The 105,295-nt window shown below is 33.8% G+C and overlaps 13 protein-coding genes, 1 long non-coding RNA gene, 2 other non-coding genes and 1 pseudogene across 29 annotated transcripts; 8 read left to right on the forward strand and 9 right to left on the reverse strand.

Annotated features, from left to right (window-relative positions):
• Positions 1 to 3,469: 3,469 nt before the first annotated feature.
• On the reverse strand, positions 3,470 to 3,987 carry LOC110656345 (uncharacterized). Its single transcript, XM_021813065.2, has one exon. The coding sequence runs from the start codon at positions 3,825 to 3,827 to the stop codon at positions 3,618 to 3,620; it is 210 nt and encodes a 69-aa protein (XP_021668757.1). The 5' UTR covers positions 3,828 to 3,987; the 3' UTR covers positions 3,470 to 3,617.
• A 2,402-nt stretch (positions 3,988 to 6,389) lies between these two features.
• Positions 6,390 to 12,488, forward strand: LOC110656336 (CBS domain-containing protein CBSCBSPB5). The gene is made up of 15 exons (XM_021813047.2): positions 6,390 to 6,773; positions 6,894 to 7,099; positions 8,710 to 8,878; positions 8,993 to 9,125; positions 9,213 to 9,383; positions 9,511 to 9,589; positions 9,691 to 9,804; positions 9,938 to 10,004; positions 10,179 to 10,284; positions 10,378 to 10,436; positions 10,787 to 10,896; positions 10,981 to 11,114; positions 11,473 to 11,558; positions 11,649 to 11,738; positions 11,963 to 12,488. The coding sequence occupies exons 2-15, from the start codon at positions 6,963 to 6,965 to the stop codon at positions 12,140 to 12,142; spliced, it is 1,635 nt and encodes a 544-aa protein (XP_021668739.1). The 5' UTR covers positions 6,390 to 6,773; positions 6,894 to 6,962; the 3' UTR covers positions 12,143 to 12,488.
• A 1,844-nt stretch (positions 12,489 to 14,332) lies between these two features.
• Positions 14,333 to 16,648, forward strand: LOC110656346 (non-specific phospholipase C6-like). Its single transcript, XM_021813066.2, has 3 exons — positions 14,333 to 15,746; positions 15,856 to 16,032; positions 16,148 to 16,648. The coding sequence occupies exons 1-3, from the start codon at positions 14,669 to 14,671 to the stop codon at positions 16,444 to 16,446; spliced, it is 1,554 nt and encodes a 517-aa protein (XP_021668758.2). The 5' UTR covers positions 14,333 to 14,668; the 3' UTR covers positions 16,447 to 16,648.
• Positions 16,649 to 18,067: 1,419 nt separating this feature from the next.
• LOC110656338 (mediator of RNA polymerase II transcription subunit 30) lies at positions 18,068 to 20,229 on the reverse strand. 2 transcript variants are annotated; one of them, XM_021813049.2, is made up of 3 exons: positions 19,542 to 20,229; positions 18,920 to 19,021; positions 18,068 to 18,841 (listed from the first exon to the last, which is right to left on the reverse strand). In XM_021813049.2, the coding sequence occupies exons 1-3, from the start codon at positions 19,950 to 19,952 to the stop codon at positions 18,830 to 18,832; spliced, it is 525 nt and encodes a 174-aa protein (XP_021668741.2). In that variant the 5' UTR covers positions 19,953 to 20,229; the 3' UTR covers positions 18,068 to 18,829. The 2 variants fall into 2 exon arrangements, with proteins under 2 accessions (XP_021668741.2, XP_057995117.1); XM_058139134.1 differs by having other exon boundaries at positions 18,068 to 18,500; positions 19,542 to 20,227.
• Positions 20,230 to 20,274: 45 nt separating this feature from the next.
• Positions 20,275 to 20,356, reverse strand: TRNAS-UGA (transfer RNA serine (anticodon UGA)). The gene has a single exon. It is a non-coding gene; the product is annotated as a tRNA-Ser (tRNA).
• A 77-nt stretch (positions 20,357 to 20,433) lies between these two features.
• LOC110656349 (thylakoid lumenal 17.9 kDa protein, chloroplastic) lies at positions 20,434 to 21,615 on the forward strand. 2 transcript variants are annotated; one of them, XM_021813068.2, is made up of 4 exons: positions 20,434 to 20,741; positions 20,824 to 20,938; positions 21,032 to 21,101; positions 21,259 to 21,615. In XM_021813068.2, exons 1-4 carry the CDS (start codon positions 20,467 to 20,469, stop codon positions 21,477 to 21,479), a joined length of 681 nt encoding a protein of 226 aa, XP_021668760.2. In that variant the 5' UTR covers positions 20,434 to 20,466; the 3' UTR covers positions 21,480 to 21,615. The 2 variants fall into 2 exon arrangements, with proteins under 2 accessions (XP_021668760.2, XP_021668761.2); XM_021813069.2 differs by having other exon boundaries at positions 20,440 to 20,741; positions 21,041 to 21,101.
• A 3,419-nt stretch (positions 21,616 to 25,034) lies between these two features.
• LOC110656350 (protein NUCLEAR FUSION DEFECTIVE 4) lies at positions 25,035 to 29,320 on the forward strand. Its single transcript, XM_021813071.2, has 3 exons — positions 25,035 to 25,681; positions 27,486 to 28,420; positions 28,529 to 29,320. Exons 1-3 carry the CDS (start codon positions 25,346 to 25,348, stop codon positions 29,022 to 29,024), a joined length of 1,767 nt encoding a protein of 588 aa, XP_021668763.2. The 5' UTR covers positions 25,035 to 25,345; the 3' UTR covers positions 29,025 to 29,320.
• A 1,431-nt stretch (positions 29,321 to 30,751) lies between these two features.
• Positions 30,752 to 36,098, forward strand: LOC110656351 (uncharacterized). The gene is made up of 2 exons (XM_021813072.2): positions 30,752 to 31,027; positions 33,228 to 36,098. Exon 2 carries the CDS (start codon positions 33,368 to 33,370, stop codon positions 35,633 to 35,635), a length of 2,268 nt encoding a protein of 755 aa, XP_021668764.2. The 5' UTR covers positions 30,752 to 31,027; positions 33,228 to 33,367; the 3' UTR covers positions 35,636 to 36,098.
• Positions 36,099 to 37,195: 1,097 nt separating this feature from the next.
• Positions 37,196 to 43,387, forward strand: LOC110656352 (nuclear transcription factor Y subunit C-1). Of its 5 annotated transcripts, none has more exons than XR_009145727.1 (3): positions 37,215 to 38,222; positions 41,177 to 41,298; positions 43,154 to 43,387. XR_009145727.1 is itself a non-coding variant. In XM_021813077.2 (2 exons), the coding sequence occupies exons 1-2, from the start codon at positions 37,537 to 37,539 to the stop codon at positions 43,155 to 43,157; spliced, it is 690 nt and encodes a 229-aa protein (XP_021668769.1). In that variant the 5' UTR covers positions 37,196 to 37,536; the 3' UTR covers positions 43,158 to 43,387. The 5 variants fall into 5 exon arrangements, 3 of the variants coding, with proteins under 3 accessions (XP_021668769.1, XP_057996078.1, XP_021668766.1); XR_009145726.1 differs by lacking the exon at positions 41,177 to 41,298 and adding an exon at positions 42,308 to 42,477; XM_021813077.2 differs by lacking the exon at positions 41,177 to 41,298 and having other exon boundaries at positions 37,196 to 38,222.
• Positions 43,388 to 44,360: 973 nt separating this feature from the next.
• Positions 44,361 to 48,952, forward strand: LOC110656355 (protein transport protein Sec61 subunit gamma-1). Of its 6 annotated transcripts, XR_009145731.1 has the most exons (5): positions 44,361 to 44,583; positions 44,671 to 44,786; positions 47,818 to 48,091; positions 48,204 to 48,650; positions 48,740 to 48,952. XR_009145731.1 is itself a non-coding variant. In XM_058140122.1 (3 exons), exons 1-2 carry the CDS (start codon positions 44,490 to 44,492, stop codon positions 44,784 to 44,786), a joined length of 210 nt encoding a protein of 69 aa, XP_057996105.1. In that variant the 5' UTR covers positions 44,361 to 44,489; the 3' UTR covers positions 47,818 to 48,952. The 6 variants fall into 6 exon arrangements, 3 of the variants coding, with proteins under 3 accessions (XP_057996105.1, XP_021668772.1, XP_021668771.1); XR_009145729.1 differs by having other exon boundaries at positions 48,204 to 48,952; XR_009145730.1 differs by having other exon boundaries at positions 47,818 to 48,066; positions 48,204 to 48,952.
• On the reverse strand, positions 47,556 to 49,084 carry LOC110656353 (uncharacterized). The gene is made up of 3 exons (XM_021813078.2): positions 48,940 to 49,084; positions 48,766 to 48,858; positions 47,556 to 48,661 (listed from the first exon to the last, which is right to left on the reverse strand). Exons 2-3 carry the CDS (start codon positions 48,853 to 48,855, stop codon positions 47,732 to 47,734), a joined length of 1,020 nt encoding a protein of 339 aa, XP_021668770.2. The 5' UTR covers positions 48,856 to 48,858; positions 48,940 to 49,084; the 3' UTR covers positions 47,556 to 47,731.
• A 2,423-nt stretch (positions 49,085 to 51,507) lies between these two features.
• Positions 51,508 to 53,113, forward strand: LOC110656357 (probable methyltransferase At1g27930). The gene is given in 1 exon segment (XM_021813083.2): positions 51,508 to 53,113. A coding segment is annotated over 1 exon segment (960 nt). The 5' UTR covers positions 51,508 to 51,809; the 3' UTR covers positions 52,770 to 53,113.
• A 92-nt stretch (positions 53,114 to 53,205) lies between these two features.
• LOC110656356 (TITAN-like protein) lies at positions 53,206 to 58,100 on the reverse strand. 3 transcript variants are annotated; one of them, XM_021813081.2, is made up of 7 exons: positions 57,524 to 58,100; positions 56,913 to 57,039; positions 56,370 to 56,679; positions 56,163 to 56,233; positions 55,119 to 55,173; positions 54,475 to 54,896; positions 53,206 to 53,787 (listed from the first exon to the last, which is right to left on the reverse strand). In XM_021813081.2, exons 1-7 carry the CDS (start codon positions 57,808 to 57,810, stop codon positions 53,761 to 53,763), a joined length of 1,299 nt encoding a protein of 432 aa, XP_021668773.1. In that variant the 5' UTR covers positions 57,811 to 58,100; the 3' UTR covers positions 53,206 to 53,760. The 3 variants fall into 3 exon arrangements, with proteins under 3 accessions (XP_021668773.1, XP_057996103.1, XP_057996101.1); XM_058140120.1 differs by having other exon boundaries at positions 56,913 to 57,012; positions 57,524 to 58,055; XM_058140118.1 differs by having other exon boundaries at positions 56,913 to 57,042; positions 57,524 to 58,055.
• Positions 58,101 to 63,691: 5,591 nt separating this feature from the next.
• On the reverse strand, positions 63,692 to 64,571 carry LOC110656358 (protein indeterminate-domain 16). The gene has a single exon (XM_021813084.2). The coding sequence runs from the start codon at positions 64,523 to 64,525 to the stop codon at positions 63,977 to 63,979; it is 549 nt and encodes a 182-aa protein (XP_021668776.2). The 5' UTR covers positions 64,526 to 64,571; the 3' UTR covers positions 63,692 to 63,976.
• Positions 64,572 to 65,892: 1,321 nt separating this feature from the next.
• Positions 65,893 to 65,973, reverse strand: TRNAL-AAG (transfer RNA leucine (anticodon AAG)). Its single transcript has one exon. It is a non-coding gene; the product is annotated as a tRNA-Leu (tRNA).
• A 16,840-nt stretch (positions 65,974 to 82,813) lies between these two features.
• On the reverse strand, positions 82,814 to 83,593 carry LOC131175452 (uncharacterized). The gene is made up of 2 exons (XR_009145661.1): positions 83,534 to 83,593; positions 82,814 to 82,955 (listed from the first exon to the last, which is right to left on the reverse strand). It is a non-coding gene; the product is annotated as an uncharacterized LOC131175452 (long non-coding RNA).
• A 10,442-nt stretch (positions 83,594 to 94,035) lies between these two features.
• On the reverse strand, positions 94,036 to 98,824 carry LOC110656359 (ubiquitin-like modifier-activating enzyme 5; annotated as a pseudogene).
• Positions 98,825 to 105,295: the final 6,471 nt, after the last annotated feature.

The raw sequence follows: 105,295 nt of genomic DNA on the forward strand, positions 1-105,295 counted from the left end.
TTTAGTAATTTGTAAATACTTTTTCTGAATATAAATTATTTTGAATATGATTTGAAACCACAATTGACATAACAATATGCTTTGTGTTCTCATTAGCTTGTCTAGTGAGATATCTCCTCCACTAGATGGGGTGAGTTCCTTCCTCTCTGGTTTACCAGTTGGGGAGAGTTTGGATGAGTACTCATATATACTAGCTAGTCTTTGTTCCTCCCTTTAACCTCGATTATTGGGAGAGTTTGCTTTGTCGTGGTGTATAACACGGCATCGTGCGTGAAATTTTGTGTCATAGGTCTAACTGTGTGAATTGTTGACAACACCCTTAAATTATGTATACTTTGATAAATTGTGATTGGAATAAATATTTGTTAGTAATTAAAAAATATTATATTATTTTCATGGTTCAAGAGTAATGTGGATAAATTATTATTATTATTTGATCAAAATGTCATTCAAACGAATGATTTGCATAATTGAAAATATTGATTTTTGGATATTATGAATTTTGAAGAATTTAGAGATTTCAAATTTTTATTTGTTGTGATTTATCAAGCATGACTTGTATTAAGTTTTAAAATTATTAATTGTGCACCACTGAGTTCACCGCTCAGCGATAGCTTTGTATGCTGTCGCAGGTGAAAGAAAATATAGAGCAGATAAGTAAGATCGTTTGGAGTTGTGACTTGAAGATGTGTTGGGACTATCTACGAGTATATAATATGTATACCCCTGTATATTAAGTTTTGGTGTAATTTTGTAATTATATATATGTAACCACATTTGAGCAGTTGTACAGAAACACTTGTAATATTATTTTGGGATTGTAATCAAATGGAAAAAATTTGTACTATTATTTAGGGACTTAAGTATGTAAATTTCTTTTGTAATGTAAATTTTGTTGCCTCAAAAAATGCAAGTATTTAAGTTTTTTTTTTAGTATTGTACATAATGAATTATTTTCTTTATGATGAGATTGGATAGTGTTGCTTTAAATGAAGTTTTGGGGCTGAAATAAATTATAGGAAGTATTTTTCTGCAGGTTTTAAAGAACTGTTTTCTAAATTTCTAGCTAGCACTCTGCCGAAATTTTCGTAAAACTTTTAAATGTTACATAAATTTCAAATAAAGTTTATGGCATCACCGCAAAACTTTAAAAATGCTTAATTATTCCTAAAAAGATTTATGACAGATATTGGATTTGAAAGCACTCAGTTTAAATTTTTATCACTATGCTAGGCGAAATACGATAATTTATTAGGTATACTACATGATCATGTTACATCTTACGGAGGGGTAGGGTGTGACACCTTAGACTAGGTGAGACTATAGATCTACATTGAGTCTAGAGTCACCTCCATTACAGTACATCTTTGGTAGGACCCTTAGGCTTCTTTTATATTTTGTATTTTACATTTTGTAATAGACATTAATTTTTGGTCTTGTAAACTATAAACTCATGTACTTAGAGATTAATGTAATTATTTATAAATTTTGTTAATAAATAAAAATTTTAGTATTTCTTATTGAATTTGAGCATGAGTATGATATGAACAGAATGGAATGATATGAACAGAATGAAATTTTGGGAATATGATGATTATATTGGAAGTGTTTTTAATAGGTTTCGAAGAATTGTTTTTTCTAATTTATAGCTGGTACTCTGTTGGATTTTCTGTAAAATATGCGAAAATCCCGAATTAATTAAAATTTCAATGAATGACATAAATGTTAGAAAATTCACTTAAAAGCTTTTTAATCAATAATATAAAAACTAGAAATTGTAGGAAAATAAGATAAGGTACTCCAGCACATTGTGTGACATGCCTTGTTCGGCTACATGTCCAAATGGGAGGTAGGAATGAAACAAGTCCCACATTAAAAGGACGAGGAAAGTGATGAGCTATATAAGTGGCAAGCCTTCTAATTTGGATAGTGCACTTTTAGGCCTCAAAGAAAGGGTTCAAGAAACAAAATCATGAGGTCTAATGGGCCAAAGCGAACAAGACTATCCAGTAGGCCAGAAGGAGCGTTGCATATGGTATCAAAGCCGACCCCCCTTAGTACGATGTGGTTCGGCGACGAATCAGGCGGAAGCTAGTGGGCCTATAACATTCCGTGTGGAAAAGAAGATCTTGACTACAGTGGTCCTTTAGAAGGGTAATGTCCAAATGGGGGACAGTAATGAATCGAGTCCTACATCGGAAAGGGAGAGGAAATTAATCAGTTCTATAAATAACAAGCCTTCTAACCTGAATAACGCGCTTTTGGGCCTTAAAGAAGATGCTTAAGGGATAATACCATGAGGTCCAGCGAGTTAAAGTGGACAATACTATCTAATGGACCAAAAGAGGCTTTACAAATGAAGCAAAACTCAAAACGGCAATAACAGCCTTAAGGATCGACCATGAAGGCGAAATTAACTAAGGACCCTTGAGATGCTATCATCCCTAACAACGTATTCCACTCTCATAGCCAAAACATAACACGTATAGAGCAATCACCTGTAGACAAGAAATTCGATCAAAGATACATAACCTAACATGGTAGACCAATAATTCATTCTTATCCATTACCACTAGTATACCGCTAAAAACTCCACTTAAAACCAACCTTATAAATAAAACTCTATCCGAAGGAGGAGAGGACACAACCTATGTCTTGGATAGGAGAGGAGGTTCCCTTACCCATATGGGTCAAAGGGAACCATTGAACAACAACCACGCAGAAATCAGTCTTCTCAAATAAAAAACAAAGAAACAGAAAAAAAAAAAAAAAATATATATATATATATATATATATATATATATATATATATATTTCATTTTATTGCATCTGTTGGGAATTAAGATCACCATTTGGCATCTATCATGCCTTATATTGGGTTTAAAATTAGAAGCCCGACTCAAACCTTATTCTAGCTAGATTGTCTCCTTGGCAAAATTATTTTTCAGGAAAACATCATTTGATGATGTTGAAAAATGCTATTTGAAAAAATTATTTTTGTTATTTTAATATTTTTATACTAAAACTTATTATATGTAATTTTAAAATATTTTTTAATGCTATCTCATAATTATATTAAAAAATAATAATTTTCTCAAAAATACTATCTAAAAATTATACTCAAACATCAATGTACATTTGCTTATCTCTTCCCTCAAATTTGAGTTTGGGTCGAATCCAAAACCAAATCCACTAAAACAATGTACTTAGTACTTGCTAAGAACAGAGATCGAAATATTTTTATTTATTTATTTATTATTGAGAAAGGTAAAGTAGATCGACATAATCTAAAAGACAATGAAGTTATTGTTAATAAAAAATATATCATTTCCAGTGTGAATGCTTGCTGAAAATAAAGAGCCTTCCTTTAATAAAGTTAAAAAGAAGAAAAGAAAGCGCAACTTGGATACATAACAAAACAAATAATATGAATAGGATCGATCCCAAACCACCCCTTCCACAGAAATCATTCAACCCCTTTACAAGCAGAGTTAGATCTCATTACTGAAACGAAATTAACCATAAAATCACAGCAGCAACAACAGATTTATCGCTATTGGTTCCAAAGCAAAACAGAAAATGATGCTACAGTATTACACATATAAGATAGAGAAAGACTAGCCAGTGTAGACGTGGACTCCAATTGCAATTAGGAAGATAGTGATGAGACCAAAATAGATAATAGCATGAACAACAATAGAAGCGCCGCTTGTCTGCATGTTCCCAAACTCAACCACCCTATTCTTTCCAGGTATCTGAAACAACAGCCCTGGCGTTAACAGCACGAACAGCACCACTGCTATTAGCACTGGCCCCCAATCTGCCATCCCCTTTTCCTTTCGAAACAGAGCCTACCGATGAATACTAAACAAAGATCTAGCCAATGGAACGAAACAGCTAACTGACTCTTCGACAACTGCATTCACATGGATGCTTCTCGTGAGTCGTGAACTGAAATGGATTGGATGCATCCCAACAAATGCGTTTCAACGGTTGTGATCTTATTGGAAAAACTTTTTTTTTTTTGTTGATTAGGGCCCATCTGTGCATGGGCTTCTTTTTTTTACTACTGCAATGGGTTTATAACTAGGATATGCCCTGCCCATGAAATTTATAGAATACTCCAGTCCACAGCATCAACAAATGGGGAAGAAACAGATACAGAAATAGTAAACAAAGATAAATGCAAACCATGAGAAAGGGGGGAACACTAAGCCCATTACAAAAAATAAGACAGATCCAGCAAGTTGCTTGTACTATTGAATCCACATTCGCCTGTAACACAATCTTAACAAATTAATAAAAGAATGTAAAGATTACAACTCATCTACAAGTTGGAACGATGCGGATTTTTACTGGCCAGTGTAGATGCGAATGCCAACTGCTAGAATGAGGATGGTAAAGACTACAAAGAAGATGAGAGTGTGAGCAAGCACAGCCTTCCCATTGGTCTTGAAGCTGCCAAATTCCACATGCCTGGTGCTCCCTGGTAGCTGGAATATGAGGCCAGGAGAAAGAAGTATGAATAATAGAAATCCCACTAATATAGGTGCCCAATCCGCCATTGCTTAATCAGCTCTCTACTCCGTTTGAAAAAGTACGAATAAGAATGCTTGATGCAATTGAAAGAGAAGCATAAGCGAAGGGCAGTCTATTTCAGTAATATATGCGAATCCATTTACGCTGTGTGTGCATTACAAAAGTGGGGACGGACACGAACATGTTTTCTGAAACTCTAGCATTCTTTTCATGGAAGAAATGTATCAAATCATGGAATGAAAGACTTCAAATTATGGTTGGAATCTGTTTTTATGTTCTTACATAACCACTCACAATTCAAGTCTCCATTTTTCCTCCAGCACTTGAACTAAATGCTCACGCAACGGACCTTTTAATAGCGTTTTTTTTTAAATCAAAGAAACTAGGGAGCCCTTTAAGCATCTTCTCCTTCGAAAAATTCTTTTCATCCATATGGCTTAATGCCCGCTTGAGAAAGAGGAGAGGGGCCAAATTAAATGGGAGAGAAAAGAGATGATGAGACAGAGAATATGATAACATAGATGGATAATTTTAAATTTTTAAATAATAGGATAAATTAATTATAATAAGTTAAATAAACTTTTGTGTTAATTATATTATTATTAAGAGAATTTTATCTTATAAATTAAAGTTAAAAGATAATGCTATTTTAATAGTAATTTAGTTATTGAGTTTTGATAAAATTTATAATTTAATTTCTATATTTTTAAAATAAAATTTTTAAATTTTTATAATTTAATAAAACTTATGATTTAATTTTTCTATCTAATTAACCATTAATAATAGTAAAAGTAATCAAAATTTTTAACCGAATAATTTAGCCCCAACGTTTTATATTATAAATAAAATAGTCTATTAATTTAAATTATTTTTGTTCATAATATAAAATTTTGAATAATAAATTATTTAAATTAGAAAAATATATAGAATTAAAGACATTTTAATTATTTTTTATTATAATTAATGTAAATTAAATTAAAAAACTAAATTATATATTTTATTAAATTTTATGGATTAAATTATTTCATTTTAAAAATATAAAAATTAAATTATAAATTTTACAAAACTTTAAAGATTAAGTTGTTAGTTAGCCTTCTCTTTATTAATAAAGAATTTACCTAAAAAAAATAAAATCTTTTTTTTTTTCAAAGATCTAAAATCTATTTATTTACATAATAATAACCCTCTTTATCATCCATAAGTACATTACTATTTTCATGATTAAAAAAAAAATACATTACTATTTAAATTGACTTTAGATATGGCATTCTTTTTGTTGGTGATTCATGAGCCGTGAGGTGTGGGTGTCATTGGCTCTCAATTTCAATCGACCACATTAAATTCTGACCATAAAACGCAGCTGACCCGATTACGCCTCTGCGGACATCATACATTCACACGGTCCAAATGTGTCTTGTTGATAATGGTGGGGCCATAATCAGCCCTCAGTGCTGCATCAACACGCTACTTAATTTTAAAATAATTAATAATTTAATTTAATTTTAGTCTACTCTAAATGGGCAATACTTAAAGCAAAACCCAATTTGACTACCACAATTAGCATGCTCAAAACAAATTTTTAATTGTAATTAATTTTTTTTTTATAACATTTAAACTAAAAAATTGAAAATAAATACCTTAAAACATAAAAGAAAAGTTTTTTTAAAAATAATTTTTTAATATTTTCAAATTTTATTGACATAAAATATAGTTTTTAAAAAGAAAAAGAAAAAAAGACAACAAAAAGTTTCCTTACCTATTTAGCTTATGTTAACAGATGGAAGGTCAAATTCGAGGATTTACTTTAATTAAAAATCAACGTTTATTATAATCCCCAGTGAAATTGGAGAGATTTCAGTTAGAATCGTTAACGTGCGCGAATATCATTGGGCCCCTTCCCATCGTATGGCAAATTTCACATCCTTCCATTTCTCTTCTAGGGTTTCAATATCTCTCCACCTCCGCTAGTTCCAGCTCTCTGCCTTGCCGGTCGGTGAATATTACGGAAAATCTTATTTTCCGATAACAATCCCGACCTGCTTTCCCTCGAAAATTTCTAACCCTCTCAATTAGCCACCTTTGTTCCGTCCAGATTACTGATTCCAACTCCCGACGGTTCAACTTTGTGAAAATTAATTTTCGTTTATGATTGACGCTTCGTTCATCAAAATTTCATTTGTTGATTGAAATCTACGTCATCTTTTGCTATTGAAACAACTCTAGCCTAATCTCTCGTGAGTTTTTCTTCTTCTTTTTTATATTATGGAAGAATTTTTCATGAGCCAATATTTTAGCGTGAAAAAGCAGAATTAGTGCTCCAAATAGGAAGCATCATCTGATAATTGAAATTTCAGGTTCTGGTGATTGGTTGCAGTAATTTGGAGGGATATAGATTGAGAATTGTGTGTGGAATATAGGTGAAGATGGCCAGTCAAGGTGGATCTTCGAGGAAAAGTTTTTCGTTGTCAAATTCATCTTCTACGCTTGCGAGGAAGAAATCATCTGAGAATGGTGGAGCCCCGGATTCTGCACGAAAATCTTTCACCACTTCTCGGCCCGGGTTCGTTGCTTTCCATTTTCTTTAGTTACTTTTTTTTTTGTCCAATTCTTTAGTTACTTTTTTTTTGTCCAATTCTTTAGTTAGTTTCGCAATTATCTTTTGCCTAATTCTTTATTACACTTTGTGTTCGCTTCTAAATTTAACGCGTTATATCGTGAAGAGCTGCTGCGTTCTGTTTTTAGTGTATAAATGGCTGCAGAATTTAGTAACCAATTGGCTGGATAATGCGTTTGGTGCTGCCGTCCATTAATGTTTTGTTGGTATCTCGTCTTGGTACCTTTTTTTTTGGCTCTAGATGCCTTGTTTCCCCTCCTATCTAATTTAGATAATTCATATAAATCATTTTGACCGTTCAAACTTTTGGGGAAGGGAAATGAGAATTGGGAACTGTATAACGGTTGTTGCAATTGCAAGAATGTTAAGTTGCCAATTGCACTTATTTTTATTGAAAAGAAGAGTTCCATTTTTTTCTATGTTTCTTTACTTAATTGAACTGGTAATTAGTTTAAGCAAGGAAGAAAATGTTCTGAGTTTGAGTGAGTACAGATACGTCATATTATGACAAATGAGTGTTGTAGGCTAGTTCTCAATGCCATGCATGTTAATGGATTTTAATTATTTTTTAAAGTGAAGGACAAAATAGAGGATCAGTGGAAGTAAATTTATTGATGAAGTTGTGGCATTTAGGCTTGGTTTGGTTACTGGAAATGAGGGATTGAGGATGAATTCCCATTTATTATAATTTCTAGTACCTGGCTTCTGTGTGGTAAAGAAAGTCATGTAATAATTTTCATTTCTGATTCACCATTCCCATTTTGTTCATCTCGGTTTGCCAAACACAAGGGGAATTGGATGAAGGATTTTTTCCAATTTCTTCTTATGTTCCTGATAACCAAGAAAGACTCAGTGGTTGTCTCATGTAACCTTTCTCCTATTAGATGCAAAGTGGAGAAGTGAGGAAAGGATAAAATAACAAGTGAATTGAAATGTATGTTCTTATTATTTCTTGATGAATAGTTCTGAAATATAGAAGGTATAATGGAAGTACAATCATTTATGTTAAACTTTTACTTGTTTTGCAATAATTGCCCCTCGTATAGGATAACTTGAATATGAAGGTTTGATCAAACTAAGGAATCATATCCTTTCTCTCTCTTTCTCAATAATAATAATAATAATAATAATAATAATAATAATAATAATCATCATCATCAATAGAGTAATAGAGCAATGCCCAATTTCTCTCCCAAACACTGGTTAGATGCTTGAGTTAATTAGATCAGATCAGATCCAAAGACATAGGAAATTGGCCTTTCTACATGTTAAATAGTCAATTTCTCAGCTACTTTATTTTAGATCAATGTGCTTTAGAGACGTAACAGTGATTGGTGTCTGTTATGATTAGAGAATTTTATAGTGATATCTTTTGCTTTCAATATTTTGCAAAGGTTTGATTGGTCAAAATACTGTAAGGTACTCATCTATCCTTAAACAAGATACGTGACGGAGTTACACACTATAGTTGATGCACTCGGATATGAGCACAGCTAATTTAATGCTTCCTCCTACACCACTAGTGTATCCTCCATTTACGCTTGCATTTGGAACAGGGGACTAACTGGTGAGCGTACAGTGAAACGATTGCGCCTGTCAAAGGCCCTGACAGTACCTGAAGCCACAAGTATTTATGAGGCTTGCCGTCGTATGGCTGCTCGTAGAGTTGATGCTTTATTGCTAACGGACTCAAATGCGTTACTTTGTGGAATCCTCACAGATAAGGTATGACTATGGCCTTTTACAAGGTTTATTGCCAAAAAATTAAAGTCCCACTTTTTTTTTTCTGCCATTACATGCATGTGCTATATTTCATGTGCGATTCTCTTTTTGTTGTAGGATGTAGTAACAAGAGTAATTGCTCGTGACATTAATCTTGAGGAAACACCAGTTTCCAAAGTTATGACAAGGAACCCAGTTTTTGTTCTTTCTGACACCCTTGCTGTGGAAGCTCTACAGAAGATGGTTCAAGGTCAGCAATAAACTGAGAACCACATCAATTTTATTGTATTATTTTATACCTTAGCCCTTCAAAATGCTCTGGATATTGTATCCACAGGAAAATTCAGACATTTGCCTGTTGTGGAAAATGGAGAGGTCATTGCTATACTTGATATAGCAAAGTGTTTATATGATGCTATTGCTCGTATGGAAAGGGCAGCTGAGAAGGGAAAGGCTATTGCTGCAGCTGTTGAAGGTGTAGAAAAAAATTGGGGGACAACCTTATCTGGTTGGTAGAAAATGTTTCAATGAACTTTGGACCATTTGTGGTTCTCTAATAATACCTTCTTGCTATATACTGTCGTACAAAATATATTCTATTAATTTCCTGCATTTTCTTTTTTGTTGATGTGCAGGACCTAATACGTTCATTGAAACACTTCGAGAGCGGATGTTTAGACCGTCTTTATCTACAATAATTCAGGAGAATTCAAAGTAGGTAATGTTTTGTTTTGGTGTATTTTTTTAGTGTATTACATTGTGTATTATGTTTTATGTTATAGTTTCTTATCTTAATACATTGCTGCATCTTTCAGGGTTGTAACAGTTTCTCCAACTGAAAGTGTTTTGGCAGTGACAAAGAAGATGCTTGAATTTCGGTCAAGCTCTGCAGTGGTGATGGTTGATCACAAACCACGAGGAATTTTAACGTAGGTCTTTTTTAAGTATCTGATCCAATAAATAGTTTACATCCCCAATCTGATTTTTATTTATATCTCAAAGCAGAAAATGTTTCTTTTATTGTTATTATTACATGCTATAATCTGTGGATTTTTCTGTCAGCTCTAAGGATATCTTGATGCGAGTAATAGCACAAAATCTTCCTCCAGATACCACTGTTGTGGAGAAGGTATTTTTATCTTTCTGATGGCCCTACTTGTTGTTCTTTGAATTGTTCTGTCAAATAAATTTCATATATGTTCTCCACTCTATTACTTGTGAGAATACGTAATAATGTAATATGTGTCTCTAATTGCTAAAAGAAGATGTTTATTTAGGAACTTTGCTTTTCTTTTATTTACAGGTTATGACTCCTAACCCTGAATGTGCAACCATTGATACACCAATTGTTGATGCTCTTCATATCATGCATGATGGGAAGTTTTTGCACCTTCCTGTGGTAGATAGAGGTAATATGCTTTTTAAGTATTATCATAAATGAAGAGTAAATTGTTTCATGTTTGTTATCTTAGGTTCTGATGGCCCTGGATTTTTTAATACAGATGGGAATATAGTTGCTGTGGTTGATGTGATTCATATTACTCATGCAGCAGTTGCCACGGTAAGTCAAGTCGTACCTTCTGAAATATTTTGTGCTTTATAATTTGTCTCTCTGCAAGTTGCATTCATCAGAAATTCAGAATAAGTTCTTAGTGAGAGGATAAGAGGTGTCGTATGGGCACAAATTCTAATAACAGTTGAGTGCCTGCTTTGTTGGCTGGCAATGTCTCTTGGTATTCAAATCCACTCATGCCTGAGATAAGAGGTTTACCAATTTTCTAACCCAGTCAATAATAGATTGCATTTTCTCTCCACACTGGAGGCAGGAACTCACTTGTGATGAGAAACACATGTTATGTTATGATTGCTTGAGCAGAATGAAAACTTTCTTTTTATTACTTCATTAATCAGGTTGGAAGTACTGCTGGAGTAAATAATGAGGCAGCAAGCACAATGATGCAAAAGTTTTGGGATTCTGCAATGGCTTTAAGTCCCAACGAGGATGATGAGGATACACGGAGGTTATATACTTTGGTCTTGTTATTATGATAGATTCTAATTTCTTCCATCATTGTTTACTTACACATAATTTGGTGACATTTCAGTGAAGGTTCCTTGAAATTGCCTTCTGAAGGAGGAGAGACAGGAAGATCCCTTGCCTATCCTTCATCAGGGTTGCCAAATACATTTGGGTTCAAAATTGAAGACAAGAAGGGGCGAATGCACAGATTTACTTGTGGTGAGATTCATATATATATATATATATATATATATATATATATATATATATATATATGTATGTATTAGTTTGCTTTTATGCAAGGCTATTGATGTGTTTTCCACATTGCATATGACATACATGTAGCTCCTGGATGTCTCTTTTGTTGCCAGTTAATGTTTCTAGGTGACTTGCCCTAAAAGTTGCACACTACAACACTGTTGTTGATTGAAATATATTTCATTTGAGTTTCAGAATGCGTCAGGCATTTGGTATAGGAGGTTTAAATGCCAGCAAATTATAGGTTCACTTTCCGAATCAAATTATGATTGTCGTAAACTAGATTGTTAAGCTGATTTTGGGTTTTCTTTTGTACCAGATACTAGGAGTTTGACAGATCTAGTAACGGCTATACTTCAGAGGTTAGGGGATGACATTGACCGAAACAATTTGCCTCAAATTCTGGTATGCCTTAAGAACTTCAAATTTAATAACTTTTGCCTTGGATTCTTGATTTCCCACTATTCCATATTAATTTGTGTTCACATTCTTAAGTATGAAGATGAAGATCATGATAAAGTTGTTCTGGAGTCAGATAGTGATCTTGCTGCAGCCGTTGAGCATGCAAAATTAGTTGGTTTCAAGGTATGTTCTGCTTTTGGTTGGTATTCGAATGCTTCTCTTTAGAAGAGGAAACACAAGGGAACAATTTTACCCTTCATTCACCTTGTCAGACTCAGAGATCTATTGACCTTTACGCAATAAATTCAAAGTAGAAACATATATCCGTATAGGCAAAAAAGGAAATCCTTTTTCTCCAACTGAATTTTTTAAACTATAAAATCTTAACTTGGTGATAAATTTTGCAGGGTCTGAGATTGCATTTAGACTATTCTGGAATACGTGGTCGACGGAGGAGTTCTACTTCAGGAGATATGGATTACGCTCACACAGATGCATGGGCTGCTGCATACAGTGCTGTTGCAGCAGGTGCGGCTCTGGTTGCTGGGTTAGGTGTACTAGCATACTTACGAAGATCTGGTTACTGATGCTTGAATTTTTCTTTTTGGAAAAAAAAAAATAGAATTACCAGTTCATACAAATTAATTTCTCCTGAACTAAATGACCAAAATGGAATTGGCTTGGAGGGTATTTCTTGTGCTTGATATGTGTTTTTGTAGAACTAAATTTGTACAAGAAAAAATGAAAAAAAAAAAAAAGAGAAGTAAATTTCTTGGTGCTGGGTACTCCACGACACTGCATATGTCAAGTATTGAGTGGTGGAATGTGCATTCTTTCTGGTACGCGAAGTTGGAGATTTTTTGATGTGTAAAAAATAAAATATGCCACTTTCTGAGCTGTCTGCCTGACAATTTGCTGATCATTTTTGACCTATTTATGGTAGAATTTTTCTTGGCTTTGTATCTGCCCTGATTGTGTTTGGGGTTTGGACCATAGAGTTGCGTTCACATTTTCACATATGAAGGAAAAATTAAATAAAGAACGCATTTTTTTTTCTTTAATAAAAATATAATGGTAGCTGAAACTTGCTGATTAGTGGGTTCCAACAGATTTAAGTAATCGATTTGCCAATGCTTGGAGGTAGAGTACTGTATACATTTAAGATACGTCATTTCTCATCACATAGCCTGGGAAAATTTTAAATTCGTGATAATTAATTATACGGGTTTTTTTTTTTTTTTATTAAACCCGTTTGAAAATGAAAAGTCCGTAAACATTAGGCCGGCATTTCAATCGATAATATGTTTTATTCAGGCAGTCAACTATTCAATTATAGTATGCTAATTTAATAACAATAAAGACAGTATTGTCTAAATACAAACTAAATTTGGTAGGAAAAAAAAATTAAATTAAATTAAAAAATTTAAAATTTTGACATATGGGCAATATTAAGTTTTACTTGATTGAACTAAATTAAAAAATATATTTTTTTTTTCTTAAAAAAAAAAGATTATTCAGTGTATTAATGTACATACACACTCTCTAAATACATGAATCTCACTTCTTTAAAATTAAGAAAAAAATAATTTTCATTATTTTTTAATGCTTTGAGTCTATATAATAATTCTTCTTAAAATAAATTACGCCAAAAATAACTAATGACTTGATATATTAAAAGATTTAGGGTAATATAATTTCTGTATTTTCATATTATTAATTATTTTATTTTTTATTTAAAAAAATTATAAGTTTTGCCGCCCAAAATTAATCCATCCGTTTATTTTTTTTACTCATTATATCATTAAATAAGACTTTTAAAACATGTTGCTCTAAAAAAAAAGACTTTTAAAAAATGTTAAATCTTCCTCTCAACTCTTGTAATATTAAAGATAAATTATGATTTAGTCTATATATATATATATATATATATATATATATATAGCTATTATTGCTTAATGCTGAATGAATGAATTATGTAGAAGGATAGATAAAATCAAGAAGAGAGATTCGTAAAGGAATGGCATAAAGACGGAAAAAAATAGAGGGTAACTGAAGGTATTTTAGACTTTTTTTTTTTAATTTTAATTAATAATCAATAAATAAATAAATAAATAGATGAGTTGATTAATTTATTGACGAAAACAAAATCAAGAGGATTTTTAATATATTTTTGTAAAATAATTAATAATATTAAAATTCATAGATTAATTGGTAATTTATCAAAAGATTCAACTAGTAAATGAAGAGACGGGTACATTTCAAAATTTATATATCAGAAATTGGTATTAGTAAAAAATATATCAGAAATTGGCACATTACCAATACAAAGCAAGCGTAGTGCACAAAGCACTAAGAAATAATGGACCTCAAAATAAATAAATAAATAAATAAAAGCAGAAGGGAGTGATAATGACGCCAACAGGGCCCCACAAAAGAGTAAAGACAGAAGTAGAGGTAATTAAGTAGTAAGTCTATCTATGTGCTTAATCATTACAATATTTATTAATATGTATATAATAAAGAAATATGATGAAAAATAATTTGAAGATCACTGAGCCTGCATTTCAGGTATGTGACGAAGCTCCCCATTAGTATCTGAGCATTCCTCATATTTTCTGATTAAGCTCAATCCATCACTTGGTCAAAGTAACTGTAGCCCTAAAAACTTGGAAATTATGGGGTATTAATTCAAAGTAATGGCCATGTATGATAAAGCTTACCCACATGATTTTACTAAAAAATTTGAAGCTAGGAAATCTTTTAAAGGGACAAATGTCATTTTCCTGCCTTTACTTTAGCTCACTGCTGCTTTAGAAACACTATGAAAAGCAAAAGCAAAATTGCGTAATTAAAACCAGAATCTTCTTTAATTCTTTTGTGGTGTCTGTTCTCTACCACAACTGACACAGTTAATCCCCTCTCAAGCTCAAAAATATCCAGGGAAAGATAGAAATCGCAGCAATTATTAATACAAGATACCCTGTAAATTTTTCTTGGCATGCCAATAGCTCCTCTTTGAGTTCTTCATTCCAATATAAAGTAGAACCCACTATTTTAAAGCCAAAGCTAAATAAACCCATTTGCCTCAAGGCGTATCCTCTCAACAAGCCACAATGAGAGGATTCAAAACTAGACCACCTTTATTTTCCTTCATTTTCTTGCTGTTTCTCACTCTACTATGTGTTTCCACTGCCCAACAGAAAAATCCCATCAAGACCATTGTGGTTTTGGTGATGGAAAACAGATCTTTCGATCACATGCTTGGGTGGATGAAGAAAGCGGTAAGTCCAGCAATCAATGGGGTGACGGGGAGAGAATGTAACTCTGTTTCGACCAAGAACCCAAAGCAACAGTCTATTTGCTTCACAGATGATGCGGAGTTTGTGGATCCAGATCCTGGCCATTCTTTTGAAGCTGTGGCGCAACAGGTATTTGGCAATGGTTCAATTCCCTCCATGACTGGCTTTGTTGAACAAGCGCTCACCATGTCTCAAAACCTCTCTGAAACAGTCATGAAGGGTTTTAGGCCTGAATCTGTGCCTGTTTATGCCACACTGGTGAAAGAATTTGCAGTATTCGATAGGTGGTTCTCTTCAATCCCTGGTCCAACGCAACCCAATAGGCTATTTGTATACTCTGCTACTTCTCACGGCTCAACCAGCCATGTTAAGAAGCAATTGGCTAAAGGATACCCTCAAAAGACGATATTTGATTCACTTCATGAGAATGGTAAGAAGTTTGGGATATACTTCCAGAACATACCCACAACTCTGTTTTATAGGAATATGAGGAAATTGAAGTATATCTTTAAGTTTCACCAATTCGATTTTAAGTTTAAGAAAGATGCTAGAAATGGAAAGTTACCAAGCTTAACGGTAATTGAACCAAGGTATTTTGATCTCAAAGGAATGCCTGCAAATGATGACCACCCATCTCATGATGTTGCCAATGGACAAAAGCTTGTCAAGGAGGTTTATGAGGCACTAAGGTCTAGTCCTCAATGGAATGAGACCCTTTTCGTTATTACTTACGATGAGCATGGTGGGTTCTATGATCATGTCGAGACTCCTTATGTTAATGTCCCTAACCCCGATGGCAACACTGGCCCTGCACCTTATTTCTTCAAGTTCGATCGCCTTGGCGTTCGTGTGCCCACAATTATGGTCTCCCCTTGGATCAAAAAAGGCACTGGTAATATTTATTTGGACTTCTGAATCTATATAGATTTGTTCTTTAGTTCATTCTTTCACTTTTCTTTCTATTGTGTTTATATTTGTTTGTTTATTTTTCCCTTTTTCAGTGATAAGTGGCCCAAAGGGACCTTACCCAAACTCAGAGTTCGAGCACTCATCAGTCCCTGCCACCATAAAGAAAATGTTCAACCTCTCCTCCAACTTCTTGACCCACAGGGATGCTTGGGCTGGCACATTTGAAAGGGTTGTTGGGGAGTTAACATCTCCCAGGACTGACTGCCCAGGTATTAATCCCATTTCTAAAGCTTAGTAGTTAGTACATATTCCTTCAGGAAACTATGTAGGTGTATTGCTGGTGTAAATTCATGGGTGTTTCTTACCTTGAAAATTTGTTTGCAGTGACCTTGCCGGACGTGGCACCTCTGAGAAGCACAGAAGCAAAGGAAGATAGTAACCTATCTGAGTTTCAGAGCGAGTTAGTTCAACTAGCAGCAGTTCTCAATGGCGACCACTTCTTGAGCAGCTTCCCTGATAGGATGAGCAAGAAGATGAGCGTACGAGAAGCTCATGAGTACGTGAGGGGTGCTGTTACAAGGTTCATAAGAGCTAGCAAAGAGGCCATTAATTTAGGAGCAGATGCATCTGCAATTGTAGATATGAGGTCATCGCTCACTACCAGATCTTCAGTCCATAATTAGTAGTACATCATCATCTGTCTATTGGCGTCCATGTCACTATCACAGATTAGAAATATTAAATTGGCGAGAGTAGGAAACAATATAAGCGAGTGAAATATTAATTCATTGTTCCTTAGTTTTTTTTAGAAGATATTTTGCTTAGTTTTGAGTCTCTATGACAAACCGAATGCAAATGATCTAAGCAAGCAAACTTCTCTACAAATGAACATCTTTGATATACGTACATTGAGAGAAAGATAAAGCTTATTGCAGCTTAAGCCGACTCTTAAATGAGCTTCATATCGTTAACTTTTCACCTCAGCGTCAGTGCCAAAATGCAAATGTAAAAAGATCAGACCTTATTCTCTTTAGTTACTCGTGTGCTTGTACGGTGAGTGAGAAAAAGGCCCCAGAATAATGAACCAAAATTGCTCATATAAGATGTGCCCGCCTCTGATATGCTTCCCAATCCCAAAGCCAAAACGTGTGGCCTGATTTCTTTAATATCTAAGAGTCAAAATGATCTAGAACTGTCAGGATCCATGATTTTTGCCATCAACACCCACAGTGGAACTGCTTTTCACTTGTTAGGTGCCCATTCAGATAGGATACAGTAAGATGGAATTTCGTCCAGATCGAAATTTCCTGTTCACTGTTTGGCCAACATATCTTTTAAGCACACAACGGCAACTGCATATTTCGGTAAGAAACATGAAATTATTGATGGGTTCGCATAACTAAAGGTAGGGAGAAAAGCACAAGTGCAAAATTAACAAATTTGTCAAAGGTTTTTATCAACTGGAGTTTACAGCAGAAACATTTGCATGCTCTGTAACATTCTAAGCACATAGATGTATTCCCCACGACTCTACAGCATAATGGAAAAACTACCATCACAGTAACACGCAAAATTTTTAATTGCTAGAATATTTTAATGTCACACACGTAATCCCATCCACAAGATGCGTCTAGAAAGCCAGTTTAATATTGCAAGTTTGCCACCATAGACATTACTCATGAGTAGAGATAGGACTATTTCAAAGACGACTTACAAAAAATTGAAAAGAAAAAGAGCAGGAAAAAAATAATAAAAATGACATCATTGAAGCCTTTGGCATCAGAGCCAGTGGAATATGATACTGTAAGCCCCTGGGTCATCTTGACCATCAAATCTCATCATCATTGACTATATTTCCATATCAATGCAAGTATTTCAGCAAACCAACTCAACAAAGAGTCTGCCATGGCTACTTAATAATTTCATTAGAACAGCCAATTCAAACTTTCCGCCATTCAGCTTAATGATTAATGAGGAATTCTTTCTTAATAGTCAATTGTAAGTATTATCACAGTGAAAAGCAGAGGGGTGAGGAAAACAATGTTTCTTGCTCCTAAGGTTAGGTTCACAAATTTGGCTAAAAGCAGAAGTCTTATGTGCTACCACAATTAGTACATAGTAACACACCTATACAGCAACTGAGTGGACTTCTAAAGGAAGCAATTCCAAACTGATCACTTGCTAGTTCAACTAAACATGTCAACACTTGTCTTGAACAACTTATCAGGATACTTGCGGGAGGAACCACTTAATTCTCAAGACGCAGCTTTAAGGGCTCAAACTCCAAAAAACAGGATTCACAAATTGGACAATAGGACTAGTCTGATATCATTTTATACATTTGCTCAAATGAAAGAAGTTGGCATAACTATAATCTAATTGTTTACATCTAAAATTCATTTCAATAGAGGCATTACAACACTGAACATATATGATACATAAGATTCTTCACATGTTCTCTTGTAAAACTTCTATTTCAGAATTGCTATTTTTCCCTCTAAAATCAGAATCATCTTCCTACCACTTGAATAAAAAAGTTTAACAAAGAAAGCCATTTTGAGACAACATCACCTCATGTAGACATCTTAATTCAAGCACCAGTTCTCAGGCATCTCTATTTCATGACAAACTATGAACATCAGACAGAACAAGGACTTTGCCATGTAGATATGTCAGTGACAAGATCTCGTAGTTGATCAATGAGAAGCTTGAGATATGCATTCTTGTTTACAAGTTCCTACATTGAAAAGAACAAATTCAGAGAAAAAAATTCAAAAGGAAAAAAAAAAGACAAACAACGCTCTTCAATAGACACTCATATCTAAAAGCCAACTTCATTAAGATCAGATGATTTCTAATGAGATTAACGCTTTCTATGTTAGCATGTAATCATTTAAAATGAGATGGCATAAATTGCTACAGATGATCTCTAATGAGGTTGAAACTTTCTATATTAGCATGGAATCATTCAAATCAGATGATATAAATTGCTCTTTCTCGTGATCCACTGATGTCCTCTGGGCCATACGTCTACCCCACCCTACTGCCCCTGGTACACTAGATGCTTTAGATACCACTCTAAGAAAGAAAAGCCATAAATTAATAAACTGAAGAATATAATTGATCAAGATGAAATTATGGGTCACAGTAAATTACCTTTCTCAGATTGGAGGCTTGTTCTTCTAATTTCTCAATCTCAGCTTGATTTGCTGGAGATGATGTACTGTTTGTGGTTGAACCCGTTTCAAATGCTTTTGCCTGTTTGAAGGCAAAGAATCCATTAGTAATTCTGCAAATAGTGCAGCAATATTGCAATATACTTCACAAATTTGCAAGACTAGGCTAATTAAATAGATGAGTGGTAATGAAGCATAAGATGTCCGCAACTGGTAGTAATGAGTGGCTCAAAATAACGAGTCTTTGATCATTTTGGTGGATTCATTAAGGTGAAGGGACTTACATACAGGATTAGGAGGACATGTCAGGGAAAGCTATGTCTTGCCTAATAGGTTTAAGGTTTCCTATTCCATGTCCAATCTGAACCCTATAAACTTGGATTCCCCTTCTGTTTTGCATTGTGACTAGGTTTACAGGACGACCAAACAAATTTCACTATCAATAAAACATAGACAATTCAATCTAAAAAACACAGCCAAAGTAGACACAAGCAGCAAAAAGGAAAAAAAAAAATCAGTGATATTGATGCATGGTTTTGTTTTAGAAGACCATATCCATGAATTATCGGAAAAAAAAAAAAAACTAAAATTCCGAGTTTTACCTTCTGAGAATTGGGGATCGCCGCGAGGACCTCACGAAGAGCAGCTACTGAATTCTTGTAGCGAAACCGAGCCTCATCGAGGGCTCCATTACTCGTACCAACACCGCCAACAGCTGCAGCGCCACCATCCAGGTGATGGACACCATCAGATGCAGTATCGCCATTGGCTACCAAACCATTTTGAGAGAGAGAAGGTATATTATTAGCAGCAGTAATAGGTGAAGCTGTGGTGGTGGTACCAATAGCAGTGGAACCAGTGGACCACAAAGTAGGGTTACAGAGTTCGTCGTTCATGGAGGAGAGGATCTGGTAAGCAGCTTGGATGGTTTCTTCCAGATGCTTCTGACCTTCAATTGCAAGCTCCTGAGTTGTTTTGGGTAGCGTTATTGAAGTCATGACGCTGTCCTCCATTTCTATTTTCTTTTTCCTTCAATAGTTGGAAAAGGTTTTTCTGCTCTCTTAGCTATCGTTTCCTTTCCAAAAGTTTCTTAGCTCCCAAACAAAGGAATTTGACGGAGCAAAGAAAAAGGAAAAGAAAATGTTTTTAAAAATATTTACAAAGAAATTTCACGGAGCAAGCCCTAGCATAGAATTGATTACTTGAAGAAAGGAAAAGAAAATGTTTTTAAAACTATTTACAAAGAAATTTCCCGGAGCAAACCCTAGCATAGAATTGATTAATAGAAAAAGGAAAAGAAAGTGCTTTTTAAAAATATTAAAAAAAAAATTTTAACGTCGACAGCAGGGTTCGAACCTGCGCGGGCGAAGCCCAACAGATTTCAAGTCTGTCTCCTTAACCACTCGGACATATCGACAACGTTGCGCCTTTCTTCACGCGTTGATACATATAGTTAAAATAACTGAATTAACCGCCTCGGCAAAAGAGAGGGAACCTGTTGCTGGAAGAAGATAGCATCGTTTTAACATGAGTTTGATTGGTCATGTTCTTCCTTCACTTCCTTCCAGGAACCCAACTCAGAAAATTTCTCCTCATCACTTCAATTTTGCGAAATCTAGTATACAAAATCCAACCCCAAAACCCATTCTCTTCACTAATCTGCTTTCCTTGGCCCTCACTTTTACCTTAAACTCTCCCTTACCTTCCTTGGCTATCCCTTCTCCCAACTCTTTGTCTCCCCTACTTCCACCCACAACACCGTTTTCTGAATCCAAGAACTTGCCGATTGGACTAGAAGATGGGTATGTACTGACTTCATTTTTTTATTTAAAAAAAAATCTTATTTTGTTATGATTTTTTTTTTGCAATGTTCTATTGTTGCAGGAAAATTCGGCCTTGCCCATCCATTAATCCAAGTTGTGTATCGACAAATCCTAAATCTTCATTATTTGCATTCCCATGGATAATTCCTGAGAACTCCGCAGATAATGCGATTCAGGTTTTAAAGAAACACACATCTGCCTTGTTATCTTATGGCTAAAACATTCATTCTAGCGTATGTTGAACTCGTTCAACTCTTAAATTTATGCAGAAATTGCAGGAAGCAATCTTGAAAACGCAGAGAAATGCCAAGATTCAAGTTATTGAAGATACCCCAAATGGTAATCAAATGAAACTGAACTAGTAACTTTGTAAATCTGCAAAAGGTAAGCCAGTTGGGGCTTACTAATGTACAAGTAGGAGCATTACTAGATCTTTCATTTCATTTTTAAACAGACATTCTTGAATCTTGATTATGGTTATGGCAACAAATTTCAGGCCAATATTTACAAGCAGAGGTTGACGGAGGATTTGGGCAGGATGTGCTTGAATTTCTGATAAAAGGAGATGTGGTTGTTTATCGGTGTATGGCCACAAAAGTCACCTATGTGTATCCCTTCACTACAGCCTTTGGGGATTCTAAAGGACAGGAAGAAAGAATGAAGAAAATCATGGATCAATTAGGATGGTACCCTCCAAGTCTTGATTCTATGGATTAGATTTAATCTTAAATTGCCTCTACAAAGACATGGTAGCTTTTAATCCTGTTTTACCTGCACCAAATTCACTGAGTGTACTGCTGTTTCTAATGTCATTCATTTTATTTCACTGCATAATACACAATACTTGGATTTATGTGTTGTGTTTCAGAGAGCATGAAGCTTTTGGGCCAACGATCATTTTTCCTTTTATAAGTTTTGCCATCCATGTTCATTTATCATTGTACCTTGATGTGATTCCAAAGCATTAATTAATCACCCAGTTAATGAAAAGGATGCATTATCAGATTCAGTCCAATGAAAAGGAGATGCAGTTTTGTACAAATATGCAGCAATTTGCATGGAAATAATGAATTATAGAGAGAGTGGTTGCTGCTTTCCTTGCTTTCTAAGCGCTGTCCATTGAAAGGTGAGGTGGAAAGTCCAGTAGTAAGTAAATTTCAGGTCTACCACCGAGCGATGGTAGCTTAGCTGTTAACCTGCTAAGGTGATCTTGTCTCACCCATTCGAGTTCATACCAGTAAGATGGTTAAATATTATTTTTTAAGTCAAGATGTTAATCGAAGATCTTGGGTCTCAAATTTAAAGAAATTACGTCGTTCGGAGAGTTTTTTATTTTAAGTAAAAAAATAAATTTCAGGACTGATATTTCAATTCTCAAGCTCCAAATAAAAATAAATAAAAGAAAGTGAGGTGGGCTACGTCTAGGCCCAATCACCCACTCCCCCTTTTCCACTTTCAAATCAAATTATCATTCGACCATTTTAATTTTCTTTCTTTCAAAAAAAAAAAAAAATCTTGCTCATAATAAAAATTTAGAGTTTGGCCCGCTTGGGGGTCGGATTCATTGATTATATTTTTAATATATATTTGAAAAAATGAATAGCATAGTTTGTCAATAGGATGGTTGAGTAGTTTGGTGATTATGGGATTAATTAATTTTCAAACTGATTAGATTTAGAGGTTAATCTAGTGATAGAGATAGGAAGGGGGTAGTAATTTGTCTAATAATTAGAAAGACGTGAAGCTAATCAAATGCAAAAGTACCACCTAGCATTTTAAAATAATTAGCAATGAGAGTCGGAGATCATTAGAAGGTTTGAAGTCAAAATTAATATCAAACCGATTGGATTAATTTTTGAGTGAAGATGCTGATTGGATTACGTTTGTGGAAAGCCTATCTCCATCTAATTTGGAAATCATGATTCATGAATCTTCAAAAAGGAAAATAAGGCGAGTAGAGGCTGACTTGCAGGATTAGACATAGAGTGGTCAAATTTAAAGACTCATATAATTATTAAAATTAATAAAAAATTATGAGAAACGAGATCTAATAATTGGAAGCAAATAAAAAAAAAAAAGACTTCTATATGTACATTAACCAACAAGCAATTCAATTATTTAACTATGCTAAAATCATAGGTGGGAATAAGATAACATAGAGACCACGAATTTTAAAATATTTGTTAATTACATAGTAATATTACTTTGAGGACCATGATATAAAGACATTAAAAAAAAAAAAGGAGGGCGGGGTGGGCGGGTTGGTAAATATTCGGTGGTGATTAGGTGAGATTTTTAATCTCAAACGGAAGCGTGTTCTTCATTCAAAGAGTAATAATTATTTATTATTTATTTATATATACATAATAAAATAATATATATTTATTTGTAATTAATATTTATAATTATTATTTAATAATTTATTAATTAAATTATTGATCCAGTGCTTGTGAATCTGATCTCCTCTCCAAATTGAATTCAATGTCTCTGATTTGACCAAACTTTTCAGAAATAGAAATAAAAGGACTGGCTGTGATTGTACATCACTAGGCAACACGTGCACGTCACATTTTGTGACCGAAGCAATTTATTTTATTTTATTTTTCAAACAATTTTTTGGTTGTAGGGTCATGAATTAACTAATTTCATTTTATATTATATGTGCCTCATTCTTTTTAATTCATAATTTAAGAATTTTTTAATAAATACAGATGTATTTTATATTTTAATTTATTTCAATTATTGAATTATTTATTTTAATTCAAATTTATTTCTAATAAATTTAGTTTTTAAATTTAGACATTTCAGATAAATTAACTGTTTTTTTTTCTCGTTTGAATACTGAAAATAATCAAATTGAGTTTATTACACTTAACAGATTTTATTTATATTTTTAATACAAAATTGAAGCTTAATTTAAAATATTCATTAATCTTTAATTAAATTAGATAAACCAAATAAATTAGATTATTTTATTGTCAACTTTTTTAATTTATATAATGATTCAATTTAATTATTTAAAAATAATAATAAAAAAGCTAATCCATAAAGATTAACTCTACTTATAGAATAATTAATTTGAAGTATAAGTCGATCAAATAATAAAAAATTATATATAAATTAATATTTAATTTAATTTATAAATTAAAAATTTTATTAAAAATAATTAAATTATTTTTTTAATATTTTTTAATTAAATATTTAAATTGATTTAAAGTTATTTTTTAAATAATTTTATCAAATAATTAACTATTTATTTCTAATGTGATCCATTATTTAAAAAATATATTTTAAGATAAAAATAAAAAATATGTAGTTAAATTAAATAATTTTTTTAATATATATATAAATTAATAATTTTTTAAAAAATTATCAATAAATTCTATCAGGGTTCCGGAAAATGATAAGGGGAATAGGCGGCAATTTTGATACTCTTATATTTTATTATGTATATTTGTCACATGAAAAACATAAATAATATAATAATATGATGCTTTATTATTCTATGACGTAAATATAATATATTAATTTTTTATTTCATTAAACTATTTGCATATAATAATAATAATAATAATAATAATAATAATAAGAAATGAGTGAAACAAACAAATAGTAAGATGCCACCTTAATGAAAAATAGAAAAATTAATTTATTTTAATGGATTTTTTTAATCAACCAAAAGTCCAAAATCAAGACAAAAACATAAAAGTCTTGATTTTGGATTTCTGGTTGATTAAAAAAATTTATTAGAATTTATCTTAAAATATACTTTTAAATTATATCATTTTAAAATTAAATTTTTTATGAAAAAATTTAATATTTTAACATAATTATAGAGGTCTCATATAATTCATAAATTAATTGAAAAAAAAAAGAATAAGGGAATATTTGATTTAGTTTATAAATAGATTAAATAAAATATCATAAATAAATTAATATTTAATTTAATTTATAAATTAAAAAAAATTACTTAAAATAATTTAAAAATTATAAATAAAAATATTTTATTTACAATTTATCTATTTATTTTAAAATTATATTTAATTATATATTTTTTAATAATTTAAAGAAATTAAATTATTTTTAAAAATATTTTAATTTAATAATTAAATTATTTAAAAATCATTTTAAATAATTTTATTAAATAATTAATTAATTATTTTTAATTTAATTTATAAATTAAAAAATATATTTTAAGTAAAAATTAAAAGTAAGCAAGGGAAAGCAAATCCCTCTAAATAAATAGGTGCGCGCAGAGGGGTGATAAGTTTCGTCAAAAGAACAGAGGTGATAAGTCATGCGACGTACCACAAAGGAAGAAAGGTCAAGACAGTTGGCCATAGTTGGATAAGAAGCTGTGTTGTAGGTGGAAGAACAAGACTCTGCCTGAACATAGTATCCCACTCTACCTGTCGTTATTCGTTAACAAATCATTCACTTTGGCTATTAAACCAGCAAATATAATATTACTGATCCTTCTATTTTACTACTTACAATTGGTATCTTCAAGATCCCACGTCTCCTTCCAGTCCTAATTCATAATCCTCTCTCATCACTCATTGTTTCTGCCAGAGCCAGAGCGGATGAAGCTTTTGCATGGGAGATTCAAGGCCTTTGTGAGCAACAGATGGCTGGTGTTTGTCTGTGCAATGTGGGTGCAGTCATGTGCAGGGATTGGCTACCTTTTTGGGAGTATATCACCTGTGATCAAAAGCGCCATGGGTTACAATCAGAGGCAGGTGGCTATGCTCGGTGTGGCAAAGGATTTGGGTGATAGTATTGGTTTTGTAGCTGGGGCTTTGTGTGAGGTCTTACCCATTTGGGCCCTTCTGCTGATTGGGGTGTTTCAGAACTTTGTTGGGTATGGTTTGGTTTGGCTAATAGTCATCGGAAAATTGCCTTCTTTGCCGCTCTGGGTGGTGAGTTCATTCGTTCCTACCAGTTAACCTGGCACTTCTTTGTTGGTGCGTGTGTGATTTCTAAATTTTCCATAGAAAATTTGATAATTGCCATTGAGTTTAGAAGAGAACTTTTGTGAGTTGTGACCAAATTTTGATTTTTCTTTATGGACCCCTTTTGGCTTGTGACAAGGAGTGTGTTTATTTTCGGGATTTTTAAGAATCTTGGTTTTTGTTATGGTTGGCTGTGATGATACTGATCTAGTTGCCAGGATAAGTTGATTCTGTGGTTTGAATTGATATTATATCATCTATCTCTGTGAAATTTCACTGTGAACTTGCCGTACTAGTGGTACTGCTTTCTTGGTTCAAGTCTATAAAATCATGCAAATCCTTAGTGAATCTCATGGTTGATGCGCTGGTCAATTTTGTTTCTGGGAAATAGCTAGGGAATAAGTAAAATAGAGAGCTTCATCAGGTGAGAACTATGGAACAGAACCCTATTCTCAACTGTGTGTCATCCAAATCCAGTGAGAAAATGTAAGAGAGTAAGAGATTTATATTAACACAATGTTGTTAGATGGAGGTAAATTCTATATATTTCCAATAAAATTTGGGCACTTCAACTTATGCAGCTATGCTGGATATTGTGGATTGGTATTACATAATGAGTAACTTTTGTTTTTTTCACTTTCATACTCCAATTTTGGTTATTTTTCATATCCTATCCAAATTGTAGCCATTTTACTGTGATATAAGGTCATGAAAGGAACTATGTGCATGCTTAGGACTTGGAGATATGTGGACAGGGATTTAACTGTGAATCCTGATTGGAAAAGTCAATACAGTTCTTAAGAGAGAAAAAAGAGAGAGAGAAAAGAATTTTAAAAAGCAGAGAAAAGAAGCCAATTTTGAGAGGCCTTTATCTCCCTTTTTGCATTCTTATTCTGCAACCTTCTTTGTTCATGAAATCACACTGAAACATCGATATGGGATGCGTTCAGTGACCACCATCAATTGTTCCATTTGGTTGCTGTGTTATTTTACTTCTAGCTAATGATTCTAGGCGTTTCAAAATGAATAACTTAATTCATATTAATAGAGTAAATCTCCCTGTCAATTTTGCTTTTGCTTGATAAGAAGGCTGGAAATTTTTGAAGTAATGAAACTAGTTGGTTACTTTGAATGAAATAAAGACTAGTCTGTTTCTCAATTGTATTTCTCCTGATACTAAACAAAGGTTTATAGTTTATATCTCGCACTTGGAAGTTTGGTTCAAATATATTGCCTATTGCCAAATATAAACTTTTGATATATACTTCTTATGTTATTGTCTCAAGAAAGAAGCCAATTGTTAGACTGGAATAATGCCTAGTGAAATTATTTTCTGATTCTATGAAATGTTTTGCTGTCTTTTGTCGACCATACTTAAATTTGTTTATTGTGTAATGCTTAAAATGTGTAGATCTGTGATTTATTTCTTCTGTTATAGCACACATGGTAAAGATTCTGCATTCTGCATTGGCAAGGAATGGATGGACTTAATGATCAGAGCCACTGGTTTGTGTTTTTATGCTCATCTGCTTTTCTTCTCAATTTTTGGCATCTCTAGGGAAAAGTTAGATATATGTTGAAGATCATTAATTATGGATTTATGTCCTTTATGCTGCCAAGAAGTAACCATTTTATTATTAATCACGCAATCCTAGGTCCAAAATCCGAATAGTTAATTAATTGTGGATTTTCTTTTCACACCTGATTTTAGAGGAGGTTCCCAGTTTTCTCAGCTGACATATTCATAAAATTTTACAAATTTTGGTTGCAGCTCTGTGTTGCTGTATTTGTGGGGACAAATGGTGAAACCTACTTCAACACCGCAGCTTTGGTTTCTTGTGTGCAAAACTTCCCCAAAAGTCGGGGTCCTGTTGTTGGGATACTGAAGGGATTTGCTGGGTTGAGTGGTGCAATTCTGACCCAGATTTATACTATGATCAATTTCCCTAATGAAGCATCATTGATTTTCATGGTAGCAGTTGGGCCATCGATGGTGGTTATTGCTCTAATGTTCATTATTAGACCTGTAGGAGGTCACAAACAAGTTAGGCCCTCTGATGACTCAAGCTTCTTATTTATCTACGGCATCTGCCTCACTCTGGCTGCTTATTTACTGGGAGTCTTGATACTTGAGGATTTAGTGGATGTGAACCAAACTTTGGTCACATTATTTGCTGTAGTTTTGATAATTCTTGTGTTACTTCCTATTATAATTCCCATTCTATTGGTTTTCTTCTTTCAACAAAGATCTCAAGTAGAAGAGAGTCTTCTTTCTGAACCAGATAAACAAGGACGTAAATCTGGGCAGGAGCTGGATGGAAATGAGGTCCTTCTAAGTGAGGTTGAAGATGAGAAGCCTGCAGAAGTGGAGTCACTTCCAGCATTAGAAAGACATAAACGAATAGCTCATCTGCAAGCTAAACTGTTCCAAGCAGCTGCAGAAGGAGCAGTGAGAGTCAAGCGGAAAAGAGGTCCACGTAGAGGGGAGGATTTCACTTTGATGCAGGCATTAATCAAGGCAGATTTTCTGCTTATGTTTTTCTCTCTCATACTGGCTTCTGGATCTGGTTTGACAGTTATTGACAATTTGGGTCAGATTTGTCAATCTTTGGGGTATAGCAATACAAACATTTTTGTATCCATGATTAGCATTTGGAACTTTCTTGGCCGTGTTGGTGGTGGCTACTTCTCTGAAGTTATCATTAGGTGAAACCTACTTTCCCTTGACTCTCCTCATTCAAAATGACAACATAGCCTGTCCAACATAAATGTTCCTAATCCTAATTTAAAATTTTGTTCTTGGTTTTTCTCCAGAAATTTTGCCTACCCAAGACCAGTGGCCATGGCTGTTGTTCAGATTATCATGGCTATTGGACTCTTCTATTATGCAATGGGATGGCCTGGAGAAATTTATGTTGTGAGCATTTTGATAGGGCTCGGCTATGGTGCCCATTGGGCAATTGTGCCTGCTGCAGCATCAGAACTATTTGGACTAAAGAGTTTTGGGGCCTTGTACAATTTTCTTACACTGTCTAGTACTGCCGGTTCTCTAATATTCTCTGGTGTTATTGGTAGCGGTATATATGACTATTATGCGGAGAAACAAGCAGGCATCCAAAAGCTAAATTCAGAATCTATGCGTACAATGCAACTTCGTGAGGAATCACTTACTTGTGTGGGTTCCATATGTTATTCCCTCACTTGTGGGATAATGTCAGGTGTTTGTGTTATTGCAATGATCTTGAGTTTGATTGTGGTTCATCGGACTCGGAGCGTATACGCTCAGCTCTATGGAAGGACTAATGTTTGAGTTGCAAGGAGAAGCAACTATAAATTGCTTTCCATTCACTAATGGCTGAGGATCTTGCGTACCAAGGAAGGAGAAACTTTTATTACGACATAAAGTAAATACCAAACAAATCAAGGACGGTCTTTTCATTAAATTATCCTCAAAAACAAATTGTATTTCTTGCATGATTCGGAAGCTTCTGCTTCTCAGACCTGCAAGTTATTTTGTTAGGCCAGGATTGTACTTCTGTATTTCATTATGTTATAGTGAATTCATTATATCCTTGATGAAAAATAAATTGAGATGTTTTATTGTCACTTTTGTTGTATGCTTACTTTTCTGATATTTCTTGCAAAACACACATACATTTGGAACTATACAGGTGATTCTGATGAATGTTGCTGGTTGTGTAATGTAGTTTGCTTAACCATGCTACAAGCTAGTAATCTGTTTTAAATTCAATAGGAGTGGACAAGTGGTATATTCATATCACTAATGTTGTACACTTGTACAGATAATTTGGTTCTTCTGGAATGTGAACATGCATTTTGTGACTCAAGCAAACAACAATGGAGTTTGTCTGTTATGACCATTCTTCTGCATGTTTACAAGGAAATGCAACTGAATGCTGAAGTGGAATTTCACTACTGAGATGAAGAAAAATGGCAAGGGAGTTAAAGTATGGCAAGTATATCATCTGGTGTATGAATTCTGTTTACCCTCCTCAGATTCCTCAACTCTGTTTACCCTCCTCAGATTCCTCAGTCCATATTAGTCAAGTTCAACCAAGAATTGACTTGGCATTTCTAATTCTAAGCGATCAACGTTGTACCTTTCGTCTTTGGCAAACAATCATAAAAGTCTTTCTTGTGCAAAAAACTCAAGAATTGGATTCTCGCTGATTGAACAAAATCCCAAGGATGCTGACTGATATGACAAGAAAATTAATGAATGGTTACAGGTTCAGTCCCACCACCATTAAAGGCAACCCAAAACAGAAATCTGCCCTGAAGACAACTGGAATACAGATGTGCCAAGGCTAATTCAAACGCAATCCCTGTAATCTCCAGTTCAGTCAAAATATAGCTACCATATTTGGATGATTCATTCATGCATTTCCAAGTTCAAAATTTTAATTAAAGGTCAAGTATATCCAATCCATGCATGCTGCATTTACTTCATTATTGCTTATAGATATGATGGCATCAGCCCCAAGTCATCAAGTGTTGAAAGTTTTGGATTTGGTGCAATAAACTAAAAGTAAGGTTCATTTTCATATAAAAATTAACCACATTGTTATTTTTACTAAAGAAAGTTTAGAATATTCAATAAATATCCAATAAAATTTGCATGTGCAAATTGAAATCTGTAGGAAATTTAAAACCAGGAAAGTAGTAATTAATCAATCTTCTTAAAAATAAATTTGAAAATTTTAATAAAAATCAATAAAAATTTAATTTTAAAAAAATACATCTAATATAAACTTAATTTTATATAAGAACTAGTTTAACATCCTAAATTAAATACTCTTTTGAAAATTTATACAAAATCAATATATACAAAATCAATTAATGAACGTATAACATGTATATAAATTTAGTTCTAAATATTTTATCTAATGGTCGTTAACTTCATTTTAACATATACAATTATATATATATATAGCCAACCTATTAAAATTTTTTTCCGTATTTAGGCAAATGGCAAAGGTTCATGTTAACCAGAGTTAAAAACTTACCATGGTTTGGGTTTTAACCATACAAAAAAAGGTTTGAGTTTTTGCATATAAGAAGGTATCAGAATGCAGAGAAAAGCATATTACTTTTTTGTTTTTTTAGATTGCATACTAGTACTGTTTTCTTTGTCAATTCTAATTAGGCTTTAAAAAATTTCAAAAGAAACTTTTTTTAAAAAAAATACTGCAATTTTTCCCCCTTTGGATCTGTCTTATAAAGTGGGGCAAAATCAAAATTGAAGAGCTAATTCGTCAGTGGCTTCCCTGTGGTTATACTCTATGCAAATGGGTAATTTTCCTTTCTCTGTATTTGTTACATTTTATGCAGATATCACTTTTTTACACTTATGTCTGCTCTGTTTTGGAAAATTTTTTTGATTATTGCTTTGTGCATTATATCAAGCTTTAATGATAAAGAGTATATAGGGTTCTAGTATCAATTACTGGAATTGGGCACCCTGGTCGCGAAATACACTTTTCTTAAAATTTGATACTCTCATTGTCTATTAATCATCGGTTTATTTTGTTTTGGCAAATTCAAGGCTATCTGTGTACCGTGTGTTTGCCCTTTTTTATTTTCAATTTTAATTTTTAAGTTTTGGTGCCATTGTTCAATTATGATAAAGGCTTGTTTGCTTTTGCATCCGTGATGCTGAGATTACATTGTTAGATGCTGAAGATAAAGAGAATTAGGATTTTCTTAGCAGCTTATGAATCAAGGGAAATGCGGAGGAAATCATAGATTTTTTATGGAACATTGCTTTGGGATTGACTCTTTTTTCTTTTTTCTTTTCCTTTGTCTTATTTCTTATTGTTTCTTAGTTACCAAAACGATCTGCTGGTGGAATTTTTGTTTTGTTACCTGATGTAGGTTTTGTTGAATGATTTTGTAGTGGGATGTGAATGAGAAACATGCATGGCTTTGTAATCATGTTTTCTGTAATCTGTAATGTGCAGAAGTTCATTATGGAATACTTGGAATTTCATAACTGATTTCTCGTTATACCGTTGATCATGAATTGGTCTTTAGATCTATAGGTGTTGACAGACTAGGTAACTGAAGGCAACATAATCATCTCTATAATTTTTTATTTTTTAATCTGTTATGCTTATCTGGGAAGTTCGTTACTGAATTTTTGAAATTTTAATGCCGGTTATTCTTATGTAATTCATGAAATTGTAATCATACTTTTCATAATATTGTAATTTCATATCTGTAATGCACAGAAGTTTGTTACGGAATACTTGGAATTTCATAACTGATTTCTGGTTATACCGTTTGATTGTGAATAGGTCTTTAGATCAACATGTGTTGACAGACTAGGTAATTAAAGGCAACATAACCATCTTCATAATTTTTTATTTTTTAATCTGTTATGCTTATCTTGGCAGTACGTTACCGAATTTTTTGAATTTTACTACCGGTTATTCCATTTGATCACTTAATAGGTTTATAAATAGACAGGTGTTAACAAGTATGTAATTCATGAAATTGTAATCATAATTTTCATAATATTGTAATTCCAAATCTGTTGTGATTATCTGGGAAGTTTGTTATCAGATACTTGGAATTTCATCAATATTTTCTGGTTATTTCGTTTGATCATTTAATAGGTTTTCAGATCAACTAGTGTCTAAACTTTGTAATTGATGGATCATGAGAAGCATTCATTAGTATTTTGGTGTTTCAAGTGCTGGCAAGAACTTTGAACTTTGTTTACCTTCTTTGTTGAAGTTCATTACCGAATCTTTGAACTTTATTTTTTTTTTCTGGTTATTCTGCTTGATCACTTATTAGGTTTGGTTGACAGGTGTTAACATTTATGTAATTCATGGATCTGTAATATTATTTTTCATATTATTCTGTTTCCATATATGTTATTCGTGCCTGGAAGTTATTACCGAATACTTGGAATTTTATAAATATTTTCCTGTTGTTTCATTTGATCATTTACTAGGTTTTCATATCAACAAGTGTTGAAAACTTTGTAATAACCGGTATCAAAAACTTCATAATTGATGGATCATGAGAAGCATTCAAGTGTCGTGTTTGGGGAATCATGCCTATTTGCCTTTTTTGCTGAAGTTCATTACCAAAATGTTTGGAATTTAATCTTTTTCTGGTTGTTCTGTTTTTTTTCTCTTAATAGGTTTTAAACCAACTTGTGTTAAAACTCTGATTCATCAGGTGTTAAATGATATTTTCATTTCCAAATCTGTTATGCTTATCTGGGAAATTCATTACCGAATTCTTGGAATTTCATAAATATTTTCAAGTTATTTCATTTGATCATTTAATAAGTTTTTCAAATCAACAGGTGTCAAAAACTTTGTAATTGATGGATATGGAGAATCATTCATTATTATTTTGGTGTTTTTAAGTGTCGTCTTTGACGAATCCTGCTTGCATTTATCGGCAAGAACTTTGTACTTTATTGACTTTCTGGACATAGTTTCCTTATTATGGATTCATTATTTTGGTGCATTAGGGCTTATGAAATCAAAGGCATATTCATGAAGATGCATGTGGAAGCTTTGGGTTTTAAATTTAGATATTGGTGATTGAGTTCTTGTTGCTGGAATTGGCTTATACATACAAAGAGGACGAGCCATTGGTGACACAGTGAAAATGGAATGCAATAAAGAAGACGCCTTCAGAGCTAAGGAGATGGCAGAGAAGAAGTTCATTGAGAGGGACATTGCAGGGGCCAAAAGATTCGCAATGAAGGCTCAAAACTTGTTTCCTGGACTTGATGGTCTCTCCCAATTTCTAGCAACTCTTGATGTGTACATTTCTGCTGAGGTAAGAACTAATGGGGAAATAGATTGGTATGGAGTTCTTGGTGTAGATCCATCGGCTGATGAAGACACAATCCGGAAACATTATAGGAAACTGGCTCTAATTCTTCATCCTGATAAAAATAAATCGGTTGGTTCTGAAGGGGCTTTTAAGATTATATCTGAAGCCTGGAGTTTCTTGTCTGATAAAGCCAAGCGAAGTGCCTATGACCAGAAGCAGAAATTGTGCGGTATGTATCAGAATGTTCCAAATTTTAAATCCTCAATGCCAGCTGGTCAGAATGGTTTCCATAATTTCTTCAGCAATAACAAGTCAAATGCAACAACTCAGAACAGTGCCTTGCATCCAAAGTCTGCTCCACCTCCTCGTTTTCCCAAGTCTAGGACCTTTTGGACAATCTGCAATTTCTGTAGAGTACAATTCGAGTACACTAGAACTTTTGTCCACCACACCCTTCTTTGCCATAACTGCAAACGTTCCTTCTTTGCTGTTGAGATGCCTCCCCCACCTATAATTGGCAATAGTCCATTCACTGCATGGACTTCTTACATGCAAGGACTGAATTCTACTCAGCAAACAAGGACTGAAAACTCATCTTCTTCAGGAATGAAGCCAGTTTCTAGAACAAATTTAGGACCAGTTATTCAGTCAAGCACATTTGCTAAAGTGGGCAGTCTTGCAGGTGTGCCATCAGCTGCTCCAGCAACTGGTGTAAGAGGGGAATATATATCAAAAGGAGATAGGCTGAAGAAGAAAAGACGCATTGATGAACATAGGATGAACCATACAGCCAATCAAATGGCAAACAGAAACAGAGGAGTTCAGACTCAAAAAGAGAGTTTTGAAACAGGAAGGGAAAACATTGCCAAAAGCCATACATTTAATAGGAAGAGGGAGTTGTCTCAGCTAGAACTTCGAAACATGTTGATTGAGAAGGCTAAGAAGGATATTCGCCTCAAGCTAATGGACTGCAGCATTCCATCTGCTGTGTCAAAGATTTCAGAGAAGGAGATGGAGAAGAAAGAGAAAGGAAAGCAGAAGGCTCCTCTAAATAGCATGAACAGTGATGGAAACAAATGCCCAGAGTTTGTAGATACAAACACCAGAGCTCACACAGATTCTTCCCTGGCCAACTCTAATGACGATCCTGACACAAAGGGTACTGATCCATCATTATCAATGACTGTTCCAGATCCAGATTTTCATGATTTTGACAAGGATCGCACAGAAAAATCATTTGGTGATAACCAGGTTTGGGCTGCTTATGATGATGATGATGGGATGCCTCGATATTATGCTATGATTCACAGTGTGATATCGAATAAACCATTCAGAATGCAGATCAGTTGGCTTAATTCCAAAAACAATCGTGAATTGGGCCCATTAAATTGGATTGGTTCTGGTTTTTACAAGACCAGTGGAGTCTTCTGGATAGGCAAGCATGAAGTTAGCGAGTCTCTTAATTCTTTTTCACACAAGGTTAAGTGGGCAAAGGGCACTAGAGGGACAGTTCAAATATATCCTAGGAGGGGAGATGTCTGGGCTCTTTATAGGAATTGGTCTCCCGATTGGAATGAGCTTACCCCAGATGAAGTGATACATAAATATGACATGGTGGAAGTGCTTGAAGATTACGATGAGGAGAGAGGCGTGACTGTTGCTCCTCTTGTTAAAGTTGCTGGTTTCAAGACAGTGTTTTGCCAGAATTCTGACTCCAGTAAAACCAAGGCAATTCCAAGAGAGGAGCTGTTTCGGCTTTCTCACCAGGTTCCTTCTTACTTGCTGACAGGTCAAGAAGGTCTTAATGCTCCCAAGGGCTGTTTGGAACTTGATCCTGCATCTATGCCTTTGGAACTACTTAAAGTATTTGCTCAAGTTCAGGATGAAGAAATGGGGGAGAATGCTGAAAAGACTAAGGATCCACTTGGGGATGTTAAGAAATCTGCTGAAGAACAGTTGGTGGAAGATGGTGAAATAAAGGGAAAAAATGTGGTGAAAGATGCAGCTAAAGATGTAGCAGAAATGAGGAGGGACAAGGGGAAGGAAACCAAGGTAGAAAAGTTAATAGTGTACAAAAGGAGGCGAGAGAGGAACTAGGTCACATAACAGTTATAGCCGCAAAGGAAAAGAGTTAGAAAAGTCGACACACAAATTATTTAGCAGTTGTTCTCTTTCAATACATTGGTGGGTTACAGTTGCTCTTTTTTAAGTTATGGCATACCCCAGAGAATCTCAGTTGCATCCATAGCACGAAAACAGATTTTGGAAGGCTGGAATTTACAAAACAGGTTACTGGATAGTTAATAGCTTAACAACCAATAGGCTAATTCGCTCTCCACCATGCTTTCGTTATGTTTTTGAATACCCCCTAAAAGGAAGTTTTCGCAGCTGGTCAATTTTGTGTCTCAGAGGCTGCACATCTTTTCAATATAGCTTAAATAAATGCTTTACAATCTGTAGTTCCTGATATATAGAAACTTGAAAACAAATTTTTTTTTTTTCTTCATCTGCATTACGTGCTGAAACTTTTTTCTTTATTCTCCAGTATTTGTGGTGTCAAGTAGAGTACTCCCTCATAAAATTTCTTGCCCATGTAATCATACCCAAACTAGGAGATTGCCTTCATTCATTTACCTTATATATGCCATACTGAAATTTTTTGCATTATTATATTACTTGCATGATTGCAGAAGTTAAAAACTAGTGTGTCAACTTGGTGTCTTGTGGCAGCCATTCGAAATCCCTTGTGGGAAAAGATCAGTAGCCTGACGTTGATCGAAAATTACATATGGATCATAATTGATTGAAACATTCACCTTTTTCCTAGGATATTTTCATCTGAACCCAAAATTAGCATTGGTGCTTGTCAAATAAATTTTGTTGGTCAGAGAATGATGCATGGTGCAAACCTCTAAAGCACCTTATTCTTGAAGAAGAATAAAAAATTATGTGCGTGGATAAGCATCATAAATTGGCAAGCCCCTGTCCTTTGCCTTCTCTAATAACCATCATATAACATCAAGCATAGGCAAATGGCAAAGTGGGCTTTGAAGACTAGGAAGCTATGATATTGGAATGTGATGTACGAATATAGATCCAAAAAAGATTGGTGGTAATGAAAAGGCTTCTTTTGAGATTGGAGGCATAAATTGGACTGGAGAGTCCAATCAGTGAAAATTCTGGATCTTGATTCATAGAAGAAGGGCATTGGATGAAAAATCAAAAAGAGAGAGACAGAGAGCTTTCAAAGATTCCTTTTCAATGGAAGAAGTGCAGAACTTTATGTTGATGGGCTGATGGCACCATATTCCACTATTGGCTAATAACTAAAATATCTCCTCATTGCATTCCAGAAAAGAAAAGAGAATAATTGTACAGTTCATAAGCCTATGGTGAAGTTGGCTGCCAACCCTTTTGATAAAAAGAAGCATATGGATTGTAATTTACTAATTTATCTACACAAATAAACAATGAAAAAGCTTTGCAATTTACCTAACTTGAAACCATTTGTATAGTAATTAAATAACCATTTTACAGATTTAGAAATGTTATTATCTTACACAAATGAATTTCAGTTGGAAATGGTCAAAATAGTAGTTTTTGGTGAAGGATAAGAGACATACAAAGCAAAGTAAGAGAATGTTAAATAACAAGAAAAATAAACAAAAATAAATGAAAAAACAGAATAGAGAAGTGCACAGGATAAGCAAATATGGGGAATCTCTGTCTTCTATAAAATGGACAGGAATAAGAGTCCTTAATCACCAAAATCACCAAATCCCACGGATCCTATCACTGCACCCTCTCTTCTCCTTCAACCTTATCCCTCCATCTTATCTCCTCAAACCTTCAGAAAACCAAAACCAAATCCAACACATCACAGCAAAAACCTCTCCCCCACCCCCAAAACACTAACATTTGTCAACCCAAAAAAAATCGATCTTTTAAAAAAACAAAAAAAGAAAAAATAAAGAATAAAGAAAATCGTAGCCAATCAGATGGATGCCAACAGCCAGCAGGCCCAATCCGCCTCTTACCCGCCACAGCCTCCCGCCAGTGGCGCCCCTGCTCCGCCTGCTCCAACCCCTTTCCACCACCTCCTCCAGCAGCAACAGCAGCAACTCCAAATGTTCTGGTCCTACCAGCGCCAGGAGATCGAGCAGGTGAATGATTTCAAGAACCACCAACTTCCTCTCGCTCGTATCAAGAAGATCATGAAGGCCGATGAAGATGTTCGCATGATCTCCGCTGAGGCTCCCATTCTATTTGCTAAGGCGTGTGAACTCTTCATTTTGGAGCTTACTATACGGTCTTGGCTTCACGCCGAGGAGAACAAGCGCCGGACTCTTCAGAAAAACGATATCGCTGCAGCCATTACCAGGACCGATATTTTTGATTTCTTGGTGGATATTGTGCCCAGAGATGAGATCAAAGATGAGGCTGGGCTGGGAGGGATGGTTGGGGCCACGGCTAGCGGAGTGCCTTATTATTATCCGCCAATGGGGCAGCCGGCAGGTCCGGGCCCTGGAGGAATGATGATTGGGAGGCCCGCCGTGGATCCTACTGGAGTTTATGTCCAGCCACCTTCACAGGCTTGGCAGTCTGTGTGGCAGACGGCTGCGGCTGAGGATGGCTCGTATGGAAGCGGAGGGAGCAGCGGGCAGGGGAACCTCGATGGACAAGGGTAAGTATGCATTTTGTTTAGCCATTTTCTTCCCCACCCCTCCCACCCCTTTTCTTGGGAATGCTTTTGGATTTAGATTATGTGCTTGATTGTATTGTGTTGGTTAAGTGAGGAAAGCTTCTGGGTTCTACTCAAAAGGGTTTCCTTTTAACTTTTTGTCACAATGCTCTATTTGGTGAAGTGGAACGATTTAGGTGGACTGAATGTTTTAAGTTGTGTGTTTGAACTGTATGTCTTGTTTAGCTGTTCTGGGTTTTCATTCATGGTTGTTCCTTCATTTTTTTTTCTTTTGGCAGCATAGTACTATAGATGATTTGGTGCAATAAGATAAAGTAGAGATTTTATGGTTCTGTGATTTTTTAAAGGGTTTTGATAAAGGAGGAATCTTTTGACTTAATGAAGTGGATTTTGTGAAAGATTTTGTGTGAATAATTTGGGATGTGTTTGTTTCTCATGCCCTTGCTTAAACTGGTTGTTTCTTTCTCTTTTTTCTGTGGGCTTTCTTCATTTATGTTGTTTGCATTACCTGAATGGATTCTTTTGTCGGATTCTTGTTACTGAAAGCATAAATGGTTTGTGTTGGTATCCTCTCCTTGTAGGCTTTGGCATATGGATAGCATCAGTAGCCTATCTTCATTATCCCTCTAGAAAGCATAGCTAGACATAGATTATGAAGAGCATGTTTAGTTTAGTTCTTCTGTCTTTGAATTAAGTCGATCAATGGAAATGGTTTCCACCGGGGATTTACTAAAAGTTGAGAAAGAACAAGGTAAAAGTGACATAAAAGAGAAGTTAGCTGGATGTTAACAAAACCTTGGATTGTTTAACGCTGAATATCTGAGTGATATCACTGTTTGATCAGAATGGCCATCTTAGGGTAAGGATTGAAAAATGAGGGGAGGAACAAGGGTTCTGTTGTTTATGGAATAGCTTAACAGGAACTTTAAACCATGAGATAAATTTGTCAGATTGCGTCCATTTTCATGATATTGCTTCACAAGGCTGTCATTAGTGGAGTTTTCTTGAAAAGAGTGCCCAATCTTTAGATAACATGTTCATAATAAAACTGCCACATATTTATTCTCTTAATCAATTCAAAAAAAGAAGTATCTATTCTCTATTTTTTCTCTGGAATTTGAGGAGTGGGTAGGTGTTAAAAATCCAATAGGACTTGTATTTGAATATTGTTTCAGTCTGAACCAGTAAAATAAGCATTTTGGCTAGGGTGAAAATTGGAAATGAGATGTGGTTGATTTTTCCCTCTTTGAGCTTGGTTTGTTCAGAAATAGATAAGCATGAGCTCTAGATGAGACTGTAAAACTTGTGTTTGTGTAAGGTTCTCTTTCATGAGAGGAGACAGCTTTTCCAGACATGTAATGATTTGAAATTGGTCTTTTGCATCTGAAATTCAAAAAAGTTGTGAAGGAAAAGCTGGTAGATAAGCAATGATAATAAATGAGGTGAAACAACATCAGCATACTGGTGTCATTCTGAAACCATTTACTTTTTAACAAAACTATGGGTGTTTTACCTCTTAAAATTGCTGTGCACTTGTGGGGAAGGTCCACATCTGAGTGTAGGGTGGAACAGTAGAACCACATTCATGTATTAGAGGATGGCAAGTGGCTTTACGAAGTTTTATTTTTATTTTAGGTTAAAGGCCCCAATTTTCCCTTTAAATTATAACTCAGATAGTTAAATAGATCTCTTATTTTTATTTACCTGTAATTGAGCCGTTTAATTTTTAATTTCAGCCTAATAAATTTAAAATTAATAGTATTAATAAGTAGTGTTAAAAAAATAATAAAGTTGGTTATTAACAAATAAATATTAGTATTTTTATATTTTGAATAATTAAAAAATATTTTTAAAAATTAAAATTTTTTAATCATTTAAAAAATAGATAAAAGGAAGAACCGAAACCGAAAACCCGTGTCTACTTTTTTTTTTCTCACCTTCCCCTTCCCTTGCTGAAATCAGCATTCTCTTTTACATGCATATATTATATGCACCCATGGAAAATTTTATTTTGTTTTAGTTGTTGGCCCCTCAAAATAATTTTTACTTTTTTATTACAATATAAGTAATGTGAAATATTATAATCCTTTATTTCTTGTCATATGTTCAATAAATTTTTATAACATTGACACCCTCAAAAAAATAATTCTAGTTTAATTATACTCTATTTGTCACTTTTTTAAATATATAATATTAGTCCCTTCAAAATATATAAACAATGAATATAATTAATTATTTTTTAAAATTAATTTTATATATAATATTAGCTTCCTCAAAAAAAAAAAAAATTTCTGGCTCGGCCTCTAACACCTCCCCTTCTCTATCACAAATGCCAAATCTAAATCTCCCCCTCTTAATCACTACCCAGTAACCCCTCACCTCCACTTTCATGCTCTTGTGACCTACCACCACTCTGCTGTTATCATGAGCATAACCCTCTATCTTCTGCCATATTTCATCCATTAATAAGGCTTAAATTGGCCCTTCAAAGACAGTAAGAAGATGAAGAACATCTTGCTAGATGAAGTGACTGAGATTGCTGAGGTAGTGCAACGGAAATCAATGGGCTTGTATCTCAATGATTGAATTTTAATTTGTGTCAGTGGCTTCATGAGTTAGTTTGTAATACATCATGTTTTTTTTTATTCGTGATTCTTGTCGTCACCAATTAAGTGCCTACATTGCTAGCTTTAAAGAAGAATGCCAAAACAACAGGTGTTGGCTCACTCAATAAGCAGCAAATGCATGATGGAAATTTTCTTTGTTATTTTTCTTTCTTTCTTTCTATGTGATTCTTGTTGCTATGGAAAATTGCTAAGGTAAGATGGGATTGAGTGGAATTTCTTTGCTTTGTTTGTGCAATTTTTTGTTGGATTTTGTTGGTTTGTGTAAAATTGATTGATATTGGTTTATATGTTTGAAATGTTTGATTTTAGGAGATAGAAGGATGAGGGTTCGTGAGAGGGAATAGTAGAATGTGCAGAGAGAGAGAGAGAGTGAGCTGGGGGAGGATAAGTAAAATGTGTATGTGCAAGTGAGAGGGGAAGAGAACGAATAGGTATTTCATCTTGTTCTGGATTATATTTTTTATTTTCATTAATTTTGGTTGAGATTTTCTTATTTTTAAATCATTGAAAATAATATTTCATTAGTTTTGTGGGTCCCACATGATTGAAATTAAGTTTAATTAGACTAAATTAGAATGTACAGGATTTAATTGACTCTAATTAAAAATTAAGGACTCAATTGACTGTAAATAAAAGTTAGAAGTTTATTTTACTATCAGATTATAATTTAAGTGCCAATTTAGGCCCTTCACCCTTAGTTTATGTCTTTAATTCTTTTCATTATCAGCATCATCTGGTTTCTCCTTTTCAATCTTCAAGGTCCTTTGAGGGGAAAAATAAAAATCTTCAAGGTCCATCTCCAAGTTCTGAGTCCGTACGTGGAGCCTGTTGTTACTTGAGAACATGCCCTTTAATAAACAAGCCTATGTTTGGGCTTGAGTCTAGCTTTATTTTGGCATGATGAACAGACCAATCTGAACAGCTAGGCAACCTACCTGGATTAGTTTCTAGTTTTGACATCTATTTTTTTGGTTTAATTTTTAATAAATTTAAATATATCACTTGTAAGAAGGTGCAATTTTGAACTCAGATGTTTCAAGGATAGAAATGATTTTGAGTTATGCAAAAGAGCTTTTTCACATATCAATCTCCATATGTTTTATTCTTTTGGTATCAAATGGAAGAAGCAATAATGCGGGTTAAAAAACATATTTTTTTATTTTAATTTCTTACTTTCAAATATCTCTGACAAAGCTTAATATTCTTGAAATTTTCTCTTTAAAACACAATAGAGGAAGTACCTTTATCTAGAGCTGCTAAACTGCCAATTACCACGGGAACTGAACCAAGGAGTATGATTAGCCATAATGAATCTCAACCACTTCTGGCTAAAAGGAGAATCGGACCTCCTTGAAGAGGGCATTTTCTTAGCAACATCTTTTATTTTTTCAATGTTTCTATTTACTGTTTTTACTCTCTGTAGCTAAATATTATTTACAGAAAAATTGTCCCAAACAGAGGAGATGTTTTATGTGTGTATGATAAAAGTTGACGGGTGGTGGTGGGGTCTCTTTAAGCTGTCAGATAATTTAAGTAGTCTGGAGGAGACCTGCCCTACAATGTATATTGTCAAGCCGCGGAAAGTCCCACATCAGTATACAAGCCAACAAGTAATTGTCCTATGCCATTTTTTTATGCAATTTGACATGTCAGCTTTGTATAAGAGTGAGAAGACGTCTGCAATAGAATTTATGAATATGAATGCATAGTTGCCAATATCAGTTCAAGTTTTCTCCCATTGTAGCATCCATGCCTCTCCCCATCACTTGTTTATACTGGGAAGCAAGAATTGTCTTTTTTTTTTTTTTTGGATTAATGATGGGAAAGCCGGAAAGGGAAGACTAGTGTTGTCCTTCCCTGTTGTTATTCACATCCAAGTAACTTTGATACTGTTAGTTAATGGGATCTCGAATTTGAAATGAAATGATGGAATTATAAGAGCATTATTTGTTTTCATATTTCAGAGTGGCCATCTGTAACTCTAAAGTGCTCGGCAGCTTTGTTGCTATGATGAATAGTCTTTATGTTTACCTTGAAAAAACGCATGTGTACTGGTGAGAAAATTTGTATTTTTGGTCAAGATGCACTGTAGGCACTTCTGGATTCTCTATATATTTATAAATTTCTGCTTAGGTAATTTACTTATTCAATTTCTAAGTTATTTGTGTCAAATTAACAAGTTGTAGTTTGAACCTGATTATTCTTCCTTGTATTTATGCTGCTCTATCATGGTCTTTTCCACACAAGCACAATTGTCCAACCTTTCTTCCATGTTGTTTTCTGCAGTTAAGCAAGTCAGATGCTGTGGTGCACCCAGAAGGCAATGAACCTCAGCTAATACTACTTGGATTTTTGCTTGCCTAAGATTGTTAATGTGCGTGTCTGCTATTATTAATGGAAGCTGTCTTTGATTGTAACGGCATAACTAGAAACTTAAAACGTTGACTTAATTTTGTAACAGCCATACAATCGTTGTCATGACTTGCCTGATTATAAACTAATGTGCAGTTTCTTGATTTACGATCCTTTTCTTGGTGATTCTGTTTTTCCTGTACTCAAGTTGAATCTCGTTTGTGAAAGATCATACTTGAAATGTTAATTTTCATTCTTTGCTTTGTCTTTTATGTGAGTTTGAAACGGAACTGAACTTGTACCATCCCGTTGCACTTTGAACTGGATGAACTAGCCTGAAATTTTCTTGCTGCCAGAATGCAATTTCTCGGTTTGGAAGCCAAGCTGACAGGGCTTTGGCGGGAGCCACTAATCAGCACCCGGGACTAATATGTAGCTCTCCTACTCCTAAAGACGTGCACATATATCCAGCTTTCTTAATAGGTGTCCAGTGAAATTTGGATCTCTCTATCCCATCAGGCGATAAGAGAAAAGCAAAGAAGCCAACAAAACAAGAATTCATAGTGTCCATCATGGGAAAACAATAGGATCCTAAGTAGTATGTCCTGTGATTATATGAAATGAGGCTATGTATTTGGTAGTTTTGGAAATTCCATTTTGTAGTATCATTATTATTTACTTTGTAGGGAAATTATTAATATTTATTATTATCAATCAAATTATATATTAAAAGTAAAATTTGTTTATATCATTAAATTCAATTCACAAAGCTAATCTGATTGGTATTGAGTTCAAGCTTTTCTGTTTATCTTTTTTTAATATGGTGGGTGAGTAAAAGAGAGGATTACTAGTGCACCAATTTTAATCACTCTCTAAATTAAAAAAAAATTATTAAATCACTAATAATTGATAATTTAATTTTATATTTTAATTGACAATTTATAAAATTTTAATATAAAATTAAATTTATATGTCATCGATTTTTCTTAAACCATTTGAAATTCATATTGTGTTTAGACTTTTTAGATCAAATTAAAAAGAGGAGGAAAAATCCATTAAATGTTCCAACCACAATATTAAGGGTATTTTCGTCCGATCAGTAAAAAAAATCTCGCGTCTTCCATTTTTGACCCGAAAAGATGCACCTCGCGTTGTTGTTGTGGGCGCTTCGCTCTTCAGTCTTCACTGCTTAATAAAACCTCTTTTTGACTCTCTTAGAAGATATCTCCCAATTAAACAGATCCAGAATTTTTCGTTGCAGTTGAGCGATATGGATGCCTTGGACTCCGTTTTTGATCCTCTCAGAGATTTCGCCAAGGACAGCGTCCGCCTCGTCAAGAGGTGTCACAAGCCCGATCGCAAAGGTATCATCAATCTCATAGCTGTTTTACTTAGATCTGTATACACTGGGTTATGAAATTTAGGGGTCTAATTTCTGGCTTGTGGTTTAGAATTTACGAAGGTCGCGTTCCGTACTGCAATCGGTTTCGTGGTGATGGGATTCGTCGGATTCTTCGTGAAATTGATCTTCATTCCTATCAACAACATCATTGTCGGTTCTAGTTAGGTAATGATACGAATTCCATATATATGTTTATGATTGTAATGGTCATTTCCCAAATGGATTTCACTTGCTCTTTGTGGCTGAAATTCCGATTCATAACAGTAATACATATTGTGTCCGGTTTGGGAACGATGGGAAATTTGGGTTCTGCATTTAAGATGGTGATTTGGCAAACTGATATGAACATCATGGATTTGAATGTATGAATTTTCACGGAATGGATCAACCTTTAAACTGCTATTGGACGATTCAATTTGTGGGCTTATAATGTTTGCAGTTGTGCTATGAGAAACTTGTATGTGGTAAAAAATTTTAAGCTATTTGGGTAGTAAAGAATTATCATCTATTGTTCTGTGTTCATTGGAATCTAATTCCTATTTCAATTGATAAATAAAGGTGTAAGGTCATTTCTAAAAGTTATGATCTGTTTCACAAATGAAATGAATATATGAAAATAACATCAAATAGATGAAACTGATTTTACATGGTTGGATCAAGTGAAAGCTGCAACTTTTAGTTACCCCTGTTTTTGCATTTGAATCTGCTATGAGGCATGGCATGGGCTTTATGTGTGTGCATGTTTTTTTTAAATATTTATTTTGCAGTGAAGCTTATACAATAAGTATTTATATTTGTAGGTTTTTGGTTTAACCGTGGGATGCAACTAATAACCGATTTGCATCCAAATATTTATGTAGTTGAGAGTGTCCGTGCTATTTTTTTTTTTTTTCAAAGTTATACACACGCACCCAGTGGCACACTTCTTGGTAAAATCATGATAATTTTATGGCATGCTAACTTATATAAGCCACCTACACACACTATTCACAACTGATGTGGGATCCTGAATGACCAGTCCTCCACGCGGCGGACTACATGTACACGACTCATGTGTAGGAGGTTAAGCCCACTCGCACACCGGCTCACCCTCTCGAGCACTTTGGTTTTTTTTTTTTTTTTTTCCAAAGGTGTACACACGCGTCCAGGTGATTCAGTGACAGGATACACCCTTTGATAAAACTATATTAATTTTATCAAGACATGCTAACTAATATAAGGATAATAGACTAAAACTCCCATTGAGATTTGTCATAATGCGCGAGTTGGCCTATGTTATTTTATAACCTTTCTATTTGGTCCCTTGATTGAATTCTGATTTGTTAACAGTTGTGTCCGAAATCACTAATTTCGGGCAGTAGTTATACATGAAATGAGAATATTTCCACACACTCGTAAATGTTTGAAATATCCAGACTCTATTTTTCTCTCTCATCTTCTCCTCCTCTAAAAAAAAAATAATAAAAAAAAACCTTTGCTTTCTCATCGAGTCGATCATGGGTAGTCACAATGAAAATGAGATTTATGAAAGGTTTAAAAAATGCTTTATGGATCCCAAGGAAATCACTCAAAAGCTTCTTCGGTTATTAATCTCTAATTATTGCTATTATTATTAGCTTATGTTTTCTGATTTTGGTTTCCTTAAGCTCATGAGTACATGTTTTGCATTTTGATGATTTCCTTGTGACCTATATTTTCACATGCTTATCTGATTTAATTTGGGTTTTGAATTTGCTGGATGGGAAGGGTATGCCACTTCAGCATTATATAACTGGTTCACTTAAAATGTATTGAATTTGCAAACGTGTAAAGCAGAGTGCCTCTTTGTCACAACAAAAATCATCTGATCAAAATTTGCTGAACCTCCTAACAAGTATTCTTATTTCTGCATTTTTATAGATGTCTAATTAGCATATAAACTGATTGTATTTTCATCCATAATTACAGGCCTTGCGGATTATTGACAATGCAACAGTATGTAACCGGTTCAGTTGAAACTTGTGTTTAAAAGGAATGCTTATCATTTTGTTAATCGAGTGTAGGGTTGGGGATTGGTTGAAACTTATATTCAGGGATATACTTTAGGAACATTGCACCTTTTTTGTGCGACGAATGTCAATTTAGTAATATCTCTATGTTAGTGCGACGAATATCAATTTAGTAATATCTCTACGTTAATCTCAAAGTCTCATCTCATCACTACACAAATATAAGATTGTTGGGCAGTAGTAAAACAAAACTACAAAGCGCTGCCACAACTCGTAATTAGTGGTTGTTTGGTATTATTGAATCTTGGTTTGGGGATGATTTTTTTTTTTTAAATTGATTTAAAGTTAAATTTAAAATAGTTAAATAGTTTTTTAATTTTATCTAAAATAATATTTTCTTAAAAAATAATTTTTAAATTTCTCAGTCATATAAATATTTAATAATTATTAAAATTAAATAATTCATAAATAGTATTGACAATAAATATATGGACTTTTGCTTGAAGCACGATGGCTTTTATTAATTCAATTTGAAGAGTGATTTCCATCTATAAAAGTATACGGAAACTTATACGTAATAATATAAATTTTGTTCTTCATAATTCATAAAGAAAGTACCTTTTTTTTTTTTTGGTGGTAATAATACCTTGTGTGAGGCACAGCCCATAGACGAAGCTTCTACCTCATATTGATCTGTATATTTGATTTGGACTTAGTTGGGCATGTACCCAACCCAAGTATATTTGTGAGGTGTACCCAATACTCAACTTGCTAAGCCTAATATTATTTTGCTTATGATCCTTGGAAAAGAGCGCTCGCTGGCTGGCTGGGAACTAATCATCAATGTTTCCTGATACCTGATATTTGAGAACAAGATCCGAACTTGAAAGAAAAAAAAAAGAGGAATTGTAGTGATCTAAACAGAGAAAGTACAAGAAGAAAGTAATTTTCATCATAATCCAATCAAATTTCATTCCATGGAATGATTATTCTGTGTGAGGTTACAATTAACCAAATTCAATTACTGGTTTTATAATACGAGGGTGCAGGGATGTATACATGTTAAACCAATTTACACATTTTCAATATTCACATGCCGATCAACTCTTCTTACTCATTGGACTAAGATGAAGTTGTTGAATTATCAAAAGATTTCTTCCTTACAAGAAGGCAAGTGATGTTTGAAGGATTAGCCTGTGCATTGTCAGGACTGCCCAGCACAAAGTCAGGCCTGTGGAGCGCAAGGTTCATACTATCCTTCCCCATGACCAGTGCAGTTGCATCTAGCAGAACATGCCATGAGTTCCGATGAGCTTCTGAAACCCAATGCATTGAGTAGCGGGTCCCATTCACATCAGCTGGATAAGAGAATAACCCTTTTGGGCTGTGCTTGTTCTTCCTCCTGAAATATTGGCTAAGCTGTGATCCTTTGATCCTCAAATCCAACCAAGTCTCAGGTGCCAAGATCATTTTTGATTCCTTGTATGTGGCAAATTCCCTTATGTAATCCATTTCTTCTGCAATAGTGGACATGTAGAAGTTTCCTCTGAAGAAAGGGTAGCTCTCACCTACTAACATCATTGCATCCTTGTAGTTTGGAGTGAAGAGAACAAGATACTCATCATCAGGTAACCCACAGTGCTTCAAAACTTTGTTTTGAGCTTGGATTTCTGGTATTGAGATAAAGCTCCCTGGAAATGAGGATTTCTTGGTGAGGATATCAAGAAGCCTTGACGGCTCCAATTGTGCTCTACCCAAATCAGGGAGATTGCCTCCAAGGGATGGTGAGGAAACCTCTCTGAAACTACTCCTTGGCGATTTTTTCTTGTCATCAGGTGCAGCCTCTGAAGCCTCTTCATTGATACAAAGAGTAGAGAGATCTATTTTTTCTCCAACAAGAAGACCAGCATATTGGGGGTACTTTGCCAAGACATATTGCTCAACATATTGCATTTCTGATGGAGTTATCGGACCTGACCATCTGAGGTCAAGACCTTGAATTGTTGATATGGCTTCTGCTACAACGTATGCAGGAATTAAGGTATGTGCTTTCTGTTTAATCCAAATTTAATCAAACAATCACAAGTTTAGTAGATTCTTATGTATCAACATCCTATTAAGAAATCGCAGAGATGGTTTTCAGTCTGAAATTTTACCTTCACAACCATACTGCTTGGCCTGCCACTGTCTGTTGGGGATTTGGCTACAGATGCAAAAAGGGATTTTTGGTGTTGACCTTCCACCATGGCCTAATTTTTTTAACATTTCAATTAGATTCTCTATAAACATTGTGCAACCAAACAACATTTTATTGAGTTGAAATTGCTTACCTTTGATCCTGCATGCGAGGTATTCTCTTCTTCTGTGTTGGTTCCTGTGGTAGCTATTCTTACTCCAATCTTGTGAACATATAAAGGATTCTTTTATCCAAGGAAAAAAAGAGACTAATCTGGTAGAATAAAAAGTAGAGGTGTGCCTTTACAGAACTGTTGCAGACTGTCTTTCTGTTGTATATCCAGAAATTTTAGAAAACCAAATGAATAGATAGCAGAAATGACGGAACGGTGGCCACAAGCCAAGCTTGTGGAAACCTCTGTTAACAAAATAAACATGTCCAGGAGAATTCAAGATATTAAAAGTTGACCTCTAGAAAGAGCAAGAAATGGGAAATTTGGAGGAAGAAATGGAGGCGTGTGTGAAGGGTGTTGGACTTGGAATTCTCGGTCCCAGGGCCAGGGGTAACAGAAATTGGCTCAAGTGTAATTGGGCCGTACCTGTTGAGACTCAGTTATTGGGCATTGCTCGGAAGGGTCCTTTTTGTTGACTTTCCTCCCAAATAAAATGCTAAAAGACATTTTGTGAATGAAAAATTGCTGGAGTCATATATAAAATATTTTTGCACAATATTTCTTGTTGAACTTGGGAATAGAAAGACTGGGACAAACTGAACAAAACATTTCTTGTTGTAAAGTTGAATCTGAATGTGGGTTATTAATTAAAAAGAAAAGGTCGCCGAAAATGACAATCGCAATGCTCTAAAACTCGGAACCATGAAACAATTGTTTTGATTTGTTATTCTGACCATGGTTTAGATGATTTTATAGAGGATTAATACATGCAATCTGATATTAGGTTGAGGTTCTGGAATAAAACTTGATTGTACCATTCGTTTGGCTTACGTCCTGACCTCTATCAATCAGAGTCATCATCAAACTCTACTGCAAAAACATATATTAAATTGGGACGAAATATCAGCCTATGGCATGAAAGCAACGTTCTAATGACCTTTTTAACAAGGTAGGCTCATTTAATTGGTGATGGTGATGTTTGATTTTTATATGCTTTGGTGGGAATGCCAAACCTTCATATTCTAAGGACTTGGCTAGTTGGCTCCTGTTGGAACCCTTGCTAGACGCAGAAGAATGGCTTTATTTGCAATTCCAACGAAGATGCATTTCTAGTAGAGGCTAGCTATACATATGGAAATTATATTTCATGGAACTCAATTGTATTGGTTGCAAGACCCTGCACTGTGGACATATTAGCCCCGGTAAAATTTCAGGGGCAAGACGGCTGCTGTTAGTCTTCAAGGCCATTTAGACTCTAATACAGAAGAAAAGTGGAGAAATTAAATTACTCCTTTAGAAGACAACGCCTCAAGCGCAAGACAGCAAAATTTATCAGAAAAAAAAAAATTATAATTTCAACATGACATTAATTTAATGTATGTCTCTCTTCTCATTACATGACTGAATGAAAGAAATGGAATGTGTTGCTCTTCCAGGCCAGCAAAAACTAGTTGCTGCATACACTGTCCTCTTTTTCAGTTTAATGTAACAGAAGGCTCTTATTGGACTTGCAAATTAAAATACACAAATATAGGTAAAATAGACAGTCCTTCATCTAGCCTTCGGAGGACTACAAAGCTTAAACAACACACCCTCTCTTCTTTTAATAGTTAATTGAAGAACAGAAAAGCAATTTATTAAGATTTTCTTTTTAAATTTCAAGAGGGTATGATAGATCATACTATAAGAAAAGGAATTTTGTTCTCACAACATGCAAATAGTTGTTTTCTGAGGTAACAGGGCAACTACAATTTCAATCGGTGGAAATTAATTGGATCTCATTAACAAAAGATATAAATAAATTTATATTAGGACAGAAGTGCAACTTCTAGAATTATAGGGCAACCCAAATCTTGACATGCACCTTCCCTGCGTATATCAACTTCTAGAATGTTGATACATTAGGCGAGCATGTCCATCAATCTGCAGCAGCTCCTACATTCACCAGTTACCACCCTAGAGGAAGGAGCAAGGATATCACTTCCGAGTCTCTTTCTAAGCCTAAGCGTCCACTGAGATACAATTGAGGAAGGTTTTCCTTTTTTTTTTTTTTTTCTGTCGAAGGTAAAGAACACACGCACACGATTTAAAGACAGGATTAAACCACTGTTAAAATCATAACAATTTTAACAGAATCTTTAATCTTATATATAACCCACTCACGCACACTCTTGCTGCACCATAATTTAGTTTTCTAACAAAATGGTATCATTTCTTCATCCACGTTCAGGATATAATGACAATGACACAGGACACCTGTTCATGTTATGGAGTTTTTGAGGATTTTTATGTATCCTGAGGTTCCCACGGCAAGGTTCACCGGTTAGCCTTTAGGCCATTAAATTTTTAAATTCAATTAGACATCAATGCCGACCAGACATCAGAAATGAAACGACTTGTGGGTTTGATGAAAAGTCGAAACTGATTGCAAGCAACCCCACAACCACACACTAGCCTTCTTCAGCCTCACTCAAATGCATCAAGCGAGCCCAAAAAAAGGAGCAAAATGACAACTACGAGCCAACGACTCAGTTTCCTAGAAGTTTCAAGACACTCACCAATCCTAAGAAAAAATTATTGAAAAACCAGCTCTTCCATTATTCTTTTCGTAACTGATACACATGAGCATCATTGACTAGTACAATGGTAACCGCAGCAATTAGGTAACTGGCTAACAGCTCCATGGAAGAAGGTAACACTTGGAACAAAAGCAAAGGCTCATTCCTTCTCAAGAAAATATTAAAGCTTCATAATTACACACGTATTGTCATAGAAAACCCAACCAATACCTTGCAAGGAACAGATGCAATCTTCACAGTGCGCCACTAAAAGGAAGAGGCAAGGGACAAAAAATGCCCTCAGAAGTACCTCATTACCGTTCCCTAACAACTCCTCTTGTTAAGTTTTCACCTCCAAGCTCACCTGAAGCATATACCTATCTGCCTGTTGGCCACAAATCTCTCGGAGGAAATAAAACTACAAAAATAACTGGAAAATAAGTCATACCTTTCCTTGTTTTCATTTTATCACCCATCTCCATCCTTAGACTTCTTAGACTTGCAACCACATCTTCTACTCCATTGCCTGCCTTTCCTCTAACTCTGCATGAGACATGTTATTCTGCGTCTCCAGAATGCACCAACGTTTCATCAAATATGGCTAGCAGCCCAGCCACTCAACATAAAATCTCTGCCAATGCAACCATTCTCACGAAAAAGGAATTTAAGCGTCTATCTAATCTCATTAGGCATAAGGCCCCCCGCAACCTACTTATTTTTGGGCTGGAGCCCCAGTACCTAAAACTCTCCTCAATCAACTCAGGCGGCATCACTGTCCTTCTAGAGGACAATCCTGACAGGATAAGTGCGATCAGAGCAAAATCCAACAGTACTCGAATCTACAAAGTTGAATACCATATACCTGCAAAGAAAGCTTGCAAACTGCTCAAGCATGCAAGGAAAAGTCCAGTTTGTGCACCCCGCTCAGGAAGGTTTCCAAATTCAGCATGCAGACTTGCTTTAACAAATTTACCACCAGAAGCATATGAGCAGAAATGGGATGTGGTGGTGGTGAATGGACCAAGCGGACACTTACCAGCGGCCCCAGGCAGGATGGCTACAATCTACACAGCTAGTATAATAACAAAAGCTCGAAATACAACAGATGCACTAGTACATGATGTAGATCAAACAATTGAGAAGTCGTTTTCCTGGGATTCCCTGTGTGATGAGAACTTAGTTTCATCAAAGGGTAAGCTTTGGAATTTTGAGATCACAGGTAAATCAGATTCTACAAGGTTTTGCAGAAACTGAAGGCGATCTGAGGTGAATGCATAAAGAATCAAGTTCCATCATGTCATGACCATTCTCTGCTGTGCCCAAGTGCATCACCAAAAACATGTATTCAGATGCCACAAATTTTTTCACACACCAGCCATGGTCACGTCAATCAAGGGACACAACCGCACAATATCAAATCACTGCCATGCATTAGAGAACAATTCCAAGAACAAAGTGGAAAGTATATAACTATGTATACATAATCGTGTAAATATATAAAGAAAAATACTTTCAGCCTTGAACCATATGCTGCTTCATTATTTTTACTGAGTTGATTTATGCAGAGAGTAGAAGCACTGAGAATTGCACATTGTTAACTGGTTTGTCAAATGAAAGAACCTTCTATACAAACTTGCAGTTTCTTGCATTTTCTAACTCATTGAACCAACTACTCTAGCGCTCTTAAATCTAAAAATGAATCATCTGTTCCACTAAATTATATAGCAAATGTCTAGGCTTTAGTACTAGCATAAATCATATATACTCAGATAGCTAGTGCAAGTAGCTTGTGTCATGTGTCATGACACACTGCTCTAACATCTGAACAGAGAAAGTATATTGCCATGGATTTCACACAGTGAATAGAATGTGGTAATTACATTGTGTATCATATTTTGATAAATTGCAACATTTCACAATACCAAAAGTAGAAACCAATAATCTCTTTTCTGGAATATGAGATGCGGGATAGTTTCATTTCAGCACAATGAAAGAGTACCGAGCGTCAACAGCTGCCATACCTTGCATTGTCATGATTACAACACAAACCCCAACAGCTGATTTACCAATTCTGGACTGAAGTTCACTAATATCCCTTTTCACTTTTGATGGCAATATCCAATTCAATTGATCTCAAATTCAAAGGTAAGGGGAATCACAGTAGAATATACATGTTAACCTCTCACCATGTCTAGCACCTGCGCTATCTTTCTTCTGCATGATAATCACTATACATCCTTGGCCATCATTCACTTTCACTTGCATCCCGTCGCTGTGTTGAAGAGAAAATATGAAAATGCATAAGCCTAAGGAAATTCATTTATATATCATGAAATAGAGTTTCACAAATTAAAACAATTGATAGCAAACACAAATATAAACTTGTCATCTAAGAAGCAAAAGACTTATTGGCATACCAACTTAAACTAGTGAGACTTTTATCACTGCAAAGGTGTGTTACTTTTCCCTCCAAGATAGAGCTGCATGAACAGTACATAACTTAGCAACTATATTGCTGTGAACTTGAGAGTTCCCACTCCAATCCGGGGGAAATGGAAACCAAATTTGTAGCAGCCACGAGCCACGCATTCAGAAGCATTTTGAATGAAAGTTTAATCTATGGCATTCCAATCCAATTAATAACTAGCTAATTTTTCTCTAACTCAAATTTTGCTGGTTCAGACACAATTTCCCCCTATGTCAGAACTCAATCCATTCCATTTCAAAACTCCAAAAAAGGGGTATAATTTTGTAATTGTAAGTTGCTTTTAGTAGGTTATGCACAATTAGGTCCCACTATCTGCAGATGTGGACAGTCATGTAATTGGAAAATAGTGGAAATGAATTATAGTTGGCAAGATGAAACAAGTATGGATTTCAATAATCTTAAACATCTCTAGCATGAAAACAGAAAATATCAAATGATATGTAACACAGTACACAATAACTTGGTGCTTACCATTCTTTTACTGATGTAAGGCTTTATTTTAAGAGGCATCTCAGAATGACTTTCAACCTTGGGTAATTTTTGTTTCTCCTTCTCAAACTCTTTTCTAGATTCCTTCCTACTTCCTGATTGCCAAACTCTACCAAAATTGGGAAGCCAGTTATCATCGCAGTCACTCTTGACAATTTCTCCTCTCTTTTCCATCTCCAGCTCAATTTTTCTCCTTTCTGCCCAAGCAGCTCCCACCCTTTTTGGATTTAATTTTTTCCCTGGCTTGTTCGAGAGGGAGATGAAGCTAGATGAAATTGGTTTCAATTCAGCACTTAGATGATTTTCTTCAGTTGCTTCAAACCAAGGAGGAGGTCCTCCAGTGTGCACATTCCCTCCAGCCTTCTTGGGAGGAGTGGCAGAAGTTTGAGTGATATTATGCGAACCTGACAAGATAATTACAAGATTAGGATTGCCTTCAAAAGAAACACCATGCTAATAACACTCCAAACTTCTTGCATAGCATAACTTCATTCCACAATACATGCGAATCAAATGACATATGGTATCTAGATGAGTAGGTTAAGAAAGTAGATAGGAGGAGGAGAGGGAAGGGGGTGCGGGGGATGAGGAAAAAGAACAAACCAAACATAGTCAAAGATGATTACCTTGTGAACTGGTCACTCCATTTACCATCCCTCCACCCTGATAACCTTGGCTCACCTATACCAAAGAGAAAAAAATCATAAATTTCATTTCTTAGAGCTTCAAGCATACAGCAGAAAAGAAATATTGTTTGGATAAGCATCAATCATAATAGAACATGCAATGGCATGCAGATGTCAAGGGGCATCTAGAAGAAGCATATTGTCAAAGAAATAAAAGGCACATATTATACTGTTCAAATATGAAATGGGATATGAATGTATTGCAATACCTGACCATACAGCAGAACTACAATATGAAAACTGGACCAGGAAATACAAGTCATTGTTTGCACTTTGCACAAGTTAATAAGTAACAGTAGACAGTTAATAAATACACTTATTAACAATAGTACAATACTAAATAGTATAATATGCAAAGAACATGACATCACCACATACATATGTATGCACTTACCCCTCAAGTAAATGATCAGAAAATTAGTACCAGGATGGTATGAAAGTAGTTAACAGACTAATGACAACATCCATGAAAAAATGCTAAACAAGGATTTACATTGTATAGTTTTCTGTGCACCTAAACCACCTCCGAAGACAGAAAAGTGAAAAAACAAAATGTGGTCTTAGCTGCCCTCAATCTCTGTACAGTGCCCAAAACAATCATCTAAAGGAAAAGAATGTGTACCAAAAACCTGGGGGTCTCTATATCACCTCGTCAGATACTCAACAGATCTCCCAAAAGTGTGGCATTTATTGACAGAATAAAAAAGCAAAACCTAGATTCAAAGACATCACCAGCCATCTACTATATAAGCTGCAAATTACATTCTGAGAAGTGAGAACCCAACTGTTAATCTTAAATGGTTTTACCTAATGATGGCAACAAAAAATGACAAAATGATAATTAAAAATCTATGTCAAGAATATATAAACTACAACGTCCAATTTTAGCCACCCAGCCAAAAAAGATTCAAAGTAACAAATAAATTTCCAATTTCTGGAAAGAAACAAAATCCGTACAGGAAGCATGTGAAGGACATAACTCACCCCTCTATAACTAAGATCAGAGGAAGATATTAAATTCTTATAAGGGAGAGGCTGTTGGCTATTCCAGTCAACTGCATAATCCAAACACAAAAAACATACCAAAAGAACAGAGTAGTGATTACAACCTCCATGCGGGAAAGCTCAACATAAAGCAAGCAAAATAGTTCATTGAAAAAAAAACATATCAAATAAACAAATTATTCATACCTGCTAAATCATTTGAAATCCATGCATCCGCAGGAATAGAAAAGATGGCATCATGTACAAATGGCCCAACATTCGTATCTGCTGACAGTCCTGAATGGGATATCTGATACTCATTCGTGAAATAATGTAAAGGCATAACACCATTAGAAAGATTTGATTTTATAGGATCAAAAGTACAGTTTTCAAAGTCATTTATATTTTTGTTCTTGAGTTCATTTCGGATATCATTTGAAGGTCCAACTTGCAGCATATTAGATCTGTCATTGGATGGTGCAGCCTCATTCACCAGTGATTTGCAATTCTTTTCCCACTACAATTACCAAAAAAATGACCACTAGTCAGTAAACCATTTGTATCTTTTATGTTATTACATCCTTTTCTACATTTTTTTTTCATGGAACCAAGAAAAAAAAATGCTACAAAATATCAAGTAATATCTTCTTTCCTCTCCTGAATCCTTTCCACAACTAGTTCATCATATTTGAACCACAGAAATCCCATGCAACGAAAATTCAACAGCCATAATATGAAAAATGATGATACCTTAGCCACATCAGCTTCCAAGATTCGATAAGCATCCATGTGATTCATCTCACCACCATATTTCCACAGGAAATGCTTCAAGTTCTTCACATGATCCTCACTTGCCAGATGATTTATTGCATTAGCACTGCTTTTTTAGGAAGGAAAAGATATATATAATATAAATCTAAGAAGATTCATTGTATTACCACTTAGAAAACAACATCAAAAAGACTAAAAGAGTATGCATGGTTGAAGAAATAAAAGAAAGCACAAATTAGAAAATTTTCATTTCATTAATTTGGCTTCAAAAATTTCACTAAGCTAAGGCAACCCACTCTGGACCAAATCCATATAAAAACTCCCCTTTCTTCTAAACATAAATTCATTCAATTTCACATTCTCTTGGTAACTAATATCAAATTCTTCATTGTGAGAATTAAACTGAACTGTCCACAGTTTCGTAGAAATCAAGAAAACTGTGCAAAAAAATAGTACAATTAATCCACAAGAAAAGCAATTGCAGAAGGACATTAAACGAAGTGACCAACAACACGGAATTTTAAATAAACAGTTAAAAAAAAAAGAAAATTAAAAATCTTCATTTGATGCAAAGCAATTCAAACCCTCACCACGCAAAGGAGCTGCTTATCTCATCGATATCAGCATCGCAAAAGACGCACCAGAAGCGATTACGAGAGGCGTGCTCGGGGCGCAGGACACTAGGGTTTTTAAGGAAGAACCGAATGTCGGCGAGCTTGCTCTGGAATCGAGAGAGAAAAGCAGAGAGAGACTTCTTGTGGTTAGGAAAGTACTTATGGCGATGTCCTTTGTCGTGATTCAGATTGCAAACCTTGCAAAACTCGAATTCACACTTCTTCTTATTATTGTTAATTTTCTTCTCGTTCATGGCGTTCATTTTGGAATTAGGGTCAGGGTTAGCTTTCTGAATCTTTGTGTGATCATCAGTTTATCTATTTCTTACCAAGAATCAAAGACTGCAGATTTCAGCCCCTCAAATCGGAACTGGCCTGGTCTCTATGAACGATACTTCATACTGAAAGGCTAGAACGCACCGTTTCGCCATTCACCGACTTATCGCAGACGTTGGGTGCATAAAAGCCCCTCGTTTTATTAGTCCCCGTTACCCGCCAATTTCCAAATCTCCCGATGGAAAATTTTGCGCTATTAGTATTTAGTAGAAAAAATTATAGAATCAAACAACATTTATGTAACGATCGGTCAAGTAAGTCATGACACTTCTATCTTTCTCAATTAATTTATTTTCATGTCCGATCAATCAATTATGGAAGCGATCTTTCTCATTAGAAATTTGATAAAAAATTATAGAGATATAAAGAAAGATCTACACATGATTTTTATCCATTTGTATAATGCTTGTGATAGTATTCCAATAAATATCTTATAGAGAGTTTTAAAACAAAAAAAGGTATCTAGTATGTACATACAAGTGTTAAAAGATATGTATGAAGTAGTAATTACTATTGTGTGCACAGTAGAAGGGGACACAAGAGATTTTTCTATTTCAGTTGGATTACACCAAGGTTCAGCTGTACGCCCTTACCTTTTTACGCCCTTACCTTTTTACATTAGTTTTAGATGAATTGACGAAACATATATAAGAGAGTATCTCTTAGTACATGATGTTTGCGGATGATATAGTTCTGATAAATGAAACGCAAGAAGTAGTCAATAGAAAATTAGAGTTTTGGAGAAGTGCTCTAGAGTAAAAAAGCTTTAAGTTAAGTAGAACGAATATAAAATACATGTATTGCAAGTTCAATGAAGAGCGAACTGGTGATAGGGAAAGAGTTAGTTTGGATAGAGTGGTACTGACCAAAAGTAGTCACTTTAAATATCTTAGCTCAATCCTTCAAGTAGATGAGGGATGTGAGGAGTATGTTAGTCATAGGATTAAAGCTGGATGGTTGAAGTGGAGACGTGTCACGGGAGTTTTATGTGATTGCAAGATTCCTAATAAGTTGAAAGGAAAATTTTACCATACAACCATACGACTGGTAATGTTTTATGGTAATGAGTGTTGGGCACCGAAGGAGTCGTATGTGTCTAAGATAAGAGTTGCGGAGATGAGAATATTAAAGTGAATGAGTGGCCATACTAGACTATATAAAGTCCGTAATGAGAGTATTAGAGAAAAGGTATGAGTGGTGTCAATTAAAGATAAATTGAGAGAAGAAAGATTGAGGTGGTTTGATCATGTGAAACGTAGACATATGAAGGCTCCAGTTAGACAAACAAAACACATTAGGTTAAAGGATAGAAAGAAAAGAAGGGGTAAACCTAAACTGACTTGAAGGAGAATAGTACAACATAACCCAGAAACATTACAAATTTTCGATGATTTAACCCAAAATCGTTTAGAGTGGAGAAAGAGAATCCATAGAGCCAACTCTAAATTTTTTTGATAAAGTCTGAGTTGAGTTGAGTTGATTTAAGTTGAGTTTTATAAAGTTTTTAAATTAAGAGAATATTTGACTTAACTTATAAATTAAAAAATCACTTAAAATAATTTTAAAATTACTCTTTTTATAAAGTAAAAAATTAATAATTTTTAAAAATATTAACACTATAGCCATTTTAACAACTACAAAATTCAATTATATATTCTTTTTTGTTTAATTTTAAATAATTTTATAAAATAATTAATTATTTTTTAAATTAATATATAAGTTAAAAAATATATTTTAAGCTAAAAATTAAAAGTAAGTAATCAAACTAAACATTCCCTTAAATCAATCTATTTTAATTATAAAACTAAATAAAGAATATTGTTTTGTTCGTATTTTAAAAATATTTTCTACTAAATAAACTCATTTATTTTAAAATGAGAAAATTGAAATTAAATTTAAACCCTTTTTTTAAGATTTTCAAATAAGACTAAATTAGTTTGATGGTTAATTTGCACCCCTAGCTAGTAGGTAGAAAAATTGTGCTAAAAACAATATCAATATTATTTTTTATATTGATTCTATCATGATATTAGTTGATATGAAATTATTCTTTCTTTTTTTTTATATAATTGACTGATTAGATTAGAATTCGATTTGAAATCTTAAGGTATTGAAGAAGACCCTAACGTCATTAAATTAAAGCTAGTTGGTTGTCCTTTTTAATTGTCTTTTACCCCACAAGAATGAAGCAGAGGAGGGAGAGAGAGAGAATTTGGCTTTGCAATACTATTTTCTTCTAAGCTATAACATCCACTAGTAATACAATTAAAAATATTTATTAGTTACTTTTATATATGTTAGAGCGAGGGTGGAATATAAATAGATGAACATAGTATAGCTTCAGCAGATCTTTTTCTGATGTAGACTGCAGATAAGAAAAAGATCTGCATGATGACCTGACCTCTATTCTGCAAATATTTCTTTTTAAATTTCCATTGTTGAAAATGATACAGCTCCCTCATCCCTTTTGCTAGCCAGTCTCAATATATTGCAATAGTGTGACTCACATACATTTTCACATGGTTTGAGATCAAGAGCTTGAGTCCCACCATGAACTAATATTTCCTGACATATCTAAAGTGAGTTGCCCTGTTCTTTTTGATTGGTCTAGACATGACTTGAATGAACAATATATACCTTCAACATTTCATATTTTTCCCTTTTTTTTTCTTTTTGGGAAGGGGGAGGTTATGTTTTACAATGAAAAGGTAGGAGAAGAATCTTGTTTGAGGGAAATTAACTTACCTTACTTAGGTAACAGAAAGTGAAAATTGAAAAATGAATTCTCACATGAAATGATATGAACACCACCATATTTTGTCCCCTCTTAAATCTAATACTTCCTTTATGCTTCCTTCCAAAATTTAACTAAATGATTGGCACTGTCTTACGAACCCAGACCAGATTCTCTTCTGCTATTAGCAGTAATAATGCATCAGCAATAAAAAGATGATATCTTACTGAGTTTTATCGTCAGATAGTGCATTTAAAATGTAAAGGAGAAGCTTAATTTGTAATTAATGTTCATAATGCAAAAATTACTACAAGTATATGGATTTGATGGGCTACTTATCTCTTGTGAAGTTGATAAAAGACCTGTCAGTTTCAGGAACAGGTAACTTCAGAGAAAACCTGGTATGGGGGACATTTATAGACACCAAAGTATGGCAATGGGATAAGGGGAGGGTCCTGAGTCCTCTCTACAATTCATTTTAAGTGCTGGATCGATGATTCTGACATATCTACATCAAAATTTTCCAGTAGAAATACAGTATCGGTTCATGATAACATGTGGACAATCTGAAAAGACAAATGTTAAGGTTTTGTCATAATGACTAGTTTGATGGCTCAGCAACTATGTCCTACAACTTTATCTTTGGTCATCAACTTTATGGATGAGTTGATAGCTCTTGCATTTCCCTGATTGTATCCAAATAAAAGATACAAGACAAGGCCCCATAATGCAAGTGGCCATATGTCGGAGTACGGTTCGTGATTAGTATGATTATCATTTAATTATGCAACTCAATTAGGATACCGTCAATAAATAGTGTTTTTTTTTTTTTTTTGGTTAGTTTCCAGCACCAAAGATTTGCATTCCCATCATTGGCATCCCACATCACATGCAAAGAAGATAATTGCATTTTTCTTCCTCCTTAATTACTGAGATACTGATATTTATCCAACTTAGCAGTAGATTTAGAACACACGATGAAGGGATTTCAACCGCGTCTGCGCTTATAGCAAAGATCATCATTACAGAACAGCACGGAGCAATATTGTTAAAACTTTAAGCATTTAAAAGCTTGAAAGCGATCCTAATGTCTGGTTCAAGTTGTGTGATTAACAGTTGTTTATTGCATACATAAGCATGACAAGAATTGGTTACAAGTGAAAAAAGGTAATTTTTTTTTTTTTTAATATTCTTCAATTAGGTTGAGCACTCAAAAAGGTTCTGCAGCCAAATTAAGAACGTGGTATTGATACTAATAGATTAGGATTAGCTTTATTTCTTCTCATGTTCTCTTTGGTGTTGGCAAATGTAATTTTCAGAAGGACCTAATTTTTGAAACTTGAAGAACACTCTGCCCCCACAGGATTATGTCTTGACCTCAGGAAAAGAATCAAGGGCAGTGAATTATTGGAGGCACCCATGACAGATTAACTGTATTAGAGCTACATATTTGGAGGTTGCTGACAAATCAAGCTAATATGTTTCTGGAGAAATCTTGAAAGGGGGGTTACTGTTCCCCTACTCGGGCTGATTTCAGTTAGGTCATCATCCTATGCAGAAAATGCCGGGTTTGTGTTAGATCCCAGACAAGGATAGTGGGTGTTTGGTTTCTGATGAGCAAAAGTTAACAACTTAAATACAAGTAGATGCAGCTATCCTTTTGTGTCCTGTTCTTGATGAATTTTCTTGCTTTTTGTTCTGATTCATTTGCCTTTCTATCAAAATCAAGGTTCTGAACTTGACTCTGATAGGCATCAGGTTTGACTCGTTTAGGCTGCACTATCTGTTCCAAGTTCGAAAATATCTACGAAAATTAAAATTGCAATGAACTTGGTCACAAGCACCATACATTGATGTTTGATGGCAGCAGAGAGCACAAGTTCAAGGACATAAACAAATCCATTGTTTTTCCCCTTTTGGTTAATTTGCCAGTCCTGCTTGCAGAGAGAGGTTTGTTCTGAGCTGAATTCCTTTTCAATCCTTGATAGTTGAATATATTAGGCAGTGAAGTCCCAAGCCGAAAGTCATTTCTATTTAAAACTATAAAGAGCTAAAGTCGTTTCTATTTAAAACTATAAAGAGCTATAAGCACTTGATTATTTTTGACTACGCAAGTGTCATATCAAATTATATACAACGCAATCTGCATTGGCCGACTTTCTAATTTTTTAACAAATTTTAATCCATTTGTAATTCTTTTTTCAGCTTTTGATGGTGCAATTAGGATAAGAATTTGAGTTATCAGTTGGTTCGGCAGTCTTGCTTTCAGGTTGATTGTTGACAGATATGGCAGCCTATCTACTTGGGCATATATTTTTCTTGATCTCTTAACATTCCCATTTCCCACCGACTAATGTGTGTGTCGGCCTATCAACTTCCATACAATTTTCTGTGTCCATCTACAGTCTGCTCCAACGAATTTGTTTCATGCTCAAACCCACTAGCTAGGATGCAAATGCCACTTGAAATACAAGATTTGAATATTCAAAGTGTCGGGAAGAAGATTCAACTCCCATCTAAAATCTTCTTAGGCGTGCGATTGAAACTCAATATATTTGATAGAATGAAGTGTATATTTGGTAGAATTTAATTGAACATTATAAAATGTAATCAAATAAACATTTAATAAAAAAATTATTAAAAAATAATTTACGTCAATACATTAATTACATTCAATTAATTAGGCTGTGCCAAATATCCACTAAGTTCATTCCCTAAAAAAGATACTAAGTGCATGTACATGGTAGACAGTGGGAATTATAGGCCGATAATGACTTGTTAACATCTAATTGAAGTTTCCTTATGCTAGCCGTGTCACCATCATATGAAGTTATCAATATTCTGGAAATTAATGTATTATGATTGAAGAACATAGGAATGATCAAGAAAGTGGTAAGAACACCAATCTTGGACTTAAATCACCGAATTAAACGCGGCAAATGCATGATCATCCAAATATTTATCTAGGTTTTGCTGAAAGTACGCTACTAAGTCAGTGATGATCAAAAGCCCAAGACAAATACAGATTTCTTTTTTTTTTTTTTTTTTCAGATTATCCATTTTGAACTTGAAACATGTTATCTGGGTTTCAAATAAATTCTTGAGTCATATAATTATTAATCAAACGCATCACAATTAATGATGAAAATTGGGGAAAACAAATTATGGGCACTGCAAACTTTTTTCATGCCACTTATGTTGTGTCCTTGATCTTTATCCTTTAATTCTTCTGTTCTGGTGAAGGAAGGAGGAATCCAATACCCAAATATTCAAACTCAACAATTTGGCCCCTATAGAATAATATCTTTCTTATCTTGTCTTCAAGGGTTTCAAATCTCATCACAAAAGCATATATTAATTTAAGGCTTGAACCTTTGCCTGCAAGATTGGCAAGTGATCTCCATGCACGTAGAATCCATCTGCCTTGTTGCTTTCTCCTTCATTCTTTCCGCTTTTTCCACCTCCTCTCTAGCCCTTTGCCACATACTTCTTGCCCTTGCAAACTCCGATTGCGCCAACTCCATCTCCCTTCTTGTCAGCTCCCTCACTCTCTCTGCATAAGCTTTTTCAATGGCAGCCAATCTAATTTGCTCCGCCGCCTGCCATTTCAAAGCCTCCACGCAGCTCGTATCCGCTTTATTCCCATCACTGAAATCACAAATGGGACCTGTTAAAACACAGTTAGATGGTGCCTGGATTGGACTAAGACTGATTGATAATTTCAAGTCTAGCGATGGCGCCCCTCCAATTTGATGATGATGATCTGACACCATCGCCGATGATGATCGATACCTCAACGAAGAAGATTCCGGACGCCTAGACGACATGTGTGAATAAGAACAAGAAGAAGCTGCTAGAGAGTGTTGAGAAGGAAGCAGCTGCAACTCTTTCTGATCATCCTCTTCCATTGAAACCCCAAGAAAAAAAAAGAAAGAGGCTTAAGCTCTCAAAGGAACTGTTAAGGTGGCAAAGACCGGTGCCTATATATAAAAATCATACCAAACCAAATTACCATTAAACCCATGGTCCCCATGCAAAATGACTTAACCACCTTCAACACAAATGAAATGACAATAACAACCCTCGCTCCTCATACTTGACGCTCACATCTTCTACCACAATGGCTAAATGTGGGTAAAAGTAAAGGGTGTTTTGGGTACAGTGTGAATTCCGTTATAGAAAGAGCCAAAAAAGAAGATAAATAACGGATCACGTTATTGAGCTATGAGTAGCCATCTTTTTTTGTCGCAGTACTGTAGCGAAGTGTTGGTCTCTGCTTTTGCTCGTCTTTTCAATTTAATTAATTTATTATTGACTTGATCATCTCTTTTAAGATCTTTTAAATTGCGATGAGAGGAGATGAGGATGGAGGGGTGTGGCCTATGGGTGTGTAATAATTAGAGTCGCACGTGCGCGAAGTGTTGTTAGAAGGTAAGAGATTTTATTTATTAAAAAAAATTAAAAAAGGAAAGAAAAAAAATATTGGGTGCTTTGGACATGGATTTAAGCTTTTATGGTAGGCCTAAGGTTGTCGGGCCCTCATAGGAAAAAAGTGCTCCACTTTCTAACTCAGCAGCCCACGGTGTGGGCAGGGCTGGCACGTGGGATGGCCACTCTGCTGTGGCTGTCCATGATTGTGGGTACTTACTCAGCCTCTAGGACCGTTCAACTGTGAGATACAAAATTTTTATGCTTAGGATTAGGAATCCCCATGCGGGGTTGATAAATTAAATTAGGAATTTTAATTTTTAAAAAATTAGGTAAATCTGTTGATCATGGGATGGTATTGAAGGAAGATATAAAAATAGGAAGGAGATGGTGGTGCAAATTAATGAAGATTCTGTAAAGACTTTATGCATGTGGGAGCTTGATTTTCAGGAATGCATGTGTTCTTATGGACAATATTGCATTCATAAAAGCTAAATAGTCACCTTTTAGGTCATCCTAAAAGTAATTTGTTTTTTTAAGGAAAATGGATATCTAATTAATAAGTCAAACTTTTTGAGAATTTTTGGATTTAATTTATAGATGTATTTTACTTTCTGATATTTCATTTCAAAATTTTCTCTATATATATAATTCTTATTTTATATATGGAAAAATTAATAATTATCTATAATAATAATTAATATTTTTATTACCTTTTTTTAAATATTTATATTGTGCATCTATTCATATAATACTTTCTTTACTTTTAAAATAATTAAAAAAAATTGGTGTTTTAATAAAATTTATGAGCCTTTCCTTTTATGTTTTGACAAAAAATAATTTGGACTGTGGAGAGTGGGATTTGAACCCACGCCCTTTCGGACCAGAACCTTAATCTGGCGCCTTAGACCAACTCGGCCATCTCCACATTAATGTTTACTCATTTCAGAAACAAGACTATTTCGTAAATACTCCAGCGTGGGCCACAACGGGACCAGAGGTGCCATTGTCTGCATTAAAAATCCAACAAAATTTTAATGATTGCATGCGAGGAAAAGTTTTGATTAATTAGCCTTTAAAATTAGAGTCTTATTCAATATTAATATCCAACATTTTAATTTTAAAATATTCTCATCATTTTAGATTTCGTAAATAAAATAATATTTTCATTAATTATGGGCGTAAATTCATTTTAAAACAACTCATTTTACTCCCAAAATAAAGGTTAAATAATAAAAGTAGTTCTATAATAATAATAATAATAATATTTTCTTAAAAATTTATTAATTAATAAAGAGAGGAAAATTGTGAGAATTTAAATTTATGATTTCATACATTGTGAAATAAATATTTGGTATTTATTCAATAGTAAAAAACAACAATAATAATTATGTTTTGTTCATATATATGAATCTGCCCTTGGGCAGGAACAATGACTAAATGTTAAGGGTATGTGTTGGTTTTGTTGTGGGGTTGAAAAAAAACATCCTTTTAAATATATTATTTAAAAAATATTAAATTTTAATTTAAAATTAAATTTAATATATTTTAGTTATAATTTTTTAAAATAATTAAATAATTTTTTTCAAAACTATTTTATTAATTACATTTAAAATAATATTTTTTTTAACTTTTTATTTTTATCTATCAATATCAATATCAAATGAGGGTGGAGCATGTGAAAAAGTTTTGGCTTATATATATATATAGACACACACACTACACTCTATCTCTCTAGGTTCAATGCGCAGTGTTAATGGAGGTCACTTCAGGACAATGATTTAATATAATGGACTCCAACGAAGCCCTCGGCAAATTTCGTGTGTCTGGGGTCGCCTGCACGAGCTAAAAGCCCTCCCTTTCTAAAGGCTAAAGTGCCCTATAACAAATTTTCGTAAAAAGATCACCTATCCATGCAGGCCTTATATGGTCCATGCAAAACCTTACATTTTCCCCAATCATCACGCTCCCGGACTGCTAGATATGGCAACAGTCGAGTTTTTATTGATATTTAATTTAATTAAATTTTAATAAAATAAATTTAAATAATATGTAATTATATTTAAAATAAATTTAAATTTAAAAAATAATATTTAGACTGAACTTAAATTTTTTATATTATTTAAATATAAAATATATATATTTTTATAATAATCTTTATATAATTTGTTTTAAATAAAATAAAGTTAAATATTTTATGTAATTATTAAAATTTTAAAATATAAATTATTAATAAAATAAATTTTTATATAGATTATTTTTAAAAATATAAAAAATTAAATAAATTCAGATAGTTTCCAACCATAATAATCAGATTTGGATTAGCTTCGCGGGTACCATAGTCATCCTGCCAATCAGTACACTACAGGGGCCTGTTATGGTCCCACGCACGCTGGGCAGGAATCTCTTTATTTTTCTAACTTTCCCACTGTATATATATATATATATATATATATATTTTTTTTCAATACACTTATTTTTCGTGGCTTTAGATGAGATAATGGTGTGAAATTTTCTCGTGAACGCATGGTTAGTCATATCAAATATATCTAAAACTAGTATAATGGTCATGTTTTGTACGGATTAATATGTAATTTTAATTTTTAATTATTATTTTAATAACAATAATAATTATTATTATTAAATTATTTTTTATTTTATTTAATTTAATAAATTTTTAACTATTGTGATAGTAATTTTTAATTAATTTATAGTATAATTAATTAAAATATCTTATTTAATTCTTTTTATGTATAAATTGATTCTAATTTCTATGATTACTTTGTTTAAAATATAATAATTACTTTATTCACAAAAATAATTTAAACATTATAAAATTTTTATCTTTTATTATATAAATTTATGTAAAGTGATATTTATTTTCTTTAGTACTTTACAGAAAATATATTAAATTAATAAAAAAATAATATTTTTCTAATAATATATAAATATAATATGTTTGATAATTAATATAATAATTTTTTTAAATTAATAATAATGAATTGAATTATTTAAATTTAATAATAATGAAAGTGTATAACATTTTTATTAATTAAAAATAATATTTTATTGTATTATTTTCAAAAATGCTATATCTTTACATTTTTGCAAGGTGTTAAAACTATTTCTCTATTAATATGATATATTTTTTGTGAAAAAATTTTTCAAAAAATTGTTATTGCTCTACATAAATTTATGATACAAAATATAAAAATTTCATAAAAATTAAATTATTTTATATATATATATATATATATATATATATATATATATATATATATATATATATCATTTCTATTAATCTAATAAATTTTACAAAGATATACTCATAATTTTCATACTATAACTTATTTTTTCAATCAATTTTACTCCTATTTATAATCATATTTATTATTTATTTTTAAAATTCTATGACCATATAAAAAATATAGTTGAGAAATGATTTCTGCATAAAAATATAATTATTAACTAAAATAGAAAAATAATTTTGTTGGAAAAAATAATAAAATAATAGATAATCAAAATATTAGTTTGTGGTATAGTCACTAGTGAACACCCCTAATATTTAGATTAGAGACATAACATTTAAAGATGAAATTAGATTTTTTAACAATAAACAAGGCAAAATTGATAATCAATCAAGAAATCATAAAGCTCTTATAATTGACGGCAATGACCGAAAATTAATACTCTCTCAATGTTTAATCTTAGCTCCCTATTTGATGTAGAAGATAAGTATTTATATGAGTTACAAATAACTAATCTGCCACATGGTATAAAGAAACAAAAATAGAATATTCTAGAGGCTAGGCTCCAAGGTCCAATTGTGTGAAACTGATCCATTTGTCCTCCAAAGGCCCAAGCCAAGCCCAATTTGATCCTCTTGGCGCCTCCAAAGTCTACTAACCAATCTTTGCAACTCCCTTGCCTTTGCTCTTATAATTGGACCCTTGAACAATGGAAGTGGCTCCGGTGGTAGCGTCTCCTCATCATTCCCCCCTTATTGAAAATAATTCATCCTCGAATTTGACCCTACATCAATAAAAGGAGAAATATCAGAAATATTGAATGTAGCACTAACGCTATACTCACCTAGTAGTTTAATTTTGTAGGCGTTATTGTTGATACGCTCTAACATCTTGAATGGATCATCACACCTTGGATGCAGTTTCAATTTTCATTGGTTTGGAAACCGTTCCTTCCTGAAATGTACCCACACTAAGTCACCTAGCCCAAAAATAAGTACCTTGCGGCCTTTGTTAGCATGAGAAGCGTATTGTGCATTTTTCTTTTCAATGTGTACTCTAGCTTGCTCATGTAATTTCTTAACCAATTCAGCCTTTTTCTTACCATCTAGACTATCAATATGATCAATAGGCAATGGTAGCAAGTCTAGTGGTGTGAGTGGATTATATCCATATACAAGCTAAAAAGGTAAAAATCCTGTGGAAGAATGCACAACACGGTTATAAGCAAACTCAACAAATGGTAAACAATCTTCCCAAGATTTCAAGTTCTTTTGGATCTAGCACGTAATAGAGTAGTTAATGTTCTATTCACTACCTCAATTTGTCCATCAGTCTGTGGATCACAAGTAGTGGAAAACAAAAGTTTAGTGCCTAACTTACCCCAGAAGACTTTCCAAAAGTGACTTAGGAACTTAACATCTCTATCACTAACTATCGTCCTAGGTATGCCATGCAATTTGACAACCTCCCGAAAGAACAAATCAGCAATATGAGTAGCATCATCAGTTTTATGGCATGAAATGAAATGTGCCATCTTAGAAAATCTATCAACAACCACAAATATGCTATCATATTCTCTTTGTGTCTTAGGTAACCCTAATATGAAATCTATGGAAATGTCAGTCCAAGGTTCTTTAGACACAGGCAATGGTGTATACAATCCATGTGGCATAACTCTAGACTTGGCCTTTTTACATTGCACACAACTAGAACACAATTTTTCAACACTTTTTCTCATCTTAGGCCAAAAGAAATATTCATGCAAGATGTCCCAAGTTTTTGCCACGCCAAAATGGCCCATTAAACCCTCACTATGCGATTCTAACACAAGCAAGTCACGTATAGAACACATCATGTCTTTAAACAAGTACCCATCATGTCTATAATATTTTTGAAATACACCCTTCTCACAAGCATCATACAAACCAGCAAAGTCATCATCATTAGCATACAAATCTTTTATGAATTCAAACCCAAGTAACTTTACATCAAGTGTAGACAAAAGTGAGTACCTCCTAGAAAGTGCATCAGCAACAACATTTTCCTTTCCTTGCTTATATTTAATCACATATGGAAATGAATCAACAAAAGCAATCCATTTAGCATGCCTTTTACTCAACTTATTTTGATTCTTAAGATGCTTCAATGATTCATGATCAGAATGTATGACAAACTCTCTTAGGCCATAAATAATGTTGCCAAGTTTTCAAGGCCCTAACAAGTGCATATAATTCTTTGTCATAAGTAGAGTAATTCAAGGTAGCACCATTCAATTTCTCACTAAAATATGCAATAGGGCATTTCTCTTGCATCAGAACTGCACCTATACCTACACCACTAGCATCACATTCAATTTCAAATATTTTATCAAAATCAGATAAGCTCAACAATGGTGCAGTGCATAATTTTTCTTTCAATTCAGCAAATGTATTTTCATGCTTCTTTTTCCATTCAAACACAATATCCTTTTTCACAAGTTAATTCAAAAGAGCAGCAATAATACTAAAATTAGGCACAAATCTCCTATAGAAACTAGCCAATTTATGAAAACTCCTAACCTCATATGCATTTTTAGGAGTTGGCCAATCCCTAATGGCTATGACCTTTTGCTCATCTACTTCCACCCTTTGCTACTCACAACATAACCAAGAAAGACAACTCTATCTAAGCAAAAAGAACACTTCTTCATATTAACATACAGTTTTTCAGATCTCAACACATCAAACACATATCTCAAATGATGCAAATGCTCATTCATGTTTTTGCTATAGATCAAAATGTCATCAAAATAAACTACCACAAATCTGCCAATGAATTATCTAAGCATATGGTTCATTAACCTCATGAAAGTACTATGTGCATTAGTTAACCCAAATGGCATAACCATCCACTCATACAACCCATATTTTGTCTTGACCGCGGTTTTCCATTCATCCCCTTCTTTCATTCTAATCTGATGGTAACCGTTTTTCAAGTCAATCTTTGTAAACACACATGCACCAAATAACTCATCAAGCATATCATCCAATCGTTGAATGGGATATCGATACTTTATCGTGATTTTATTGATAGCAAGGCAATCTATACACATTTTGAATGTCCCATCCTTCTTTGGTACATACAAGGAGCATTGGAACCGCACATGGACTCATACTTTCACGCACATAGCCCTTTGCCAAAAGTTCCTCCACTTGCCTTTATAGTTCTTTTGTCTCCTCAAGATTACTCCCATATGCTGGTTTGTTTGGAATTGAAGCACCCGGAATGAGGTCAATTTGGTGTTCTATCCCTCGAATTGGTAGCAAACGCGAAGGAAGATCATCTGGAAACACATCCTCAAATTCCTGCAACAAACACTATGCAAGTTTTGGTTAATGTCAGATAAACATAAATTTACCTCCCGGTACATAAGCACACAAAGAGGTCTCCCCCCTTGTAAGGCTTCTCTCACTTCTTTTTCTCTCACATACAAACTCATTTTCTTCTCTTTACTCTCATTTTGCCCCGAGCCCTCACTATTTTCTTTTTCTTTTACTTCTTTGGCTCTCACTCTCCTCTCATTTTTCCTCTCATCAAGCTCGGTCTCTCAAATTTTCTCTCCAATCTTTCTTTTCCTCAACTGATTTGAAGATCCTCACTTAGTCTTCATGCACTTGAGATGGTGACATAGGAAGCAAGGTGTAGGTTCGACCATCTTTCAAAACTGTATACTTGTTCTTTTTCCCATCATGAACCACATTTCTATCAAATTTCTATGGACGGCCTAACAACAAATGGGTAGCTACCATAGGCACCACATCACAAACTACCTCATCATGGTACTTCCCAATGCTAAAAGGCATTACAACCTATTTGGTAACTCTCAATTTCCCACAATCATTAAGCCATTAGAGACCATATGGCTTTGGATGCAAAATGGTACGCAACCCCAATTTCTCAACCAATAAGCTACTAGCAACATTGCAGCAACTACCACTATCCACAATAATACTACATAGTTTTTCATTCACCAAACATCTAGTATGGAAAATATTTTCCCTTTGCACCTTATCTCCATCACCCAAATTGACTTGTGCACTCAAGGTGCATATAGTGACCAGAACATTACCATCCATGGGAGCTTGCTCTCCCTCATCAAGATACTCATCATCACTAGCAGTCTCTTCGACCTTTTCTTCACCACTCTCCCTTTCTCCATCTTCTCTAATAAACATCACTCTCCTGTTTGGACACTCATTGGAATAATGCCCCTTTCCCAAACACTTGAAGCACTTCACATCCCTTGCTCTATTTCCTGCCTTCTTATTTTTCTCTTCTACTTTTCCTTCCATCTTCCCTTTTCCTTTCCACTCCTCCTTCTTCACTTTTGGCACATCTTTTTCCACTTTAGGTGTTCCACTCCAATTCGGTTTTCATGGTGCATTGGAATCTGAATTGTATGATGATTGAGTATTCCATTTACTTTTGGCAGCCCGCTTCCTCTTCATCTCCTTTTCTGTTTTGATGGCTACTTGCATCATTTGCTCTATCATTCTACAATTTTGCAAGTCAATCATGTAAGCAATGTCAGGATTCAACCCATTCAAGAGCTGAACCATGGTGGCCTCTTCATCCTTCTCTACTTCAACCCTAATCATGGCAATTTGCATGGCTTTGTAATACTCCTCCACACTCCTACTTCCTTGGGTAAGTTGCTGCAATCTCAACTTCACCTCTCTTCCATAGTGTGGTGGCACAAACCTTTCCCTCAAGATCTCCTTCATTTCGGCCCAAGTAGTAACACCCCTCAAGCCATGTTTTCTCCTCCGTGCAAGTAATTGATCTCACCAAACCAATGCATAATCCTTGAACTCAACTGTTGCCAGCTTAAGTTTCTTCTACTCACTATAATTGTGGCACTAAAAAATCATCTCAATCTGCCTCTCCCATTCAATACAAGTTTCGGCATCCTTCTTGCCATGAAAAGGAGGAATGCTTCCCACATTGGCATCAACCCTCTTATAGTGCATCTCTCTCTCACCATAGTTATCAAATCTAAATTGTCTTCCTCCTCTCTTACCTCTAACACCTCTCCCCCTTGGTGGCCAAAACCTCCTACCATCAAAGTGATGGTTCTCATACTCAAACATTTCCTTAAACTCATCATCATACCAATTCAACTCTTTTTGCTCCTCCATCCTAGGTTCTACCCGAATTTCCCTTCCAACTCTACCTCCATCTCCCACATGCACAACTACTTCCTCCCTCCTATTTTTATTCTTCCTCTCATTACCCATTATATATTCCATCATCCTATTCACATCAGCTCTCAAACCTTTCAACTCATTCAAGTCTCTTCTCATAGTTTGCAATTCTTCATTATGAGTAGTTGTTTGGAGAGAAAGTCTCTCAAATTGTTGAGCCATAGCCTCCTTATAAACCCTTTTATCTTCAAAATTCCTCCCCTCAACTCCACTACTACTACTTGTGTTTTGTTCCATTTTGCTGCAAAGAAAACAAGGTTAGAAAATAAATGGCTCATCCTCTCAAGTGTTTAGCATACAATTAGGCTTTTATCTTCTTATGCACTCATCACTCTTGCCTTTTACTACTCAAATTCCTACATTTGTATCTTTTAAGAACCCCAAATACAAAACAAACAAAACACTCACAACTTTTATTAAAATATTCAAGAACGAGATGAAACAAGACGTAAATAAAAATATGCAATGAGACACAGAATCAAAGAAAAGAAGACTCCAAAATTAAAGTAATTAATATAAGTGAAAAGATTTTGTAGAATAAAAAAATTAAAGTAATTAATATAAGTGAAAAGATTTTGTAGACTAAAAAAAAATAACAATTTAAGGATCAAATATCATGCTAAAATGCCAGAAATCATAGCCAAGTCGCAAAACTTCCAACAATAGCACAATTTCATCACAAGATGCAATAATTTAGTTCACCAGTCAAATGAATGAGTTTTGTCCTGAAATTTTGTGGACAAACCTATCTCAAAATTGACTAATTGTTGGTAAAATTTCAAAATTTTTTGGGTGGGTTTGCTATGTAAACCAGAAAATGCCCGATTTGTGTCAAAAAATTTTGTTTTCAACCCAAATGATGGAATTTTGGGCTGAAATTTTATCTAGAGGCTACTGAGATAGTATCTAAATAGTGGGAAAATTTTTAGATTTTTCTGGTCCGGTTTACTATGCAAACCAGAAAATGACTTGTTTGTGTCAAAAATTTTGTTTTCAACCCAAATGATGGAATTTTGAGCTGAAATTTTATTTGGAGGCCACTGAGATAGTATCTAAATAGTGAGAAAATTTTCAGATTTTTCTGAATAGGTTTACTATGTGAACAAAAAATTGGCTGGTTTGTGAGTAAAATTTGATTCAACAACCAAACAATATCATTTACCCCCAAAATTGATATGTGACGTCCCAAATACCTCAAAATATCACAGATTAAATTTCAAGATCAGTAGCTAAGTGTAACCCCAAGAATCAATGCAAGTAACTTATCACAATTTTCAAATTCCCACCAAACAGCAACAATTACAAATCAAATACAACCAAACAACACCTATTTTTGTTCAAACTCAGATTTTATGTCACGACCCAACCTATGGGCCGGACCGGCACTAGGACCTGGGCCAGCCTAAAGCCTCCGAGGCTCGTAGTAAGCCTAACTGTTCATTAACCCAACTCTAAGGCCCATTTGGGCCCAATATCAAGAAAACAAACGGACAGAGTCCGGCCATAAAATGGACTTTCAAACGGAGAGTTTTCGACTCACCCGACCTGTAAACATAATAAATACTCAATTGGGGAGCTCAGCTCACCCTCCATATACTCATATCCTCATAAAAATAAATGGGAGCTCAGCTCCCTCATCTAATCTATCAAACATGCATATCATTATACGTTTACAGGTCCAACATGATAATAATATTACAGACCATAATCAAATAAATACTTCTAACACATGCGGAAATTCTAGGAGTAAATAAAATTACACAAATATTGAAAAACAACCTGCGAAGGAGAAAAGCAGGTTAACCAAAATAAAATCCTCCTGTAGCCTGAAAAAAATATTGAACAGGAGTGAGCGTTCGACTTAGAGAGTAAAATATCAATTTTAACCATAATCTCTATAACTATCTAAAACTAATGTACCCTGTAAAGTGAAATGCAACATCAACATCATTTTCACATCATAACATCAAAAAGGTAATTTGGAGCACTCACGCACCCTGTAGCATCAATCATAATATATGGGAGCTGATCCCCTATACAGCTCTCTTAAATCCAACCTGGTGCCAGCGAAGAACTCAAGCCGGACTTTCGCTTAATAAACCAAATCGAGGGTCCCAGCGAAGAACTCAAGCCGTGACTACCCCTCGAAGGATCGGGTCCCAGCGAAGAACTCAAGCCGTGACTACTCGTCCTATCCATAGTCCACACCACATCACACGCACGCCAACGCACGCACACTGCTCCAAATTACCACAACAACATCCATGGCACTTTAACAGTTATCAATGCAACATAAATCATGCCTAGAGTTTAACTACATAAATATATGCATATAAGTGATGCATGGGCATACTTGAACATATAATAATAGTGAAATTACAATTAAAATTAATATTTTACTCACAGACTTGACGACAATCACTATGGCGGCTGGGCGGAGGAAGAAGGCTATCCCGGCTCACCTGACAATTTTATTACAATGATTTAATAAATCTGACTCAATACAAACAAAGAAAAAGACCAATACGTCCTAAGTCGTGCCGAAAATCCGGCAGAGTCTCCCCTATACCTAGGACCTACCCAACCTGCAAAATGGCTCAAAACACACTTCTATATTTACAATCCATATATCCACAGCTCAATCATATCACACACCCCCTCCTGGGCCCATCAAATCAATCATCCATCACAGTATGTAATGTTTCAATTTAGTCCTTATAATTGACCATTTTTACAAAAACTGCCCAAATAAGCTCTAAAAATTCTAAAACTTTGCCCCACGGTCCTTAGCAATATTACTAAGCTATTGCAAAAAGAATCATAATTTTCTAAGCTACCACGAATATTTTATGGATTTTTAATCCTATTTCAGCACTAGAAAATTACGAAAAAGCAAGGTTCGGGTTTACCTTTGCCAATTCCGACTTCGGGAACGCGCTCGGGACGTCTGACAATGGGGGGCTAGCCAAAACCTCGGTCCAATTCGGAAACTTTTCCGGTAACGGGTCTGACCCGGTCAACTGTCGAATTTTCGCTAATCGATGATACCTACACGAAGCCCATAACACGGGGGTTAGTACATAAATTTTTTAGAATTTTCTAAGCTCATTAAATGCTCGGAAAAACACTGCGAAGTTTCGTGGGACCCACCGAAAAATGGTGTCGAAAAATTTTGAAATTTATGTCGCCGCGAAGCTCTCGACGAGTGGAGCGTGCTGGTACCCTCGGTTTTCTCGTGGGATTCACGGTTTTCTAGAAATCTAGCCCAAAAGTCGAAATGGGCTAAAATCTTCCCGAGCAAAAATCGGACAAACCGCTCGATGGATTTCGGCGTTCTTGGTGTCTATGGAAAGCTCTCGCCGAGTAGATGATTTTAGACACAAGACCCGGTCCAATTGGTGGCCGGATCGGCCGGATTTTGGCCGGAGAAGCCGAAACACCGTGCGAGCGAGGGAGGGAATTCGCGCTCGGTTTCCGGCCGTTGCAGGCGGCTGGCCGGGAGGTCGGGTGGCGCCTGGTGGGTGGCAGGGAGGTGGTCGTGGGTGGCAAGGGAGGGAGGAGAGAGAAAAGAGAGAGAGAAGGGGAGAGGGAACGACGCGCGCGAGGAAGAAAAAAAAGAGAAGAAGACCGGTCCGATTCGATCGGTCCGATCCGGTCCGGTTTGATTCGGCCGGTTCGATTCAGAATACAAAATTTTGAATTTTTACTCTGCCTCGGGATCGAAAACGAGGTCCAAAAATTCTGAAAAAATTCCAAAAAACTCAGAAAAATACGTAGACTCCAAATATATTTTTAGTTTTGCCACGTGGTCTTTAAATTAATTTTTTAAAAATCATCAAAGTTTATATTTTCGGAAAATCGAACCCGATTTTTAAAATCCGAAAAATCTCAAAAAAATTTCTAAAATTTAAATAAAATTAAAATACCAAAAATGCTCATAAAATTTAAAATTTTGGGGTGTTACATTCTTCCCCCCTTACAGAAAAAAGGCAGAATAAAGCACATGATTATACATTGAACAAATAAGGGTACTTGCTACGCATGTCCCGTTCTGACTCCCAAGTCCACTCTTCCACTGACTGACTCCTCCACAAAACCTTAACCATAGGGATCTGTTTGGATCTCAGTTGTCTCACTTGGTAGTCCACTATGGCTACAGGCTGCTCCTCAAATGTCAAGTTCTCTTTTAGCTCTATCACATCAGGCTGTAGTACATGAGAAGGATCTGGGATGTATTTCCTGAGCATGAAGATGTGAAACACGGGATGAACGTGAGAAAGGTTGGGTGGTAGCTCCAACCGGTAGGCAACTGCTCCAACTCTATCAGTAACCTCAAAAGGTCCAATATACCGAGGTGCCAACTTGCCCTTCTTTCCAAATCTCATGACTCCCTTCATTGGAGAAACCTTCAGGTATACATAATCGCCCACTGCAACTCCACATCCCTCCGTCTGGGGTCTGCATAACTCTTACGCCTCTTGAAAAGTCCTCGATCGTTCCTCGATCAAAGGAACTACCTAAGTGTACTTGCACTAGGTCTACATCATGCACCTTCGCTTCCCCATTTCATCCAACACGAGGAGACCTACACTTTCTTCCATATAATGCCTCATAGGGTGCCATCCCTATCTGGAGTGTGCTTGTTGTTGTAGGCAAACTCCACCAAAGCTAGCCGCTCATCCCATTGACCTCCAAAATCCAAGACACTCATGCAAAGCATGTCTTCGATGTTTGGATTGTCCTTTCATTTGTCCGATGCATGTCGAGGGTGGAAAGCCGTCTTGAAGTTCAATCAGTGTGCCAAGTGCCTCCTGCAACTTTCTCCAAAACCGAGAAGTGAATCGGGGCCCTCATCGAGATATTATGGAAGCCGGAACTCCATGCAATCTGACTATTTCTCGAATGTAGAGCCGGGCATACTGTGCCACAGAGTATGTAGTCTTTACAGGTAAGAAGTGAGCTGATTTGGTCAAGTGGTCTACAATTACCCATATCGAATCATATCCTTGCGTGGTACGAGGCAACCCAGTCACAAAATCCATGGTAATCATTTCCCACTTCCATTCTGGGATAGGGAGCTCTTGCAGCTTCCCTGACGGTCTCTGGTGTTCAAACTTCACCTTCTGACAAGTCAAGCACTTGGACACAAAGTCTGCTATGTCTCTCTTCATGCCAATCCACCAATAGCTATCTTTCACATCATGGTACATCTTGGTGGAACCTGGGTGGACACTGTACAGTGTGTAGTGTGCCTCTCGCATGATTTCGTTTCTGAGATTGTCTACATCGGGCACACATATCCTCGAACCATGCACTAGGGCGCCATCATTGGCAAATCCAAACTCACCACCTTCACCTTGCTGTACTCTTTCTATAATCTTCATCAATTGTTGGTCTCTGTGATGGGAAACTCTAACTCTGTCCCTCAAGTCTGGCCTCACTGAAAAATGAGCCAACAATACCCCCTCATCTGAAAGATCTAGGATTAAACCTTTATCCATCAACTCATGTACCTCCTGAATCAATGGTCTCTTCTCTACTGAAATGTGCACCAAACTGCCAGAAGATTTTCTGCTCAAGGCATCTGCTACAACATTGGCCTTCCCAGGGTGGTACTGGATGGTGCAATCATAGTCTTTCAGAAGCTCCATCCATCTCCTCTGTCTCAAGTTTAAATCCCTCTGCTGGAAGATGTACTTCAAACTCTTGTGGTCGGTGTATATCTCGCACACTTCACCATACAGGTAGTGTCTCCAGATCTTTAGTGCAAAGATTACAGCCGCCATTTCCAAATCATGGGTGGGGTAGTTCTGCTCATGCCTCTTCAGCTGCCTTGAAGCATAAGCCACTACCTTTCCATTCTGCATCAAAACACACCCTAGGCCAACTCTGGAGGAGTCACAATACACGGTGTATCCTTCACCACTCACAGGTAGTGTCAACACAGGGGCAGTGGTTAGACACTCCTTAAGCTTCTGGAAACTCACCTCACAGTCATCTGTCCAAATGAATGGAACATTCTTCCTGGTCAACTTAGTTAGGGGAGCCGCTATCCTGGAGAAATCTTGTACAAAACGCCTATAGTAGCCAGCTAAACCCAGAAAACTTCGCACCTCAGTGACTGTTGTAGGCCTAAGCCAATCAGTTACAGCTTCAATTTTCTTGGGATCCACTTGAATGCCGTCACTAGAAACCACGTGTCCCAAGAATGAGATGCTTTCTAGCCAAAATTCACATTTTGAAAATTTGGCATATAGCTGGTGCTCCCTCAAAGTCTGCAACACCATTCTCAAGTGCCACACATGTTCTTCCTCGGTCCGAGAGTACACCAAAATGTCATCTATGAATACGATGACAAAACGGTCCAAAAATGGCTTGAACACCCTGTTCATCAAGTCCATGAAGGCTGCTGGTGCATTAGTGAGTCCAAAAGACATCACCAAGAACTCATAATGACCATATCTTGTCCTGAAAGCCGTTTTGGACACGTCCTCATTCCTGATTCTCAATTGATGGTAGCCTGATCGCAAGTCTATCTTGGAAAAGAATCTAGCTCCTTGGAGCTGATCAAACAAATCATCGATCCGAGGAAGTGGATACTTGTTCTTCACAGTCACCTTGTTCAGCTGTCTGTAGTCGATACACAACCTCAATGACCCATCCTTCTTTCTCACAAATAGAACAGGAGCGCCCCAAGGTGAAGTGCTCGGACGTATAAAACCTTTGTCCAGCAGCTCCTGTAGTTGCTCCTTTAACTCTTTCAATTCTGCTGGGGCCATCCTGTAAGGTGGCATTGATATGGGGTTTGTACCCGGAACAACATCAATGCAGAACTCTATTCCCCTTTCTGGTGGCAACCCTGGAAGCTCCTCTGGGAAGACATCCATAAATTCTCTGACAATAGGAACATTTTCCATGCTGACACCTTCTACAGATGTATCTCTCACCAATGCCAAATACCCTTGGCATCCACACCTCAATATTTTTCTAGCACTAATTGCTGACACCAAATTATATGGAGCCACGCTCCTGTCACCATCAAAGTTAAACTCTTCCACACCAGGTATGAGGAAATACACCTTTTTGTTCCTGCAGTCTAAAGTGGCATAGTGAGTTGACAAATAAATCCATCCCCAGGATTACATCAAAATCTATTACTGGTAGAGGAACCAAGTCTGCTGGGAGGAACTTTCCATCCACTACCACTGGGCTACCCGGAAAAACCATATCTACATCTATGTTGTCACTAAGTGGGGTAGCTACCGACAAAGGGCATTCTAAAGTTGTAGGGTTTCTACCCAACCTCATGGCAAACACAGGGGAGACAAATGAGTGCGTAGCACCCGGATCTATCAAAACACGAGCCTCATAGGAGCAGGACTGGAAGAATACCTGCCACAACTGCATTTGAAGCTTGAGCATCCTGGTGGGTCAGGGTGAAAACCCGAGCTTGACCCCTACCCGAGTGGCGTAACTCACATCGACTTCTACCTCGACCGCCTCCAAATCCACGTCCCCCTTGTTCTCGGCCTGTTGTATCGATCGCTGCCGCCATGTTGGAAGTACCGGATACAATGGCGAGGAACATTTGCAATGAGAACCTCGTGACCCCATCGTGGCTCATCAAAGCGGGGCATTCTCTAGCAAAGTGACCTGGTTGGCCACACCTGAAGCATACTCGATCCCATCAAACAAGGTCTGAATGTCCTCTTCCACCTTTGTGCACAAGGTGCCAAGGAGGATCTGAACCAGACCAGGCTGTACCTGACTGTGACCACTTCTTTGGATCCGTACCACTGTCCAGATCCTCGAGGTTTGTGTCTAAAACCACTCTTCTTGTTCCTACTTCTTCCTCTGTAATTACTCTGGCCACCACTGTCCGGAGAACCCATGGAAGGGACACCTGAGGAACCCTCTGCTCTGTTTTTCTTGGCTCTCCCGCTGTCATCCGCAGCATAGCTAATCTCTATCTGTCTAGCTCGATCAACTACCACGTCAAAAGACTGATCAGACATCATGGCTAGGTTCGCATACCTCCTGTCAAGCCCCCTTAGGAATCTCTTCACCTTCATAGTTTCTGTAGCTACTGCTGCAGGGGCATATCTGCTCAATTCCAAAAATTCTGTAGCATATTCATCTACAAACCTACCATTCTGTCTTAAGGCCTCAAAGGCCCACTGCTTCTGATCTCTGAAGCTTTCTGGCACAAACCGATTGATAAAAAGTTCCACAAACTGAGCCCATGTCAAATCCTCCATCCGGGGTAACACGTAGTCATTCATCCATTGTCTAGGCATAGGCCCCATGACATGCTGCATACACTCTATTAGTCTTCTATCACCAATCAGTAATTGCTCTGCTGTCTGCAGAATCCAAAACCGATATGCATCGTCTGACACATCATAAGTACCAGGCACCAACTTCTTGAAATTTATGATCTGTTTGTAAGATTCCTCTCTTGGTGCGGTGGACTGCTGCTGCTGTGGAGGGTGGACCATATACTGCGCCATCATATCAATGGTCCTCTGCAACCCAGCTAGAGTAGCTGCCATGGGGTCCATGGGACCCTGTGCCATAAAGGATCTGTCTCAGGGGTGGTTGCTCCTCTACTTGAGCGACTCTAGGCCTCCTACCTCGCCTCCTGGGCGCCTCATCTGTGCCGACACCTCGTCGGGCACATCTGGTTACAGTGCGATGGCGGCTCTCACCTTCTACGCATTTTCACGAAATTCAGCAGCATTAGCCCACAAAAATTCAAAACTGCTCATTACACAGCTCTATAGACTCATATTTATACATAACATATGGAGCAGAAACTAGAAGCAAAGATGACAATGCAAGACGAATGTGGACCCTATATTTCCGCATGTGACTCCTAGTAGACTCTTCCCAACACTTTAGACAACATTCCCTAAGAATCTGGAGCCTAAGCTCTGATACCACATTTGTCACGACCCAACCTATGGGCCGGACCGGCACTAGGACCTGGGCCAGCCTAAAGCCCCCGAGGCCCGTAGTAAGCCTAACTGTTCATTAACCCAACTCTAAGGCCCATTTGGGCCCAATATCAAGAAAACAAATGGACAGAGTCCGGCCATAAAATGGACTTTCCAACGGGGAGTTTTCGACTCACCCGACCTGTAAACATAATAAATACTCAATTGGGGAGCTCAGCTCACCCTCCACATACTCATATCCTCATAAAAATAAATGGGAGCTCAGCTCCCTCATCCAATCCATCAAACATGCATATCATTATACGTTTACAGGTCCAACATGATAATAATATTACAGACCATAATCAAATAAATACTTCTAACACATGCGGAAATTCTAGGAGTAAATAAAATTACACAAATATTGATAAACAACCTGCGAAGGAGAAAAGCAGGTTAACCAAAATAAAATCCTCCTGTAGCCTGAAAAAAATATTGAACAGGAGTGAGCGTTCGACTCAGAGAGTAAAATATCAATTTTAACCATAATCTCTATAACTATCTAAAACTAATGCATCCTGTAAAGTGAAATGCAACATCAACATCATTTTTACATCATAACATCAAAAAGGTAATTTGGAGCACTCACGCACCCTGTAGCATCAATCATAACATATGGGAGCTGATCCCCTATACAGCTCTCTTAAATCCAACCTGGTGCCAGCGAAGAACTCAAGCCGGACTTTCACTTAATAAACCAAATCGAGGGTCCCAGCGAAGAACTCAAGCCGTGACTACCCCTCGAAGGATCGGGTCTCAGCGAAGAACTCAAGCCGTGATTACCCGTCCTATCCATAGTCCACACCACATCACACGCACGCCAACGCACGCATACTGCTCCAAATTACCACAACAACATCCATGACACTTTAACAGTTATCAATGCAACATAAATCGTGCCTAGAGTTTAACTACATAAATATATGCATATAAGTGATGCATGGGCATACTTGAACATATAATAATAGTGAAATTACAATTAAAATTAATATTTTACTCACAGACTTGACGACAATCACTGTGGCGGCTGGGCGGAGGAAAAAGGCTATCCCGACTCACCTGACAATTTTATTACAATCATTTAATAAATCTGACTCAATACAAACAAAGAAAAAGACCAATACGTCCTAAGTCGTGCCGAAAATCCGGCAGAGTCTCCCTTATACCTAGGACCTACCCAACCTGCAAAATGGCTCAAAACACACTTCTATATTTACAATCCATATATCCACAGCTCAATCATATCACACACCCCCTCCTGGGCCCATCAAATCAATCATCCATCACAGTATGTAATATTTCAATTTAGTCCTTATAATTGACCATTTTTGCAAAAACTACCCAAATAAGCTCTAAAAATTCTAAAACTTTGCCCCGCGGTCCTTAGCAATATTACTAAGCTATTGCAAAAAGAATCATAATTTTCTAAGCTACCACGAATATTTTATGGATTTTTAATCCTATTTAAGCACTAGAAAATTACGAAAAAGCAAGGTTCGGGTTTACCTTTGCCAATTCCGACTTCGGGAACGCGCTCGGGACGTTTGACAATGGGGGGCTAGCCAAAACCTCGGTCCAATTCGGAAACTTTTCCAGTAACGGGTCTGTCTGGTCGGAATTTCGCAGACCCGGTCAACTGTTGAATTTCACCGAATCGAGGATACCTACACGAAGCCCATAACACGGGGGTTAGTACATAAATTTTTCAGAATTTTCTAAGCTCATTAAATGCTCGGAAAAATACTGCAAAGTTCCGTGGGACCCACTGAAAAACGGTGTCGAAAAATTTTTAAATTTATGTCGCCGCGAAGCTCTCGACGAGTGGAGCGTGCTGGTACCCTCGGTTTTCTCGTGGGATTCACGGTTTTCGAGAAATCTAGCCCAAAAGTCGAAATGGGCTAAAATCTTCCGAGCAAAAATCGGACAAACCGCTCGATGGATTTCGGCGTTCTTGGTGTCTATGGAAAGCTCTCGCCGAGTAGATGATTTTAGACACAAGACCCGGTCCAATTGGTGGTCGGATCGGCCGAATTTTGGCCGGAGAAGCCGAAACGCCTCGCGCGCAAGGGAGGGAATTTGCGCGCGGTTTCCGGCCGTTCTGGGAGGCGGCCGGCTGGCTGGGGAAGTTGGGTGGCGGCGCCGGTCGGCTGGGGTGGCAGGGGGAGGTGGCTGGCCGGCGGCAAGGGAGGGAGGAGAGAGAAAAGAGAGAGAGAAGGGGAGAGGGAACGACGCGCGCGGGGAAGAAAAAAAAGAGAAGAAGACCGGTCCGATTCGATCGGTCCGATCCGGTCCGGTTCGATTCGGCCGGTTCGATTCAGAATACAAAATTTTGAATTTTTACTCTGCCTCGGGACCGAAAACGAGGTCCAAAAATTCTGAAAAAATTCCAGAAAACTCAGAAAAATACGTAGACTCCAAATATATTTTTAGTTTTGCCATGTGGTCTTTAAATTAATTTTTTAAAAATCATCAAAGTTTATATTTTCAGAAAATCGAACCCGATTTTTAAAATCCGAAAAATCTCAAAAAAATTCCTAAAATTTAAATAAAATTAAAATACCAAAAATGCTCATAAAATTTAAAATTTTGGGGTGTTACATTTTAATTCAATCCAATAACCAACATCAATTCTCAATCATCAGATGCATCATTAATAATTTTCTCAAGCTTGATATTCAAATTAAAGAGGCAAAATATAGCAAGAACAAATAGACTAGCTTGAATGATTACAACCCTAAGATAAACACAAAAAAAAACTCAATTTCAAGCAAAAATCAAATCTAAAACCTAATGTAGAGTGTTCGGCTATGATGTATTAATGTCAGATTTTAATGAAAAATTACTAAGAAAATAAGAAATATTCAGCCAAACATATGAAAAATTCGGACAGTTTTGAAGCTATTACAATAAACCCTAGAAAAATCACTTTAGACGAATGCTATTGTAATGAAAAACAAACAGAACGTGAATGAAGGATTCTAGGCAGAAATTAAAAGAGTAGATCTAAGGATAAATACCTTGTTTGATGCCTAATTGCTCTGATACCAAATGATGAACACCCCCCAATATTCAGATTAGAGACATAACATCTAAAGATGAAATTAGATCTTTTAATAACAAACAAGGCAGAATTGATAATCAATCAAGACACAATATTAGCTAGGCTAGAGCACATTGATTATAAAGATAAAATAAACAAGTGATCAATTTGCTTAAGTTTAAGTTCTATTAAAGAAACAAGTAAGAAATCATAAAGTTCTTATAATTGACGACGATGGCCAAAAATCAATACTCTCTCAATGTTTGATCTTAGCTCCCTATTTGATATAGAAGACAAGTATTTATATAAGTTACAAATAACTAATCTGCTACATAGCATAAAGAAATAAAAATAGAATATTCTAGAAGTTAAGCTCAAAGGTTCAATTGTGTGAAGCTGATCCATTTATCCTCAAAATGCCCAAGCCCAAGCCTAATCTGATCCTCTGGGCGCCTCCAAATTCTACTAACCAAACTTTGCAACTCCAAATTCTACTAACCAAACTTTGCAACTCCTTTGCCCTTGCTCTTGTAATTAGACCATTGAACAATGGAAGTGGCTCCGGTGGTGGCGTCTCCTCATTAGTTACATTGTCCTAAGATAATTCTAGCACAAGTTACTATTTTTCAGGATTCAACTAACTCTTTCTAATATTATAGAGTATTAAGAATAAGTATAAATATAAATAACTTTTGATAATTGAGACTAATAAATTTTGAATGAAAAACAATAAAAATAAAGCAAATTGGAGAAAAAATTTAAGAACAAAATGTGAGAAAACAATTTTTTTCTAATTAGAGAATTAATAATTTCATCATAATTGAAAGCAATTGAATACTGATAATAAAAAATAGAGAAAATTTAATTAAATGAAATTCATCATATTTTATAATTAGATAATCATAATTTTATCATAATTCAAAGCAATTAAATAATTATAATAAAATAGAGAAAAATTAATAAAATTAAATTAATTATGTTTTATAAATAAATTGCCACTTGTAATCCTACATGGCAAGCTCTTCTCTTAGAGTGCCATATGGCACGCTTTTTGAAAGATTTTAACCTATACATTAATTATATATAAATAGGTTTAATATAGGAAATATTTAAATAGATAATATTGTACTAATGATGCAAAATTCTCTTCAAGAGTGAAATCAAATTTGAAATGGTAAAATGATATAAAGTTTGTATTTATTATTTAATTAATATGAAATAAATTACAATAATTTAATTTTTATAAAAATAAAAAATATTTCATTAATTAAAATAAAATATAAAAGTGAAGTATAAATTAACATATAATGTTTTGCATAAATAAATTTATAAAAAATAATATAAAATTTTTCAATAATGCATAATGTTAGAGGCTTCAATTTTTTAAAATTAATTTTTTAAGAAAATAATAGTTTAAATAATAAAAATTAAGATAATAATGTCAATAATAATGATATATTTTAATTTCGCAACATATCTAACTAAATTTTTTTTGGTAGATTATCTAACTAAATATTTGTACTATATACAAATTCAATAAAAATTAACTTTTTATATATCTAATTTAAAATTTATTATTTTACTTTTTATAAAAATTATTTAATATTTTTTATAATTTGACTTTCAATATTTATAGAATGTAACTATACTACTCTCACTTTAATACTTTATTTTTAATATTTATATATTTAATAAAATTAGTTAATATATATAATTCAAATATATCATCATTCATAAAAATAAACAAATGAAAAAAATTAACAAATATAAAAATGTCATCATGATGACCAATAAATAAATAATCCTGAAAATATTTAAATTTAATTAAATAAATATGGCTATATATTTTGTAAATTTTAGCTATAATTATAGTATTAAGCTAAATTACTTTCATTTTAAATGATAACAATAATTATGATAATTGAATGATAATTAATATTATGAAAAAAATAATTATTGTATCTTGTTAATTAATTACATAAAGTACAATATATATTAATTTTAAGAATGTGAAATCACAAATTAATGACTATTTTTTTTTTTAAATTAATGGCTATTAATTACCTTTTATTATTATCATTGTTGTTGTTATTATCTTTTAAATTATTTTTTATTTTAAATTATTATTATTATTATTATTATTATTATTATTATTATGGAGGTTGACCGTGATAAATAATATTTTTACATAAATGAATTTATAAAAAAATAATATAAATAATCTTTAAATATTACATTTAATTATAAAATACCTTAATTTTTAAAAAATTAAATTTTAAATAAAATAATAATTTTAATCACAAAAGTTAATGTAGCAATATAAATAATAATGATAATTAAAAAGATAAATAAATAAATAAATAAATATTATTAGTATAAAAGATATTTATTTATGGAGAGTGATATATGACAAATTTTTTAAGAAAAATGCCACATAACAGTATCACACAAATTATTATCTGCTATATATATATATATATGAACATAAATAAAATTTATAATTAAATAATTGAGATTTATCTAGCATTTATGAACTCTTTATTATTTCATTAATAATTTATAAATTCGGAAATTATATATATCATATAATTAAATATAAATAAAATAAATGCTCAATTAAAAATTGAATATGTATTAAACAATAACTTATAATTGAAAAGTATATACATTTCAAATAATGGTAAAATGAGTAGTTGCTAAGGATGGCTTCCATGAATGAAATTTGAAAAGTATTGAAAATTTCCAAATAAAATGAAATCATGTGTCCAAAAGAAATCACTCAAAATAAAGAAAGATGATGTTGTATTTCATAAAACACAACCATAAATGAAGATCACTCGAATTTCATACCTTTATAAAATATATTTAATTATTTATTTTGAGTATTAATTTTTTATATATCATACTTAAATAAAAAGGAAGGAAAATACTGATTTATTATAACAATATACTAATTTAATGAAATAACCAGCCATTATATTTGGTATTTAACCACTTTTCCATATTTACTCTTTATACTATTTAGAATATTTTATTTTACTTTTTGTAAAATTAATCAATTAATTTAAATTAATAAATTCATTAGTAAGCTATAATCCAATATAAAATATATTTAATTTTTATTGAGTATTAATTTTTAACATATCATATTTTATTTTCATACGATGAACCCATCAGTTAAACAAAAAGAAAAGAACATCTTAAGTTATTACAATTTAACAATTTAATAAAATAATCAACCACTATATTCTTCTGAGAAGTAACTTTTTTTTCTATGTTTACTCTTTAGGGAGAATGCTTATTGAGACTTTTTGACACTATAATGATATATGAAGAGAACTTATTTAATTAATAATTAAATAGAGACGATTACCTCTGCATTCATTTTTTTTTCTTTGCTCATATTCTAAAGGATTTTATCCGTTTAGTAGTTAAGAAAATGAAAATTAAAAATTGCACTGAAATTTAATTCATAAAATTGTTACCGCATTGCAATTAGCACAGCATATAGCGTTGACTTTTCATAGGTCTTGTTTAAGTATTAATAACATAATCATATACAAAAACAGTATTATGCCAACTTATATTTTTAAGGGAGAAATTAGTGGATAATTAACTCTAAATTAAATATAATAAACTCATATTTAATGCAGTATTAAAAATTAGTGGTCTTGATTTTACTGTTATTTATGTTTTCAAATTAAAAATTAGGAAAATAATAATGGATAATATATTTAGTAATTAATAATTTTTATTATTTAAATTTAAAAGATAAAATTAATTAAAGATTGTATTTAATAAATTAAATTATATAATAATTATATATTATAACTATTTAAGAAGTAAAAAAAATTAATATTGACCTTTTTAAAAAAAATTAAAAATTAGTTGATAGATATTACCTTTAATAATTAGATATTTTTTAAATAAATTTTCACAAAGATTCAAATATTCCATGATTCTAATTTGGAGTAGGTATTTTAAAGGAAATTAAAATGTTAAACTTTCTCTAAAAAAATTAAAAATTAAATTCTTTTTATGGTATAATTGAAATTGCTGAGATTTTTTAATTATTTTCCAATTAAATGCCACTCTTTCATTGCTCATCCGTCGGTGTTCTCTCCTTCCTTCTCTCTTTTTGAATATTGTTTTGGTTTTTTAGTTAAATCTCTCATTTATCAGGCATTTTTTTTTTCATATTTTCTCGTTAAGAGCTACAAGTTGATGGCCCATCTTATGAGTTTCTCTACAAGATAACTTCCATGGATTTCTTAGCTAAATATCAAATCGATTTCAATGCTTGCATGTACAAAGGTTCTAATTTCTTTCTCTCCAAAATTAACAATTGAGAGTGGCAAAATGCATTCTTTTGGAGGAATTCATAGTCTTGATTAATATAAGAATTGTCTTATTTATTTATAAGGCAAGAAGAAGAAGCATTAAGACGCTTAACCGATGTTCTTTTCAGTAAATGAATGAAGAATAGATTGCATGAATGGCTTGATGGGTTATTGAGGAATGAAAATGGGAGGTCTCAGTTTCTGGGGACTTCAAATCACTCCAGACAACAGTTCTAGACTATTTTCTACAAGATGCGGCTTGCTCTTTATCTAAATAGTTTCACTTTTCATCAACTTAAGTTAATTCAGTTAGTAATATGCTACTTTGACTTACTAAGATAAATGATTTAAATATGGTTTTTTTTTTTACATTATTTCTTGTACTCAATGAATTGAACTCTCATATTAATGAAAATGAAAATATGCAGGTCACTAAGAAGTATTTTGAATATTTTTCTTATATTTGTTTAGGCGATGAAAAATTAATTTTAGATTATAATTTAAAAATTAAATCACAATTATATATTACAACCATATAGGATATTATGAAAAATTTATCATTGTATGCATTTGGAAGGTCAAAATTGATTAATGGAAAACTAATATTCTATAAATACTATATGAAATTTAATAAATATTAATAAATTTAATTTAATTGACTTTTTTTAAAAATTACTATCAATAATATTGTCATTTGGCGTAAATATAATTCATTTAAAATTCTATGTGGCAGGAAAAAAAACTATCATCAATAAATTTAATTAAATATTATCACTTGGCATAAATGTAACAATTTTAAAATCTTATGTGCCAATAACAAGAGAAAACCTATAGATTTTGATTGGAGATAGAAAATGAGATTTCATCGTTCAAATCTTCACAATCTTAAGTCGTAGTTGAAATTTTCTAACTGCTTGCGGTTGTGTTTGCTAAATTAGTTCAAACTTCTAATGGCATTTCTTTTGCCATCTCTAAAGCATTTATTCCTGGAGTTCTTGAAATGTGCCTAATATTTCAGTTTCTTGTGTTCTTTGTTTTTCCTCTTTTCCTGCATTTCATGGTTAATTATTATAACGATTTATCCCATTTTCAATTTCCTTTTAGGAGTGTCTGAAGTTGTATATTTTGCTGAGGAGAACTCAAGTAATATTCCGACGCAACCTACATTTAGTCACACAAGCTACTATCTATGGCTGGTGTCAAAGTAAGCATTGCTATTTTTTTCTGTTAAAACTTGGTGTTGATTTTACTCAGTTAAGCCATCATGAAGTCCGCTATGGAATTGATTTAGCTACAACATTCTCTTCAGTTCAATTTATAACCAGCTAGATCTGACCTATGGCAAAGGATGCAGTAACTTAGAGCCTGTTTGGATTGGAAGAAAAAAGGGAGGAAGGAAAATAAACTGTGAAAAATATTTATGATGTGACATTTTCTCTTGTTTGGAAAATAAAGGGAAAATAAGGACTGAAAGGAAAATATCCAATATTTTCCTTTGAGCTCGTTCTCTCCGATTTGGAGAGAAAAGAAACAGTGTGGGGTAAAGCCACATTTTTAACTTATAAAATTACATAATAATCCTTTTACTTTTATATTCATTTATGTCTTTTAGTTATTTGTATTTTTTTTTAATATTTTTAACATCAATGACAAAATAGTGGAGTAATATTTTATGAATCTTTTTTCATAATTATATATTTAATATAGTGTTTATTAAATTAAAATCTTTATTCACATAAAAAAATAATTCATATGACAAGGATAAAATAGTAATTTTAATTATTTTACTTTCACTCTTTTACAAGAAAAAATAAATTTATTTTCTCCCTTTTCCAAACACAAAAGGAAAAATAAAGGATGGAAAATAAAAAAAATTTTCCTCCTTTTATTTTCCTTTTCCTCCTATAATTTATCCAAACATACCCTTAGGATTTGTTTATTATTATTGTTGGAGCTATTATTGAAAAAATATATATATTTTAAATATTAATTAAAAAATATTAAAAAATAATTTAAAATTAAATTTAATAAATTTTAATAATAAAAATACTCAAATAAATATTTTTTTTAATTATTTTTTTAACAGATTTTTTTTTTCCTAAAAAGCAAACGGGCTCTTAATAGTACATGATATCAGTATGTTGTTGCATTATGGATTTTTTTTTTTAATAATTGTAAATTTCATTGCATTAAAGTTTAATGGGCAAGATTACACATATCATGGCTCTTGTAATACAAGACAAATCCCCAACCCGCACACAGGCCCAGCAAGACAAGCTTGTTCGGCTCAAACCAAATAAATCGAATTGAACTGTCTTAATTCAATAATTTGATTCAATTTTTAAGATAATTCAGTTCAGTTTGATTTTATATTATAAAATTTCAGTTATTTCGATTCGATTCAATTTTAAAGAGAAAAAATTGATTAAACCGAACTAAACTGAATAGTTTTATTGATTTTTGAATTAATTTATTTTTATAGAGAATTTATGAATTATATATATTTATATATATAAATTATTTAATTTCATTGATTAATAATTATTAAGTTTAAATCAAGGTTAAAATCAAATCAAATAGTTTAAAAATCAAATCTAAATTAAAAAATAATAAAAAATTAAAACTAAAAAATTTCAACCGAACCAAACCGAAATAGGACAATTCGATTGAATTCAATTTTTCATCTATTTTAATTTAATTCAATTTATAAAATAAAAAATTTAATTTTCATAATTTGATTCAGTCTCGTTCAGTTTGGATGCTCACCCCTAACGTAGCCTAGAGCACTAGCAACCAAAAGCTAGACCTAACTCTGACATTCTGCTATGAAAGACAGGTCATTCCAGCCGGTCAAAGAGATCCCTCGTCCCTTCAAACCTCTAAACCACCGACTTGGAGGAGAAGGGAGAAAGGGGCCATAGCTTTTCAACTTCTCAATATCATCTAGCCTTAGGCAGCCGGTTACTATTAAGCATTTCGTCAGATATGATTGAAACTAATTGGAAGCCAGGGCTGCGAAATGATTTATTATGCTTTAATGGCATTAAGCCATGTGTTGTTACGCACTGTTCATTCTAGTTCAGATGAAAATCTCTTAAAATCTTCACATATAAACTTGCACGTCATTGTTGTACTGAATGAAGCAATGCACTAACCTACTCCATTTATATTCTGCCATTTGCAAGTCATGTAAATTTTGTAAATGACGACTTCTCCAAATTTCTATAACTTAATTTATATAATAATTGATAATTAATGTAAATTTTAAAACAAACCAGAAAAGTTAAGAAATATTCTCTGCTTCAGTTTTCTTCATGCATAAATTAGTTTGACCGCCCTTTAATTATCTTTAAATTATCATTTAAGAAAGAAACCATAACTATAATTAATTTAACAATATAATTTACTACTTTATTCCGAAAATACAAGTACTTTGTTTTGTTAGTTTATGAATAGTAACTGCTATATTGGCCCATTTTCTGTACTCATTTTGGTTTTATTCGAATCTACACTCCTCTAATTCTATAATGTAAACAACAAAATATGTGCGAATTCTACCATCTCAGCCTAAAAAGCTTAATTTGAGCTTTGATTATTCATGTTAGCATAATTATAGCAATTAGCATAATTATAGCAATTAGCATAATTACAGTAATTAATTAATATGATTATACTAAGAGAAAGAAAAGTTACAAAATATGGAGCCTACAAATCGTCTTCCCGAAAAGCTAGTGCTGCAACCTAGTCCTTAATCAGGCATTAAGGGCATCAAGTTGCTTCCTGAGTTCTTCAAGGTCATCAATAGTAGTTGTCGTTGTATCAGCAGCTGTAACTCGTCTGCACTTGGGAGTTCATGAGTAAGACCTTCGGGGAGAGCATCTGCAGGACCAGATGAACGATGGAGGGAAGCAAACTACAGTTTAAATATAAGAGGACACAACCATGTAAGCAAATGAAACATGAAGGAAACTCGAGATTTAGACGCAATGTCAGCACGGAGTGATTGTAAGACCAATATGGGAAATTTATCTGTCCACAGCAATTAAATTTACGAGTATGCATAAAATAAATTTAGTTTAGGAGGAGAGTGGAATACTCAAATAACTTACTTATTTCATTACTATTTGTGCAAGTTCACTTTCATCATCTACTAGTTTAGTTTAAAACAAAGTACCATCCATAAGAGAAAAATAAGGATATAAATTCCTGTTCGTTAATTCGTTATCCAAAAGACAAAAATATTGAGGAAATAAAGCCTGTTATTGGGCACTAGTAACACAACCATTATCATAAACATTAAAGACAAACTTTAAAGATCACCTGAGCCTCTGGCATCTGTCTTTTCCAACTCACTGTCATCAACAACACTGAAGGAATGCCAACAAAAAGTTTCAACAAACTTGGTGCTTAAGCTCCCATAAAGAAACATCACATAAAAAATAATAGATAATGCAAGATAGCAATCTATCTTTATCAGTGCTACCTTATGTTCCACTCATTATCAGCATGAAGGGGGATTCCAGTAGCCAAAAATGATTCTGCCTCCATCTTGGTTTTAGCTGCAGCATCCCTAGCCAGCTTTGCAAGGAGATACTCTTTCTTTAGATTAATCACAATTAATACTATCAGAAAAAGGAGAAAAACACAAGCACACCAAATAATTAGATTTCAAGTACATATCTGCTTCTGAATCAAAGCACATCTGAATTTGATACCTGACGCTCCAGACAAACTGCATGTGAACATTGAGGATTTGGCCTCATTTCCATGGTTGGAAAATAATCTTTAAGAGAATTGCATCCCTGCTACCAATCAGTAAAGCCAGAAACTGTCAAAACCAAACAGTCTAAGCCACATGTAACTGCTAATTTTCCAAAAAAACACGGTTAACAAAGAAGATACAAATTTGCAAATCAAATTCTGTGAATGTATCACTTTAGCAAGAATTGGAGCACAAGGTGAAAGAGACAGAGTTGCTACAGAATTTACCAGGTATGGAGATACATGTCCAAATTGAGCAAGAGCTTCAGTGTATTTTGTACTAAAAGCCCAGCAACAACACCCTGAAATTCAATTCACATCAATGGATAGAAAACAAAACACACAGTTGTAGACAACAAATTCAGCAAAATAAGATCATATCCAAATTGCTGTGTGCTAAACACATGAGATTGTAAGGATCCTTTGGCTACAATATATTCCTAGTTTAGTAGAGCAATAGAGTGAAGAATGAAGTTCTAGAAACGAGGGAACAATTTGAAAAGTTTGTGAAGACATTACCATTGTGGTAGGCAAAGATGCTGCACAAATCCCCTCACGCTTGAGGGTCCGCTCATCCACACCAGATGCTACAACCTAAGAAAATTGCAATAAGATCTTCACATTTTGTCATCACACCACCATAGAATAAAGGACACCAGAAATTAATACGATAAAGAGTAAATGAACATACCAGAGGAGTTGCACATGCGAAACAAGCAGTTTCTCCAGGAATCAACAGCTGTCTATGACCAGAAACAGCATCTTCAGATACACCTGTCACAAAATATATTTACTCAAACACATCAATAAATGCTAAGAAGATGAAACCCAGATACATAAGAATTCAAACTCTACATGAAATCCCCTGAAGATCCAAAACAAATCATGCAAGCATAATTGGGTCTTGTAAATCTAGGTACCACTCATAAATCTGCCTCATTTATGCATCCAGATTTGATAGCTATATATTCTACTGAACATATCATCATCAAATACAGTTGCCAACGGCTCTGGGGAAGATTGCGCTCATTTATAGGGTGGACCATGCTATAATTCAATTCGTTCTCTCTCCTCTTTCAGATAGGGAAGCATAGATCTAAAACCTTTCTAGATTACATGTTTGCGAACATTATAAAATGGGATATCGCATGTTCACAATTTGTATCCCAGTAAAGGAAAGAAAAAAAAAACAGCGAGAACAATGTTCTTACCAGACTCCATCCATGTTTGATTCAACTCATTACAAGCCTTCATATCCACAACAAAAGCATTCAAGAGCTCTAGAATATTCAAAAAAAGAATTCCAATCTCCTAAAAAATTTACATCAATCTTAAATTTTAAATCATAGACAATAATCAGATTATGCAATAGAAAGGTAAAAATGATAAATATCAGAATGAAAACATCTACATCAGGAAAAGTCAAAAAGATAATCAGGGCTAGCATCACTCATCAAAACAATTGAAAAGGGAATGATTGCCACTTAAATGGTCTTCTTTACCTGGTTAACAGCCATCCTTGCTTCATAATTATCCACACAACTTAAGACAAGATCTACTCCACTACCTTCTTCAGTTGGATGGAAAGATTTATTTTTCAAACTTGAAATGAAGGTTTCAAACCCATGCACTGTTGTGATGTTCAGTGTATAGGTCTGAGAAGACCGCAATTAGCATGAAGAAGTACCAAGAATATAGTCAGCCTAAACAATTTTCTGTTCAATTCTTTGATAAGTTAGTGATGCCCTAACTAACCCACATATATGATAGAGGTGGCCAAAATTCTAGTTGTTAGTGGACAATAAGTAAAATAGAACCAAACTATAAAAAAGCAATCTTCTTCTTCAGTGATTATTAGAAAGAGATTTACCCTAAGCAAACAAAGGCATACAGAACTCTTATCAACCCTCATCCCCAAAGAAAAGGGGGTGGGTGCACAAGTTTCAGTACGCATGTGCAAATTGGCATGAAAGAATTCACGTCTTGACAAACTGTAGTAAGCAATAAGTTTATAATTGCCAACAAGTCCCATAAACACAAACTCCATTAACACTTACCTCAAGCACAACATCAGGATTTATGTCTGAAAGGTTGTGAACAGCAGCATCAGTCTTTGTCATGCCAACCTATGAATAAAAAAAGTTGGAAGTAAACAAGGAACATACCAGATTTGCATATCATGCAAATACAGAAAACTGTTGCCTTCTTGAAATATGTCAAAATCAAATCAGCACAGCAGCAAAGAAAAAGAGCTTCCTGGCTTTAATCAAAAGAATTCCAAGTTTAGATGCATACTGTATGAGGAATGTTGATATTATAAATCATTAGGGGGAAAAAACCTGTTCTGGACGAAAGAAAAGTCTTTTCATGTTGGCCAACTCCACTTTGTCATAATCATACAACAAAAGACGACCTATTCCACATCTTGTTAGCATTTCAGCTGCAACACTGCCAACACCACCAATTCCCTGTTATCATATAAAAATAATTTATTACAATAAAATTCAGGATCTCTTAAGATAATGATAATTGATTGAGCATAACTGCATGTAGATTTTTGCTAGGATTAACGTGTAAAGAAATCATGGAAACACAAGATTCATTTACCTGATGGATGGATGAACCATTTGATATAACCTCAGGAAACCACTGCCAACAAATTTGATTTAAGGTCAAATTATAGTAAATGAAAAAAAAAAATCCATTTCTCACATCTGTACTACAGCAATGATAACTATGGATTTTCTAACAATAAAAATTTATTGTTAGAATTTGAATAAATAAACAAAACCAACAAATTTAGTGATCAAATTTAATTTGAAATAGTGAATTGTGACATTATTTATGATGCTTTGATTTGAATTGTTGAAAGTTAATTGTGTATATTTAAAATGGAAATGGGATTAAAAAATATCATAATGTGTGATTTATATTTTTTTTTCATGTGAGTCAAATTTTGAGGTATATGTATATATATATAGTTTATTGTCTTTAATGAATGGAATGTTTTATTTTAATTTGAATGAGATTGATAAATATTATTTATTTATCTTTCGCCAAACACTGATAAAACAATCATCTGATATATACATGGATATTGCTAACCAAATACAATCGTAAAGCTCCTTCAATGTGCATATTTTAATCCTTGGATGAAAAAACTCAAACAAAAACTTAAGTGAAAACCTAGCACCTTAAGTTTTATTGATAATCAAATCTAAAAGAATATAACATGCCCACTCCCTTGAGATACCACCTTAAAGAGGGGAGGAAAAGCCACCATACATCACATTGAATAAGTAAAACAATTGTCATTTGCAACAATAAGTTGAGCCAAACACAATATGGAACTGTAATTTCTAGAATTTAAATAAAAGTGAAGGACAAGTACCCAAAAAAAGAAAACTGAGGTATAGTGTTTATTGCAATTTAAATGCTATCATTTAAAATTTTATTACGATTGTGATCCAGAACATTAAAAAATTTCAATTCAAGTCCCAGCAGAGTTTTGGCTTCTTCAAATTCTCACTTCTCTCTCCAAAAATTGTGCAAATTAGAAGTAAAGAGAAACCTATCATCAAGCAAAAGATTTAAATGTCAATTTATATAGACAACTTACAATTTGTATATAACATGTGAATTGCAGTAGAACACTCGGCATCAAGACTTACAAATTCTCTCAAAAGTTTGTTTGATATATCAAACCATTTCGTGCAAGCCATATATCAAATCAAAGCTTATTGTAGAAGCAATTAAAACCCCAAGCAATATTTTGTCAAAATTGTAATCAACCTCATACTTCAGGATTTTTTTTTTTGGGTAATTAACTATGAAATTAAAATGTCATAGCTCCTCAAAAAATTGCAAGACTGTAGTTTGCAACAAGTCTTGATGCAGTTCTTCCAACAAAAATCCTAAAATTAGTTTTGCCAAACACCGACTTTAGGCAATTTGTTACTCCACAATGATCATAAATTTGCAAATGTATTAAAATGTGCACCAAAAGAAGAAAAGGTTAGAGGATATAAGTACAGACAACAATGGCAACAGAGAACTCCCGTATATATTCTCTCATAGTTCAGCACAATACCCATCCTTTGAAGCGCCACGAGCCTACTATAAGGATTGCTATCCACCACATGGGCACTCATATCCTGTCACATATGTAATTAGATATATATATATATATATATATATATATATATATATATATATATATGTAAATATGATTATTATTTAAAAAAAAAAATCCATGGTGGTTGAGATCCACTAATATATATATATATATATATATATATATATATATATATATATATATATATATATATATATATATATATATATATACACTAACTATTATGTTATCACTTTATATAAAATATCAACAGATTTATTATATAATTTCTCTTGTGATAAGTGATTTTGCAATACTAATAAAAAACTCACTATTCAAATAGTTAAATATTTAATCACAATAGATAGAATTAAAAAAAAATATATATCTCTAGCTTCTAGAGATAAATTTTTATCTCATCTTAGGTTTTTCTTTCAGAGGCTTCATCCTTTTAATTCTATCATTCTGCATCCTCCACTTATCCCATCTAGGTAAGGGACAATTTCTTCCTCTGTCTAAAAGTGCAGGATCCTCTCTCTCACTTGTGTGGTATATGCTTTCTCCTTGTAAATTTTGAGTTTGCAAGTGCTTCATTGAGAGGGATTGTTGAGGACCTGCCCTGTGTTTCATGCAATCGACTTGGATTGTTTTGTTTGTTGGCTCCATGAGAGAGTTATGCATGATATGACATCTGAAATGGTGGCATCTCTGGGGTCTTTATGTTCAGGGGCCCATTTTATATATATATATAAATTTTATCTACATAATTTTAAATGTTGTTTTTTTGTTTAAATTACTTATATAAGTTTTTTAAATTGAATAAATTTCATAATATTTATATTTATAATAATTAATTAATAAGCATTTAACTCATTAAATTTCATAATAATTATTTTATTTATGATTTAATAATTTGTATTAAAAATAAGTTATTTAATTTTTAAATAAAATAAGTCTTCATATCAAATTATTTGTACCCCAAAAAATAATTTTTTTACGTCTTTTAATTTTAATTATAATTTACATAAAATTGCTATAGCATAAATTCTGAATAGAAATGCACTATTTTTTTTTCTGTAAATTATTAATAATTATAATTGGTCCCTCAAAATAAATCTCCTAGCTTTGCCACTAAAAAACAATAAAATTTAGCAAAACACACCTCAATTTTTTTTTTTTTCTAGTGAAATTTATATTGTCCTCACAAACATCTTAAAATTAAAGATTTGATTTGACTTTCTTTAGGAAATTATAGAACTTAGACCTTTGATGTTGATGAGGCTGAATTTTCTGCTTGATATAGCTTTGTCTTAACTTCATTCTTTCACTCGTGTAGTAAATATTGGTCCCCTCAAATAAAATGTTCAGGCTCCACCACTGCTTATGCCTACTTGGTTCATAGATGACCGACTTAGTAGATAATGTAATGTAATTATCATTACATTTTTCTATTTAGTTGTAAAATAAAAATATATGTAATATAATATAATAATAATTTTTATTTTAATATTTAATTTATTTATAATATTAATAATATGTAGTAATAGTTGCTATAATTAGTAGTTAAGTGATAGTGATGACTAAGTAATGGTGGTAACTAAGTGATGGTGGCAATAGCAGTAATAGATAGTAGTGGTAGTAGCAAGATAAGATAGTGGTGGTGGTAGTGGCTAGGTGGTGGTAGAGGTGACAATAACTAAGTGGTGATAACGGTGGTCAAGTGATAGTAATAACGATGATAGTAATAGGATGCTGATGTTAGTGGTTGTGGTGGTGTGATGGTGATAGTGGTGACAGAGTAAGAGCACTGATGATAGTAATAGTAGTTGCTTATGATAATGGTAATAATATTTATAATAAATAAAAAAATAAAAAAAATAATTATAATTATACTTATTTTTATGTATAATAATCATTACATTACTTTAAATATAATTAATTATATTATTTAATTATCATTTCATTATATCAAAAATTTTTACATTATCAAATATGTAATGTAATTACATTACAATTTTTATTATGCCATACTAAGCATGGCAGATGCTGTTAAATTCTGTTATCATTACTCTCCATTGATCACTTGAGTTGTCCTTATTTGTCTTTTTTTGTGGCTTCTACAGGCCTGTTTGGCATTGCTGTTGAGAAAATTAATTTTTTAAATATATTAGTTAGGGAGTGTTAAAAAATAATTAAAAATTAAATTTGATCAGTTTTAGTCATAAAAATACTAAAATAACAAAACAGTTTTTTCTAAACTGCTTTTTTCAACAACATCTAAAATAATGTTTTTATTCAGAAAAACAATTTAAGGCTCTGAAATTCAATACCAAATAGAACTTATATGGTCCCAGGTTTCTCAAAGTCACAAATGAGTGATTCGCTTTGTCCTAGGGTTGATGAATTGATTTGGAGGGCTTTGCTTAGCCTCAACTTAGTTTTATATGCCTTGTATAGCCACCGATCAGAAAGAGTCTCCTTTGTTTTGTGCTTCTTGGTATAGCAGCGATCATAGCCTTCTTCTATTTGACGCCAAGTCTCATAATTGGAGTTGAATACCCATCTAGCCATAGGATTTCAGTTTATATGTGCTTGGGTCTGTTTCTCTTTGGGCTTGGGTGATGAGACTATTAGTTAGAGATTCCTCTTGTAATTCTGCTGCTAATTAATGAAATATTATAACTTTCATTAAAAAAAAAAGTTAAATATTTATTTTATAGCATAGAAAATTAAAAGTTGAAATCCTTACACGAATGAATTCAAAGTAACGATTCTTGAGAAAGAAAATCCAGAAGCAAGAGATAGGTAGATGAATATGGCAAGAAAGTTGGATAAGATTGAAAGTTAAAAGCAACATCAATAAAAAAAGAAACACCCAAAGGCATACCAAACTTGAAAAACAAATTGCACCCGTGGCCATGAATATAAGCACCTTATTCGACGACCTTATCCCAAAAAATTTTATTGTCACTATCATCCAGTGGAGCCCAAAGCCATAGAAATTCAAAATTTATCATTGTTATTATTATATGTAAATATAACAACAGCTTGCAAAAGCCCAATGGGGTGCAAGTGCAACGCATGAATCTTCAAGAAGAGTTGATACGCCACCTACCATTCCCAATCCCACATGTCCATGTTAGTCACTGTTTCTAATTCCAGCATTTCGCATTCATGGTTTACATATTTCTTTATTTGATATTCTTATTCACTATGTCACTCTTAATTAATTCTGCACAATATGTTAAATAATTATTAGACTACTGATTCAGCGATGCAATCTATTATCTGTCTCGTATTATTCAAAAAGAGAAACATTTTTTTTTTTTAAATAAATTCTTACAATATCTCTTTATAGGTACTTACAATTTATTAGAGAATTATTTTGTTTGTTTTTTAGGTGAAGTGGGCCATTAAACAAGCATGGCATGGCATGGCATGGCAAGTTGATTCAATTGATGTCTGCACGGCTGTGTCCTTGGATGAGATCAAAACATTATTAATCAATATAAGATTGAGTTGGAAAAAGTTTGAATCTTCATTTGGAAGAAGGATTGAATTTTCGTAGATCAGTCCAAACTATCAACTACTCTCATTATATGCCTCACTAGCTAGGAAAGAAAAGCAGAACCAAACCCCACTTGTGCCTCCATTATTGTTTCTTCTTCATATATCTGTAATACCAAATTTTATGCAAATTTAGATTTTTTTTTTTTAGAAAAATACAAAGGTTTTCATTAAACGAATATAATATAAATATGAAGTTTATATTACTATAATTTCACATAAAAAAAATTTAAGATAAATTATTTTTATAAAATATAATAATAATTACTTTAATTTGAGTGATTTATTCAATATTTAAATTGATCATTTGATGAGAAATTTATTCTATTCAGTAATAATTTATTATTATTTAATTTTAAAATTCTTTTATAAGTCTGATCTGAAAATTATTAAACTCTTAAAAAAAAATTTTTATGATTATATTTTTACCAAAATAATAAAATACTATTTTAACAACTTCATTTTGTATAAAAAGAAAAAAATAAATAAAGAAGAGACAACAAATGCTAACATTTTTTTTAATGATATCTTAATAATTGAAGAAATATCAAATTTTTTCAAAATAAAAGACGATAAATCTTCATAAAAAAATTAAAAATTTAAAATTTATCAGCAATAATGAATTTGATAACAAACACAATTCTCACAAAGTAAGACAAAAAAACAATCATGATCTACCAAATGTAGATCTAACATAGATTTTTGAATGACTACAATAGAGATGATTCAATGTATTGAAAGAAAATTGAGAGAGCATTATTCTATATCTTTTACTAATATTTAAAATTATTTGATCACATCACTGAATAATTTATTAATGTCTTTATATTTCTATCAATTCACATAGAGTTTTGATGACATTTATCATAAATTATATACTATAAAGTTTATGATAGTAGAGTCTTCAGACTTAATTTTAGATTTTTTGGATATTCTATTATGTCTAAAATGAATTTTAATTATGACTTAAATTATAATAATTTAAGTCATCAAAATTGATGTTCTTGTCATACAAATTCTTCTTTCAAGAGCTTTCTGTCTCATCAAAGAGTTTAGTTTCAGTTTTCATATACTATGAATCTTGCTATATTTCTGAATTATAGTATCAAATTTCTTCAGGCTTGATTTTTGAACCTATAGAAGTTGATTTCAAAACTTGAGCCTTTGATACGAAGTGGTTGAGCTTATGTAGATAAACTGTAATTTTCTTTATAAAAATAATAAAAAAATCTCTTATTGTGATAGACTTAAAATAAGTTTGATATTCATATTCTAAATTTTGAGTTTAGAATATCTTAAGAATTTTAGACAGAGAGACCCACTTTTCCTTATAAAAATTATCCTCTTTCGTTCTTTTATTTTTATTTTATCCATTTTCTTTTTTACTGAAAAGCCATCACTGAAATTTTCTTATCAAGTAACCTCTTTCTTTTCTTTTTTTTTTCCTTTGATTTTATGTTGATAATGCTTATGATCTATTTTTTGATATCTGTATTTATTGTCTCAATTTTTTAAGGATTTTTGCTTTTCTTTTATTGGAATTTTGCATGTTTTATTATGTTTTTAATGATTCGTAAAAGTAAATCGTCAAGAGTTTAAGGTTTAATTCGGTCAAGTTAAAGTTTAATGGTATAATATTAAATAAATTTTAAATATACTATAAAATTAATAATTTCTTTAAACATAATTATAAAAATAATATATCATTGTAATTAATAATTTATTATTTTTATAATAATAATCAAATTTTAATATATAAATAATTTTAAAATTTAATTTATTATTTTTAGTTGAAAACTTAAATGATAATATTTTACCATAAAAATTATTTAGGATAAAATTTTTATAATAATAAATTTATTCATATTAAAGAAAATAAATTAAATATTGAAATTCTATAATAAATATAAAATTATTATATTTTTATGATATTAAAAATAATTTATGTTAATACACCAATAATATAAATAATTAGCATCATTACTTACTTATAATTATCTTAATAATATTAAAATCATTATCAAAACTATGAAATATCAAATTCCAACCTCAATTCAAACTAAATGAATTATATAATAAATTAATAATTATATATATATTTTATTATTAGAATAAATTATATAATATATATTCTTATTTATTATTTTAAAATATAAATAATAATAGCTAAATAATATTTTATTGAATATTTAATATAAATTAATTACTATTAATTATTAAAAATAATTATCATTGTATCAACTACCAAATACATTAAATTGCCAAACCAAATATATTGATGCTCTTTTTAGAGAAGGGGTGATTCAATCACACAAAGGAGACCGAAAATGGTTTGGTCCACTATAGAAGGACACTGTTGCTGGTCTCATGACTAACAACAAACCCCATAAATTGATTGGATTTATTTGGAAATGCTTAAATACTGAGCAATGAGCATTCATCCTTTCATATCATAATTCCACATGTATCTCTTGCATAATACGTGTGGTTCTCATGCTTTCCCTTTTCCTATTCATATTAGTTCTGTAATTATGCCCCTAGTTCCTACTACAGTTTCTTCTCATAAATGATGACTACATCTTCTCTAAGGTGGCAAGTCCCTCTCTCTCTCTCTCTCTCTGTCTCTCAATATATATCGGCTTTTTTATTAAAATTCATTTCATACACAGAACACCCATTAAGCAAAAACACACGTATATATCAAATACAGAACACGAAAGGACGTGACTGGTGAGGTCATGGATCAATCACTACAGTTTTTCAATAATATTGGTCATTTTCATGCTTTTGCTTATGTTGCGAGGTCAACAAGCCAAGTTGGTGACTTTTTTCGCATTATTGACCAGTTCTTAATTCCTTAACACAAAGAAATTAAGAAGCAGAAGCAACTCTAAGTCTTTATTACACTTTTTTAACTAGCATTTTTATCTACAAAGTCTGG

The sequence above is a fragment of the Hevea brasiliensis genome, chromosome 17 (assembly GCF_030052815.1).
Source record: "Hevea brasiliensis isolate MT/VB/25A 57/8 chromosome 17, ASM3005281v1, whole genome shotgun sequence".
NCBI classification, from domain to species: Eukaryota; Viridiplantae; Streptophyta; class Magnoliopsida; order Malpighiales; family Euphorbiaceae; genus Hevea; species Hevea brasiliensis.

What these genes read in the sequence shown, in the direction of transcription:
- LOC110656345 (XM_021813065.2), bottom strand. Translation starts at nt 3,827, where the DNA reads ATGGCAGATTGGGGGCCAGTGCTAATAGCAGTGGTGCTGTTCGTGCTG.
- LOC110656336 (XM_021813047.2), top strand. Translation starts at nt 6,963, where the DNA reads ATGGCCAGTCAAGGTGGATCTTCGAGGAAAAGTTTTTCGTTGTCAAAT. An exon ending in TTGGGGGACAACCTTATCTG is followed by an intron (nt 9,384 to 9,510) that starts GTTGGTAGAAAA and finishes GTTGATGTGCAG; the next exon opens with GACCTAATACGTTCATTGAA. An exon ending in CTCATGCAGCAGTTGCCACG is followed by an intron (nt 10,437 to 10,786) that starts GTAAGTCAAGTC and finishes TTCATTAATCAG; the next exon opens with GTTGGAAGTACTGCTGGAGT.
- LOC110656346 (XM_021813066.2), top strand. Translation starts at nt 14,669, where the DNA reads ATGAGAGGATTCAAAACTAGACCACCTTTATTTTCCTTCATTTTCTTG. An exon ending in TTGGATCAAAAAAGGCACTG is followed by an intron (nt 15,747 to 15,855) that starts GTAATATTTATT and finishes TCCCTTTTTCAG; the next exon opens with TGATAAGTGGCCCAAAGGGA. An exon ending in TCCCAGGACTGACTGCCCAG is followed by an intron (nt 16,033 to 16,147) that starts GTATTAATCCCA and finishes ATTTGTTTGCAG; the next exon opens with TGACCTTGCCGGACGTGGCA.
- LOC110656338 (XM_058139134.1), bottom strand. Translation starts at nt 19,952, where the DNA reads ATGGAGGACAGCGTCATGACTTCAATAACGCTACCCAAAACAACTCAG. An exon ending in CGATCCCCAATTCTCAGAAG is followed by an intron (nt 19,022 to 19,541) that starts GTAAAACTCGGA and finishes GCCTTCAAACAG; the next exon opens with GCAAAAGCATTTGAAACGGG. An exon ending in AAGCCTCCAATCTGAGAAAG is followed by an intron (nt 18,501 to 18,919) that starts GTAATTTACTGT and finishes TTTTCAATGTAG; the next exon opens with GAACTTGTAAACAAGAATGC.
- LOC110656349 (XM_021813068.2), top strand. Translation starts at nt 20,467, where the DNA reads ATGAGTTTGATTGGTCATGTTCTTCCTTCACTTCCTTCCAGGAACCCA. An exon ending in CCGATTGGACTAGAAGATGG is followed by an intron (nt 20,742 to 20,823) that starts GTATGTACTGAC and finishes CTATTGTTGCAG; the next exon opens with GAAAATTCGGCCTTGCCCAT. An exon ending in TATTGAAGATACCCCAAATG is followed by an intron (nt 21,102 to 21,258) that starts GTAATCAAATGA and finishes AACAAATTTCAG; the next exon opens with GCCAATATTTACAAGCAGAG.
- LOC110656350 (XM_021813071.2), top strand. Translation starts at nt 25,346, where the DNA reads ATGAAGCTTTTGCATGGGAGATTCAAGGCCTTTGTGAGCAACAGATGG. An exon ending in CTTCTTTGCCGCTCTGGGTG is followed by an intron (nt 25,682 to 27,485) that starts GTGAGTTCATTC and finishes TTTTGGTTGCAG; the next exon opens with CTCTGTGTTGCTGTATTTGT. An exon ending in TTCTCTGAAGTTATCATTAG is followed by an intron (nt 28,421 to 28,528) that starts GTGAAACCTACT and finishes GTTTTTCTCCAG; the next exon opens with AAATTTTGCCTACCCAAGAC.
- LOC110656351 (XM_021813072.2), top strand. Translation starts at nt 33,368, where the DNA reads ATGGAATGCAATAAAGAAGACGCCTTCAGAGCTAAGGAGATGGCAGAG.
- LOC110656352 (XM_058140095.1), top strand. Translation starts at nt 37,537, where the DNA reads ATGGATGCCAACAGCCAGCAGGCCCAATCCGCCTCTTACCCGCCACAG. An exon ending in GGGAACCTCGATGGACAAGG is followed by an intron (nt 38,223 to 42,831) that starts GTAAGTATGCAT and finishes TTCATATTTCAG; the next exon opens with AGTGGCCATCTGTAACTCTA.
- LOC110656355 (XM_058140122.1), top strand. Translation starts at nt 44,490, where the DNA reads ATGGATGCCTTGGACTCCGTTTTTGATCCTCTCAGAGATTTCGCCAAG. An exon ending in TCACAAGCCCGATCGCAAAG is followed by an intron (nt 44,584 to 44,670) that starts GTATCATCAATC and finishes CTTGTGGTTTAG; the next exon opens with AATTTACGAAGGTCGCGTTC.
- LOC110656353 (XM_021813078.2), bottom strand. Translation starts at nt 48,855, where the DNA reads ATGGTGGAAGGTCAACACCAAAAATCCCTTTTTGCATCTGTAGCCAAA. An exon ending in CAAGCAGTATGGTTGTGAAG is followed by an intron (nt 48,662 to 48,765) that starts GTAAAATTTCAG and finishes TGGATTAAACAG; the next exon opens with AAAGCACATACCTTAATTCC.
- LOC110656356 (XM_058140118.1), bottom strand. Translation starts at nt 57,810, where the DNA reads ATGAACGCCATGAACGAGAAGAAAATTAACAATAATAAGAAGAAGTGT. An exon ending in GATTTCAAATGATTTAGCAG is followed by an intron (nt 56,234 to 56,369) that starts GTATGAATAATT and finishes TGGATTATGCAG; the next exon opens with TTGACTGGAATAGCCAACAG. An exon ending in CTGATCTTAGTTATAGAGGG is followed by an intron (nt 55,174 to 56,162) that starts GTGAGTTATGTC and finishes TCTTTGGTATAG; the next exon opens with GTGAGCCAAGGTTATCAGGG.
- LOC110656358 (XM_021813084.2), bottom strand. Translation starts at nt 64,525, where the DNA reads ATGGAAGAGGATGATCAGAAAGAGTTGCAGCTGCTTCCTTCTCAACAC.